This window comes from Scomber japonicus, chromosome 6 (assembly GCF_027409825.1).
Source record: "Scomber japonicus isolate fScoJap1 chromosome 6, fScoJap1.pri, whole genome shotgun sequence".
NCBI classification, from domain to species: domain Eukaryota; kingdom Metazoa; phylum Chordata; class Actinopteri; order Scombriformes; family Scombridae; genus Scomber; species Scomber japonicus.
Window position 1 is genome coordinate 22,941,749 of NC_070583.1, and position 138,875 is coordinate 23,080,623.

A 138,875-nucleotide genomic window follows, 5' to 3' on the forward strand; every position below is an offset into this window, starting at 1 on the left:
CAGTCATTCTTTGGCATGCAGGGCGGCAATCAGTACCAGAAATGTCATTTTTGTGTAATTGCTGTGTCACTCTGTAACTCCAGTGGAGCTAAACTGAGCAACACCGCAAGAATCCACATCCCACGGAGGAAAAATGTTTCTAGGGCTGGAAAAACTGAATTCAATCATGTCAGGAAGTTTGGTCCTCCTCCTCCTCCTCCTCCTCCTCCTCCTCCTCCTCCTCATTCTGCTTTAACCACAGAATCCCTCCCATGTGCTGGAGGACAGCCACAGTCATTATCCACAGAAAAAAAAAAAATCTTATTTTCAGTCCGTACTGTTGACGTTTTTAAACTCGGGGTCTCATCCTTACTGACAGCAGTTCGGCTGCTTCTTCTTTGATGTAGTGTGCACGTTGCTTGAGTTGCTGTTAATTCCTGAAACACAGGAGCTGGGCATCAAACTCTGACACCACATGTGGGAATGATGGGTCTCTTTAAAATTAAAATATAAAATGACCACATGTCATGGTTTTCATGATTACAGAGAAATTAGTTGGATACTCACGGACTACGTCTCCAATTTGTCTCGTTCCACTTTTCTCCAACTCGGCAAGAACATTGGTCTCAAATGCCAACGATGCAACTCGGAAGAAAAACTCTCTCACGTTTTCTCCTGCAGCACCACAGAGATACAGATCCGTAAGTTAACAGTGGGGTTAGTGGCATTGATCTGTTAGTATTGTGTTTAAATCCAAACAGTCACCTGTCAGTGAAGACACTGCCCAATACTCTGCACTGATCTCCTTTGCTATTTTGAGGGCATCTTGTTCGATCTGAGCGTACTGAGCAGGAGACTGTAAGAAGAGTGAGAGGAGACCAAAATGACAACGTTGTCCCAAATCAAACCCCAACAGAAGAAATGTAAGCCTCTTGATGCAACATAATGTTTGACTTTACTTTAGAGCTGAAACAATTAGTTGATTCATTTTTAAGCCAGAAAATACATGTATCAAAATACATGTACCATTTGTTAGTTGTATAATTAACAAACACAAAAGGAAATATTTTCTGGTTCCAGCATCTAAAACGTGAAGATTTGCTGCTTTTAGGGGCCTTTTATGTATTTATTAAAGAATCATACTGGAATATTTTACTAACTACTTAACTTAACTACAGCAGCATTTTGGAAATACTCCAATTGTATAAAACTCTGTTGTGAAAACTGTCAGTCTGTTTCATATCTCATAATCTTCTATTAAATATTAACATGCCACTCTTTTTCAAATGATCTTGGTAAACAATGTGTTGTCCTGTTTACAAGAGCCACAGCAAGACAAAATATACCACTAGATCTTACAGTACTAATTATGATCTCTAAAAAAAAAAAAAGGCGATGTAGTAAAAGACGAGAACCCTTACAAAAAATGACCTTCATGAACTACAAAAGTAACTCGAGCAACGCCAATGAAAAGATCAGCTTCTTTCTCTCTACTGCTGCTACATTACAGTTTGTGAGGTCTTCACCCCCGCACCACAAAGGCTTTGGGGTCTAATGAGTGAGGAGAAACTACATTCCTGAGGTTTGAGCCACTACACGAACTCTTTGTCCTGCGGGCGTCAATCCAAACGAGACCCATTTGACTTTGGCTGCAGTAAAGGCACAGGCATGTCCACCTCAAACACTTAAAGACGTACACTCAGGTCTTTTTTTGTGCCCACGAGGAACAGCTGAACCGCGGTGGGGTCGTTCTCTTTCAAGGCGTCTTCCAGCCACTGCCTGGAAGCAGACAAAGACCACTTTAAATCCTCCAACTGGCACAAAAAAGGAGTGCAAATAATACTCTCATGATAAATAAGCTTACCTTGTATGTCCCAAAGAGGCAACATCATTTACATCAAAGACGATAATCACCACTAGAAGAAAGAAGAGAAGAAAACTTTAGAACAGTGAATGAATAACTTGTTTAAAAGGTGTTTTCCCTTCTGTGGCCTTCTGTGAGAGATGATGGTGTACATTATACATCTAAAACACCTTACCCTGTGCTCCTCTGTAGTATGTAGAAGCAATGCACTTGAACCTCTCTTGACCTGCAGTGTCCCACCTGTAACGCACGAGACCAACTGCTGAGTAACAGTGCATCAAGTTCATTTTACTAACTCTCTCTGATGTTACAATAAAGAAAGTATGAGACTCACAACTGCAGGCTAAAAGGAACGCCCAGCACTTCAAACCGCTCCATCTCAAAGTCCACACCGATCGTTGCTTTGTAGTTCTTGTCAAAAGCATCCTTGCAAAATCTGAAAACAAAATAAAGGACAATTCACACTACAGCAACCACTAATGAACCTAATCTACAGCAATTACATACATATTATTCATACCATTTGTTTGTTATTAGGATATCTCAAGAAATATCAACATTTCAGCAAAACATAAGGCCATCGGGTGTCAGTTCACCCAAAGACAAAAAACCCCAAATTGGATTGATTATTTGTTTAAAGTATGAAAACTGTTGACAGCATGTTCTGTGGATTACTGAGAGTGACATTGACACTGTTTCTGTTTATTTAAACATAATATTTAAACTTGCCTCACAGAACAGCAATCTCTGTTTTGTTAATTGTTTTAAAGAAATAAAAGACCTATCTTTCTAATTTGGCTTTTAATTTGGTCATTTTATTTATTTGACTTAATCATTTGTAATGTTTTATTGTATTGTGATCAAGATTCTTTTTTAAACTACAATTTTAAACTAACTTTGTTTTTGATCATGTTTTCCTTGCATGAAAGGTGCTATACAAATAAAGTTATAATTATTATTATCAATAATAGCGTAATGAAATGGAGGCAGAAATGTCAGAGTGATGTCTCATGCTGCTTTAAAGGAAGTCTGTATTCTCTGAGTGTCTTTTATTTCAAGTTATCCATTTCCCAGAAGTGTAACTTATCCAGTTTTCATATATTAATTAACAGTCTTTGAGTTTACCTATTAATGAGACAGGTTTTCCCCACAGCCAGGTCACCCACCACAATGACCTTGGAGATTTTAAATCTGCTGAGAAGAATAAAAGAAGAATCAACAAGTAAATAAACGCTACAAAACACCACATACACTCATTCTGGTTTGTCCTGGGCTCACCCCACTGTGCCGGTCCGCTGCTCCTGACAGGCGGTCTTCACTTTATTGTTGAAATCCTCCTTAGTGTGGAGAGCTGCCTCTTTCCTGAAATACTACAAGAGAGGAAGGAAGAGTGTGTGAGATGGTGCAGTGTTTTACAGATTGCAGGGTTTTTATAGTGAATGTTTTACCTGAGGGAGCTGTGCGATGATTCGGTCCCTTCGAACAGGAGGAAGAACGCTCATGGCTGAAACTCGGACTGACATCAAGCCTCCAGGTAAATGTTTATCAGAGGGACATGTGGTGCTCTAAGCAGAGAGAGAACTATATTAACTTCATTATAATCATTAAGCCACGTAACATTTCCTCTTTACAGGGAATAAAGCTTATAAGATGAGATATGAAACTTGCAATGAATCTGCATCCAATAAAAGAGACAGAAATGACCAGAGTTTCTTGTTACAGTCACTGGTTGAGATCCTGCAGTACTGGATACTAAACTATTTTGATAACTGACTAATAATTTCATTATCTCTGTAAATTGAATATTTGGAGGTTCTGGGACCATTGGTCAGACAAAAGAAAACATACATGTGTGTCACCATGGGTGCTAAAACAATATAAACAGCATTTTTGAATAGATGAACTGAACAGTTGACCAATTAAAATAAAACAAATAATTGGGTTAGGGTTATCAATCAATCATGAAAATGACAATTTGTTGCCACTCGACTGAATTCAAATATATCTTATAAGTACAGTATATTATTGTTGAATTACCAAAATAAACAGATAGATCACTAAATTATATTTAAAATGCCTGTAACAATACGTTTTCATAGTAAATTAACATTTTAGTGTTGATAGTTGCTGGCTTCAAATGAGATTATTTACAGTTGTTCTTACTTCTCTAAGACAGCAAACTAAATATGTTTTGAGCTTTTTGGACTGTTGTATAAAACAAGAGTCACTTTAGACTTGTGAAGTGATGTTCCCTCCTGGTTTGGGACACTTTGAAGTGACATAGACTAATGGAATAAATGAGTTTCAATGATGTAACTCAATGACCATTTTAAAGAAATACAAACCAGGAGCATATATGGCACAAGTTTAACTTTTAGTTCAGGTAGAGTTTTATTTTCCTTGGTAACCATAATACACTCCTTCCTCCTGTCTGTCACTGTGTGCAGCTCCCTGGAAAAAAACTGAGACAGAGCAAGAAAAAAAAACGAGCCACGCAAAACTAAAATCAATTCAATGATAGAAAAATACTTTGTCATCCATTGTGTAGCAACACAGCCTCATGCAGAGCCAGACCAGACAAATGTAATCAGTTGATCCACTTACTGTAGATCTGTTTTAATCCTATTGTTCATCAAAGCTGCCAGTTAAGAAGAAGTCTCATTTAGTAGATTCGGGGTTTGTCAAACTAGAAAACTGAAGCCAAGCGGCGTTCAAACTCCATTTTAACACCCTGTAACTTCACTTTAAGTCTTTTATTGAGTCGCTAAATGTGTATGCTGAGAATGACCACAGTGAGTTTAACATGTACGACAACATTCAACTTTTTTTTTTTTTGTTGAAAGAAAACAGCGTGTTGAAGCCGAAATCTGTGGAGATGTAACATGATACCTTTTTACCGAGGCAGGATGGTCCCCTCACTTCTTCTCTCTCTCTATCTCCTGGGTTTTTAGGCTCCTTTTTCTTCCCAAAGGCAATGTCCTGCTGGTGTGATGTAAACTAAAGGAAACTCATTGTTAACCTTTAAAGTGTTGAGCTTGTGCTGAGCAGAGCTGCTGAAGTCGAGCCACGGAAGTTGAGGCGGAGAAGCGTCAGAGTGGAGGAGGCTGCAGCTGCTCCTCTCTCTGCTCTCTCTGCTCTCCCTGCTGGAGGAAATGAGGAAGGAAAGAAAACACTGAGGAAAGAAAAACTCACTATCATGTATATGAACCCTCATCATACTTACATATGGAGGGAAAAAAATCTATCTGAAAATGCACAAATCAAATCACTGTTAAGGACCATGCATTGATTATTTTTGTTATTCTGTTTATATTCTACTTAATGGGTGTTTTGTGTTTATTTTGGCTTTGTTTTTAAAGTAAGAGTAAAGACATGACTAAGGCTTTAAAAATTAGTTGATGCTTTGGAAAAATATCTAAAATCCTGCAAATGACCAAAAAAAAAAAGTTTCCTGTTCGTCAGTTAAATATGTTGACTGCAGAGGGCGCCATAAGCCTGTTCACGATACTATTATATGATAGACAATAAACTAATTAATTAAATATTTTATATTAACAATATAATATATACTTAACAGTTACATCACTACTATTACTGCTACTCAATTATTAATAATTTACCCATTACTTTTAATCTATTTTTCCTGTTTTGAATATAAAATGTTGGAAAATAGCTTTCAAAAAGTATTATAATTCCTCACTATTAATTACATCTGATCAAAAGATGTTCAGGAAATCATCAATTTGATATCCTGGAATGCGCAAATATTCATTTTTTGCTTGGTAATATGACTAAAATGATTGATTGTATCTCACAATAGTTGCAGATTAACTTTCTACTTATTGACTAATCAATATATTGAATAATCACTTTGTCTTTAGACTACATGGATGTAAACCTGAGAATAAGTACAAGAAACAGCAGAGGATATATTACAAAAACAAACAGAAACACTGTGATTTGAAACACTTTTTTTATTCATTGTATCACTCAGCAAAAATACAGAGCTCCTAAAAAACTTGTCACAATTCAATACGAGATACACAATATTATGGTCAAATGAATCTACATGTTTGTCTCAAAAATCTCTGCTTGGCAACAACACAGCTTTTACAAAAGCATAAATTTCTGTGCTATATCTTTACTTTCTTATTTATAAATCATTTGAAAACATTTGACAAGGCACTGTGTGGTAAAGCACTGCAGCACAGCTCGGACACAACATGTCTGTTTGGGTGTTCCTGGCTGAAATAGAAAATGAAGTTTACTGATCATTAAGTTTTAAAATTACACTGTCAGCACTTAAGGTCATATGATCAGGAAATTGTCATTTAAAGTCGACTATTTGTTTCACTTGTATTACTATTTGAAATATATCAAAGAGGAATGCACATTTGAGGTAATTATTTACCAAATTCTATATATCAATTTGAGACAAAAAGGAGAAACACATCTTTACCTGAAGGTTGTCACTCAATAGCTTTTGAAAAAAAGGGGGGTGGGTGTCTCTATTCTGTAAAAGTACTGTTACTTGGCAAACATCAAATAAGGTTCACACTTTATCTTCTATTCTTTTTTTATTCCACATTTACTGATGATATTGTAGTAGTAGTATTGTAATGATTGTGCTGTGGCAGCTCATTATGAAGGGTTTCTCGGGGTTCCCACTTCCTAAAGAGCTCAATCTGACTGTTATATGGCAAGAAGATCCAGCTCCAGCTCCAAGAATGTAATAAGAGTCCAATTATCCTGCATTGTTGTGTGTTTCCAGTTGAATGGTCCTTGACTACCAGTTTAGTTATAGCCCAGTATCTCTTCAGCCACAAATGGCATCATAGAGACGCAGGGAGAGAACGTACTGAATGTACACATAAATGATTAAAATGTGAGTCTGTTGCTGTTAAAACTAAATCTGATTCTCTTTTCTGTCAGAAAATCCCAGATGGCTGATTAATCCAACACTCCGGAAGAGAAAACTGGATTACATGTCATTTCTCCTCATAATAAACAGTTAAAGATACAACATATCTTGATATCATATACAGTAGCTAGGCTGTCAGCAAACAATGTTAGTGACGGCAAAAATGCTTTTTCACATTTCAAATGAGTGTGTTTCATGCAGGTTGTTTGATGGATTAAAGTCTGGTTATGGGAAGTAAAGTTACTTCAATTCACTTTCTTGCCAAGAGTTTAACGAGAAGATTGATGCCACTCTCACAACAATGAGTGGTATTGACCTTCTCATCTAACTCTCTGCAAGAAAATGAATAAGCCTATTTCCCAAAATGTCAAGCTACTCTTGGCGCTGAAAATGAATCTTTAATATGCTAAAAATAGGAACACAATGTTAAGGGTTTGAGAAATTATGCAAACCTAGAAATTTTAGCTTAATTTAAAGCGCTATTGCATTGTATTTTTTCCCTGTGAAAAGCCTAATTTTTGACTTTCCAACAGCTCTGGAACGCATCACATTAACACGGCAGCAGCCCGTTCCACAGAAAGGTGTTTGGGTTTATGTTTTCTTTGGCAGTAAGACGCGATACAACAAGGGAGCCTGTCGTCATGAGGAATGCTGTCAGTTATGGTTTGAGAAAGACAAAATGTGTGAACTCCCACCCTAAATAGAAAACTAAATTGTGTATTGCTCTCTTGCAGTCCTGTAAACCGCCTCCATTCACTCACTAAGAAACTTCTTAGAGTTGTTATTATGCGTCCCGTTCTGTCCCGCATAGCTCTTACTCTGAGGGAAGAAGTCTGCACGAAGCAAGCGGTAGAAATAAATCAGGATCATAATATTCATCACGATCATGGTGGCGAGAAAGTATCCGCTATGGTTCAGCCAGGAATAATTGTTGACGATGTACCAGGTGAGGTAGAACTGGGTGCACAGACGGAAAGTGGTGTAGGTGAAGAGGTTGGCGAGTTTGTTGATGTGGTACATGGAGGACGACTGATCTCCCGACAGCTTCAGCATCAGCCTCAGGTGCAGGGTGACGCTGTTGACCTCTACAAAGAGAGCGATTACAGCGCCAGCTACATACAGCTGAGTGTAGAGAGCGTACAGGAAACACCAGACCACCTGAAGGGGAGACAAAAAGAGACGGAGGTGTTAAAAGATCACACTGTTTGCTTTTCTCTGTAAATATGTCAACTGTTGGTTTACCAAAGTTACAAAAACACACTCATTAAATAACTTGTCTAGTGTTAGATATGTCTAACCATGCAGATAGTTTTAATTTAATTAATCCAAATCTTGAAATGTTCTTCTCTGATGCGGAGTAAAAGGAATTTCATTTGTGGTGCTCACATAATTAAGAAAAATACATTTAAAATAATAGTTTGCTATGAAAATGGCGACAATTTATGGGCTTTTGTTGTGTAATTTAGTAGTATACTTTACTTTACTTTAGTAAAGTATCTTCATGGCTACATAACATTAGCAATAAGAAGATACTAATAATGCTCATTACACATCAGAAAACAAAACAACAATAAATGAACAATACAGAGATTTGATTGTGTTAAATCCCTATAGAGGGAAATGTGAAGTTTGGCCTGATCTTCATTAGTATGCAACAACAATGCAACTCTGACCAATAATAAGTACTTTGTGATGTTCATTATGATGGTGGAAGTTTCATGTCTCTGCAAGTCTGACTATTGCCTTTTATAGAGTAGCCAATGGCTGCCTTCTAGGTAGGAAAAGTGCTTTCAAAGAGCCAAAAATATCTGTTGAGCATGTAAAATAGTCAAGATTAGAATGAGGTATCTAAGATGCTTTTTATTATGTAGATATTTTTATGACAGTCAAACTCAATTACAGTCCAATACTCGCTACAAACGTGTGTTGTTCAGTTCAACACGGTTTAAGTGCACAGAACTTCATTTTAAAGTCTAGAGAAGGTGCCAAAGTTTCCAGATATCAAATATTTCAGGTAAAATTTTGTGAAAATGTGTTTAAAATGAACATCTAGAATATAATACATAAAATCATTAAGTCTTTGGTGTAAATGTTTCACTTAGTTTTACACGATTGATGTTTTTAACCTTAAAATTACTTCAGGGGAAATTACACTGGAAGTCACAGGAGACACTGAACAAAAAGATACTCTACATGATTCAATGATACAAATAAGATGATGCAAGTCTGCCAGTTGATCTCATGATTGCAATGATTTCCGCTCTGTGGCACGATTCAGCTCAGCTCAGCTCAGAGCTGTGCAAACAGTCTGTGTTATTTCACTGTAATTACTCCCCTCTCTCTGGATTTGGTTTGTTCAGTGGATACTTGATGAATTGTTTAATGTTATTCAGCATAAAGTCTATAAGTCCTCATGTATAACAAAAGATACATCTGATCACACAACCACATTTGCAACATTTCATGATGAAGTTTTTATTTAATCTCATATTTTGTGAAATCTAAACAAATTCTCAACGTAACACCACTTTCTCTTCTTCTTCCTCTGACTTTCATACACATATAAAACAGGCCACCTGTGCATTAAGTTTCTGAGCAAAACAAACAGCCACGCAACCTTTGCCAGAGCTGAAAAGAGAAAGTTGCCATAGGCACATGAGCTTACCAGTGCATGATGGAGTAAGAATTCCCACGATCCTCTTGCATGTCCTGTCAGGATAATATCACCTGCATCTTGCACAAAGTATCCTGAGAGGAAAGAAAGAAGAGCATGGTCTGTGTTACTGGCATGAAACTGTAGATTTAATCAGCTCAAAAGGAAAATATGGTCAAAATGTATTTTAATACGCCAGAGTTGAAACCAAACTATGATAAAGTCTAAAGTCTAAATTGTGCAGAATTTCATGCGATACAGTGGTTGATAAGGTAATCTATATATACTCAAAACTTGTATGTGTATTTTAGAGTTTCATATGTTTATATTTATACTTTGAAAACATAAAAGTAGCTTTTTTCTTCATGATGCTTTCATATTTTCATCTTCCATTACACTTGACAGTTAATTTTACTTCTAAATCCATAATTTCACAATAAAGCTGCACTCTACACTGCTGTTTACGTTCAAACATCACATGAAACTAAAAAGCACACATTATAAAGTGTCTGTTGTTGCAGAGCAGCCTAGAGTCGTTTAACGACGGGTATGTTAATGTCAACCCAACAGGTGTTACTTGACTAACCTGACATATCTGTGGTTTCCAACCAGAGTAAATAAGTTGTTTTAGTTGTTCACCACACTGCAGCGTACTGATGGATATAATAAAGATCTACTTATTTCTCTTCTGCCATACAGCTCTCTGCTCCATCTGCCAACTTAACTACCATGGGGTCAAGAGCTTTCAGTCAATCTGCCCCCAGTCTGAAAACGCACTTATTCTGAGTGGCAGTCTCACACTGACTATGTAGTCACATTCATATATAATATTATTTTTATATATATGTATATACACACACATTATATATATACACACAAATTATATATATATATATATATTTATGTATTTATTTATTGATCTATTTATCACTGTAAAATTATACTAACTTCCACATTAATGTTTGCTAATTTATGTTTGATGAACTGTTGTTGTTTTATGTGTGTCTTGTAATGTGTCCTTGAGTGCTTTGCCTCTCAATAAAATGCATTATCATTATTATTATTATTAAAATTGCAACACCACTCAAGGCTGACATGAAATTCATAAACTCATGTGCACACCATGAATTTCACCAGTTTGCTATTCAAACTACGTGCCATTGTATGGTTTGTTAATGCTACTTGTTTAGATAAACTACAATTCAAAGCATGTGACTGGTGATACACATCTTACAGTGTGCAAATTTCCCTTGTGTCACTAATCAGAGGTTAATCAAGAGTCCTTGTTTATGGAAATAATCCAACAGCAGAGGTAATGTGTTTTATTTTTAGAAGATGCCATCTAAAAAAAATTCACAGCATATCCATGGTTATCAAACTGTGTTGGCCTCATTTGGCTGGAGGAATTCAAGTGACTAAGAGTCCCTTTGTGCCTGGGAATGACTGGCATGCTGCGGATAGTGAGACACACAACCAGTCACTATGTTAAAGAACATAACCCCAGTATCTAATCGCCTCGGTTGAACTGATGTGTGGTTGTTAGGGTGGATCTCCACAGATTTGCGTCGTCATGGTTACACAAAGATGCACCTAAGACCTGATCACATAATCCAGCACAGAGCAGACCCCTGATTACTCAGAGGATTAGTTTTGGTGTCCATAGAGATTCAGAGGAGCCGCCCTCTTGCCTGTTTTTGAGCTACAGGTAAGAGGGGCGGTTCTTTTTGTTGTTTCTCTGAAAAGCAGCAACTGGAAAAGGTGGCGGTTGTAATTATGCCCCGGGACAAGTAAAAAAAAAAAAACTACAACCAAGGCTGTTTTTTGTGTAAACATCTAACGTGTAAAATCCAACAACAATAATGCTAATAATGTGTGTGCACTGCAGCAAAACTGAAACATTACAATAAATCCTCATTTAAATACCAAAGCCTAGCTTCTGTTTATTTACTGATATCTTTGAGTGTCCATTTTTTCACTGACCTGTTGAAACGCAGACGAGCAGGTAGGATAGCGAGGTGTGGTAAGTGTAGATGTTGCTCAGCGTCTCCGGCCAAACCACCACACTGGAGAGGGATACATGTTATGGATAGATGGGTCTGTATTCGCCTCACTCAGATATACATGGGCTCACTCCTGGAGAGAAAAGCCTGACTAAGCAGGGATATTAATATCAGGTGTGATAGATTTTTTAACCCCCCTGACTAATATTGCCATTAATATAAACTCCTCACTATCTAGTATCCATATTCATGTATCTTTTAAAAAAATGACTATTTCTGCAATTTTACTACTATTTTATGCTAAAATAGACAAACTAATGTTCCATTTTTCTTTGTCACTTCTTATTGCTGTTTGACAAATGAGTCACACCACAAAAAGAAATGTCTCCCTTTGCGTCCCCTCCTTTAATAAATACACCAAGGCAAAGAAGTATAGTTAATATATAATCTGCTGATGTCATTTAAAGCAGTGAACCTTTTCATATGTTTTCTTGGCACTATTTCGATTCTTCCCTATGTACATTTCCAAGCAAAACAAGCTTCTTTTCAATCTTAAAACTTACTTCCCCTCAACTCCGCTGAAGTGCTCAGTGATTTTTCTAGCTCATAGGCCTACTTTCACAAATTAAATGCAGCTGTAGTTAAGTGAAAGCACAGACATTTAAAAAAAAATTTGACCTTGCCTCCAATTCTTACTGTTAAATAAAAGATGAGTCACAAGCATTGTCCCCGCCCCAAAACACAGTTGTTTAACAAGAATCACCAGCAGGTTTTTCCACTTGATATAGATACAGACTCCTTGCTTGAACGACCCAGAAAAACTGGCTGAATGTTCGATTGAAAAGAGTTGCGCAAAAACCTCAACAGTATGAGCAAGTAGTGAAAAAAGACAGGAGCTTTTGTGTTGCTCATACTGTACAGTGGCATTTCTCTCCCTACTTCCAAATGCCATTGTCTCCCCCGTCCCTATCCCTGCCTGAACATGCCCTTCTCTTCCTCTTGCTTGGCCTGGCTGCCACGGGCTGTCACTGCTCTACACACACACACACACACACACACACACACACACAGACACACACACACACACACACACACACACACAGACACACACACACACACACACACACACACTGTGCACTGTGAATAGACAATGGTATCCCAGTGTAGATGGATTGATGCATGGATAGAGACTTACCAGGTCAAGGCCCATGTCCCAGTCAGCAGTGAGTGCACCATGGACACAGAGAGGTTTCTCCACTTCCAGGAGCGGTACTCATCCTGCCTCACCACTTTGGGCACTGGCAGCCTCTGCAGCAACCTGTGGACCACCCTGAAAAGCAGAGAGCACACCAGCACTGACTGGGCCGGGTGACTCTTCAGCACAGGAAATAGGGCCTCCATCCTCTCCTCCCCTTCACCCCTGCTCTCTCTCTCTTTCTCTCTCCCTCTATGGGAGCTTAGCTGTGTCTCTACACGTCCCCTTTTTCAGCGTGATGGACGGATATGCACGGTATGTGATGGAAGTCTTCTCTGGAGAGAGGTAGAGAGGGGGAGACACTGCAGATCCAGATGTTGATCCTCTTGTTTTTTTTGTTGGGTTTGTAGCTGACGTCCGATTGATTCTGCAGCCTTTGTTTTGTCCCTCTCACATGTTCAGCCTAAAGAAGCAGAGGCTTATAGGGGTTTCCCGGGACAGCTCATTCCTGTGTGGCGGTGGTTGACTCCTCGCTGCGACTTGTATCGTTGTGAGCTCGCCGCATTCAGCCCGTCCGTGTGTGCAGACAGGAGGAGGGTGGAGGGGTGGAGGGGGAGAGGGTGGTGCCGCTGCTGCTCGCTGTAACCACACCGACAAGGAGGGGCACAGACCGAGCTCATGTTACACAAGAAAAACAAAATCACACAGCAGAGAGCTGCTCAAACCAGATTTAGGGTTAAACGTGTCGCAGTAAAGTTAAAGTTAGGACCTTATAAGTAAGCTGCAGCATTACATGTCCAATGTGTAGAGTTGAGTGACATTTAGTAAAACAAGACTAAACAGAAATGGAATATAGGCCTAATACTTTTAAGTATATTTCATTAGTGTATAATAACCTGTTGTTTTCATTTCGCTGGTCCTCCTCCATAGAGACAGCCATGTAACTATGGTAACCCAGAACAGACAAACTAAAGACTGGCTCTACCTAGACGTATATATTTCTATGGGCTCTACAGAGAGGGCCTTTCGCCTTTTTTTAGCGGCCACCGTAGCCGGTTGTCCTACAGGCTGCAAACTCACTTCTTTTTTTGTCAATACAAGGAAAATATACTGAACAAGATTGGTAATAGCTGTACAAAATTAAGGATGGCTTAGATCAACAGTAGTAGAAGACATTCACGAAATTCTCATGGCTGGATACCATATGGGCAATCTGGATTTGCTTAGGGGCCCTCCACAATCCCCCTTTTTTTGGTCAGGCTCCACAGAAATATGTGACAAGGCTTCACCCATTCTATTGATATTGATAGTTATCGTTGCTGTCTGAAACGAAGCCAATCGCTGTATCTCCGAAATGAAATATTGAGTTACAAGGTTTCCCACCCGACAGCAGCGTAATTGGAATAAAATAAAAGTTCAAGGAAAATACTGTAACTGTCCTGATTGACTGTTTTATTTCTCAATTTGATAGCTGAAGTTTCCAGGGGTCCCTGGAGGTACTACTCTAGCCATGGTAATTATAATTTACAAAGAGGTATTATTATAATCCGCAATCTCAATGGCTTTTTTAGACTTTCCAAATGTTATCGGACCAAATTGATCAAATTCTGATAGTGGAGTCATTTAATGGGGGTTTTGTTGCTCAAAAACTATTTAAGATAGATTTGATTGATAATAATAAAGAGAACTAATTAACACAGTGATGGCTAAAACATAAATTAAAGTATGAGGGTTATATGACTATTGTTTTAGGTTTTAATGAAATGGATAAAGTAAATAGAAATAAAACATGTAACCAAGTAAAGTGTACACACTGTGCTAAAACAAAAGTTTCTACTGGCATGAACGAGAAGACATCCTGTGGTACCAGTTTGATGACCTACTTGTCACATCCTGCCTGAGCTTTCTGTTTGTGTTTTAGTTCCTGTTTTATTTTGAAATGTGTTCTACTTGTGTTTCTGTTATTTTTACTTCCTGTGTTTTCCCGCCTTATTGATTTCCTCATGTGCTTGACCCCTGTATTGTTCTACTCACCTGTGTCCTGTTTGCAATCATCCCTTGTGTATTTAAGTCTTGGTTTTCTGTTCAGTCTCTGTTGCATCCTCTGTTTGATTTAATCTGTTCTGTTGAGTGTTGTCTAGTGCTTGTTAAGCCTTGTCACTCTTGTCAGTCTTCGTCAGTTCTTGTCTGGTTGTGTCTATTCTCATCAGTTCTGTTTAGTTACATAATGATAAAGAAATTTTTCTGCAGCCCTTGTTTGTGGTCTCTTGCAATTGGGTCCATGTGCCCCACTTTCCACCCATGACAATACTAGAGCTCATTCCAGAGCCACAGCCCTGACATCCCAACATATCGAAATCCATGTGTGAAACCAACTTTCTCAGTCACAGCCGTGACATCATCATTTAGGATGATTACGACTGCAAATGCATTTGCATGAGGCGTTAGGCAGAGTCAGTGATTATAATTGTTTTTGTGTGGTTATGAGGATGAGATGTTTTAATCTGATCTTAAATATTGGGCAGCAATTGTTTCTTGGGAAAGTGGTAAATGAATTGATGAATTGGCTGACCTTAAATTTGACAATAACCTTTATTCAGGTCTAATGGTAAGAAGTACAAAGAGATTAGCTTCAATACTGACAAAGGATTTTACTGTAGATGTGATTGATAACCTAACTATCGACATATTTGATAAGTTTGGAGAGTAACAATATGTTAAGCAGGCTTTTCTTTGAAATAAAAAGATGCAAAGATGTTGTTCTCACATATTCCACATTTCTTTTATTATTTCCATGTGCTAACTATAAAAAATGCAAACAAAAACAATTGTCCTAATTCAAAAAGTCACAATAGGCAATATGTTCAGGAGTTACATAAAGCTGCATCACCACATTGTGTCAAATCAATTCATCTTTTTGATGTTTCGGTTTTAAATTGCTGTTGTTCCACAGAGCATTAAGTGCCTAATTAAATGCATTTCTTGTTTACATTCTTATTTTGGCACAGATTATGGCAATATGTTTGGAAATATGAATCACAGTTTGAATACATCTTTTTGGGTCAAAATGGCATAGTGCTGTCCGAAGCTTAGGTGTAGTGTAGATATGATGGGCCCCATCAGTAAAAATCTACCATCAGACAGGGTACAGTATAAAAACAGCCCACTGGATGGCAGTAAAATCTCATGTGAAGAACAGCAGCTAATTTTAGTTTTTCAGCTCAGTGGCACACAATTCTTCATCAAACCACTTGGTGGCACCTCTCTCCAAAAACCTCCAGGAGGGCTCTATTCTTTATTGTTGTGATTGCTGAGATGTGTTAGAAATTTCCCTGTGATGAATACGGCTGCAGTGCTTGAAGCATTGAAGTATGCCACTCCCCACTAATTGTTCTGAGTGAAGTGAGTTACTTGTGCATTTATGTGTCAGACAGAGAAAAAAGAAAAATAAAGTGAATGTGTGTTATCAATGACACGTGTTGTAGCTTGAATGATTCAGCACATTGTTCTAGGACTAGTCAATAGGTTTATTGCCCTTTTATAATTTGCGAAAGTCTGAAACTTGAACCATGAAAGATGAACCACATAATTAATCTACTTATATCCATTGAGTGCTGAGCTCTCTGTAATCAAACACCCTGTGGTTAGACAGAGAAATGTAACATAATACCACTTGGCATGGTTATTTTGTTGTAGTGTGAGAGAATTAGACTTTTTTCCTCAATGCTTTAATCCCAGAAACCTGTCATTCCTTGCAGCTTCAGGTTTCCACAGAAACATCTGGAGGTTTCTGACAACAGATGCAAAAGGGCAATACAAAAGTTTTCATACAGTAGAAGCTTCTTCGACTCTCGTTATTGCAAGAGTAGAATCAGCTACTCTTGTTGTCTTACAAAAAGGTTTCCCAATATTGTGATGTGTTTGAGACGGGGATCTTTGTGCCTGGTGCAGCACTGAACAATATTGATCTCGGGGTGATTTTTCTTTCCCCTGAGGGCTGTTGAGAAGCAGCTACTGTGGAGTCTCTGCGAGCAGCCAGTAGAGAGAAAATCTAGGGGTTAATTGATTTTCAGCAAGTGCATTGTAAATACCCAAACAAAAATAGGTCTGCCTTGGCCAGGGGAAGATTCAGTTTTGTGCCTGGGCAGCAAAAATGCAATTTTGTGTTGCAGGTTCTGGGGGGAAAAAAAGTTGATTTATAGTATTTAATTAATTATATTCATTTACGTTTGACATGACATTTTTTGCCCTGCTGAAATAGTATTTTCAAGGTGAATCAGAAAGCAAGAGAAAAAAAAAACATGTAACCTTCATAAATAACTGGCAGCAGCACTGACAGATACCTGTGGATGTCAGCATAGTCAATCAATCTGACAAAGACTTGAAGAGAGAGGTGAAAGCATCTCTGTGGTGAAACTGCCTAAGCCATGATTTCCTGTCAAAATGAGCTGTGTCTTCAGAAATCTTTTAAGATTAATGCTCCTCTTGTGTGGGTTCATACCTAGGGTTTAGCATCAGTTTCACTATCCTACACAGTGCATTCCTGGATAGTGACTGTCACGTCTGGAGAAAGATCTGCTGCTGAAAGAGGACAGCAGTACCAGGCCAAATATGTCACTAAGCTGGTCTGAGGAGTGGCATATATGGTGCAATGTTCCTTTAGATGCTTCTTTGTTGAGATAATATATCCCTGAGAAAGAGCAAACTATTGTTTGTTGAACCACCTACTCACCTTTCTTCCCTCCACCTAGATTCATTAAAAACTGCAAATTGTAGAGAAAAGGTTCAATTACATGCAGATCACAGTTTGTGGTGATATATCATTATTTCAGATTGATGATAATAGTGGAGGTATGTACTTCAGTACAACACAGAGCAGGCTTTGTCACAGCACAAAGCATTTATTATCCCCATTGTGGTGGAGAGGGGAAACAGTGCTCATGCAGCCCTCTTCCTGCTTATCTCAGACAAGGGGAAGGCGCTTTATAATCACCAGGCGTCTGGATGTGAGACTACAGTATCTGGAGTCCAAGCTCAAGACGCTGCACTAATCATATCTGTCTCACTGTTTCACTAACTACATCACTGTCTCCATTTCACTTCTCACTTCAATCAGGTAATTAGTTTTATGGCATTAATGCTAGATAACAGTGTAGATAAATAAAGTATTGGTCTATTTCACAAAAGTAATTTTGGCATGTCACAGTAGGAAAAGCATAGGTGTAGGCTAAATAATAACACAAATTAAAGATACTGTTATAGGCCTACTTGGCTGATAAAAACGGATTTACTGTCTCTGTCACAATGTAGTGGCTTATTGGGACACCTAATATAATATATTTGCTCCAGTTACTGTAATTGAACTTTTTGTTTAGCTTGGAAAATATCTAAAATTTGGAATAAGCTAGATTCTTTTCATCAGAACATGCTATCTATGTGGAGCCATAGTTAACACTTAACAAAGCAAAGAAAAATTAGTAAAGAATAATCTATCTTTTCTAATAAGAGCAATCTGGCTTTTTTCTATCAGTGTTTGTGGTTAAATGTCACATCCAACCAGTGATTTCACATATCTAACAGGTGACTCAGTAATGTTTAGGTTACCAGCAAAACTACAAGTTGTAATTGTTTTCTTCAAATACATTTAAGCACCTTCATTTGTAATTAAGCTTACATGATCAGTATATTATTACAGCAATAGTAAGTCCCTTCTACTTCAGCATGATATTTAGCTACACCGTAGTTAAAAGTTGGCAAAGGACAGAGACAGACAGAAACACATACACAAAAAAAGTAGTGTGTTTTCTCTTATTCGCTGCCTCTAAATCTCTTCCTGTACAACTGAAAACATTTATTAAAACTGTGAGAGTCACCAAAAGTAGTCATTAGCCTACTATACTTCTGTGAATCTACTTTTTTTCCTCATTTTGACAGGAAAAAAAAAGTTTGTTGTCTTTTCTTTTGTTTTTTTTTTTCTTGTCTTTTTCCCCTCGTCGCTTCCTGTAGTACCGGGGTCGGGTTGCCTGGAGACGTCGGAAGCGTTTGGGTGCAGCAGCAACAGCGATGGAGAAGTACGAAAAGATCAAAGTAGTTGGAAGAGGAGCATTTGGGTAAAACTTCAATACTTCCTAGCTGTTTTGTGTTACAGAAACCTTTGATGCCGCTATATACTCATAAATACCACGCTGACAGACATTAAGTAAGAGAGCCAGGCCTCTTTTTCCCCCCTCCAAAAAATCCTAACGGGATACGTCGTAGAGTCAAAATGTTCAGATGTTATTAGTTGGGCTTTTCTAGAAAAATAAGAAGAAGACATTGAGCGTGATTAACTTTAAACAAACAAACACGTGACGATAGAAATATTAGTGGCACTGGGGTTTTCCTAAAAGTTGCCTTCAAAGTTTTATGTAGACATTTTGGCTGCTTCTAGTAGGCTATAGCTAGAGTATAAAGTTACTTATTAGTCATTTTAGCTTGCAATCACATCACTTTCACTAAATAGTGCCCACGTCTCACATTTTAAGGACAAATATGTGATTTAAAGATGGTAAATGGACATAAATATTCTGCAAAATTGATATGAGATGACATACTATTCAGAGTCTTTTTTTGTTCTTAACCCTGGACCTTTCCTAATGTGGTATTACATACAGTATTCAAAAATAGAAATAAAAAGCGTAGTTGTTATTTATTTATTTATTTTTACATCTTTAACATTCCAAATGTATAAGTTTGACCCGTGTTTATTTAAAAAAAAAAAAAAAAATCAGCATTCAAACTGTTGTATTCATCGTATACTATAACATAGTGATAATTTTTTAAATAAGATTAATCAAACAGAAGGATTAATTAAACATTTATATTTATGATCAATCAATCAATCAATTAATCAGGCGTCAACGTTTTTCCAGTAAATTTATATCCAATGAGGCTATTCACATGACATTTTCACCAGACTTTGGTATTAACTCAAGAAATTCACATATATATATAAAAAAATCTAACATTAAAGTCCATAAATACAGTTATGTGTAATAAAGTGGAATTTCCCCCACTCTCAATTTAAATCTACATTTTTATACATTGCACTTTAATCATTGCTCCATCTGTAGTGAATGCTTTGAATTTGTACCTTCCTTACTTGAACAAAAGCAAACACCAACTCCTTGACTGTAGGCCTATTATTTTTTACTGCTCTACAAAACCAGTAGTGCATGTCATAATTATATTGCTTTACAAAATGAAAATACAATACATAAGTTCTTATAGCTTACAGCAACATTAATGTAACATTGTGATAGGAACTGTTTTTTCCAATAAGCACTTTTTCATCTATTCTTTCTTCATTATCTTCCCTCTGTCAGGATTGTTCACCTGTGCCGCAGGCGCAGTGACGGGGCTTTTGTCATCCTAAAGGAGATACCGGTGGAGCAGATGTCACGAGACGAACGCCTGGCAGCTCAGAATGAGTGTCAGGTACTGAAACTGCTCAACCACCCAAATATCATAGAGTACTATGAGAACTTCCTGGAAGACAAGGCCCTCATGATAGCTATGGAATATGCACCAGGTAATATCTTATTACATGAGCCCCCTTTTGTTCATTGTGTTAAAGTTATATTTTCCCATGGTTTAGTGCTTTAGGCCTCCTTACTTTTTTTCTTTCCCATGTCAGGCATGGGAATAACCTGCCGAGTCGTGGTTTGTTACATAGAACCATCTGAGAAGTCATCCATAGGAACTGTTGGAAAAGGGGAGCTTGGCAGTTGATTGGATGAACCAATCAACCATCACCGTCTATCATGGTCTTACCTTGTGAGACAGCTGGATTCGCAATGCTGATTGGTCGATACCAGCGATGGTTTTGACACAAGTGCATAACTTTAAACCTGACAAGATGGGTTCTTGCCAGATCTTGTGATTTTGTGAATCCAACTGCCTAGCAAGGTAAGCCTGGGAAGGCCAAACGAGAGCACCCAAAATGAGTCACTATGATTTGAAGGATTTGAAACTCTGTAGTAAGACTCAGAGCCTGATATCATCAGATGAGCCTCTTTCAGCTGAACACTGAACCCATTGCAGTCAGGGATCCTAGAGCTCCAGACAATCTTTTAAATAAGATTTTTTTCACCGTTGTGGTCTGTTGGGTTGCTTTATTTGCAGGTGGAACTTCCACAGATGACTAAGAATGATGAATTGATATTTGTTTGAAAATGTTGTACGAAAATACAAAGATATCCCAAACTGAACATTATTTTGTGCTTTTTTAAATAAACTTCTTATATTTTCTTCTCTCATTCTGTCATTAATTATTTATTATCATGCCATTTTGTTATTATCCTGACATTGTTGTAGTGATTTAGTTATTGTGTCATCCTTGACATTTTCGTGATGTGTGATGTAATATCCTCTTTCTTTTAACGTTAACTAACCTAAACTAAACTAAGTTTAGCAGGAAAATGGCTATATGTAAGAAAAAAAGGTAAATTCATGTTACAGACTAGCTTTGTTAAAAATGATTTCATAGCAATGTCCTGTTTCCTGATATTCAGGCAAGTCACTGGGAAAGGAACAAGGGTGTTAGGTTTAGATTTAGTTTGAGTTTTGACTTTGAAGTAGGGATTAGTTTGTAGCTTGGGGAAATTTTAGGCACAGTGCTTCATTGTGGTGGAAAGTAACGGACAAGTAAATTATAGTATGTTCACATTATTTACTTACGCAACCAGAGCACCTGCTTTGTACTTAAAGCCTATTGAATCCAATACTTACTGGTTATGACTCATCACTCAACCAGGTAACTTGTAAATGAAGTTTTACTGAAGTGAGAATGTCTTTATTGTGACTGTATTTAATGAATGGTCTCTGTATGCAGGTGGAACATTGGCTGACTACATACAGAAACGCTGTAACTCCCTGCTGGATGAGGACACCATCCTTCACTTCTTTGTACAGATCCTGCTCGCTTTGTACCACGTGCACAACAAACTCATCCTGCACAGAGACCTGAAGACACAGAATATTCTTCTTGACAAGCATCAGATGATCGTCAAAATCGGGGACTTCGGCATCTCCAAAATCCTTGTCAGCAAAAGCAAAGCTTACACGGTGAGCTCTTATGCCTTTCATGTGATTTAAAAATATACTGTGATTACTTAAGCGACATGCATATTCTGATTTGTTGAATTTTAACATGTTTTAGCACAAATGAATGCCTCTTTTTTCCTCTGTAGGTGGTTGGAACGCCCTGCTATATCTCCCCAGAGCTGTGTGAGGGAAAGCCATATAACCAGAAGAGTGACATCTGGGCTCTGGGCTGTGTGCTCTATGAACTAGCCAGCCTCAAGAGAGCCTTCGAGGCCGCTGTACTAAACATATTTTCTTTACAATAATCCCTGTCTTGTGGTGACTAAAATAATATTACTTTTCTGTTAGCTTTTGAAGTATTACTACTTGAATTCAATGTATGATACATGAAAGATTTCTGAGTGAAGGGTACGAAGGCTACAGATTCATCCTAACAACCGTCAGAGCTACACTATGAACATCAAGGGAGATTAATTCTTACAATAACTCTTACTACACTACACTCCTCTTAAAATAATATTTAATATATGGACACCAGGTTGTCTCATGTTTCAGTCTGAGGCAAATTGCTGCGGCTTTTGATTTTTTAACACAGATCAATAATTCACTCAAATCCTTTTACACAGTAGTATCTGTCTCCACTGCCAAATTCACAAGTTTCCTTTTGGTAGGGATTGGGGATTTTTCTATCTAGCTCTTATGTATCTTATAATTAAATTTTTGTATTTTTCAGAATCTCCCCGCCCTCGTTCTGAAGATCATGAGCGGTACCTTCGCTCCGATTTCAGACCGGTACAGCCCAGAACTCCGACAGCTCATTCTCAACATGCTCAATCTGGATCCATCCAAACGTCCTCAACTCAATGAAATAATGGCTCTTCCCATATGCATCAGGCCCCTGCTTAATCTCTACACAGACATAGGCAATGTCAAGATGCGCAGGTGAAGCCTCAACGCATGATTTGAAGTTTTAATAGACTTTGTGAATTGTGAATAAATGTTCCTGTATTTTGTGTAAATTAAGAAATCATTTTTTTCTGTTTTTTTCCAGGATTGAGAAACCACTCTCTACTGTGCAGACTGGCCCACATGGCAGACAAGGAGGGAGAGTACCTACGAACAGGTCCAGAGGTCAGGCACATCTTAACATTATTTGACAACAAAATAAACTTGAAGAGGTTGATTGTACAACTTTAATTCCAAATTTGATTGTTGTCTTTTGGGCTGAAACAGATGGATCAGTCGGTTTAGCAACAGGGAAGTTGCACTCCCTCCCACTGTCCTCGGTGTACACGTGGGGCAGTGGCATCTCAGCTCCTCTCCGCCTGCCTATGCTCAACACTGAGGTGCTTCAGGTGTCTCTAGGTCGCACTCAGAAGATGGGGGTGACCAAGTCAGGCCGGCTGATCACCTGGGAGGTCTGTGTTTTTATTCTTTTCTCTATTTTTATCATTTCCTGAAGTACAACATCATAAAGGAAAAATGCAACCTCAAACTTTGAAACACTGGATTTTTTCTTATTCTCACAGATATCGAGTGGTTGTGGTTGTTACACTCATATATTTCTAACATAGCTATGATTCAGTACATCTTCTTTTAGCTTTTAAAAATATTAGTGGTAATTGGTAAAAGGTTTTGATATCAGTTCAACACAGAACCTATTTGTTGACTCATTATGTTTTACTGACAAACATCCCAGAGGAAACTCCAGCGCAAAAGGGCAAGAGACTGCAAATTCAATGCCAGCAGTAGCTTCAGCAGTCCAACGTGCAATACAACCACCAGCTATGTTGCCCGTCTGAATTCTAGGAAATAGTAGGAAATGTAGAAAATCACCAACTGAGGCAGAATTAAATGAGGCGAGATGCTGAAAATGGGCACATTAAAAACACTTAATAATAAAATAACAGCTGGAAGGCACCAAACATCACAGTTTAATGGTATCTAATGGTATATCCAGGGGTGAATTTTTCCTTTAAAATCTCTAGTTACCTATGTTTACCAGAAAAGTGTAATATTCTCACTCTGCCGCAATAAATACTTATCTTCTACGCTCTCAAAAAAGACTAATAATAACCATTTATCATCACAGGCTCCATCAGTGGGGTCTGGTGAGGCCAGTCTGCCTGGTGTGGTGGAGCAGATGCAACCTCAGTTCATTTCACGCTTCCTAGAGGGTCAGTCTGGAGTCACCATCAAATCTGTGTCCTGTGGTGATCTTTTTACCACCTGCATGACAGGTTGGTGGTCTGTCCCCGCTTTAAGAAATCAATGTTTATTCTCTGCTTTCTGCAACACATGGATATGAAACACTGACACAGAATTTAAACGTGCTTATGTAAGTTTGGATGTAGTCAGCTTTTTTATTGTACTTGATCAGATAGCATGGTTTCACTTGTAAAATAAACTCTTCTGTTCTTACCTACAACTTAAATTGTGATACTCCTTCAGTCAGTGCACGCCAGGAGGCTGTCGTCAGCCTGTCCGGCATTGCAAAGTAGATAACACAGGATTAAAGACCCTTCCTCTTAGCTCAGTTACCTCTCTTTCATCACTTTTCACTGTAGTGACACAGATTAGCATTTCCTACTGTAGATAGGTATTAGAAGCATTCTGTTGATCCGCACAAGGATACGCCTACGCCCATCAACAAATAGTAGCTCTAATCCCTTCTTTTTATTTTCAATTTGCAGACAGGGGCATTATCATGACTTTCGGAAGCGGGAGCAACGGTTGTCTAGGGCATGGGAACTTTAATGATGTAACACAGGTACGCGTTCACCCTTCAAAGGAAAATATTTGAATGTTGCACTGATTTCACACATACACACATTTGCCACAGTTTTGTAGTATTTCTCTGCTATGTAAACAGATCTACACTTTTACTCACTGCTTACAATGCTTTGTGTCTTCCAAAGTTATTTGAGACTTAGTGTACTTATAATGAATGTGGCTACAAAGCTGTTCTATTCTCACAGCTCCTAATTATTTTATGCCCTATTTTGTACACTTCCTGTTAAAATATGTGAGTAGATAATTACATTATGGCAAAAATGTCTGAAAATTGTGAAAATCACATTGTAGAATAAAACATACCTTAATACATGTTTTGACCCAATAGACTTTTTTTTTAAATATGTAATTTTGATATTACAATTATGAGATTCATTTACTGTCTTTCTCTGTTTTTGTGCTTAGCCCAAGATAGTAGAGGCACTCCTTGGCTATGAGTTGGTTCAGGTGTCGTGTGGTGCTTCCCATGTTCTCGCTGTAACCAATGAAAGAGAAGTATTTTCATGGGGAAGAGGAGACAATGGTATAGTAAATTAACTGGTTGTTATCAGTCAGTCTACCTTAGTATTCCCCCTCTGGTGTTTGTTTGTAAAGCATGTCACTGATTTATGACAGCAGCAGTTAAGTGCACAGACTGATTGTTGGGTTTATGTTCCTGCTTGTAAGGTCGCCTCGGATTAGGCACCCAAGACACCCACAACTGTCCACAGCAGGTGTGTTTACCTGTGGACTTTGAGGCCCAGAGGGTGATGTGTGGAGTTGACTGCTCCATGATTGTCAGCACCCAGCACAGCATTGTGGCATGTGGAAGCAACAGGTAATTATTGTAGATTTTTCCCGCCCATTAGTCCTGGTAGACTGACAGGAGCTAATGAATCGCAGTGAAACATGCCTCATTTCACAATTAATGAGATGACATCACAACTGTACATTTGTCATAAAGAATATATTTTATAAAAGCGATATTTATTTTTAAAACAACATTACACTTCCCATAGGCTAATGTTCTAAACCTGTTCATGTGAATGAGGTGATGATGAATTAAATGGTGCAGAGATAGTTTGTTTGTATGTAACCAGTGACACAGCACTTTCTTTTCCTTCACTGTTAATCTCTCTCTCAGAGAGGTTTTGAACAGGATGTGGAGCTTTGTATGAGTAGGAGTTGCAGGAGTCAACACAGTTGGTTTCATTTTGGGTCTGAGTGGAGGCAGCATTATTCAGATACCTGTGACTCAGCAGCTGTCTTACAGACAAGGAAAGGGGTCATTCTTCCTCATTCTTTGTCTTTCTCTGGATCTTTAATTCCACTACTAACACTAAATAATAATATGTGTTTCTGTTGATCTTTTTCTGAGAGCAGGACCTCAGACTGAGAGATGGTTAAGTTCTTCTTCTTAGTCTTTACTGTCATTTTCATGAATGGAGCTTTCTCTACAACCTGCCAGACGTCTGACCTTATATGGTATTTTGGGGGCGTCATTCATGTTAATTTACTATTCTCTGGACGCGCGTTCATTTAGAACAGGTGGGATTGATCAAATTTACAAATGTCATTTATGACTGTTTCCTGTTGATACGAATGTTTGGTGAATCCGACGTGGCACACTCGTAAATTCCACCTCACGAAAAAAGTATGACAGATTTAAGAAGAAAAATACGAACATATTCTTGCATCTGGCCCATTGTCTTTCAATACACACATGTCTCTGTTATAAATACTTTTGTTGTTTTGTTGTGATCAGGTTCAACAAGCTTGGGTTGGATAGAATAACAGCTGGAGAGGAACCAAATCCCTCAAATCAGGTGGAAGAAGTCCATTCTTACACTCCTGTCCAATCAACCCCACTAAACAGTGAGAAGATTGTTTACATTGACATAGGAACAGCCCATTCTGTTGCTGTTACAGGTGAAATATTCTCATTATTAATATAATCTAAGTTGTGATGTGCAGTTGTTTGTAGTGACACATCTCTGTGTGAATGTCATTTAGGTCATTTAGAGCTGCTTAAAGTAAAGCTTTAATGATTCATGCAGCACCAGATAGTTTGAAAATCTACTTAGCTTAAAATGAAGCTGCCAATAATCAAACATATTCTTAGTAATTGTGTTAGATTTTTTTTTTCTAAAGCAACACTTACCACCGTTAAAAAGCCACTTGTGTAATGTTCGGTGTCATCCACACTTTCCGTCTCCAGAGAGCGGTCAGTGTTTTACTTTTGGCAGCAACCAGCATGGACAGATGGGCTGTAGTTCCCGTCGTAGCAGCCGTGTGCCTTATCCGGTGCCTGGCCTGCAGAATATCACTATGGCTGCCTGTGGAGATGCTTTCACTCTAGCAATCGGATCCGGTGAGTAGAAGGGAGTGAATGTTATGTTTTTATCTTTTCTGTTTAAAAGTGGTGAGTTTTATTGTCACTGCATTGTAATTAATTTGCATGCATGTTGTACTCACTTTATTAATGACATTTTGGTAATGACATCAGGCAAAATTGATGACTGAAACATCGTTAATGAAGTGAGTCCAAGTGACAGACAGTGTGTAGGATTCTTTGTGGTTTGTTTCCTTCCCAAGTCAGGAGTTTTTGATGCTACTTTCCTGTCACTAAGACTTTAATGGTGCGCAAGAACTTTGCTGACATTGTTCTCAAAGTGAGAAATTGAACAGCATACTATTCACAAGCCATGTTGTTTGGGATAAACGGGTGCTGTTTGGCAGCTGGCTTGAAATAACAGTTTCCAAAATGAACTTGGATACACTTGTGCACAAAAGAAGCATTTTCAAAAAGGACAGACGCTGTATTCTCCCTTGTTGTTAATGCCTTGCTCAAAAATGTTTTTAGACCTTTGTATGAGTTGGAATTGCTCAAATAAACACAACACTGTTCCTCTAAGCTCTTAAATATCTGCTGTTTAGCTTATTTGGAAGAAAACATGTCTCCATTGAGACCACACAACAGTAATATAACTTAACCTCAAAAACAAGATAGATTAAATGTTCACTGTGATTGGATTTTGTTACTTGAACAAGTTTCAAGTTTTTTTCATGTTATTCTGAAATGAATTGAGAGTTTAAAACCAGCAGTGGTGACACACGGCTTTGAAAAATGGTTGGCAGTAATGTAAACTATAGAGAGTTTTTATTTAGCTAATGGGCACATACTTAACCATTGGTATGGTCCTTTAAACATGTGGGTTAACAGATAGGTTACAGATGTGTGTGTGTGTGTATTTTGTTCTTATAGTGGAGGCTAAAATGGTAAAAATGTTATATTGTTCCAATGATTGGCTCCCCCGGGGTGAAGGCCAGCAGTGCCAGCCATGCCTGTAGGTTTTCTTTGTCAGGGGAAGGCTTTGTTCAACAGATAGAGCCATTATGCTGCCACCGCAGGAGAGGCAGAGCTGTCAGTTAAAGATTTGTGTGGATTAATGCGTCCTGGGGGTGCGCTGTGAATTTGGAGAAATGGTGACAGGCTTCTTCTTCTTCTTCCTTCCGCAGATGGGGAGGTGTATACCTGGGGAAAGGGGGCCCGTGGACGCCTCGGAAGGAAAGAGGAGGACTCTGGGATACCAAAGGCGGTGCAGCTCGACGAGAGTCACCCGTTCACGGTGACATCAGTGGCTTGTTGTCATGGCAACACTCTGCTGGCAGTGAAACGTAATATTTCGCTTATTACCCTTTGTTAACAAACACTGTGAGATGTTAGGATGTGGTGAAATCTAACTGAGGGTACTAATCCTCAGATGAAAGACGAGCTGAACTTGAGACAAGCTTCCCTTGATAACGTCGACGGAGATGCATGTTTTTCTGTGTAGAACTGTGAACCTGAAAGGACTCATTTGTAACTTTGAAAGCTCACCCACTAAAGACATGGCTTTGTTTCACATCGTCTTAACCTCATTATATTCTCCAAGCCATACCAGTGACAGAGCTACATAACTTCTTTATGTCTGTTTATATTAACAGAATGGTTTCTTTCAACCATCCTTTGAAAATGTGGCAAAAATCTCTCCATCTGCCAAGATTCAAGAAACTTTATTGCCTGTCACATAGTAACAGTAATTCCTCTTTGACACGACACAATCCAAGTGATAATTTAGTCCAACCCTGCAATGTGGCTTTTAATTTTAGAGAGGACTGAATGACGTGGCCACAGACGTCTTTCTGAGAGGAATAGAAGACACCCAGGCTGCGTTTTGTTCCTCTTTCTCCCAACAGTGGCAGTGTAAGAGCCAGAGATTCTGATGGATACTGAAAAACAGTGAAGGTGGGATTAAATCGTCCCTCTGCATACAAATTGAAAATAGATGCAGATTTAAAGAAGATTAAACTGCATCACAATTTAATAAGTAACAGAGATGTTGGTAATCCTTGCTACGGCCTGCAGGAATGCTGTTTAAACGTTCCTTTGACCCGCACCATGTGACAAGGACATGGAGACCAAGATGGACTGCCACTGTGGTTGCACTCATGGAGATGATACAGGGCTCTGTGAGAGGACAAGAGGACGCTATGTTTATATTTAACCTTAAGACAAATACTGGGATTTTATTAGAGAAGTCAGTGGATATTGTATCAGAATGGACAAAGAGTAAAGGGTGTGTTGACTGAAAAAAAAACACCACTTAATATAAAGAAACCAAAAACTGTTCTGTTTCCTTTGGAGCTTCTACCATTTTATGTTGTGTGTAGCCATCAGTCATCTTTTAAAACCATAGTTATGTATTGATGCTGAATTGCGTTAAAACTCCAGTGTCTCTGTGAGGTATTTTTCCAGCAGCAGACATTCAGGTGTCAAAGTGCCGGTATGTTTTCTTGCACAAATTGAAAATCACTAAATCTGACTACTTTCATGCTACATAAGAATAAGAATGCAGTCACACCCTGGCTCAAGGCAAAGACCACACGAGTAGTAACTAAAATAGGTTTTTTTTAGATAACTGAAAGAGAAATTAAACTAAACACAGTGTGGAAGCCATGTGAGAGAGAAAAAGTGGCTGATCGCCAGTTGGCTGCAGGTGAGCTGAATATCCCTGACGGCACAACTCCACCCACCAGGTTCCAGTGAGCAAAAACACTGGTTCTTCAAAATATATCAAAAATATGAAAACTATTCACCACACCTATTCAAAGATACATAATGAACAAGAAATGTACTAAAACTCTGCAAAACATTATACAAACACTACACAGGTGTTGCAGGTGTAACTGGGCTGTCATTTAACTGGTCATATTGGTAGTGGAACATGACAGGCTTGTATCGGTATTTAATTAACCTTAAGCCATTATCGGCCTGATTATTGGCAAATTGACGCATCGGTAGACCATAATTTGTGCAGCAGAATAGGTGTTGCACTGATGTTTTTCTTTTGTCCTTTGCGTTTGTTTCAGCTTTGCTTGACGAACCCTCCCCGAGATGATGTTTTCCTAAACGGTAACCTGTACCCACTCAGCATTCATCATGAAGCCTGGTGGTGGCTTGAGGTGAAGGACAGCTTCCTCTGAATAACTCCTCCCAAGGGCCCATCTGTGCCGCAGTTGAAAGATTCCCTTTCATACTGCAGCTGCGACCACAGAATTTCACTTGATCCTCCTCTCATCTATTTAGTTGTTTTTGTTGTTTTTGTTTGTTTTTTGTTTCATTTTTGATATGATGGAGCAAAAAACAAAAAAAAGCCAAAACCTGACTGGTTCAGCAGGTGTATCTCACCGTGAGGATAGTTGAAGGAGTGTTGTAACACTTGCTGAAGCTGGATCACAGGAAGTCATTAGGCAGCTTTCATGTGGTGAGCTATTGTCCTCTCTCACATGCAGGGTGTGCATGATAAACCATGAAAGGCCAGTAAAAGTCAAACTGGTTTGAGCTTTCTTAAGCCAGTGCTGAATGAGATGATACAAGGCATAGAAACCAAAATAATGAATGTCATTTCAGTGTTAAGTAACTCATCAGTCAAATGAACCAAACAGATTAATCTCGATCACATCGTCGGCGGTCACATTGTGCTTTATTGGATTAGCCCTCCGCTACATTGAGTCAGCAGCAGTGTTCAAATCAGATAACGACATGTTGTTTAGTATTAGACTTAAACCAACACTTAAACAACAAGACTTTATAGTGTTAAAGAGACTGTGTCACTCCCTCATTCACTCATTCGCTCAGTCATCATTATAATAAACACTCAGTAGTTTACTCTGTAGTGTTTAGTAAATCAAGATTTCAGACATTTAATGGATCACCATTTTGCTTAATCACTGCACAGCTGTTTATCTTTGCAGCTATTAAATGTGGCACGTTGTATTGTGGGCTTGTTATAGAAAGTAGTGTGTGTGCCACGATCACTACTTTTTATGTTACATTATATGAACCTTTGAGGACACTAAATTGTGCATACATTTCACAGTTGGACACTAAGTGAAAATGACAGTATATATAGTGCACTATATTTTAAGTAGGGAGTGAGTTCAGGCACATCCTGTGTATTTTTGGAAGATTCAGTAACTCATTGAAATGTGCATTATATTTTAACATGGTGTATGTTGTGTAAACTGTATGTATAGGGTGACTTATGTGCCGAGGGAGGGAAAACTTTGTGGTCGTAATTTGTATATTTACATTTTCATATTTATTGCCATTATCACTCACTGTGTTTGTCATAAAAACACTTGACGCAGTTTGATTGCTGGTCATCTGAAATAAAAAATTTGAACATGATAAAAACTCTTTATTATTTGAGAAGATGGTTGCATTGTGTATAGACCTGAAATTAGAGAGGCGCAGTTCTTCAGAGAGCGAGAATGCTTTTATCTCTTCACAACCCGCTTTTCTCTGCCTTCATATGAATCCTATGCGCTACTGAAATGAATATTTATGGTGAATTTATAAGAGAAGGTAATCACTCTGGTGGCTGCTAGTGGATATATGGAAATAATGACTGATCATGATTTAATCACAATGGGAAGGTTGACTTTAAAATGCAATACTTACAGATAAGCTAAAACGTAACACACAATTACACTTGTTTCTCACATTAAGCAGCTGATTTACTGTGTTGTTTATTACATTTAAGTATTTAGCAGTTAGTTTGATCACTATGCGATTAATATGCAGTTTTGATAAATAATGCATTTATTAAGATGCAAATAAGTGCTTACTTGTTTTCTCTCTGTCTGTCTCTCTCTCTCCATATATATGTGTGTATATGTATATGTACACACACTTTCAAGTCATTATTCGTCATTTTAGATGTGTTGATCCATATTCTGTGGATTTAGATCAGTTACTATTGTTTTCTTGTGTGATGATGTAATGATGATGTAATCCAGTGGCAATACATCAGGTGAAAACTGATCTGAATATGGGTGGGTGTGCACATTATAACTACTGTCCAAAAAAAAAAGGATATCCATTTAGCTGTCGTTGTTTTCTTAATCTGTGTAGCAATGTTAGTTAGGTTGTATTTGTTAGAAAACAAATAAGCTATATTTCAATATAAAAAAAACAGGGAATAATAGAAGATGCCTTGATTTCTTTTTTCAAAAAAATGTGTGCTCCACCACCAGAGGGCACCTGTCACCTCTCACAGTAGTCAATGCTTCTGTATTAAATCAGACATTTTTATAATATAATTTTGACCTTATTATAAACAACAAACACGTGTCACCTCTGAATGTACTCATTAGACACATATTTGTTTAATCATTGTCATTTTAATACCAGTTTAAGTATACTCATCATAAGGATGTAGATTTTTATCTTATGAAATAAATATTAGATGTAGGCACAGGAAAACTATTTCTGTCATTATTGCAGGCCGAGTCAGACAAAAGCCTAATTAAAGATCTATAAAGGAGATCAGAGGGATAAAATGGTGTGAACAGTGTTGGAGCAGCTCCTTGACTCCTCCTGCATGGAGGAGGAGGCGGGACTCAGTGCACCTAAACAGACAGAGGGGTGATGCATTGTGCTCAGTCTGTCACTACTGCATCCACAGAGGGTTCAGGGAGCCTCACAGCAGCTACATAGAGCCGTAAACCTGCACACAAGGCGAATCGGGACCAATCTGTGATCAGTTTCCTGCATTGGAGCCTCTTTGTTGCCATCAGTCGACCCGGCTGCAAGGAGGAGTAGCTGGGGGAGATAGAGAGAGAGAGAGAGAGGACTCGCCTCCTGAAAGCCCGATCTGTCTGTGGCGGAAGGGACGTGATATGAACCTTTCATCGGCTTAAACGGCAGTGCAGCTAAATAGCCCCGTTTTGCTGGGGGGGTGGGGGGTTAGCGGAGGATCGAGAGGACATTTGTACCTGTAACCTGCAGATCAAGGCCGAGAAAAGAGCGAGTGAACCTGCAGCGATGCCCGGGTTTGATTACAAGTTTCTGGAAAAGCCAAAGAGACGCTTCCAGTGTCCGCTCTGCAGCAAGGCGATGCGGGAGCCGGTCCAAGTGTCTACCTGTGGACACCGGTTCTGTGACACCTGTCTGCAAGAATTTTTAAGGTATGCGTGTGTATGTTTCTGTGCGTGAGCGTGTGTGTATATGCATGTGTGTGTTTGTGTTTGTGTACACAGTCAAGATCCACCTCTCTGCAGGCGATACTGGCGGACTAGACTACATCCTTGTCTAGTTTCGGTCGAGCAACAGTAATAAGGACTGTAGGTGTGTCTTCCTCACCTTCACAGTAGGATTTTTTGGCAGTAATTTCCAGGCATTTAATGCATCTGCTGCACAGTAACACAATATGAGGCCTGCATGGTAAACAGCGCCTGGATTGACCCCCCCCCCCCCATTTTTAGATCCAGGTGTGTTTTCTTCCCAAGATCTCCTCCATGTACAAGTATGAAAGGATGCATTGCGTTTATGAGTCACTGTGTCAACATGAAAACATGAGGGATACATCTTTTGAGGATCAGGCGTGCATGTGTTTTTGTCAGGGCAGGTAGAGGATGTTGTCATTGTTCTGTCTGGAAATTGACCAGGCAGACAAAGCTGAAAGGAGGCAATTATTCTCTTATTGTTGTTGTGACACATCACCCAGTTAAACAGTCAACCAGTTAAAATGCAGATTTTATCTATCTTTCTTTTTTTGTGTTTTTTCCCTCTATTTTAATGCTCAGAGGTAAAGTGATTTTGCCTTTTAATATCTTGAATTATGTGCAAGCAGAGGGCCCATGACTTCCCATCCTGTCTGTGTTTTTGCCCTGAGGTGGTCTGCATGGGTTTACGGGTCATGGGTGATGGGTTAGAAGATGAATGTGTGTGTGTGTATGTTGGGTAATTGAGGGGGGGCAGACCGAGGCAGCACAGTGGAGTCTGCCTCGAGCCCAGGATTAGACAGATCCCTTCATCGGTGTCAGTCAGGGCACCGGATGGGTACTGAGGGACCTTTCACACCGAGGTCAGTGTCTTACAGACACCCCCCCCTCTTCACCTCCTAATCTGCTCAACATTGAAGTCTGTGTTAAGACTTGCAGAAAGAAAGTCTTTGTCTTATCTGCAGTTGCACTGCAATTAAGTTCCATACAGCACAGACAGAAACCTGACATCATGTGATGCACAGTTTTAATGGCAACAATGACACTCTAACTCATGCAGAGGGTCATCATCACTTCAGCATAAACCTCTTGACCATGGTGATCTACTGTAAACATCATCTTGACATGATATAGACTCCCACTAGAATGAGTGAACAACTGTGTTGATTTATGTCTTTATGCTGTTAATGAAAAGGACAGCAACTATACTGATGCTTTTTATGGCCATCTACTCATTATCTAAAAGATGTAGAAGAGAAGTCCTCCTGCTGTAGACATCACAAATGTTTGCATGTAGTGTCAATGTAATATGAGCCTCAGTGAAGTGTATGGAAAGCTAGTTTGACATCCAAACAAAAGCCAAACTTGCCGTTTGCTCATTTTTGTTTACAAACCTATTGTGGAGAAGTTATAGCTGCCTGCAGTTTCTAAAAAACTGTCTTGAATCATATAATTTGACCTCAAAGCCTTGCAGCTTTCAAATAGAGTTAAATATAGCATTTTAATTGTTAAATTCACTTTTACAGGCTATAAAAATGTTTTGGTTTCTTGCTGGGCTGTATTTCTTGTGAGAAATCATCTCAGTCAAACTGGTCTGCAGTTGTTTGCAGTTTTCAGTTTTATTTCAGTCACTGAAAAAGATCTTAAAAATGTCTTCAGTTTTACTTGAAAGTTGAGGAGGACAACCTAAGGGGAAAGCAAATACAAAAAATCCTTAGAAATGACACTTGCTATTAGGAAAGAGGAGCATCTTTCCTAATAATTATTTTTGAAACCTTATGTCAGAAACATTTTGCACTGGTTGACACTTGTCGTGAGTTCCTAGTCCGCGCCCTGAGTCATCGAGAAACCTCCTCCAGCTTACTAAACAGCAGCAAAGTGCATTTGGTTAAAAAGCAGAAATTCAGATGAACAAAGAGGGCGAGGGAGGAACAGTGTTCACTGCTGATCAATGAGTTTGGCCCGACGCTTTGTCTGCCTCATCCTACCCGCCTCCGTGCTCGTCCTCCAGCTTATGCTCTGTATTAACTCCTACACATTGACTCAATTTAACTAAAGTTTTTCCCAAAGTTTTGTTTGGTTGAGCTTTACATTGGTCAGGATGTCAGTGCAGGTATGAATATGATTTCCACCCTGTCTGCCCTGTCTGATCTAAATACTGTATGCACTATAATAAGTTGATTATACCTATTAGTACCAATATCTAATAAAGCACCCTTCACATAGAACGTACAAGTTGTATCTCACTACTTTAATAATGGTTAATTAAACATGTATTAATGCTTTATAGATCAGTTATAATGCATTAAGAAGAACTATTTTGGGGTTATTAAGTTGTGAAAACTCCATTTGACTGCTTATTTCTTGTAATCTAATTTATCAACACATATATATAATTGATTAGAACTGTTTATCAATGACGTAACATTTATAACTACACATTTGATGGCTTATTAAAAGTGAGAAACCTGCAAGCAAACAATATTTGCAACTGTATTATTACCAAATAGAAAGGATTAACATTAGCCAATTGGACATGACAACCCATTTGTTCTCATTAATAACTTTTAACTGATCTTTGAAGCATTAGTAAGTGAATCATTAAATCATATAAATTATTCAGGTAATCAGAATATTGTTACATCATTAGAGCTGGAACAATTAATTGGTAAGTCTGTTGAATCTGCAAGCTTGGAAGTGCCAAACTCTCCAATGTGAGCATTTGCTGTCTTTCTTTGTCTCCTGTGATAGTAAACTGAATATTTTGGGGTTGTGGACTGTTGTTCAGGCAAAACAACACATCACTTTGAACGTGCGGATGAGGAAGTAATGAAAGTTATCGTTGGTTGCAGCTTTAATCCCAACGTTAAAGATTACATGGTCTGCTATTGAATACTCATGTCAGCTGTTGCTTTAAATTGTAATTTCTAGTCAACTTCCCAGATGGAACAAAGGCTAAATAAACAAATATCAGCAGCAGATGATGTTTCAGCAGCACTCAGTGACCCTGCACAGAAACAAAGACAGAGACAAGATGACTGGATGCATTGTCACCTCTTTAATGAACAGTGTGCGCCAGTTGAGGTCAATTCAGCTCTTTCGGATAGCACAGATCTTTTTGTGAGGAGAGTTCAAGTTTATTGAGGCTGACAGACAGTATTTAACTAATGCTTGGCCCATTGTGCAACTAGGTTGATCCTTTGCTGTAATTATTGAAGGCAGTGTGGCATCCAGTCCAGGCTTGCCAGCCAAGTCTGCCAACTTTCTCACTGACAGCTCTGTCACTGTCTACACAGCCCACTGCTCTGTTGCAACAAGCCACCCAAGAATGCTCCTGCATGGCAATGCTTCAGTGCTAATCGTTCGCTCTGGAGAAATAGTCGTCACTGAATTAAAATATTAATTTTTCAGTCACACTGAGTCATTTTTAAAAAGGTTAATCCTGTATTTTCACTTCAAAGGATATGAAAAAAAAGTAAAACTTCCCTGAGAAACGCTCGAGGAAGCGCATGAATTGTTCTTGCATTACCATGTCTTGGCACTGAAAAGAGCTGGTGTGTGCGCCTCTGTGTCCACGGGCATGTTAGCATGTGATGCTAATGGGCTGTGCTTCCGCCCCAGGAGGAATGAGTAAATACAACACAACAGCAGTCCTGGAGGCTCCCCCAGCTCTGAGGGAGAGTCATGGGGTAAAAGCAGCCCAGCCCTGAAGCTTTAACACTCACTGCAATCAAATATGAGTCACATGCTTCAACAATTCAGTGCATGCTGATTAGGGTAGGCCTTTGTTTTAGCAACAGTAAGAACACTGTGTCTTTAATAGAAGAGAATAAATACTTAATGGTATGTAACGCAATTTACTTCACTGTGTGAGGGCTAAGTAGCGCTTATGGCCGTGCCACACATGCCAGGTCTCATGGCTCATCAGTGGAGGGTCTACTGAGCCACAGTACTTCCATGCAATGTGACAGCAGTGATGTCTCTGTGGGGATGATGCAGCGCCGTGCCACAGCCTTGACAGGGGTGTAATTGGTTTGTTCGGCTATGGAGCTTCTTCCTACAGGCCCCCACGTCATCGCAGTGCAACTGCTGACTTACCCAAGTCACGAGGAACTCTAGAGTGGGCTAATATGAGAATTTTTCATGGCTCGATTATTCACTGTCCGAAAGCAAAGGGAGGGTTTCTTCAGGATTGGCTGTGATTCATTTAATCTTTGACACATCGTCTGTGTGTAGTACAGTTTTTTCCCTCTCATACTGTAGGTGATACTCATTTTTTCTGCTGTGCTCTCCCACACGTTTATGGTCTGAATGCACGGATGCGCAATCACTCGCATAATCAGTACTACAGTATACCACCTCTTACCTCCTTTTATTGTTCTTCCACAAGCGTCTGTCTTATTGAGTGTGTGGGTAGAGGTTAATGGTAGAAAAACTGGTATCACTTCCTGAAGTTAGTTTTTTATTAAGGTGCATAAGTTGGCTTTAAAAATCAGTTATAAACTATTGATAAAAAAAACCTTCTTGGTTGTGAAAACAAACCCTTCTGACTGGTATATATTTTTCCTATTTGGAAATGATTCCTTTATAAATGCCAATAATCCATTAATGAACACTAAGCCATCAAGTCTGCAGTTATACATGGAGCCACTGCCAACAGCTGGTTAGCTTAGCTTAGCATGAAGACTCATAACAGTGGCTCTCTCTAAAAGGAACAAAATCCACATACTAACATCTCATTTGTTTACAAAAACAAAAGAGTGATTGTATAGATCTAGATCACAGCAAAAAGTGGAAGTTTTCAAATCTGGTAACCCAAGAGTTGATCTAATTAATGATTTATAACTGACCTCCAAAGTGTTTTTAAATTATCATTATTAAATGCCCTTCATAATGATTTGAATTGGATAGAACAGATAGAATGACATATGTGCATTCAGCTCCGTCAACATATGGCGACCTAGGTTAGTAAGATTTCTCACTTTTCGGCACATGTTGAATCCGCTTCTGCCCATTGAGTGTGCAGCGGTGTGTTAGATTGTATAGAGAGGCACTTTGACTGACGTGAGAGGGCGTTTCTTAAAGCGCTAAATGGAGCTGTGCTGCATTGGTGCCCACTGTTGTGTGTAAGTCTGGCACTTGAGGCAGCTGGGGCTTTGTGTCTCAGTGGGTATCTGTATCTGAATGGGACCAATGCCATGGATGGCTGATGAATGACTGTGTGTTCATTACCATCCTCGTCCCCCAGTTCATCACAGAGACATTCACAGTCCCCCGCAGGTGTCCAAAGGCTGCACAGGCATCCGGGGTGCAGATCCGGAGAGCATGGGGGCAACTCTGCTGTCCCATCCTTCTCTGACGACAACGTTGGTCAGTGAGTTGCACAGAGAGATGTTCTGTTCAGCTGAGTGAAAGCCCTCAGGCCTCTGCTCTGCACTTTGAGGTCTGTGAAGGCCTCTTAGAGCTGTGCACTGAGGCTGCTGTCAGCTGAGTTGGGGTGACAGAGCTGGAAACAGCCCAGTAAATTTTAACACATCAATGCATAGAAAGAGTCACTCACACAGAGAAGAACGACACGTGCACAGAAAGCAAAATGCCGTAAGATCCAGCAGCATTTGTCTGGGAAGAGAACAGTCACTAATATTAACTCTATATTTTTACTTTAAATGTACACTTCCATGATGTGCTGTACCTGTAAAGTCAAGTCAACTTGTGCCGCCCACTCCTTTCAACTGCAGTGACTACAGTTGGTTACTGAACATTGCTGAACTTTACACATCAGCACACTCATGGACTTTGAAACAAATGATTATATAAGAAGTTGTTGATGCTTAAAGTCGAACATGGATGTTTGCTATGTGTTCAAACATTGAGTTAGAAATAGGACTCCTGCATGTCATTTTCATAACAAGCCTCTATGTAGTGGATTATTCAAAATATGGACTCATTTAGTTTGGTGCAGCTCCGGCATTTTGAACAAACTGGAACTCATTCTCATTATTGATTTATCTGCTGATCATATCCGTGATTCATGTTTTTGTCCAATAGATAAGAAAATAGGGAATAATGCTCATTGCAGTAATGCCCCAGAGCCCTAGCTTCACTTCTGAAACTTCAAGGTATTCAGTTATCAAAGACATAAAATAAAGGAAACCTAAAAAAGTACTGAATTGATTATCTAAACAGCTGCTAAATTTCAACTCCATTATGAACAATGACATTTGAACTTAGATGCACATTAAAATAAGTGGACCAATCTGAAAATGCAGAGTCTAAGAATGTAATTTAAACCAACAACAGGAAACGACCCCAAATCACAGTGATTTAGAGGTACAAGGAAATGGATGTTGACATCCGATAGCCAGTAATTACCTGTGTTTGGAAATGCTGGCGTAAAGAAATGAACTAAAACTGCAGTTTTGACCCACAACTTCTGTCTAAAATGTGAATATTCTCACTTGACATGACCACAAGAGAAGGTGGAACTATTACAGAATCAAGTCCATTAAAGTCAATAGGCTGGAATCAAATGTTTTTCCGACCGACACCACTGCAAATTACATATGAAACCATGTGACTTTTGTTTACAAGCACTGGTTCTTCTATAAACAAAAATTACATTTTCCCACTATGGTTTGCACTAAAGAAAACAAACTGTAAATGAAGCAGAATAAGTGATGCTTATTCTTTTAATCAAAGAACTGGTTGTGGCTTTGATGGACAAAAAGTGGAACCATGTAGCGGAATCATGCTGAACTTAAAACCTATTATTGTCATTTGTGAATTTGCTCTAAAACGTTTGTTCTCTAAGAGTTTCCACAGAGCTCCGTGCACCCCTGAGACTGAGAGATAGATGTTAGCCGGCCTGTTTCAGGATAAGGTAATTGTGGCAAGTCTCCAGGGAGGAAGCTGAGAGCCTTTAATGATGCAGCTGTGATGATGACATTGCTGGGAGAAAGTGCCCTGACCATTTCACACAGCTGCAGAGGTCCCCCAATACACAGACAAGCGAAGATATTATTACGAGACTCATATTATGACAGCTGGTCGCGTGAATGTAAAGAAACAAGAGCGGACACTTGTGTCGGGGGTGAAGCTCGCACTTCTTTTCAGAGGATGGAGAGTCCTTTAAATTCCTAGGTGGAGTTTCTCTTTGAAATATTTAGCCTCTTGAAGCGCTACGTTGTGACGGGGCAGCTCTCAACGTGTCACTTTTCAGTCAAATCATCTGTCTTCTGCGAGAGAGTTTATTACTGACAGTCAGCTCAGGCATAATTCATTGCTTTTGAAAGACTCCTCAAAGTTACGGATTTTATTTGATTCACAAGCTCAGCAGCCTTGAGAGTTCAGATAGCTGCAGCTTTAGACAACAATACATCCTAAATGATCCGACTTGTTCATTTCTGAGTGCATAAAAAGAACTGTAAGCCTCTCATTGACTTCCACATGAACCATGACTGCCGGTCCAAATCTGTCTGTGACCACACGTTGTGTCTTTTCACTGCTGACCCTAATTATGTGGTTCAGAGCGATGTGAAAGTTTAGACGGTTCGAGCAATTTGTGGTTTAGAGAAAGTCATGAAGCTGTGACTCAGCTTCCACACACCTGAATTACTTGCAGTGAACAATGTCAAATTACTGCAGTTACTTTTTGACTTCATGTTACATGAAGATTCATTATCGCAAGTGGTTTGGCTGCTGTTGAGAAGATTAGTTTGTGAATTACTTGAGGGGGCGGGGGGGGGTGTTTGTTTTTTGTGGAATTATTTAAGTAAATCTATATTTGCTTGCTAGATTCAGCTTGATTTTATCTCTGAATTTATATATTTATATGTTTCAATCTGTTCTGGATCTTAAGGAAATTTCCAGTAGTTTCTTTCTTCAGTTGGTTCTTCTTTTCATAGTTTTTGCCACTATTTCTGTCAGTTAGGATGCCATTGTACATTAATAGTTGAGATCTGGGAACAGCCCCCCCCCCCCCTCCCCCCCATCTACATCATTAAAAATAAGTGTAGGAACAGAGCAAGAAACAAGTGGTCAGATTATCAGACAGTTTGCTAACAAGCCAACAGATTAGCCAGATTATCCAAACCACTTTGGAGGTAAAAAACAAAGTAAGCTGTAGCTGCAGCTGCAATGATTAGTTGATTAGTTGATAATCAAATTACTTGATTAGGCAAACATTGCCTGGATTAAAACTCTCAAATGTTAGAATTTGTTGCTTTTCTTGGTGTTTTTGGACTAGAATCCAGGATGTTTACATCCAATATGGTGCTTTTTGCCATTCTCTGATGTTTTATGACTAAATGATTAATCAATTATTCATGAAAATGATGAGCACATAAAGTAGTTGTCTTTAGTTCCAGCTCTAAAGTAAACAAACATCTTGATAATAATACCTCAAACAGGTACATCAGGTACACTTCAGAATGTCAAAACTGAAAAGGGAGCCTGCTTGTTTACAACAGACAGTGTGAGTAATGATTTAACTGTTTGCCGTCTTATTCTCTTCAAAATAAGTTATGTGGAGGATTTGTTTAACACATGTGCGATCATCTGACCACTTGTGTTTCTTGGCCCATCAAATATCTTTTCAGTGATTTCACCGCGTTCCCAGCCATCAGCTTTGGGAATTCTTGGAGAGTATAATGTTATCAAAAGCCAAAGACGTGATAGCTAGAGTTGTGGAAACAAGATCCAAACTGGAATAAAGCAGAAAGTTTTCTTTAAAGTGTGTTCAGTTTATACAGATGACTGTGGTTTTGACTGTTTGTAATCTTGTGAGGTTCTACTCCTTCAAATTTGTGTTATGGATGTATTGTGAAGATAAACTGTTTCTGCTTGTTATGAATTTTAAGTCAAATTACCATAAAATGACAGCTCAGATTATTAGAGTTGAGCAGCAGCAGCAGTGTGTATGCAGCACACTTAAGAGCCAGTTATAGACATGCCTCAACTCGCCCTTCCCTATAAGAGGTCCTCTAAAATGAATCTCCCAGCCTTTTGGGTCAAACAAAGATGGAAAACATTCCAGCTATGCAGTGGAGCACCTTGCCTCTTACACACTGAGCATGCTGGGACCAAGCCACCAAACCCAGCCCTGCTGCTGGATCTCAGCCAGTTGGCCCAGATTGGAAAAGCATGGCTAGTGCTTACACGTGCCTGAGTATGTATGCTATGTGAAAGATAAAGGTGTATTTATCACATGCTCTCTGCCTGTTGCCTGCTGTAACACAAAACTTGTGAGCCCCTCCAGAAGCTCCAGAATGCTTCTAGTTAGCTAATGACCATTGCAGGGTTAAACAGCAGATATTTGAAGATATGCAGTTTACAGTTTGTGGATTTCCACACTTGTCTGGCTACATCTGTGCTCTGCTTGCTATTGTATTAATTGACTCCACCCACCCCCCTCTACCCCCCTCCAATCTGTTTGTCTTGTGCACAGGTCACTGAACCAGCGAGAAAGCCAACAGACTCATTGTGCATATGCGTACAGCAACACACACATGCTCAAACTCCCACAGACATTATTGCAGCAGGATAGTCTTATTTGTATGGTTGGTGTCAAACTTTGTGCCTAACTGAATAGGCCTCACAATCAGAGCTGAAAAAATTAGTTTATCAACTGGAAAATAGTTGGTTAGTTATTTCTTAAGTAAAAATACTAAATATTTACTATTTTCAGTGTCTCATTTGTGAGGATTTACAGGTGTTCTTTGTCTTATGTGAGTAAATTTGTGTATTTTTTAATCAATGGAAGTAATGTCATGTTATTATTCATATAGGAAGTGAACTTTACACATAGGTTAATGTTTCCACTGGGGACCTTTGCACAAATATGGAGCATATACCAATTTATCAGTAAACACACCCTGCAGTATTTCCACCTTATTGCCCATGTCACTTTAATGTGTGAGGCTTCTTTGAGGCGCTGTTTGTATTATTGTCTTTTGCTGCAGTGGCTGCTCTAAACTGACAGGCAGGCATGTGAGGAATCTGGCCCTGCTCACACCTGTCATTAAAATGCATCGTGGGTAATCTTATCCCAAGTGGACATCTCTAAGTACAGGTGTGAATGTGCCCAAAATGCATTGAGGATGCATTCAATCCCATTGCTATGACCATATTCGGAAGTGGTCTGGGCTATATACAGCCACCTTTTTAGCAGTCTGTATGCAAATATGTCCTGGCCCATATTGAAGGATCATCTTCTCCACTGATGTCCTCTGCATAAACGGAAGTACGTGCAAATTTGTGTATATTAAAAAAAAGATACAATAGAAAAGTTGATTGTCATGGATGTCGTACACTGAATACACACTGTCTGAGTTCTGTTCGGGCTGAAGTGTTTTGATTTAGCCTGTATGCCAAGGTCTTTGAAAACTTCTTCTTTTAAAGGACCAGTGTGTTAGGTTTAGTGGCGAGGATGCAGATTACAACCAACTGATTACCACTCCCCTCTCACCCCTTCCGTTCCATGTGTGTAGGAGAACCTATGGTGGCCAGGAAACTCAGAAAAACACATAAGGCCCTGTCCAGAGCCAGTGTTTGGTTTGTCCATTCTGGGCTACTGTAGAAACATGGCAGTACAATATGTCAGGCTCTGTGGAAGTGGAACCTCTCCCTATGTAGATATACAGGGCTCATTCCATGTCAACGAAAACACAGTGATTCTTATTTCCAGGTGATTATATGCTAATTAAAACATACTTGTGAATATTATAGTGTATTTGTACCAAGTCTGTTCTACTAGATGCCACTAAATGTTACACACCGGTCCTTTAATTTGCAGCAGACTAGGCACAGGAATCGTATTGCTGCCTCCCACTGGTTAAAAGCCACAACACATTTGGTCCTCTCAAATGGAAATAATGGACATGTTTGCATATTGTGAGATCTGATCACAAGACGTCAGGTGGAAACACATTCTAATGCCTGGTGTGAACTGGCGTACTTAGAGCTGTCCACTTGTGATCGCGTCACCCAAGATGCATGTTAATGCCAGGTGTGAACAGGGCCTCTGTGTCTGAGGTCTAAAAAGGAGAGCAGCTGGGAGCGCGGCAGAGAGCACGGGGAAGTGGGCGGCTCGCTGCCGAGGCACCTGTCTTCAGTGAAAGGCTCCTCTGTGGAGCAGAGCAGGTGTCGGCAGAGCAGTTAAGCCCTTCAGTTCCAGCATACACACTCTGAATTATGGTCATTTATCCACAGGGGCCCCATCAATGTTAAGGTCATTGCCCAGTTGCCCTCGGCCTTTCCGCCCTTTTTTCAGCGATGAGGGCTTCCTTCCTGCCAAAACTCTTCCATCTTCCTTTCATCAGCTGGTGTGTTTACTGTGGTGGTCCTTTAACCAAACAGCTCAATGACTCTGTCAACTACACTGACTCCCTTGTGTTGTGTCTCAGGATCTCGCTCACAGCTCATTTTCAGATATGTCAACACAGCATAATAGTCTGAAGCCCCTTCGTCCTCCCTCTGAACAGGCAAACTATTGATCCCATGAAAGGAAGTCGCTCTGTCAGGTGCATGTCCAGATGCATCATTCAGTTGACTCATTTAGGATGAAGGAGCGCTTGTTTTCTATACTTCCTCAGATCCAAGGAAGCGTGATTGTGGTGGTGGTACACAAAAATATAACTGTGACTCCTACCACAGATCATTTTCATTGGTTGATTAATTGGTCAATCGATTGGTCTATAAAATGTTAGATAATAGCAAAAAAATGAAAGAAAAACCATCAAATATTTCCCAATTGAGAAACCGAAACCAGTAAATGTATGTATTTCTGTTTAAAAACAATCAATCAAATATTAAAATTGCTGCAGATTACTTACGAAACAATCCCTCAGTTTATTTAGCTAACTTGTTGTAGAACATACATAATTGAAGAAATGAACAACTCACTCACACTGCAGCAACAGCAATGCAGATGGGTGACATCTCTATTTGTTGCTCTATCCTTTCTTTCTCTCTTTTTTGTCCCCTCCCTCTGCTCTTTTATGCACTGATTGAAAAATCTTGTCATTTATCTCATTGTTGCTCCCAGCAACAGGGGCAGGTTGGCGAATTCATGCTAGATGAACAATGCAGCTGAGGCGTTTTGAAACAAAGGAGGCAATTTGACGTCAGCATCTCGCCTCGCTGAACAAAGAAATTGCATCCACAAAGCAGAGAAGTGGACAACTGCAGGAGGCGCAGCTCAGAGCTGGCTCAGAATCAGTCATGGGAGGGCTTGTACAGTCCGGGGGCGATTTTTCTTTTGTTGATTTTGACTTCTTAATGTACTCTTAACAGATTCAGACCAACAAGAGAAACAGGAGCCACAGCACGTCTAAGATCTGATTATAGCTGCAGATAATAGAAGCAGAGAGCATTGATTGTTTATTTTTTGTGAATTAGTGCATGTCTGTGTGTGCTCTGTGTCTGCCAACTGCTCCCTCTGTCTCCTTCACACACACACACACACACACACACACACACATACACATACACACACCTAAAAAGCCCTCACCTTCCCTCCCAGTTACCATGGACACAAAAGCACAGGACCTAAAATTGTCATTGCCAGTGATGTGCACACCTCACATACCTGAATCAGCTTACAGACAAATCAGGAAAAGGAGCTTTTCCGCTTGCAGTTTAATGGAAATGCAAATGAGCCGGAAACAGATTCAGGTTATATAACGCTGCTTTCTTTTTTGAGATCTTAGGTGAAAGTGAGATGTCAATTTCAGTACTTTTTGAAGGTAAGCAGCAGCTAGGAAGAAGCATTAAAACAAGGATGAGAGGGAAGTTTTGCAGGTTTTCTGCCTGAGAGGAACACAAGTGACTCATGACACATCAGACTTGTGGCTGTGCTCCCTGCTGTCAGCTGTGCTAACAGTGAATCATGGCGATGCAGGTCACAGACTTTGACATGGGAAAATCCAAATCCTATCTCTAATCTGGGCCATCTTCAGTGACCTCAGACACTGTGGGGCAAAGTTCAAGTTGAGCATCTATTGTACTTATCAGTTAGACAGTATTTATAACATAACAGTAAGTGAGGGTGAGTCACTGTGTCAACACATGAAACCACTTTGCAGTTTTACTCTTAATGATTCTGTAGGATCGGAATTGCTCTCCTCCATCTCTTGCTAATTAATGGATGTGTCACTGAGGGCATTGCACATTTTTTCAAAGGTGTTCTTGTGGGATCAGACTAAAATAACTCCCTCAAACAGCAAAGCTGATAATGGTTTGCCCACACCTGCTATCTCATGCACACATAGCATGTCAGCTGGAGAGGTGTGTGTTTGGAGTGGACTACTTATCTATGAAGGACAGGAAAGGAAAGACAGCTGGTTAATGAAAGCAAAGTTGTTTTTATGGTGTTTCCAACACTTTGATAAAGTGCCTGTTCAGAGCAGCAACATCATAACAGCACTGACCTGCTAAGAAGGAACAATGGCAGATGATTCTTTTCTCTAGAGTTACATACAGAGCAGACACAAACACAACCTTTATGTGGGAATGAAACTGGATTATTTAGTCTAAGATTCCAGAATCTAAAGCAAGAATATATACATATTAAATGTTTTTATGTCAATTGTAGGCATGATTCTGCATGTCACGTTTACAGATTTTGGTGTTTCATTCCCTTTTACGGTGTTCAGGGTTAACAGGTGCATGTTAATTAAAAGATTTGTTGGCCATAAGATGTTATTGGCCGGAGGGATTATCTGCACTGCCCACCTGCTTCTGCTGCTCAGAGAGAAGGAGAGAGATGTAGAAATGGTGAAATAATCTGCTCAGTTTGCTTACCAGTCTCGACATGTTATTGTTAAGTTACAGTGTGGCAGCAGGATGCTGCAGATGTTGTGTTGTTTTCCCTACCAGCTTGTTTACAGCTCGCTTTTGCTCTTTATATTTTCAAAGGAGTGACAGTCACACTGCAATAAGAGAATAGTTTTAATTGAAGGGTGATGAGAGCTGTGCTTCTCTATCCCCAGGGAGTTTGAATTTGCGAGCATTAAAAACAACAGTCTTCTTTGTCTGCTATAGTCCTTGGCATTGAAGTACTCTGCTTAGGAGTTACTATAAAATGTGATTTATAATGCCAGAATCCAAAGCAGTAGCACGTCTTTCCCTCATCTGATGCCATGAGCTCATGTGTCTATAGGTACTGCACCCCCCGGAGTGAGGGACATCATGAAACTTTACCTCTTAAGTGGCCTCTGATTGATGTCTTGCCTCTGGTGGCCAAGCATGGAGTAAATTCACTTTAAAGAGAAACTGTCCCTCTTGGCTTCTAGGTGAAACAGATCTTGGCGGTTTTGGAACTCGTAAAACAAAGCCCACGGAGAGCAAAAGGTTGTTACGCAGGAATAATGTGCCGTTAGGGCCAGCTAACAAGCCATTGGCATATTCCCCTTCATTCTTCCACGGGAGCTAAGACCATCTGTTGAAATTGACACTCAATTCACTCTGAAATCCACACCGCTTGATACAGGCAATGGATAGTAAATTATCCTACTATATGATGACCTCATACATGGCATCTTAATTGGTTAAAGAAGCGTCAAACCTCTGGGTGTAAAATCCTTTTCTTTCTTTTTTTACATTTTAATGTCTTTTTATACCAAGCGCCTTGTGGGATTTTGTGTCAGGATTGATTTTTTTCTCTTTATTACTGTGAGGGAGGAGAGCAGAAACACTCCACTAAAAACTCTGTCTTCATATTACAAGATAGCATCTTTGAAAGGAACTCTTCTGCCATTCAGCTCTTGAGTGAATTCCTGTAAAAGACTGATTCGTCTGCTATATATCCTAACTAATCAGAGAAAGTGCGTTTAAAAGGAAAATGCTTTATGGAATGATGATATGATAAATACTTGTCTCTGGACTTACAGGATGTGAAGCGCCTTATCAACCATCCGTCAGATATTCTGAAGAAAACATTAGCTCAGTCATGACTTTGTAATAAGAAACCTAAAGGAATAGTTTTGAGAAATATACTTATTTGCTTTCTTTCAGTGAGTTAGGTGAGAAGATTGATACCACTTTTATAACTATGAAGTTACAGTCTGTAGTCAACTAGCTTAGCTTAGCACAAAGACTGAAGATTGGGGGGGAGGCAGCCAACTTGCTTTAATTTTTAAATGACAGCATGTTCAGATAAAAATAATATGGTTATGAAAATCAGTGGCAAGAAATTTTATGTAAATTCAGAACTGAAGATAGTAAAAACTACCTTAAACTGAACACATGCGCAACTTTCTGCTTTCTTGTATTATTACAGAAGTCCGACAGTGATTCAACATACATAACATCCATTTTCTCCTGTTTTGATAGACAGCTCATACAATAGCCTGAAGTGTACTGCTGCTTCCACACTTAATCTGTATTAGTGCTGCAATTTCATGCTGTGCTTCTTGATGATGGTGACTCAAATTGCTGATTCATTAATGCCATTTGAAGGAAAAATGAGGTGACTCTGTCTACTACTGCTTTTCCAAGACCATATGCATACAGTTGGCAGGCAGCTCTCCATTTAATAGGCCAGGCAATGTCTTGGCAATCTCAGCAGCCCTCCGTCCAGTGCAGAAATTCCACAGGATTAGTGTGGCAGCACCGCAGCTCCTTGAGGCCAGCCACCGTCGCTGCAGAGCACCCTTTTGAGCAGAAATCTGCCCTATGAAGCCGAGCTAAAAATAGATCAGCCATCTGTGATTAAAACAGCTAAAATTCACACGTGCCTGGAGGAACAAAAATGGCATGTAACTACTTCCATTTGGGCTAAGTTGTGAGATAACAGTTGATCCCTCTCTTGTTTTTAGCAGCTTGTGAGTCTTTGCAAATGAGTGACAGTTGGTAGTAAAATAGAGAGTGGGGTGTTTCACACCCACAGCAACCTTGACAGCAACTTTTAGCACTTTTTCACTGAGCAATAGGTCCTTTTCACATGTGCGACATGTTAAAGCTCAGGACTTTCATTGATCTCCAGGCACAGTCCTCCACCCACCCTGCCCCTCCACAAAACCGCCCTTCAACCAGATCAAAAGTAAAGCATCCCCTTTCAAGCCCTCCTCGCCTTTCATGTACGCAATGCAGGCCCTCGTGCATGTGGGTACTCTGCCTCGCTGCGTGGGTGAGGGTGACTGCACTCATGCATGCATGAGCTCAGCTCTCGGTACAATTGATGGGACAGATTTCTCTTCTCAACCCCCCCCCCAAACCCTGTGCCCAGATCAGCAGCAGTTAATGAAAGTGGATTGATTTTCCTGTACCTCCTGCATACAGCGTATAATCTGGGGGATGAAATCGACCAGGAAAACAAAAGATCCTACAGCATTCTATTACATTTGCTGTTTTATTTATTTGATTGCCTGCCAAGCACAGTAAAAAACAATCTGTGTAGGTATGGAAATGCATAACTGAGACTGCAATCCATATCACCAGCAACCAGTGACAGGCATTAGATAAGAAGATTCATACCACTCTCACGTCCCACACACTGTATTGTTTGTTTGTTACACTTAAGATTTTGTACACATGAAACAAATGAGATATAATATGTTGATTAGTGAGGTTTAGAGGTTTTTGTAGGCAGATTTTGATACCCTTGCAAAGAGCCAGGCCAGCTCATTTACCCCGTTTTCAGTCTTTATGCTAAGCTAAGCTAACCAACCTTTGGTGGTAAGTTCATATGTACTATACACACTTCTCATTTAACTCTCAGTAGGAATGCAAGTTCGCATTTCCCAAAATTCCTCCTGTTCCTCTGAAGTATCACAGGTGCGACTTCAGAGAAAGTCCTTAAAAACCTGAGTTTATGATGGCTGTAAATTCATGAAGTCAACAGAAACAAACTGTCAGTAAAAGAGCGGGATTTGCATTTCATTGGTTATAACCCTCCCCTCTCCAATACAGACTCCATGTCAAAGCCTGATCACTCTGATGGAAGGAGACAGTGCGAGGGATTATAAATACTTGTAAGCGCTGTGTCCCCTCCTCACACACTTAAGGATGGATTATGGTATCTCACAGGCTTGCATTCAGCTTGCAGATGGCTGCTCCTCCTCCCTCTGACCCTCCTTACATCTTTTCATCCATCCTTCCTTCCTTCCTCTTCCTCTCGCTCCGTTTCGGCAGCCAGCTTGTCCTCAGCTACCATAGCAGTGTGTCTAAGCTGCACCTCTGGCAATTCGATGAGTCATTGTCTAATTGCTCACAATTTCAAAGCTCAAGCTTCTCAGAGCCACTTTTATAATCATGCAAGTAAATATTTCCATTCAAGAAATGTAGGTCTGCTTACAAGACATAATGTAAAAGTGCAATAACTGTGCTCTCTTTCATGTAATAAAAGCTACATAACACATATCCTTACTTTGTTATGGTAACCTTATCAGTAATGGGAAATTCAAGGATTACACACCTGGTTACCACAAATGATGTTGATGCAAGGTCCTCTGGTAACTCTATCAACAGCTTTCCAGGGTTTGTAATTTGCCAGAAAATAGAAAATACCTGCTCTAAATACAATTTGTTGTGTTAACATATAAAAAAGCTCAGTCAGAGACCTTAAACAACAGGTAATATTAATATGACTCTTTATCTGCTAGCTGTGGGACTGCAGTGCTGACATTTAAGAAAAACAAACTGAGATTCTGCTTACCTTTGAACACTTCTACAACCATGTGAACTCACATACACAGATGGCTTGTGCTCACAAATGCCAACACAGTGAGGTGAACTGCAAGGAGAAATTAATATCATTACATAAGTGATGACGACATGAGGAAAGGCTGGCCTCAGGTGTCCTCACAGTTGTGATCTACAGTGTTTGTGTGGTCCTGAAATCATCTCTGCGTAGGAACGTTTCAAAAGAGTAGAAACAATATCCCAGTAGCATAAAGACCTACTTTCTTTTGTCCTCATTTTGTAGGTAGTTCAGTGTAGTGTGTAGTAAAACCATCCTTTTTAATGATTTTTCTATCTTGGTCCACATTTGGTCCCAGTGAATGTGTTACATGGGGTGCTGGAGATGAAGCCAGGGAAACAGGCCAGACATCCACCCACACACACACATTCACTCACTCACTCTCTCGTAGTAGTGCCTTTCTTCCACTTGCATCATTTTTTTTCCTTCTTTGGCAAAGCAACACAACAAAAAATAGTATATTCTTCTGGATTAAAAAGCATAAAATATAGATTTTAAACTACACTTAAAAGTTTAGCTGTGCTTGATTTATTTGAATGTGTATAATCACCATTGAATGTGGTTTGATTTTCCGCCTGTCTTTTTAGGGTTGTCAGACACTGAGACAGAAGTGATTTATTTCTGTCTTGTTGATGACCATGACCTGCAGACTGAGCCATTGTTACTTTGTATGTAACAGCTGCCAGTGACTGTTAGTGACCAGCAAAGGAAGTCAGATTCGATTTTACAGCACAGGTGTCATATTCTTGACAGGTGTGTTACTACTAAACTTCACAAACTTCCTGAAATCAATCAAAAACCTCTCTGCAAAAATACATTCATGGGTAAAATGTTCTATTCACACCGGACTAAAATTAAAATGTCATTTAAGAATTTATTTAAAAATGGCTAGCCGCAAATTACTGAAACAGCAAATCCACTGGACTAATATTCATTGGATGAGTTATACATTTGGTGTAATATGGTCAGTAATTAATGGCAGAATTTTTACTTGTTTACTAACAGTACGTAATACTCGTCTCTCCTCCAGCAGGACTTGTATATAATCTCTTTTTAGAGGGCTGGTTGTTGAAGTTAGCCAAATTCGGTGGATGAAGATTGAAATTTATATTTAGAATTTTTTAACCAACAGATGTTACCAATGACAACCAATTTCAAGTTTGGATTACTGAAAATAGTTATATTATTTAAGTCCTTACATACTGGATAATGATATTTGCATACTGTATGGTCACCTAACATACCCTGTGGTAACGCATTGGCATATGTTAGACTTAGTTATATTTTAGAAACACCAAGATATTCTTGGTTTTACTGTCAGACATAAAGAGAGATGGCCAAGCTCCATGTCAAACAAAATCTTGAATCATTGTGCAATAAGATGTCTTGGCTTGTTTGTACTTATTAGCATTACCTTCTTTTTAGACGTGATGGATGAGACTATCAACACAAATGTCAGATGGCCTAAGCACAATATAATCTCTAGCAAACTACAGGGTTGGAAAGCTTATCCTGTAGGTATTAAAATCCCACACAAGGAGCTGTCATAGCATCATTCTGTGTGGTTGTTCCTGTGAAGGAGCAGTCGATCCACCTGTGGGCTGCCGTGTCATCATCACATTGTGAAAGTAGGCGCTGCTCCTCCCTTTTCAGACAAATGAGAGGGCTGCAGAGAGCTCGGCTGAAAGCCAAATCAGCCGTAGGCGAAAGGAGCTCTGCCTTAACGGTGTATCAGGTTCCACCGGTGGAAACAGCACCCTGCTTCAGCCTTGTCACTCGACCTCATTTAGGGGCCGCTTTAGTCAGTGCTGACTGCTCAAACTAGGACGTTAATCCAGCTAGTTGTGAGGATGCGAGGTAGAGCATCTGCAGGCCACATACCTTCTGCAGTCCAACTAAATAACTTGTGCCGCAACGCAAGACACAAAGGAAATAGAGAGCGACTCACAGGCGACTCTTCAATTTTCATTTGGAAGAAATAAAAAACAAATTGTGGATTGTGGTGAGACAGCCTGAGAGACGTCTTGGAAAATATAACAAATAAACTATTAAATCCTCTGAAAAACATTTAGCTGTTTCCTTGTGAACTTTCCAAAATGAAAGTGGCAGTAGCTGTCCAAAGTCGCAGTTTGATTGATGTCAGTAAACTATGCATATTAGGAATTTATACAATATGGTGGGGAACTTTTCTTTTTTTCTTGCCAACTTTGACTCTTAAACGTGTACGTTTGAGCATCTCATATATCCTCTTTGCATTGAATAATTATTTAGATCTGTGTAGTTTTATAAGCAAGCATAAGAGCATCATGAAGCCTAGTTTCTTATATACATTTGATAATTATGACATTTTTTTTGAAATTATGCAAATATGGCAGAGACTGCTTAAATTAAGTGATGGCCAGTTGAACTGTTTTTTTTGTCTTGTAGTGTTTTTTCATATTCTTGAAGTCAAATGATCAAATGAGATTCCCAGATAAGCTACAGTTTAGTGTGACAGTAGAAAAACAATCTGCTCATAAAACATAAACTTAACTTTATTATAGCTCAGAAAAGTGGGACTGGAAGAAGGAAGTCATGACTACACCGTCCTGTACACACAAACTCAAAACCAGATGGATTTAGGGGATTATAGGAACTCTATCTGAGATAAAACAAAATTCCTGTTTTCTCCCAACTTCCTGCAAGGAGACGCAGGGAATCTGGTTTCCGCTGTGAGAGCGAAAGGCTGTGCAGAGGCCACTAGAGGAATTTAAGGTTTTGTTTGTATATATAAACATTAATCCTAGTTATGACTTGAAAGATGAAAAGGGTTTAGCACAAGGATGAACATAAAAGCTTGTAGTGAAGTCCAGCCGGAGATAATTCGAGGCTCCCGATGCTATCTGAGCAGATGAGAAAATAGCTTGTGTGACAGAGGTCTGTTTAGAGTGTTAATGTGTCACAGACGTGCACTCTCCAACGCCCTCATGCTTTTGAATTAGTTTAGTGTGTCCCAACAGCCCTGCCCGCTGCACTGGCAAACATAAGGAGGTTTGTTTAGGAGTCCCTCTATTAGTCAATAAAGAGAAGCTTTCAAGCTATCTCTGTGTGGCCTGCAGGCCGGTCGCTGTCGTTTGAACCCCCCCCCCCCCCACCCGCCTTCTACGCCGGTGAGATTAAACCTGAGGGATTTGTACCTCTCACCGTCTGCCTGTCAGGGGCCATGCGCACAGTGACGAAGCATGTTGTGACGGCTGCCCTTGTGGTATCAGCTGGATGAATGGATGGCTATTTAATCTGCACCTGAAAAGAAGATTTGAGGTCAGGAAGGAGAGGGGGCAATTAGGGGAGAGAGGGATTTAGGGTGCAAGGCAGTGATGGGTGCACTTGTGGGTGCATATAACCTACAGAGGGTCAGAGTTTTTTCAGTGAATTTGGTGTAATTTAAACATGTTGATCTGACCAGAACAGCTGCAGAGCCGCGCCTGCTCTCACGGTATGAGCAGACAAGAAGTAGGCACTGAAATATTAATGAGGTGATTGTATTATAGTGAATGCTGTTTGGTCCTAAGCGTCTCCCCTGTGGCATCCCAACACAATGCTGGAACACTTGTTTATCTGTCTCTCACCCTGGATGTTCATTGACTAGGGTGTGAACTGTGGTCAGAGAGCTGTGGAAGACAAACATTTGTGTGAACCTTGTCTTAAAGGAGGCCAGGTGTTAGTTCCCATTCACAAGGATGAAAACGGAGGAGTTTTCCCTGTGGGCTTTGTGTGTCAGTGATTTTTATTCTTCAATAACTGCAACAGGGCTGCAGCTAAAAACTAATGGCTTTATTGATTAATCTTTCTATATTTTTTTATGAGTTGTCAATCAATTTAGTCCTTGAAATGTCACAAAATAGTGAAGAATGCCCACCAGAGCCCAAGGTGATGTCTTCAATTAGCTTGTTTTGTGATACTCAGATTTTTTGTCATGTTGCCCTCAACTAGTCAGAGAAATTGTAAGTCAGAGAGGATATATGGAGCAAACTGGAGCTGTGTTACACATCAGCCCTACCTTTCTCTGCTAATACGCTGTCACAAAGCGGCAGTGAGTTCGACTCACAAGCAGGCGACAGAGCTGAGCGGTATTATCAGCAGTGGGCCCAAACACATGATTGTGTGGCTGCGGGTCCTTCTCTGCGACCAGGGGAGGAATTATACTGACAGTCCGTGACTGGGCTCTTTTCGCCTGTCTGCCTCTCTGTGCGTCAGATATGGGGCCCGAGCTGGATGGGGCCTCTGGCTGTACCCTGCCTGCGCCTACATCACCCATGTCCAGAGCTGAGACCCTGTCGCTTCCCATTTTCTTGTGTTGCATGGTTGTGGGACAGTCAGCGCTCTCTATCATCTGACTTCTCCCGCCACAGCATGAGATGATTTCTTCGCAATGGTGATGAGCACTGTAAATGATTTCACACTGCACATGAGATGCTGACTGGGCTTTCCTAGCCTCTAATCGATTGACCCTCTTTTATAGCCCGTTGTGGCTTGTTAATTGGTCTCCAGCTCCCTGCTGACACAGTGACCCTAATGGAGGAGAATTACTGTTGTCTCGTCATGCATTAACCTCCCTCCTCCACCCCTCTTCATCTCCCACCCTCTCCATCCTAACCTCTGCTCCCATCCCCCCCTTCAGCACACTCCCTGGCTTTATAGCAGCTGGGTAGACGGGGTGAAGTGCACATGCCCTCCCGTCCTGTCACATGTCCCTGTGCCTCTGGGAGCTGCGGTCAGGTGACACTGCAGCCAACCAAATTAAAGCACCAAGAGGCAAACAGTTTCTGTTTGCACACTGTTGTTGTCCCTTAATTAGTTTAAACATAATTTAGGCATGGTAGAGGTCACGAGAGGTTTCTTTGCACAGGAGGTCAGATCAAGCTTCAGGGCTCGTGCCTCATAAACAAAACATGTTTCTGTGGCTGCTGTAGATTTTACGTGAACAAACAAATCTTTAAAAAATACACTTAACCTCTGTCTTTGAGCTAGACCTGAAAATGAAGGCAGTCTCTGATTCAGAAGAGTAGGGGGACTCAATCACGACACCGTTGGCATCTCAAGAGATTAGCTACCGATTGCCTTTTCTATAACCTTTGTGGTTCTGGATGGGTTTTCTGTGCAGCTATGGGCCTAAATTCTGTGTAGCAACTCACCCCTAGTGGCTGCTACTTCCATTATTTACAAGTGTGAAAATTTCATGATGAAATCAGAGTGGGGATGTTGGAAGAGGGCTGCCCTAATGAGCCATGGCACATAGCTCATCTGGCCCTAAAACAAGCCAGTGAGGACTCCTCTGTGGCACCATAAAAAAACAGCGTGGGGGCCTGTAGTAAAACCAAAGTGCACATCTTATTTTGGGCTAAACTGCTTCAGGAAAAAAGTGAGGAAAGAACAAAAACTTGTCTCATACTAGCAAATCAGCAAAATGATTGTTTCTCTCCGGAGGAAAAGCCTCAGGCATGAAGGTGAGGTTTATGTGTCTTTACCTTCCAACAGAATCCTGTTCAAATGTGCACAAGTGCAGAAATTAAACACTCAATCTAAACTATGAGAGAAAAAGTAAAAGAAGTCCTCAATCATCCATTTTTTTGTGTAGTAGATAAACATATCAGGCTCCAATTTGTAATTTTGTCCTCTGTTGTAATAAAAATCTGTGCAGACATATCCTCTGAGGGGAGACAAGATGAAAGAACCAATGTCATTAGAGCCAGTGGCACAAAGATCTGACTTTGTTGTGCAGTGTGTGTATATGCGAGTGTGTGTCTGTACGTTACAAAGTGTGATGAGTCAGAGGACTACTCAGATTAAGAATGCATTTGAAGAGACAGAATAAAACTGAGGGCAATGCTGCACTGCTCTCACTGACTGTCAATGAAGTGCCTTTTAGCTTGAGTTGTTCTCAGTCAGGGTCAGTGTTAGTAACACCGCTCAAAGTGATTTAAAAATGGCTGATTGTCCTTGTCGGGATGCTTGTAAACACTGTTTCTCTGCAGTCTCCTTGTATCCTGAAAGTTTTTCTGTTGTCTTGTTGCAGTGAGGGTGTCTTCAAGTGTCCAGAGGACCAGCTGCCATTGGACTATGCCAAGGTATGACTGACACTCTGACACACTGCATGCTGTTATTCACTCAAATCAGTCATTTTCAAATATAATAAACACAATACAATTTACTTACACACCACCTTTCTTACAACATGTTTGATAATCATCATATTCTTTCAGTTATTTTACAAGCAATAGTGTCAAATATTTCCTGCTTCCAGCTTCCCAAATCCAAAGTTTTGGTTTTATATATAATTATATGAAGAAGAACACAATAAGACAGCAAAACGATGAAGAGCACACAAAAACTAAACCCAAAACAGGCTAAAAACATGGATGAAATTTAACTAAAGGTGGGTATGGAGAAGTGATTTAAAAGCTGTTACAGATTAGGCAGAAATGACAAACATAGTACACACAGGTGATGTAAAAAATGTAAATAACCGGTCCAACCAGGAAAAAATGCAAATCAGAAAGGAGACTGGCAGCTCAGATAGTGGCATTAGATCTAAATATAGTTGAGATAGGAGATGCAAATTGCCAGACTTCAAAGAGAAAAACAATTTCAGGATGGTGACTGTTACAATAAAAAAAACTGAACATTTAAATCTCTGGGAAACACAGCAGCAATAATCCTTGTCTTAACCAAAAGTTAGAGGTTGCGTTGTGGGAAAGCAGATGGTTTCAGTGGATCAGATATGCACGGGATAATTTATTATTGCCACAGAGTTTTTCCCCCTAAATCTCTCTCAGCCCACAAAAAGAAAACTGTATCCAAATTTCAACTGAACTCTGTTTTTTTTCTCCTCCTTGTTTTTTTAGAGGCTGTTGAAGCTATAGCGCAAAACCTTTACATGTAAATGAATGTCTGTTACATTTAAGCCCTTGCCAAACGAGTTCACACATGGTGATTAAGCTTATCACCACCAGATAAATCTCTCTATATACCAGAGTTTTTAATCTGGTGTTGGGTTTGACATTCCCGTGTTTAAGGAATGAATGCATACTGCGCATGCTTTACAGGCAGAGAATGCGCAGTAGTGACTATAGCTGACTGAGCCAGCTAACTTCCAATAAGCTCTCCGTTAACTTAAAGAAATTAACTAAAGGATTTAATCGTGGGGCTTTTTTAGGCTTACCAAATGTTATTGGACTGCATGGATCAAATTCAAATAGTGAAATGAGTCTTTTCACAGGGATTAAGGGACACTCAATTTATCCACTGTTTTACAGCGTAAGAGTAGTGACAGAGTGTTTTTGTAATGTCTCCACCTGCCAAAAGGGGGAGAAACAAGTCATGCACTCCAGCTTTAATCAGATTGTGCATGAGGGCAAAAAAGATAGTGACTAACTGTATTCAGATTCAGAGGATGTCTCTCTCACACGTGATATCTTCATTGTAAAGTGAGAGAGTGCAACACAAGGATAAAGGCTTAATTCTGAACCATCCATGAGAGACTTTTAAAGGACCAGTGGACAAACTATCATCCTGTCTCTGAGGAGTTTTTGGCATCAACTGATTAGAGGCCACTGTGTAATTCTCCCATTCACTTAGTTTTAGCCTGAATTAGCTATAGAGCCATTAACCCAGAGCTGCAGCAAGATCAGCGGGGCAGCAGTGCCGGTCTGTTTTCTGTGCTGAGAGTGATAAAGGCGCCTGTAATGGCAGGGAGTCCCCACGGGAAGGATGTGCTTATGGCACACCTGCCAGACATTGTTATTTAGCCCTCGCAGGCTCCCAGTCGCCTGCAAATTACCCCATGCTGGTGGTCTACTGTCAGGTTATTGTAATGCTCACTGCACACTGTCCTTCGAAAAATGCGCACAAACACAAGCCCACTCTGACAGAACAACCAGAGTGTTTCAGTCATTAAAGGATTGTTACTCCTGCTGCTGCTGTAGTAGTAGTAGTGTGGGATTGTGACCAACAATGGCTAAAGCAGACAGAATAAACCCCAAAGTTGGAGCTCCAAAGAGCTTAACCCCCCCGATCTGCCTCTGACTAAGTTATTAAAAGGTCGTTATTGCCGTCCCCCTGCAGATACCAAGACTGGAACAATGAGAGAGTGTTTCAGTTTGATTTAGAGGATTTTTCCCTCTTTGCCTATCCTCAAAGAATGTGATTATGGCGGCAAAATAACTTGTGCTGTATTTGTGGAGTGCATTAAGGCAAGCTTCTGTTTTAATGGTAGATACAACTGTGCTTTACAAGCATGTTTAAAATATTCATCTAAACAGATTAAGATTACACTTTAATACACATATTTGTTCAGGCAGAGCAGAGGCATCTGCAACACAGCAGCTATAAACAGATAAGTGGAAGTGTTTTATTGTCAATGATTTTCCAAATTAACTTTTAATTTGACAGTGATGGCTCCCATGTTTTGGCACAGAGGCACGTGAGCGTAGTCGAGCTGTTACTGAGCTGTTATTTGTTTAGAGGGGTGTTGTGACATTTTGAGGAAGTGGCTTTTCTTGTTTGACCAGTGCTCTGCTCTTGTGACAGCATGGGGGATGGAGATGCAAGCAGAGCTGTAAATCCTCAGGACAGGGAACTGTAGGGGAGGATTTGGGGTGTTTGGGCAGAAAACTGACTCATCCCCATCGCTCAGTGACTGGGGAAAAATAAATCTTTTCCTATGCTCTCTTTTCCTCTCTCTCTGTCTGTGTCTCTCTCAAAGGTCCCATGGACCCATAAACTATCTCATTCTCACTGCAGTGGCCAGCTCCACTATCTATGCTGCATTTTTCTGATACAATCTCAGCAATTCCCAGTATGTGGCTGAGGGACTTTTGCCATAAAATTGCCATAAAATCCTCATTTTTTCCCATGAAGCAAAAATATTTAAACATTTCCAAAAAACACGGCTGACCGAGAGAAACGGTGACAACAGGGGCTATTGGCGGGCAAGCTTATGAATGAAAGCATGCAGAGAAAACTTTAAAGATGAGGCTAGTGTTATTCTATATTTTTGTTATAGTGAACAAATCCCAGAAAATGATTAAAACCAACTATTTCTTTCCTTCCTTATTGTCTAAGGCTCACTGTTCCAAGACCATCAGTTCCAACTTAATCTGCTAGTACATTTTTACCACTCAAATATAGGATTTTGTGAGGCTTAGAAATTTCCTAAAAAAGCTGGGAACTGTAGTTTTTAGCAAATGTCACTCAAACATCAGTAAATACTGAATTTGTTGGGAACTATTTTCAGCAGCGGATTAATACATATTTGGTGCTCTACTGAGTATTTACTGCAGCAGGATGATGTATGTGGGATTGAGTCAAAATAAACTGCATACCCATATTTATAGTGATGAAGGAACATGTCAACCAGTGCTACAGTGTGGCTTATTGATGCGTTTTTAATAGTTTTTTGACAACAATTAAGCTCTACGGCACAGAATAACATATATCAGGCTTTGGATACACAGACAATACATGTTAGTCAGACCAATTTATTGTTGGCTTTGACCTTCTCATAGGATTTGTCACCAATCAGAAAAAAATGCTATTTTTGGCAACTTTATCCTTTAATCTTCACTTTATTCAAAGTTAATGTATTTGAAAAGCTATGTCTATAGTTTTATGGGTTAATGTTGAATTTGCCATGAATGCTGATAACCAGAGAGAAACCAGTGACAAAAACACTTTCAGTAGACTCATCATGACACACTTGGATCAGCTGCAGTACTGACCTCATTCTGCTTTTCTTCTTCAGATCTACCCGGACCCAGAGCTGGAGCAGCAGATCTTGGCGCTACCCATCCGTTGCATCCACAGTGAGGAGGGCTGCCGCTGGACCGGCCAGATGAAACAGCTGCAGGTGAGCATATTTACACCCTCTCACTTTCCCATTATCTACTTCCCCTCCTGCCATTCCCTTTCTTTTATCTCTATTGCCTTATCAAACACTTTGACTTGTGTATCTCTTTCTGATACCTGATGCCTCCCCTCCTCATCTCTTGTTGTTTTCTGGCCTGGCCAAACGCCAAAACTGTGTTTGTGAGTGCTTCTGATGACACATGCCCTCTCTGTCGTTGTGTCTCCCTCAGGGCCACTTCTCCACCTGCGCCTTCAATGTGATACCCTGCCCCAACCGCTGCTCCGTCAAGCTGACGCGCCGCGACTTGCCCGACCACCTGCAGCACGATTGCCCCAAGCGCAAGGTCAAGTGCGAGTTTTGTGGCAGCGAGTTCACCGGTGAAGCCTATGAGGTAAACAACATAGACCAAACCTGTTTTTATTTATGTACCACTCAGCAAGACGTAAGCAACTCGAGTGACTCCACATCATTTCCATGTCTGTATAAAAGATGTCTTTGTGAAAAGCAGCAGGAAAGACTAATGCACGTGTCTCACTGCCTCCAGAGAGTGTTGGCCTGTTTTGAAATAACACGTGTGTTGGCAGAAGGAAAGAAACTTTGACTGGGTCTTTCATACTGAATGTGTTTTCCTCAGTGAGGAGGCTAAAGTGCCTCAGAGTCTCCTCACGAACAACTCTGTCATTTCTACCAGGCTGCCTCTCCCATGTTTACTCTGGCCCACATGGTCACCCCTGTGCACACAGCGACAGGGTCATTAATCCACCTTTTGGCTTTCACATTGGAATTATTGGCATTCAGGGCAGTGTATATTTCAAAATGTTTAAATAGCAGTCCCCAGCTGATACTAGAGTTTCAGAATTTCAGTACTAATAACACTGCAATACTTTTAGTAAACATATTTTCCGCAAAATCTTTTTCCTTTTAAACAAAGTAAGGCAAACTTACTTTGTTTACTTCCTACATTCCTATAAAGCATACAGTACAGTAGAGTACAGCTGAGTGACATGACTAGGAAACAAGCTATAACATAATAAATCATCACATTTATCATTTGTTGTGCTGTGCTGTCATTATATGTTGTCTGAATTGACCAGTTAAAGATCTCGTGGTTTGTCCAACTATGAAACATTCACAGTTATTTCCCGTCTAATACAGGCATAGTATTGCTTTGTTGAACACCTGCTTAAAAGTAATTAAGTGTTGCAGACATTTTCGCTTAAATTATAGGAGTTTCAGTCAATTATTCTTTAGAATAAATAAATGTATTTGTTAATTGAAGTCAAGTTATGTCAATAAGACTCATTTTTTGTTGTTCGACCAAGCAGCATAAAATAAATATTAATCATATTTCATCATAGATGGGTCAAAACTCAACGTACAGCCTCATTGTTTTCCAGGGGAAAAAAAGTGTTAATTAAAATGCAATTTTGGAGCTAAGAAAGCTGCAACATACTGTACATACTGTGTTTTGGTACTCCACAACACTTATGGTATTTCTATTGTGGCTTGACTGTGTGATCTGAATCTAAATTGTAATCATGTGTGTCGTTTCTATCACAGAACCACCAGGGTGTGTGTCCTCAGGAGAGTGTTTACTGTGAGAACAAGTGCGGGGCGAGGATGATGCGTCGTCTGCTGTCCCAACACAGCATGGCGGAGTGTCCCAAACGGACACAGCCCTGCAAGTACTGCGGAAAAGAGTTTGTCTTTGACACAATCCAGGTCAGTTTAACACTGCGTTTACAGGCTTAATATCTATTTTTTCACCAAAATGACTACTCAGATTCTGTCTTATTAGTCTTTTTTGGGCATGACTGAGCCAGTTTAGTGCCAAGTAATATTCTCTCAAGAAGTGAGTCTCCTGCCAGCTTTTTGTACCTGTCATCCATCTTTTATGTGACTTGTAGAGGGTTTCCAGGCTCAGTAGAGCAGGATGGCACAGAGCCTATGGTAGCTGTAGGATGCTGCCATTCATGGTGTCGCTGTCCTGTAGCAGCTGCTTGTTAGTGTGAGCTGCTGTTTTGTTGTCTGGATCTTTATTTGAAAGCCTCTACACACAGTGTCACTTTCCCCTCCTCCAAGATGTAATATATCAGTCCTAGGCACAATGTTTTATGATATGTTGATCATCTTGTGCTTCCCAGACATTGAAGTGCTTCAACAATTTTATTTTCACACTCAAGAGTTGGAGAGTTACATCATCATATTAAGAGGCATTTTGCCCTGGTATGATTTTGCTCTGTCCTCTAGCTGCATGATCAATTGTTGTGTGTGTATTCTAGTCTATTTCCCTCCCTCATTTTTAATACTAGATGTATTTTTTGAAACTTTCAAGGGCTTTTGTTCTCCCTAGGCAACCATTAAGTTGTGACCGTACATGTTCCCATCATTCATGGTGTCAGCAATGCACATGCTAATGTTGTCTCTGACCCCTCAACAGAACCACCAGTACCACTGCCCTCGCTTTCCTGTCCAGTGCCCAAATCAGTGCGGCACACCCAACATTGCCCGCGAAGATCTGGCTAACCATGTGAAAGACAACTGCGGCAGTGCGCTCGTTCTCTGCCCTTTCAAAGACGCTGGCTGCAAACATAGGGTAAGACTGACCCACATCACTTAACCTGAAAAGATTATTTCTGCCTTTTGTAGGATTTTTCTTGTTAGTTCCATTGTTGATATACTAATAAAGCTTCAGGCCTGTTTGACTGTGTTGTTAACATGTGATTCTTTCTCTATATTCTTTCTCTATCGATGCTCACCCAGTCCAAAGCAATGATTTCTTTCCCTTTTCAAACATACAGCACTGTGCCTGTAGGCTCTATTTTAATGAGAGCAACACTTCTATATTCTGACAGCACATTTCGGTCTATTTTTGAACCTGACGTCAATTTGAGAAAATATGGACATGCTTGGGGAAGAGCGGCAGATGAGCATCATACTCTCTCTGCACTCTGTTAGAAATGACAAGACATCTGGAAAGCTTGATGTGGAATATTTACAGATGGCCTGACATAAAGAAAAAATGGAATGACCATTAAATATAATAATCCAAGTGCCCATTTTCATCCTCTTCAGTGTATGGCAGGATTATAAATAGAAGTTGATCTACAGATGCAGTATTCAGCTGTGTATGTGTGGAATCTGTATGTATTACACATCTCCTCGCTGTGCAGCAATTTCTGCATAATTAATATCTATGTTGTCTCTCTGGCAGTGCCCCAAACTGGCTATCGGTCGTCACCTGGAAGACACCACGAAGTCTCACCTCACTATGATGTGTAATCTGGTGGGCCGTCAGCGGCAGGAGATCCTGGAGCTGCGGAGGGAGATGGAGGAACTATCCGTCAGCCATGACGGCGTTCTCATCTGGAAACTCAACGACTACTCCCGCAAACTCCAGGAGGCCAAACTCCGAAGCAACCACGAGTTCTTCAGTCCGCCCTTCTACACTCACCGCTATGGCTACAAGCTTCAAGTCTCGGCTTTCCTGAATGGGAACGGCAGCGGCGAGGGTTCTCACCTCTCTGTCTATATCCGCGTGCTGCCTGGAGAATACGACAACCTGCTGGAATGGCCCTTCTCCTACAAGGTGACATTCTCCATCCTGGACCAGAGTGACCCTTCGCTTTCCAAACCCCAGCACATCACTGAGACCTTCAACCCCGATCCCAACTGGAAGAATTTCCAGAAGCCCAGCAGCACCCGCAACTCGCTGGACGAGAGCACCCTGGGCTTCGGCTACCCCAAGTTCATCTCGCATGAAGAGATCAAGAAGAGGAACTACATCCGAGACAACTGCATCTTTGTCAAGGCTTCTATAGAGATTCCCCAGAAGATAATGGCTTAAGATCCAATCTTTATCTTTTTATGAAGGAGAAAGATGGGTTAAAAACTGGAACTGACACTTAACCTTGAAAACTTCTACATACTTACCCTTTAGATACTTTCTGCCCTTACAGCCTCTCCACTACAGAGCTTGAAGTTAGTCTGTTTGGCTGTGTGAGCTGACTCGGAGGACCTTGATATATCACAGAGGAGAAAGTGTTTGGTCTGCAGAACCATCACTCTCTGGTGTTTCTTTTTTTATTTTTATTTTTATCTGTTTGCTGATCTTTATCACAGTCTACAACAAAAAGCCTTGGAAATCAAACAGTGCCTAGAGAGTTTATCTTAAGTTATATTTTTGTTGTTATTTCCGCAGTACAGATGTAAAAGATTATGAAAATGATATAAAATAGGGGTGAAGGGCTTCACTAAGCCTCTGCACTTAGAATAGAACGAAAGTTAGAAGCTGGTTAGAGACGTCCCGTTTTATCTGGGGTGATCTTAAGAAGAAGGAGCTCAGCAGACTCAAGCTCAAGCCCAACTGCCTTTTGTTTACACGCTCGTACAGTATACTCCCACTGATCCCTTAACAAACACAGAGCCCTTGCTAAGAGACTACTTGTGAGGTTTGTGTACACACGAACAAATGCATCCATGTTTTCAGGTGAGAAACTTGCAGCTTCAACCTTGGTGATTTTCATGTTTTACATTTTTTTTAAAAGAAACTTCTGGACTTTGGCATCTACAACCCCTCAAAGAAAGAAATGAAATACAACTGTCAAGCTGTTTTTTGTTTTTTTTTGTTTTTTTAAAGTTGACAAGATTTTCACCCGACAACAGCAAAGTCACAGCTCCATCTCTTCTAGTTGAACTGCGCTCATCACAGGAACTGTCTGTGATTTGTGTTTGTAGGTAGTTCGTCCCGGTCATGAATAGCTTCAAGAGCGCACCGTTGTACCAAACACACACTTTATAGTGACCCTATGAGGCTTTGTGTCTGTTGTGGAGTCCCATCAATAAGGAGGAAAAGAAAAAGCACCTTTCATCGGTCTTCAGATGAGCAGAGCAGACAAAGAGGCCAGTCAGACTTGTCGGAGAACGTGCATTTAATAGTGAAGGAAAAGCCATGTGGCCTTTTTATACAGTATGTCTTCGCATGAGGGTTTTGAGGGTTTTGGGGGTTTGTGGGGTGGGCGGGGGAGGGGGAGGGCGGGGCGGGCAGGTAAACATAAACACATGCATGCTTCATGTGTTACCACCTGGACCACATTTTTGTACTGTAACCTGTTTTCTTGAAATCCTCTCCCATTGATGGCTATTTTGTCTCTTTCTTTGGACAGTTTAAAGTTGGCAAATTGTCAAAAAGAACTGTTTTGTTTTTAGTTTTTAGTTTTATTTTATACAGAAAATGTGAACACAGTTGGTAATCTAACCTATAAAGACAATGTTATGAATCATCAGAACACTTGGCTGTGAATTGTATTGTTTTATATAGCCTGGGCATGGATGGTGCAATGAGGGTGTTTGAAAAAGACGGTTAATGAAATGGTCTCTGCAAATATGTGGGTGTCTCGGGACTTGACTGCACCTTTTGTTGTTACCATGGTCACCGGTGTCTATCTTCAGCTTGGCACACCATGTGAAGACGAGGAGCGGGTGAAGGAAAGCAGCCCAGTTGCGACATACCTGTGTCCATCACGGCACCATCTGAGGGGTGGAGAACTTTGATTCTACAGTACACTAATGATGTATGTGAATACTAATGTAAAAATGCAGAAGCACATTCTGTCTTTTTATTATTATACATGGAAAAAATCCTGATTTCTTGTCATAATACCAGCTGATATTTTACAGTGATTTAAAGAAGTGAGAAGATTTTTTGTAAGATTCTGTATTTTTAAAAATGCTTAGCTGTTTTATACAAACACTTTTCGTTGGAGAGTCGGGGTTGACTTTGGGAATTTTCAGACCCTTTCGTCTCTTGGACATTTGGATAATTTGTTTGTCCGTGTGGTTTGAGCCTCACATATTCTGTCTGTGTTATTTCCTCTTAAAAGTATTTATTTTAAGGAGCTGTCATGTGAGTTTGCACAGATGGCACAAATGTTTTAATATGTTGATTGATGAGTGCTTGTCAATTTCTTAATTGAAAATAAAATACCATATATTATAAGTGTTTCTCATTTGCATTTTATAAAAAAGATCACTTTAAGAGTTACAATGAGACACTAAAGTTTCCATTTAGTGAAGGAAATTCACTGTTAGTTGAAATAGTTGCTGATTATATTAATCAACTGAACATCTGAATGGCTTTGGGTGGCAAGTTTCTATGTTTTTCCTGTTGTCAACCCATCTCGTGTGCCGAGCCAAACCAACAATAAGTTCATCTTACTTACGAGTATTGTGTGTTAATCCAAAGTCTGATATATCTTATTCCTCTGTGCCGTAGACCTCTGTTGTTGTCCAAACACTATTAAAATTACATCAGTGAATCACACCGCTCAACTGGGTCCCTGAAGAAAGCCGTTATCATAGCTTGCAGTTAGAAACAGCTCCAAAGAGTAAAAGCATAGATGCGATCAGCCTGGTATCACCAAATTTTGAATGTCATGACTACACATTTTTTGCTTTTCGTGTGTCATTTAGGCCATTAATTCAGTTCATTTGAGTGACGGGAAGTGATGCATTTCAGATGACTTCAATAAAATGTGACTTTTCGTTTAAAAGATGACTTTGACTTATCAGGAGGAGGCAGGTTGGTGGCATCACTATAGTTAGTTGGCAAAAAGTTGCAAAAGCAGCAAGAAAGCACTGTTTGAGACCACTACCAAGACTTTTTACTGTCATATTGGGAAATTTTAAGTGGACATTTCATTGATAATTTTATCCCAAAACATGATTTTCCCCTTACCTTGAGCAAGTGTTTTTTTATGATTAAACCTAACCGGTGTTAAATTACAAATGTGTAAACTTGACACGAAATGTCCTTTTAAAATGGCGTATCATTAAAACACCATCCCATGAGATCACGTTGATAAGGTAGTAACTCTCAGGAGAGAAGTTCCTAATGCAGCAGATGCCAGTGCACGTGCATGGGAAGACTTGTCTTGTTTACATATTACAACCGTGATACTGAAGTTTGAAACATTTACAATGTAGTATAAAGTCTGTAAATGGAACTCTGTAAATCTCTCCAGATATTGAACACCTGATCACTGCAATTTAGTCTTTAGACCGCTTTCTACACAAACTAATGTGACCCTAATATAAAGCAATGGATCACATCACTCACTGCAGTGGTGTGGCTCACTGATGTGTTTTTAATAGACAACAATGGAGGTCTATTACACAGAGAAATATGATCAAGCTTTGGATGCATACACAGTACTTGTAAATAGTTAATTCTTGGGTTGGCTCTGCACATTTGCTGAGATTTTCTGGCAAAGAAAAATATAGAAAATCACCAACCTTACTGAAGAAGATCTTAACTGAGAAGACATTGCAGGCATTTTATACAAAAACATGTACTGCACTTAAACTATCGAAGCTCAACTCAACATTCACCATCTGCTCAATGACGCAGAATATTATAATAAAATATAATATATTATATTTTATATTATGATATAATATATTAAAAAGTCTCATGAATATTATTTTGTTTTTTTTGCCATTTAATGTTACACAATCCACCTCAGTAACATCACCCCTCCTGTCAGATGTGTTATTGTTTTAGAATTAAAAGCGAGTAACTTTTAGAAGCGCAAACCATGACCAAAGTCCAGACCAGAAGCAGTTCAGCTCAAGAGAAGTTCAACGGACCCAGTATATCTGATGAAATAGAGTACTTATTTTATTCCCATGTCATCACCTACAGAATGATTGAGGTTAGATGTGAGTGTAGTTTTCCTGCTTTTTGTCGTCTCTACTGCTTCTCGGCTCAAGATGGGGAGAAGCGAAGCAGCAGAGGAAAGGGGGCAGAGGAAGTGAGGCAGACACCAGCCCTGCTTTGAAGTGAAGCCAGGAGTTTGCATTAGCTTGCAGTTTGGATGATGTTCAGTGCAGCAGGGTTTAGAGGAAAGGAAAATGAGCTTTTAACGTCAAAGTCACTGAGGGGTCCCTCAGGAAGACAGTCCTGTTTTCCACTTTATGTACAATAGCTGGCCAAAGTATTCCTAAAACATATAATCTCAACTCTCTCTGCCCACTTTTCTCTCTCTAAAAATGAAAACAACATCTGTTTTAGGAACATGGCATGACTTTTCTCCATGTCTGTTCAACATCTCCTTTCAAAATTGAGGAGAAGGATCTTGGGTAAACTTATTTTTCATTCAGAATATTGTTTACTCTGCAAAAATGTAAGTTTCCCCAGTGTGGGAAGGCTCATTCATTTCAGGGAGGAGTCCTCTGGTCAGGACAGTCCCCTCTGTCTCCCTTCAAGTGAATACACAAAGTTAATAGCTTAAGTTGAAAAGTCAGATTCAAAAGCCATACTGACAGCCTCAAACTTTCCTGGCACTGGGTGTACAACACACAGCCCTGTGCTGCTTCAGGGCGACGCAGAATGAAAATAGTAACAGTTAATTACATGTTTGCAAGCTCCATGTTTCCCATGCAGAGCAGAGCGGAGTCACGTGTGGCTCGGTGTACAGTGTTGCCCTTTGGCTTTGCTCTACTTCAAATGACCCTCTGCTCGCTTGGTAAATGATTAGCAGGTACAGTCACGTTCTCATAAACACTGTGCACACATCAGTGTCGTTCCTGCTTGGTGAGCTCACCCAACCTTTGGTCAACGTATGCTGAAAGTCAGATGCCATTTGGGTTAAAGGAGGAGAAGGAAGAGAAGGAGGTGAAGGCAGAGAAGGGCCTAACCCATGCGGCTTTCCTCAGCAATAAAAAAACAACACATCAAAGAGGAGCTGTGGTTTATGAAAGGGTGCCATGCTGTCGTCCCTCATGCGGAAGTTAAACAATTCTGCCTCAGTGCAGGAACTGAACCAGGGTGGTATGTGTGTGAGCTGGTGAACCGGTGTCCTACAGCAGTGAAAAAACAGGGTAAATATCTGAGCCGCACAGCAGGAGTTTCCTCATGGACATATCATCTGACAAGAAGCTCACTGGTTGAGTTTTGGGACAACTGGGACAAAAATAACACTTTTCTGATAATTATCTATTTTAAAAGATAACGTAACAGACAGGAACAAGTTTTCATTGTCATCAGCAACTCACATGGGTTATTTTGTACAAATATGTAATGACTTAGGTATGATCTGACTTTGACACATTGTTACTTTTGACCAGTTTTGCCAGATGGGAAATGTTAAAGTATAATACCAGAGACTTAAAATGATCATATTTTGATAAAATAAATGATCATACACAAGTCATAACCAAGAGAAAAAATAGGCTTAAAAGTGTAATTTCAGAAAACATATTTATCAGGGGAACAACTTTTTGACATTACCTGCAAATGTAGCCACACTGTTTAAAAAAAAAAATGCTGACGTAGCATGGAAGGAGGTAATCTTTCTGTCCCAAACCAAAACATAGCTGTTCAACATTCCTGTATGTTTGTTGGTGATGTTCTGTGGATGGATGCAGTCGCTTGTGCAAACTTTCACAGGAGAACTCCAGCTGTGCTCGTGAGTCATGTTCATCATCACAACAGGCATGATCGACTGGAAACACATTACACATGTGGAAGCACGTTACGTGAGAAGAGAAGAGATGCATAAAAACAGATGCAGGATCCATATTTTACTATTGGGAAATGAATTAAAATGACATAGCCTCGACTGATTTAAACTACTAATGTCACAAAACTGTCAAATTATCATACATTATGGGAGTTTTGGCATTATTGATTGTGCATCGTACAGTGGGTGAAATTATTGTACAATACAATAATTATCATACAAGCAATGCTGCTATCAACAGCTTCAGTCAGCACAAAAAATCAAATTAGCGCAATGGTATCAACTTGAATTGTTTATATAATTAAAGTTTTTATTAAAAATGTCTGACAGTGGCCTTGTTTATATTTAGCTGCAAAAACATTATGTTCTTTATCTTAAGAAAGAATATTATTCAATTTCATTAATTTTGTATTGGACTTTTGTTTGGTCTCCTCCCTATATGTAGAAGTTAAGCCAATTCATCCTGTGAACATAAAGGTGTGTACCACATTTCATGGCAATCCATCCAGTAGTTGTTGAGATATTTCCGCCTGGATCAAAGTCACCACTGGTATGGCACATAAAAACATAGACATATTTTAAAGCTAATGTTTCATTCACCAGCAACAATAATGTGCACCATTTTAATAGCATTACGTATTTTGTATTTATCACACCTCTGTGGCTTGCTTTGATGCTTCCCTTCAAGGCAACCAATGAAATAGGTCATCAGCCCATATGTTCCCTCCAGCCTGCTCTGGTCAGAAAATGAACATATGGTATATATAATACTATTACTCCCTGGTACAAAACCACTATCCAGACTCTACCCATTTTTGGTTCTATGATGGTGGAATGAGTTACCCAGCTCTGTATGGTCTGTTGGTGCATTCAAGAAATGCCTCATAACTCTTCCATGAGCACCTCAACACTTGAGTCCCTTTGACCTTTGACACTTTGTTGATTGTTGCACTTATTTCTTGTTGTTTATGGTATTTCTAATGCACTTGTCTACTTTCAGTTGGTTCTTATTATCTTATCTTATAGTTATATATTTAATAACAATAATAATAATATGTCTAGGTGCTCTTTCTCATTGTCCTTGTACATGGTTGGTTACTTGACCTGAAAGTGTAAGCAAATTCTCAACAATGACTGTGTGTTTACCTGCAAATAATCAAATCAGCTTATCAAGTAATTGGACCGTCTTGCACATTCAGTCTTGGTTTATCCTAAATCTAATCTCATCCACCCTGCCCATCCCAGCCAAACCAAAATACATGTGAGTCATTGTGCTTATCTGCATCAAAACCATGGTGTAAGTTACTGTACATTATTTGTGGATATTGTGAAATATGTGTACATGTATATCATACTAGCCTTTTTAAAACTGAAACACTCAATTGAGACTTTAACCACATATGAGTCATCTAATTCAATGTGAGTCCGGCTTGATATTCTCACTATAGTGTGTAAGACCTGTTAAGATTGAAGTAATAGCTTAAGATGATGTAGGCTTGATCTGTCTTATTTCTCAACAAACTTCCATCAAAGTTTTCCCAGGCACCTCACTCTTTGATCATACACTACATGTGCAGAGTTATAGACCACAAATACTATGATGAGGTTATCTGACCATGCTGCCCTCACTGATGCCGACCAGGATCATGTAGGCTTCTCTGATGCAACTAAGAGTCCTAAGAACGACCAAAATACGCCTTTTTTTCTCACTTAGAGAAAAACCAGACAGTGTCTGCTGTGTATTGATTTATGCATTCCCTCTGATGTATGTCCATCAGTGAGTGATTCAGTGAGTGACTGATAGTTTTCATCTCTTTTCAAAGCCAGTGGAGTAAGACCAGAAGCAGTGACCCGGGGTCAAAGGTCAGTCAGACCCAGAGTGGCTACCTGCCAGGATGATGCTGCCAGGCCTGGATCAATATCTGCTCTGGATTACTGGAATAATACTCTAGCCTTGGGGGAAGGGAACTGGAGGCGTTCACAAGCCCTTCCCTCACCCACACACATCAATAAAATATTTCATTGATCATAATAAATTTGCCATTTTATTTAAAGGCACCTTTCAAAGCACTCAAGGACACTATAAATACTCAATGTTTGATTCTGGTTTATAGACACACAGCACACCCATCATGCGAAATTAATCCACATTGTAACACACTACAAGGCAAAAATGTTTTTCTTTTAATAAGCAGGACTTGCTGAAACCTCTTGTTTGCAAACATACAGCTGCAGATTACACCACATGGTGTCTGACAATGTTTTATTATTTTTCCCAGAGCTTCAACATGTTGCAGTTGTCCGATATTTCACTCATTTCAGCAACATTGAGATTACACACAGCAGAGAAACATCATCTGCTGCTCTCAATTACTGGTATTGATTTGATTTATGGTTTGCAAAATATAAAGGATTCAAGCATGTGTGTTTGAAAAGATGTGGAAAATGAAAATGAAAAGTGGTGGACACTAATTAAACATGTCTTTCATTTTCTATTATTTCTATATTTTTATTTGTTTCCTGATATTGAGCTTGTTGCCGTTCTCTCTTTAATTGGAAGCACTTGGAAATCTAATCCAGACATCTCTTCTTCAATAAGTCATTGGTAGTTTAAGTGTTTTTTTTAAGCATACAGAAACACCAGTATCTGACACTCTGACAGCTCTGATGCAAACAAGCAGGAAGGTGTGAGAGTCTGTCAACTGCTGTTTGTATACTGTGAGAGGGAAGAATGTGTTTTTGGCATGTGGTTTTCTGATATCAGTACACAGCTTAATATGAAAACTGTGATATGACAATTCAAATTATTATAATGATCGTTGTCAGTTTGTATGGAGAGACACACTTGTGAGTATTAATGACCACACAGGGATTCACCTTTACAGAAAGCAAAGCATTGTGAGGTGTGGGAAATTAAGATTTAAATGTCATGAAAGGGACGATTAGGTGCAAAGGAGAAGAAGTTGACAGGTGAAAAATACAAGCTAATGTAGCCTTAAAGTTAAAATAGCAAAAAATCCAAACAAAGTTGGTTCTCTGCTGCTATAACAACAAAAAAATCATCATCAAATCATATATCAAATGTATAGTTTCTGTGTCATTTAATAAGCCTGATAATCCATCTTGGTGGCCAGAGAGTTTCTTTTGACTGAATTGCGCAATTAAATAAACTATTACAACAAGCAGAAAACATTTCCAAGTATTGGACAGTCATGCGTGGCACACAACTGGTGTTTGTGAGAAAAATGCAGCACAGAGGTCAAACAATGTCTTGCCACAAGCTTAATCGCCCATTGCTTAAAATTATCTTGATGTCGTCTGTGAAATTCTTGTGAAGCCATTTTCCCTCTGTGAACGTCAACAAAACTCACTCCCATGGACTGGCATTTTAATAAGCACCTTTTCAGATAAAACAGTGCATATTTAACTTTCATGGTCATGCCTAGTGTGTGTGCAGTTTCAGTCAGTGAACCTGAAAGGGCCCGCCGCTGACCGTTGCTTACATGAGTCAACATTCATGATGACAAATCATCCCAGCAGCGTGTGAACCTCTGGAGGATTCCTGGTCATCCACATCAAAAACAAAGTTGAAGAATGTCGCAGTGATTGTACTTTGTGTCTCTCATTGCTTTGTGTTCCCTCTTGTTATCCAAATTCCCCTCCAACTTTTGTACTGCAGATGTTACTACGCATACTGTAGTAGTTTTTGAACGACAGAAGTTTACTGCACAGATGAATACATCAAGCTTGTTATTAGACCATTGTTGGTTTGGCTCTGACCATGAGATTTGCTGACATTAAGAGAAATATGGAAAATCATCTGCCATATCCTTCAATGATCAACTAAAATTGATCTACAAAGCACATTTAAAACATCAACAGTTGAAAAAAGTGCTGTACAATCAAAAAACTGTTCTCACTGTGAGTCATCTTATTTGGAGCGGGACAGAGTAAATTAAATCAAAATGTGTTTATTGTCCTAAGAGGCTTTGTACTGACAAGCTTTTCTTAGAAGTTAATGGATCTCATAAGGACATAAATCCTCAAGTTATTTTGCCCAATGTTACATGGCTAACAGACCCTAAATAAGGTATCATTAGCATAGCTTTTTTGTCTTTGTCGAAAGTCTTCATGGAGGTTTTCAGGCTACATGTAACTATTTTCCTACTCATCCATAGTTAAATAATTGGACTCCAAAGGATTGAGCACCCCTGAAAAATTTTGGGTGACAATTTTCTTTACGTATTTAAGTAAATTTAGAATAATTAATATTTAGTTTGGAGGTAAATTTTCCCCCAAAATAGATAACCTATTATACTACCTAATATACTGTACATGTAAACAGAACATATATATACTAAATTTAACACAGTTTCATTGTTTAGATGATTGTAAAAATAGTATTAAATAAACAAAAGTTTTCCTTGATCATCCAGCCCACAATATGCAATGGGGCTGACTCAAAAGAGGGGTGTGTTTCTATTTCAGTATTTTAGGGAGGAGCTGCTACATTAGTGATGTTTATGTCAATGCATTTTTGTTCTTGTTCTGTCACATAATCTCTTCTCTTCTTTTTCTTTCAAAAACTGACTGAAACATTGCCTATTTTCACTTGTGCTGTCCTGTTAATAAAGTGTCTGATTGTCTGCCCACTCAAAGACTTGGGGTTAATAGGAAAGATAGATTTCCCCAGAAATGCAACTGAAATGCTCATCAACCAGAATTAGCTCAGTCTTGGATTTAACCATTACCACGCCAGAATCCTCTCACTGCTTAACATAGTGTTGTGTTGTGCTTGTGGATACAAATCTCTTTGGCCTGAAGTCCTGCAGATAATCTTAACTCCAGCCTTTAGCCCCTAAGTAATGGCTTTCTGTGGCTCCAACCATGCAACCCATAATCTTGCCGTATGGTAAAGGCCACATGACAGATACATGAGCAGAGGAAAAGAGAGTCCAGTCTGAAATAGAAATTTTATGGGTTTTGACCTATTTTTATCTCCCATTTATTTTCAGAAGTTTAACATTAACTAGCAGGTACATGCCAGCCACGTGTGACATACCGAGTTATTTTTGAATGTGATGATGCTGTTTTCTTACACATCCATTCATCCTAAACCTCTTACACCCCACACATGATGGATTAGTCTGATTAGGTAATTAAACTTTCAATAATGCCAATAACTCAGAGTGGTCTGTTGATTTTCAGCACGTGCTGAGATGTGCACACCAATTTTCAATGCACAGTAAACGGTGCTATTGCTGGGAAAACCAGATATGAACTGGCATACGGCATGTTTAATAAAATTTGGCTTGGTATACCTCTACTATTAAAACCACAGTCACTTTATTTTTTTATTTAAGGCTGCATCATAGCAAAGCAACAAATGAGTATTATTTTAATTTGATTTTTTTCTCAAGGACCCCTAGACATATATATATCTTCCCAAATAACCATTTTTCAAACTATCTTCAAAATGTCGATGGTTTCTTTTCAAGGTACTTTAATGACATCACATCTGAAATTTTCTGAAGTTGTTTTATTTAAAAAAAAATTGAATTAATATCTTTGTTATTATTATTTTGTCATTTCATCACATTTCTGGTTGTGAAATAATGCCATGCAGATTTCAGAATTTCAGAATTCAGAAATTAATGCATACCTGGTTTATTGTGATGGATTACACACAAGAAGATTAGTCAAATAGATGAATAAATTCTTTACATTCGGACAGTGCTGTGAACGTTGCAAATATACAGTAAGTTACATCCTACCAACAGTATAATTCAATGTTGTACTTATGGAGTAATGCCCTGTAGTTGCAATGTCATACTCCTGTCAAGCTGAGTTTAATCCTATTACAACCACTTTCATCATCACCAAGATATCTAGATTAAATTTCCTGTGTCAACAGCGATTATACTGGGACGGCAATGGGATTGTTGAAGCATCCAGATGGGCAGAAGCAACTGGAAGTGATCAGTAATAGTGTAAGTATAGATTATAAAGTGGGATGCTGCACAAGCTGCCCTTTCTCAAACAAATGCAGCTCAATTATCCATTTGTTTGCCACAATGAAGAAGTAAATCAATTCCATGTGACTTCTCAGTTGCATTTCAACACTATAAAAAGTCATCCTTTCATGGGAAGAAAGAGGAAATCAGGAACACAGAAAAAAGAGAGAAAATCTTCACCAGATGGTCTGCACAAGATTATCTTCTAAACATGGCTTCCCAGTCTCTCTGAGCCTCTAATGGCAACACTGTTGTTTCAAAGAAAACAGGGAATAAACACATACAGCTCTGTGTCAAGCAGGCCTCCCTGCTGGGGGTCAGTATGTTTAGCATGTCCATGTATGTTTGTGTACAGATGTGTGTTTGCAAGCACGCGATCAGGGAAGGGTTACTTAAATCAGTGTGGTTTGTCTTTTGACCCAGCTGTATTGAAACACACAGCACCACCCACACTTGTCTTGAGCTGTATTCCCACATCTGTGCTGTGGCTCAAATATCACCACTGCCCCCACAAAAGCATCTGCTATAGCCAGAGGACGCAACAATCTGCTCTCAGATGTTTCATGTCTTATAGAGTTGCCACATCTCCTCCTAATGTGAAATGTTGCCCCTTTATCTCTGGTTTATTGGGAAAATGGTCTTCCAGAAAGCCAGATCTGTCCTCTTCTGCTCAGTTAGGATTCACCTCATCCTGAGCTGCATGAACAGCTAGTTTCAGCTCACTGGTGGGTGCTATTTTGGCCATTTGACGGAGACGGAGAGGACGGTGTGAGGAGTGTCAGCGAGCAGAGGTAGAGTGGAGCAGTTGCCAGGGTGAACATGCTCTGTTCCACCAAGCCGGCCTCTGATAGGCTGACACCGTGACTGAGGGGAGGAAATTCTGCCAATTGGAAACAATTGATGTTTTGTTGCCGGGCCAAGCTTTCCTGACACAACGCTGACATTTATTGGCAACAAGATTGCTCCTCAGGTTTGAAAAGGTGACACTTAAAAAAAAAAAAAAAAAAGAGCAGACAAATGTGGTTTGACTAGACAATTTATTTTTTTCTGAATAAAATGATAGACTGTCCTTTATCAGTGGTGGATAAATAAATGATGATCTTTAAGTAAAAGTATTAATAACACAAGTGGTAAAATAAAAAATACATAAATATCATTGTTCAGAATTGTAATATTATCATACATTGTATTATTGTTTATTAATAAGCTGATGTTCCTATTATTGTAGTTGAATGGGGAGCTTTTCTGAACTACTTTATATTCTTTTGAGTTGTAAAATCATAATGTAATATAACTATAGCTGTAAGATAAATACAGGATAATTAAAAATACAATATATTCAGTGCAGTAAAGCAACTACTTTCTTCGTGTGCTATGCTTAAGTACAAGTTTTAGGTCATTGTACTTGAGAATCTCAATTTCATGCTACGTGAAACCTCTACCACACTGCATTTCTTAGAGAATATTGTATTTTTTACCCCACTTCTAGATTTACTTAGCAGTTTAAGATTTTACAAAACATGATCAGTCTATAATGAAATATTCTTAAATAAACACATTAACAGTTTCAAGTTTTAAAATTTAGAACCACCTCAACCAGCTGCAGCATTAAAATGTTGTTTAAATGTTAATGCATCAGAAATAGTAATCCAATAACACTCTGAAAGTGGATATTATGTTGCATAATTTATACTTTTAATTTTGACCTTTGAAGTGAATTTACAGCGTATTTACATTGTCAACCACTGAATATATACTTGTATGTAGTGCAGTAATGTTGAATGAAAAACAAGTAAAGCCTCAAAATAGTGCACATGTAGCACTTACACATGTACTCAGTTATTTTCCACCCATGGCTGATATACTGTACATGTACTGTTAGTTTTTAATAAAATTGATACATTTTGTGTTTCATCTTGATATCTGGCAAACAAACATACAGTCTTTTAGAAGTCTGTGTTTGCTTTGACAGTCAATAAACTTTGGATGCACCATATAGTACGGTGGCCGAGACCCGCCATGGCTGCAAATAAAAGTAACGCTGCAAACAAAAACAAACGCTGCTGCATATAAAAGAAACGCTGCAAATAAAAAGACACACCGCAGCAAACAAAAAAAACGCTGCAAATAAAAACAAACGCCGCTGCAAATAAAAGAAACACTGCAGCAAACAAAACAAAAAAAACACCACAGCATATAATAAATAAAACGATGCAAATTAAAAAAGACACAACGGGGACTGTTTTTGCCGAAACACCGGAAGAAGTTGTTGCTTGTACGTAGGTCAGGAAAAGACGTAAAAGGGACCGTATATGGTTTGTTATTTGTGTTATTACGTTACGTGTTGGACTAAATACATGGACATATTGAGGAAAGTATTTCGATGTTATGGAAACGGATTTCATATTTCACAAGAATGGATACTTGGCGAGCTGTACAGAAAGTCCTGAGTCATAAGATGATCGTTGTGGATAAAGGGAAGACTTTGAAGGTATGTAGAGATTATAGCTGTTTTTACTTTAGCTGAGTGGCTAGCCGAGCCAATCGCTAATACTATTACGGCTGTGAGCAACCAATATAATTCGTGAGTGGTCTTGAATTAATCAGGGCAACCTATGCTTTCTAACAATGTACGGCATGAATAAATATGTTTAAGGGTTGGTGTTTAAAACATTCAGAAGGACTTGTGGCTACCTCCCAACCTACGACCCGTCCCGTAGGCGGAACAGCGTGTTTTAAGTGTCTGCAGTTCCGATCCTCATCCCCATGTTGGCTGAAACAGACAAGTCACCCTCAAACACTACCATTTTCACTTACTTTCTAGTTCGTTTTCCAATTCGTAGTCCTGTTGTTGTTGTTTCTTCTTCCGGTGTTTCGGCAAAAACAGTCCCCGGTAATCCACTTCCATTGTGTCTTTTTTTATTTGCATCTTTTTTTTATTATATGCTGCGGTGTTTTTTTTTGTTTGCTGCGGTGTTTCTATTATTTGCAGCGGCGTTTGTTTTTATTTGCAGCGTTTTTTTTGTTTGCTGCGGTGTGTCTTTTTATTTGCAGCGTTTCTTTTATTTGCAGCAGCGTTTCTTTTTATTTGCAGCAGCGTTTCTTTTTGTTTGCAGCGTTACTTTTATTTGCAGCTATGGCGGGTCTCGGCCACCGTAATATAGTACCTCATCAGTAGCCTTAGATTAAATGTTAGTGATAACATCTGACCATGAAATGTGTTGGAAATGTTAAGAAAATGTTGCTTTTCCAGCTGAATGTGGTAAAAAAAAACAAAAAAAAAACAAAACAATAAAAGTAGGATGAACCATTGGCTAAACTGCTCATGTCACCTGGGTATTGATTACTGAGGGCTGCCTGCCAAATAACAAATCATATTCCTGCATGGAGTTCCTGAATTGTACAGTACAATCTGTCCTGCATCAAAATCCTTGAGATAAGAAGCTAATATTTGTATGAAATATAAGTATTATTATAAAGTGTATAGGCTACTGTTGCAGGTTTAGTACTGTGCTGATCTTTATAATTCAGCTAAACAGATTTAAAAACACCTACATAGTGTACATTTCAGGGTTGTAATATGTAAGATGGGTACATTATTTACATACTTTATTAAATCTGAGCTGTTCATACAAACAGATCCTCCCTGTTTTTAATAAAATCCTGTCCCTCTATGAGTTCAAGCTGTCTGGAACTGTGGGACATTTCTGAACTTTACGCAAAAGATGAAAAATAATGAGCTCAGTATTCTCTGTGGTGGGCTTTTCTCTCTTTTAAGTATTCCTACTTTTTATTAGCTCCTTTATAACTTGGGTGTGAGTCAGAAAACTTATTTAGTAAAGACTTTTATTTCCTTCCTGCAATGTAAAACCATAAAGAAAAAAAATGTTCAGAATAAAAATCACTCTGCATGGAAACATTAAAGCTTTGTTGCCTCTGTTCTCATTTACTACATCATGTTATGCCTTACGCAAATCAAAAACTAAGCTTGGAAACATCAAATAAAAAATAAACCTTCTCATTTTGCTCATCTTTAGTCACTTAATATTTTTGCTGATGTGAACAAGATTTATCCACGTGTCACTTAAAAGGGATCTGGTGTTATTTTGACAACTGTGTCTGGGGGAAAGTCAGGCATGCAGTAATGCAAGGTGGCAGCATGTCCTGATGTCATTCATTAGTCGTGCATCTCAAACAGCCAGACAGTAATTGTCAGCTTCACATGAGTAATTGAATTGGGCGGGCGTGCTTAAACAATTGGCTCTAATTGCATTACTCTTTTGGACCATGACAACTATTGTAAGGCTGAAATTTGCCCCTTCAGCACTGCTAATTGCATATGTAAATCAACAATATTTGGCCCCTAACAAGAGGGGAGAGTTAATGTGATGAAGGAATTTGTCCACTGCACTTGATCTACACCAGACCTGGCAGGCTTCCAGTGGTGGAGCCTGAAGCAGACAACAGGGATCTGGCCAAATGTGATTATTTCACCACTGCATCACTGTGTCAATCAAACAAGATGATTTAATTGACTCTGTTTTGGGGACTGTACACAAAATGATAATGTAGGGAGGGGGTCAGGAAAGGGGGAGGATATTGTAATTTGTATTTCAGGCAAAAGTTGTTTCAAGGGAGGGCTTTTACTTTTTCTCACTTCATACTTATATTTTATCTAAATTGTTATACAGTTACATAAAAAGATAGATCTAGTGTGTGCCATGAGCAGATGATAAATGTCTTGTCTTGCCTCTTCTTTTCTTTAATAAACTAACAGCGAATAGGTTCAATATGTGAGTTTCAGAAACACAGAATTCATGTGCATCTTTATTGTTAACAGTGATTGGATATTATTTTGCAATTTTCCCCCATTCAACAATTGCTTCCATCTTCACTTTATTCTGCTTCATAGCAAAAAGCTTAGTTACAGTTAAATATGTCAAATAAACCTAATCCAAGCTCAACATCACACTTCGTCAATTTGTGCAAACTCTGAATCGACATTCACTGAAGTTTTGGCAAGAAGCCAAAACTTTGACACTATGTCCTGAGGTTAAGGAAAGATTGTGTTTTAATGAAATGTTAATAAAGTGTCTTGTGCTTCAAATCCTCTTTAAAGTTAAACGACCAAGACTGCAATCTTTTCCTTATCTTAAGTGCTGTGAGTGCCTCAACATAACTCAGTTCAATGATGTAGTTGATAATGTTGGGAAACTACATGAAATACATTGTTAATAAACATTTTGCAGACATTTTCAGTATCAACATTTTGGCATATATGTACTGAAGCTCTTTGAGAAATATCTGATGTAGTAAAAAATCAAGAGGTTGTGATCTGTAGCTCAACGAGCTAGCAAAGCTCTTAAACAGAACCCCATTCCTTCCTGCACATGTGCAATGGCATCTGCTTTATACGGAATATAGACTGAAAGTGTAATCACTGTAATTAGTCTTTGGAGACATTTCTAAACAAACTAATGTGCCCAAAACTCTTTGTAGCGAAAGAACACCAGTCAACCAGTGCAACAATGTGGCTAATTGACATGCTTTTGAACAACAATGGAGGTCTACAGCACAAAGGAGTATCCTACATCAGGCTTTGGATAAATGCTTTACCAAGGATATATTATTCTGACATATATGGGGGAGGGAGTTTCAGTTTTCTAACACAGTGGGAGGATCCAAAGAAAATATTAATAATGCTCTGCAGGGCCTTGCTTTTTTTCAAAAGTGAAATATATTACAGCCCCCTTCTGCCCCTAACAATTTTCTTACACTCCCTTGAAAGCTCAGATTCTCGGAGTAATGTGTCACACAGGGCGGTGGTGGGAGCATCGAGGACGAGGGGGTGGAGGAGGAGGAGGTCACGTTTCAGTTCCTGCAGCGGTGCCTCCTCCCTCTCAATCCTGCTGCAGAGTTCTCTTCATCCTCCTCCTTGGGGTGTGTTGAGCAGTCCTTCACTGAAAGAGACAGAGCACATCTGGAGCCGCAGCCATGGGGCCAAAAACGGCGCCAGCCCAGCTATGAGCCAACACCACAAACACACACACGGAAGCACATACACAAGATGCTGCTGAATGGTGGCATGGAGGGGACTTTTCTCACATTTGACTCATTATTTATGCATACAGGACTTCTGGAGTACAGGATGTATATTTTAAGTGATGCGAGGAAGAGTTTTGACTTGACTCCACAAAGCAGGAAAGAGTCACAAAAAATCCCTCCCACTGAAGTGCCGTTAAAAGCTTCTTAAATTAATCCTGAGAAATTAACATAAGCAGATAGTATTCCTTTCTCATTGAGGCCAGGCAGACTTCATGCATGTTAATTGTTCACAGCTTTTATAATTCAGCCTGCCTGTTTCTGATTAAGCCTCAACCACGTTGGACGAGAGATGCTGAGAGAGGGATCTGTGGTACATTTTTGGGGGTTTGCGGGATCCAAAACCATTGTCTTGATTGGCCAACTGAAACTTCTCTGTCATGCTCACAGTTGTGATTATTGCTAATTTGCCCAGCTGAATGAAAATAATACTTGCCAAATACAGCTGCGTAATTACGTCTGTGGAAAACTGACTGGGATTGGTTGATAACTCTTTTTTTGGGAGGGAAATATTTTGATCTTATACCACCCTAAAACATAAGAAAACGTTGTTCAGGAAAGATCTGTCCAAATTTGTGTCACTCTGTGAGAATAAAAATTGTTCGGGTAGAAAATGTCAAGGATAATAGTTAACACATGCTTGCCAATTTGATGTTCATGTGAATGCACCATCTCTTTTTTACATGAGGACATGTAAGTAGAAAAGGGGGAAAAAAGGACAATGGAGCAGTAAAACCAACTACTCAGAAAATTTAATGAATTTACCTTTTTTTCTTGATTTTTCTTTGTATGAAAAAACTGACCAGAATAGACTATTACGATGAGTATTTAGCATAGCCTAGTATTGCTAAAAAAATCAATCAGTTGGTCAGATATATTCCTCTGAGTTTGGTGTTCCTACGAGGCTCAACAACTGTCAGATGGATTGTCATGACATGTTGTACATACATTCATGCTCCCCAGAAGATGGATCCTAATCAGTGCAGCATGACAGTAATGAGGGAGGCTCCTCAATTATCTGAATACAACTTGTATTGTTTTTATTATTTTAAAAAAACAAGTTTCGGTGTTGCTTCCTCAAGACCACTGTACACAGCATCCACATTTAAAAACCATACAAGAAGAAATCCAGCTTGGAAAAGGCAGAAATACAAATTTCTCCACACAAAATTATCTCAATGAACCAGAAAGCAATGCAGTTACAGAAAGAATAATGCAGCTATCACCTCTTTTTCATAGCATGAAAATCAATCTTCTGAGTTTACAATTCCGCTCATCTATTGATTGGAATGAGGTCAGGCAGTTTATATCACATCGTATTTCATCTTCTCAGGGGTTGGTGAAAGGCATGCTGGGAAATGATGGCAGGAGAAGAACATTTTGCTCTGAAGTTGATGTTGAAATGCACTGAACATTTTATCATTTAACGTCATTTCTAATTGAGATTAAGATTTATTTATTGCCATTTATCAGGATTTGCATACATTGAAATGAATTGATCCTCTGCATTTGACTCATCTTATACAATAGCAGCAATGGGCAACTGCAGAGCAGTTCATGGTGGCCAATTTCAGTTCTTTTTGCCATTGCCAATGCTCAGGGGCACTGACAGGAGAATTAACCCTAACATACATGTGGGATGGTGGGAAGAAGCCGGAGAACCCTGCAGAAACATATGCATACACAGGAAGACATGCTGGGTTTCAGACTCAATACCATCTTGCTGTGAAACAACAGTGCTAACCCCAGAGTTGATTTTTTTAAAACAACAAAATTATGTGTAAACAGAAAACCCACTGCAAGCTTGTTGAAATCTTAATTTTGTCTGTAATATTGAGATGCTCCCTTGCTTTACGGGCTTTTTGGGCTGCTGGCAGGAGCCTGCAGCTGGAGCAGACCAGGGTGCAGGACTGGGAGAAGGGGGTGGTTAAAGATTCAGAATAAGGTCATCGGGCAGTGCTGTGCTGTATTGATGGGTCACTGGGGAAACGTCCATCAACAACAAGGCCCATCCGTCCCGTTGTGCCTCCACACTCGGTCAGTGGGTCGGGTTTCAAGCACATGGAGTAGATTAGCTATATGTGGCTTTACCAGGGTGACGTCTACCACACCCTGACTAAGCAGTGACTAGTGTGTTCGGAGGTTGCTCTTTGTTTTCTCAACAAACACAATGTACATTTAAGACTTCATGCAGGATGGTGGTCCATTTACTGCAGCCAAAGTCACTGTTGTAAAGTAGTCTGAGGAATGCTGCAGGATTTTGGCCCCAATTGTAGTGGAGAGTTTAACTTCTTTAGGAGGTGTTTACTTTCTGGTACAGCTAAACCAAGCAATAGAGGGAAGTAAGCAGCTTAAAGCAGTATTAATTGATTTTTGGCCACTTGCAAGAAGCTGAACATGCAACAATGATTATCGCCTTGTAAAATTGATATGGCAAATGTGTTAGTAAGTTGCCTTTGTACCCTTTAGCCCTGTTTTAGTCTCCACCCTGAAGGAAATATCTGCCCCTTTGCAGTTAAATGCTTTACCATGTTCACCAGCTATTCACTAACTTTGTCTGTCTGCTGCTTGGTGCTGGAAGCTCACACACAGTAGGTTCAAAGCTTTTTCACTGAGATCTGTTGCCTACTTTAGCGGATGAGACCAGTGAGAGTGAACCAAATCAGTAAAGATGTGGGCTAGGAAACTAAAACAGTGAGCTGAAAGATGCTAAAACGCAGAAGTTTGAGAAGTGTTTTCTCTGAAAGCTTGTCAGTACATGTTACACATTTTATCAATTGTTACTGTAAAAACACTGATAAGTGCAGCTTTAAAGCCACCAATCAATGTTTTCTAGATATTTATCCATGAAATTGTGCAATTTTCTAGTCTCACACCACCAGCCGTTTTGTGTAAACACCAATCTGTTTTTCATACAATAACTCACCACTCTAGGGGACTCCTTCGTGGCAAAATAATAAATAAAGCCTCCAAATATTATAAGCAACACTACATATGTGACCACAATTGATCCATACAAGTGGGAATATAATACAGTATGTATTTTTGTTTGGCCTCCACAGACAGATCAAAGTGCAGGGTCAGTTACAGAGATGCAGCTATGTATTGGGTGTGTTTTGCTCAAGGACACTTCAGAAACCCTGTGAGACTTCATTGAACGTGTGTATATTGTGAGCTCATGGTTTGGCTTTCATCCTCCAGTTTGGACTGCGCTCAACATTCTTGTTTTTTGATATACTGTAGTGACTAAAGCGTCCTTTGTGCAATTGTTAAATCTGCTGAACATGATTCACACATTCCTTTCATATACACACAGACTTTTACAGCCAGGGGAAGAGTAAAACATTAAACCATGTTCAACAACAGCCACACAACTCAGGGACTTTCAGCCTGCATCATGGGCCACCAACAGTACATTGCTGTTTGTTAGAACCACGTCAGTGAACTTCTCCCTTTCAAGGAATGCCTGGCTACAATCCCAAAACCAGCTGAACAATGGGGCTGAAACTGCAAGGTGCTATCTCTCTCACTCTTTATCGCACTGTTTTAAAAGTCAAATAGATTTAAAAAAAGATTTCTTTGAAACTTGGGTGGTGAGGTGGTGATGAAGCTGTGAGAGCTGGTGAGTGTGTCAGGAGACAACAGTGTAACGCTTGGTGTCCAGTTTCAGGTTGCACTCAAGCTGCAATTCAATACACTCAGCTATTTCCCTGCTTGACTCAAAATCACTGAGCTGTCCTGCTTACGTAAACAGCAGGAGTGACTTTTTACAAATTTCAAGCTGGAAAAATGTTTCACACACTTACCTCTAAATTGCAAATAGGTACATTGTTTTTGAAAAGACATTTTGAATTTCTTTAATGCCATTTTCAAATATGCCAGCACTACAAACTAAGAAACATTCACTTCAATTTTACAATACTGGAGTTCAAAGAAATATTTTGGATAAAAACACTTATACAAGAGTTAGAACATTGATATCACTCTCATATTTGGCTCTGTCCAAAACTAACAAAATCCTACTAGCCCTCCTAAAGCTCACTAATTAATAGGTTTTGTCTTGTTTGTTTAATCCACACAAAAACAGTGTAAAAACTACATGCTGCAGTTATGTGGCAAATGAGAATTTGTATTGATTTAGGTGAGCTCTTTGTAACAGTCAAACATCAGAAACATTTCATTCAAATTTCATGGAAATGTAGCTTTGTAGGAAAAAACATTGAGAGTTTCACCTGATAATTTATTAAAAGACAAATGAAAATCTGGTCTGATCTCATTTGCTGTAAGGAGGAACATGCATGACTGACTCTACAGAATAAAACAAACCAAGAGGACACACCAGAGTGATAAAAGTGTTGCTACAGTTGCAAAAAGAGCTATTTGCAGCCTAGTTACAGTCAGTGATATATCTGTAATAATCAGCAGTAACAACGGAAATTTGTCGCATCCAAATTATGAAAATTGTGTCTCCTTTTCGTATTTTCTGTGTCAAAGATTCCTGTGTATAACCCCTCTCCTCCATGTTTCCTCACTGCATACATAATGACAGGCTAGATTCAGAAAAGCCAACTGGAAATAGATAATGATGAGTTATCTCAGTCACCGAGGCTGTACAGTATGTATCAGTGCCAGTTCCCTGAAGAAAACGTCAGTGTGAATGTCTCATATTTCCATTATGTTCCTTTAGATGAGGATACACTCTTCTCTGGTATTATTAGCACTGTCTTATCAAGTCATATACGTCTGTAACAGTGTCACACTGACAGGATGTACATGTGAGGGAGGGCACAGCTAATACTGGCTGGCGTGGGCTCTTTGAAGCAAGCTTATGAGTGACTCAGAGATCTTTAGTCTGGGAAGTAAACATGAAGATGAGGTCACTCAAATCTCAGACTCTGTCGTCTGCAACAGTGAAAAAACTGAAGTTAGGGATGTTTTTGTATCTTACAGAGAGACGTACCCAGTATTTACAATAATACTGGTATATTTCATTTATTTTTTCCTCTAAAATGCCAAATTGTTACTCCCAGGATGAACACGTGACTATTGGGCAATGTGTTATCAAAAAACGTACTGTACCTACAAGTTGTCTTTCCAGAAACGTGACATGTTGCTGTTGATTTTACCTCCATTGTACCTGGGTGGAGATAGATATCTCAAAACCAGATACCAAAGATAGGTACTGATAGAGGTAAATAAAACCAGTCCTTTGAGGAATACATTAACGATGCAGTAAAGAATTACCTCCCAGTGAGAAGATGATAAACAACAAGTTTACTCACAAATCAACGTTGAACTGTAAAATATTTCCATAGTGCTCCACCTCTCAATTTTTTGAAATCATCTCTTTTTGGACCGTCTTACATTAGCTACTGTTGACTATTTGACACATAATGACATGGTGATTGTGGCAAGTGCAGTTTAGTTAAGTTAAGTTAGATGAGTATCTCAGATGGCTCAAGACTCTGATTTATTCCATTTTAAAGGGTAAATATAATGGGCATTACAGATCAACTTTTTTTCTGACAGTATTCAACAATAAAAATGCATCAGGTCAGTTTTCCTAGTAACAACTATTAGTTACGTTAATTAAATAGTAACTTGAGAGCAGAACAATATGCCATATGTCAGATACATATTTTAAATTCAACAGTGTAGCAGGGTCATAGGCATTCCTGTCGTAACAATAACCTTTCATAGATAAAAGTATTATGATATTTATAAGGTTGTGATTAACTGTTGGAAAAACCATGAAATAAACTATAGTTGTAAGATTATGCAACTTTTTCTCATTCTTTGCTCAAAATATGAGCTTCTGAAATACATCCATACATGTTCAAGTGGAAATGTGAAATGAAATATGAGTGGACAATGCAAACAACACATAGAAAAACCTTAGCCACAAAGGCTACATAATGGAGGCTGTTTATGGACATGGGAGATAAGGTAAAAAAACAACAACATTGCAAACGAAGGCCTCAGAGCAGGTTGAAGCCCTGGCTTTTTTAAACATAGATACCATCATTACGTCAGTATATAGATAACAGGAAATCACAAAAAGCACAATATGTCCCCTTTAAGTCTCAGCATCTGAAATAAATGTCCTTGTGTAGCTGTCTGTTTCTGTGTGTAATCTGTGTTTAAATCTCTTGTGACAAACACAGATTGAAACAAAACATTCACAGTCCTGAGTGGAGGGGGAAAAGATATATTACATGTCTTCAAGCCACAAAGGAAAAGGACATCCTCTCCAACTCAAACAACAAATCTACTGTAAGTCTCTATAAACAAGGTTAAGGTGGAATATGGTCGCCTTCACGCTCAGCGCCTCACTGCGCACTGATCAAACCAGTAAGTAATATGTCAAAAGGTGGTGAGAAATTAGAGCGATAACATTGTAATGGCCTTGAGTGTATATAAATCTCAGTCTGCTGAGCCTTTTGAGACAGCTGAGGATGAAGGAGCTGAGGTTGGAGGGTCATGAACTGTCTTTATGAGCATTGTGGTGACACATGAAATGAAGATAGATGATAGGTAGAGGAGGTGACTCACTCAGACACACATACAAACACACTGAGCCGTCTTTGCAGAACATGCACACAAGATAATATCAACACCAAGTCACTATGCAGGAAAATCAGGTCAGCTGGGCAAGAAGCAACTATCAGGAAGAAACATTTTAAAAACAGGGGCCCTCACTGTAAACTGCCATGTTTGAACAATAGAAACTGGGAAGGGAGGATGAAGAGTCGTAACCTAAACTGTTGGTTTGATTTCAGCTTGCGGATGGAAAGAGTGCTCTGTTAACACTCCTGTCCTCTGACTGGCAGGGAGGGCCCTCACCTTTGACCCCAGCTGGATGCCTATTCTTGTAGGGGGGTTTCTCCCTGCTGCTTCTTTGCTGCTGTTTTGACAACATAAGGGAAAAGTCTTGCGTCAAGGGAAACAGCCATATGTCTACTAAATCCCTCAACAAAAATAGCTCACATCTTCATCTGGTTTAGTCAGGACAGTATTGATCCTCTCCGAAGACAGTTACATCATGTGTCAGATGTGAATATCATTTACGTAATGGCAGTCCAGTGACCGCTGACCCCTGCAGATGAATACATTTCACATGATTCACATTGGCCCTGTGTCCTTGTAATCTGCAGGTGAATTATTGAACAACAGGGTTGGGATTGAGGAGATAATGCCTCAGCCTGAGTCATAATCCCCACCTGCAATTTTGAAATCCATTCGATTCCTGGTAATCCTGGCTGAAATGTGGAGCTGTGGGTTCATGTAAGCACATAAAAACATTGCTATCTGCTCTATATTTCACCAGTGTGAGACAGTTTTTCTTCACATCATGCAGCCCTTACTGACATTTATTTATAACTCCATTAACCCATTCTTAGTTTGTCCCCTAGATAATTCTTAACCTCAGAAACAGCAGTTCAAAAAACAGCTTTGGAGCTTTTTGATTATATCACATGATATTGACGAAAATGCACACTTTTCATCTGTTGATGTACAGTAGATCATGTGATTTGATTGAAGCTTCAGAACAGCTACTAAATGGATCTTGAGTTTGAGGTCAACATGTTTTTATTTATATGAACAATGTGTGCAATATGAAAGAATTTGCCAGGAATGGCTCAGAGAAAAAAAAAATGCATGTCCTAATCAAACACAACCAAAAACATTTTTTTCTTTATTTCAGATGTACATGTTAATCAATGTGTATCAGCAACTGGCAATTGCAAGCAAAAAGCTTTGATGTTACCTGTCCAGCACTAGATGGCAAAAAAATAGTGGCGAGATAGTGATGAACATAGCAGCCAGATGTTCAATTCAGGTTGATTGAAACTAAAACAGAGCTAAAAGGAGATTTATTATTTGACAAATGGCATGTGGCCAGAAACAGCACCATAAATTCATACAAATGTTGGTCTATGTCTTTTAGATGTGATATCTGGATGTCCCTAAAAATCATTTAATACATCTTTCAGAGTTTAAATTCCCCAAATTTCATGATGGCTAACTGATAACTAATCCAATAATTCCTTGACAGACCATGTCACCCCTCCCATAAAGTGTGCTTTGGTAATCTCTCTGTGAATTTTATGAGTAGCTAGAGCTGCCTGCCTGCCTCTCTGTGTGGAGCACCACTTCACATACACTCAGGCAAAGTGCAGTGACACTCACTAAATAACATCACCAGTAGCAGTGAAGACAAGCTTTCACACAAAAACCTGCTTCCTTCATGTTTGCAGCTGTCATCCTGCCTTGTTTTTCCTCAAATGTCAATTATGTCATCGACTTCCGGTGTTAAATAATTGAGGCGGAGACATTTTGCCATGTAAGGACGGAGTTGCTTTTTCTCCTTTGATACATCTAACTTCAGTGTTAAAGCATCAGTGAGAGTCATGGCCTCTTCATGAATTAAACATTATGCCATCAAAGACCAGAGGTTTCCGCACAAGAGGGTCACCTGGGTGTGTCTGTTTAAGAGCCTCTGACTGTAAAGTTGGGGATAGTACTTTAGTTGCATCATCTCACTAACTCTAGTATTTATATCCCACTGTCGTGCATCCTAAGGCTTATTTGAAACATTAGGCTTTATGAGCAACCTCAGCACTTCTTTCCCTGATTAACACATAGGATCAGCACTTTTATACCACACACTAACTTTTGGCACACTTTCTTTCTTGCTTTGTTCTCAGGGGGACTTTGCGAGACAGTAGCGGTGGTAATGGTGGTCCTGCAAGACCTGCAGCCATTCCTGATTGCCTGAAGCCAAATGTTCCCAATGATGACTGAGGAGAAGAAGTAAACAAGAGACGACTCAGCAGCTCAAACGGGGAGAGCTCTTTCAACACTATGGTAATGTATCAGTGTCACCAGATACAGAAGCTGACCCTCAGATGGTGCAAAATAATAGTGCAAACTAAATCTCATGACTCACATCTAGTCCAATATTTATGCATGCTTTAAGTTAATCATTTATTTATTGTTTAATGATCCACATGTCGTTGTGATGTCTGTTTTTGTGTGTGTGTGTGTGTGTGTGTGTGTGTGTGTGTGTGTGTGTGTGTGTGTGTGTGTGTGTGTGTGTGTGTGTGTGTGTGCACTGATGAATCTTGAGCCCATATTTGTGTCACTCTGCACAGAGCAGATAAGCAGGCCGTTGAGAGGTTCAGCGTATCCAGAGGGTCGTGAGGGAAGTCCTTTGGCTTATACAGGAAGCTTGTAAACTGAGTCTGCAGTGCAAACAGGAAGTGAGTGATGGATGGCAGGTTTTGTTGTAGCAGAGAGACGGGAAAAGCTTGAGAGTTCCTCAATCTCTCCAGCACATGGCCAAGTTGTTAGAAAGCTGTTAAGTTGTTGCAATGCAGGAAAAGACTTTCCTGTGGCTGAGTCAGTGAGTCACCAGGTCACATCATGCAGTTTCTTTTTACTGATTGAACTTTTGACAGCAATTGTGCTTTGTAATCACTTTCTTTTCTTTTTAAATCAAGTAAACCCTCTCTATTTGCTATATTCTGTGTTTATCAGCAGACACAAAAGGCTTCTTCTTTGGCCTTTTTCGCTTTGGTATGTGGAAACCAAGATACTAAAAGTCGAACAAAATTAAATGGATTAGTGGTTGAAGAAGAATGGACTTAAAATACTTAAAATATTTGAACTACTTCTGTACTTCTATAGTACTTGCAGTTCTTGGTGGTCTAAGGGTCCTGACCCCCTGTACTGCAGAAGAGACAGGTGCTGCCACATTTTTCTGTCCCGCTGCAACTGCTCTAGACTGTCGTATTCAAATTCAAGAAATGTCCCCATCGTGCGACTTAAAGTTTGGACACATTCTCACCTGTGTTTCATTTACTGAAAGGCTAATTGTTTGAATTGTTTTATATTCTTTATAACATAAAATATCCTTTTTCTTAGAGGAAATACAATTTTGGAACATTGTCCCACAGTCTAGGTTAATAGAACCACAAATTTTACAAGATTGTCACAGATTATTTTCAGAAATAAAAAACATAGAGGTGAAGCTGAAGTGCAAACTGGCACGAAAAGGTTTGTAAAAATATTTTCCTTAACTTGGCAGAAGACAGTAGAAATTGACAGGAAACAAATGGAGGGAGAAATGGGAGATGACATGCAACAAAGCTCCCCGGCTGATCCATGGATGATGAAAATACATATGTCATGATTCCTAAAAAAAAATGCATTTAAAAAAAAGGAAATCTGAAACGTTTGATAATATTTTCATCAATTTTCAGATAAGCATGTTAATTATCTCAAAATTCCCTCAATGTCTTCAAGACACTGAATATAAGAGGTTGTGTGCTGCTACTCTAGATCATTTTAAATGCTAACTAGCTTGCTTCTGTAATCCTCTGGGATGAATCTAATCTAAATTGTCACAAATTCAATAAAACTGTTGGTTTAATCAGTGACAGTGCCAGTTAAAATCAGCCTCTCCCTTTTACTTTCTTAACCACTTGACCACCTTGTGCCTTTTTTTCTGGTTAAACAAATAAAACCTTTATCATTATATTATCAGGGAGTTAATTATTTGTGATTCATTCAGGATATGATAAGAGAGCAAGAATCTGACTCACAGGCTGATGCTGTCTTTTTACTGCGAGTTATAAAAACGCTTCATGAACTCTGTTTCAGTGGATCAACAACTGAGCCAAACCTGCTGATGAATCCAACAAAAAGCCTGGAGGTGACTGGAGGCTCTTGATAACAGTAGTGCTTTCATCCTGTTTAATGTTAAATGCGTGCATTGTATTCCTTTATCCCCTGACATTTATTAGATTTATGTATTTACCTGTTTGCACTGTTTAGAGGAGAGAGACACATGCTGCAAAGTCAGATCTGGCGCTGCTTTTTAAGCCTCCAGGCAGACACCTGTTGTGAATTTTTTGTGGTATAGATGTCAATAAGTGTGAGCAGTGCTTCTCCATGACTGTGCTTCTTTACCTTCAGCTAAAGGGTTCATACAGTAGGTCAGATACATACCTCTTTTTTTGCTTGTCCATCTGTGGTGTCACGTTCCCCTGAATTAGATATAGCAGACACAAAAGATGGAGTCACTTTTCTTGACACTTTTCTGCCACAGCTGCAGAGGTTCAGAAATAGCAGTCCTACTCACAACTGACACTCACACCACATTGAAAATCACTGACTCACTGACTCTTTGGACCTTTCATATCCTATTACCTCATTTACCACACGGCTCCTGAAAAGCACATCCTTCACCAAGATGTTAAAAGAAAATTCATTTTAAATAAGTACGCACAAAAAAAAGCACAAGTTAAAAATTATTTGAATGGATGGACATTTTTAAATCTATTTATGATAATATGACAACTCTTCCTATAATATTTTCTTGTTCCAATATCTCCTAATTTACGTACCATCCAAATATTTTAAGAAATGGGATAAAACCATTAGGACCTTTGTGTGGGATGAGAAGAAACCAAAAGAGATATTTAAAAACATAAAGTGTCAAGCAGGACTGGCACTTATGCAACACAAATTAAGCATTTGATGATACATGGATGAACAACATAAGAATTTCAAAATGGAAGATTTTTAAGGTATCTTACAAAAAATACAACAGGTTTTTTTTTTTCAAAACTAAAAGCTAAACATGGGTTGTTAAGATTCTGATGGACATAGAATGTTAGATGAATTCACTGCAGCAAGACCATCCTATTACAGTGAGTGGCATTATAATGACTTTGAGCATATCTGCTGTGCTGTGGAGGCAGATGCACAGCTGTGCTGTCTCTGACATAGAGCAGGATATGCATGCCTGTACAGCCTCCTTGTAATCAGCATCCTGGCTGCTCAAGATAAGGCACAGAGGCACAGTGTGACGCTGTGTCTTGCTTTCTGCCAGGAGACTTCAGGGCAAAGCATCCACACCAGCAGCACCACTGTGGACACTTCTGCATGTGACAGAATTGTCCACAGTGGTTTTACCTCCCTACCATCATTATCTAACACAATATACAACCCTAACACATTTAGGCTACTGTGTGCAGTACTTAAAAAACCTTGCAAAAGATGGAAATACTTTACCATATGTAAATAACAGTAGAATCACATTCTGAAAACTACAATTATTTTTCGTTGTTGCTGAGAATTAGATGAGAAGATTGGTACCTATTTTATCTGTCCACTAAATTTAGCTTGGCATAAATACTCAAAAAAGGGGGAAACAGCTAGCTTGGCTTTGTCTGAAGCCTCTAGAGATGCACATTATGTTATGCGCGGGCCGACCCGTAACCCATTTGGTCGGGTCAAGAAATGTTCACTTTATTGGCGGGGCGGGTCATTAAGGATTAAATATGTCCAATACAGCCTACTTCTTAACAGCACTGTTGGGTAAATCCACCTCCGACCTGACGTCACAAAAGCTCCAAGCAGCGGCCACAACACACCAGAATCAAAAGAAGCGGTGAAGATGGAAGAAGAAGTGTTTTTAATAGCGGCGGGGCGGGGTGGGGCGGGTTGTGAAAATAGATGCCGTTGTGCGGGCGGGATGGAGCGGGTCAAATTATTTCATAAATGCGGGACTCGCGGGTTGGAAAAAACCCTGCCCCGCGCATCACTAATGCACATAGTGAAATGTAACGTTAGCTACTCAAGCTAAATTGTGCAGGGCAGCTGTTGTGATCAAGTAAAATGAAACTCAGTGTAATATTGTGATAAAAGTCCAAGTCAGTGCGAGCTGTGGGTGGTATTGCACTTTAGTTTTCAGCCTCAAACTGTAGTAGTTTTGACCTACTCCTGTAAAATGTACCAGTTAACACATTTTTATCTCTTTTGTTAAATCTGAATAAAAACCAAAGTGTAAAAAACTCTTTGGGGGTTTTACAAGGGGTAATATGGTGGACTATTTTTTGTCCAGACACAGTAGCCCGGCTGTTTCCCTGTTTCCAGTGTTTGTGCCAAGCTAAGCTAACTCACGGCAGGAAAGCAAATTAGCATATTTCCGGGGTTAGGGTTAGGGATAAAATGTTAAACTGCCCCTTTATAGTGTGTGGGTTTTTTTTTTTTTTAGTTTGAATCAATCATCTTTGTTACTCCTTTAGTGTAAATTGTTTCCATCTGTGTCTGTCCAAAGCATGGCCAACATACTTGGAAATTATTTTTTCCAAAAATCAATTTAATTCATTTGTAGAAAAGGAAGATCATCATCCACACATTTCAAAACTGCCTGACCCACCAAACACTGAATAATCAATCACAGAACACATGAAGGCTTAATTTGATTTTGTCAGTTTCTGTGTTATAGCTGGTTTCATTGCAGCTGAGTCGTGTGTTTTCATGTCAGTGAGCACATTATGTTACACTGAGCTTCCTGTCAATCAAGAGACAGCCTCAGGAAGAAAATGAACCTCTACTAGAAAACAAATCCCTCAAAAACACATCATTTTACAAATATTGTGTACGCTTTACTTGTAAACAACAGAAATGATTTGATTTTAAAATATATATCCATATATTGAGTCAGCTGTAGCACCTGAGCAGCACATGCATGACAACTAGCCAAGCCACTACTTCCAAATTCTGCTACTGCCAAGTGGCTCTACAAAAATACTGAAGAAATATCCACTTTTATACTTAAGTGTGTTAAATGACATCTGGCATAAAAAAGTAATTTCAATGAGCACATTTGGAACATGAAGAAAGGTGTCAATGAGAAAGTATTTGAATTAATCTGACTGGGATGTGGGAATAGATACAAAAGGGTTGGGGAGCTATGTGGAAGAAAAAACAGTTAGATTGAAATAGTTGTGAAGAAGAAGTTCAAGTAGGTCTGCAAAGCATCTTTTGGCACCCCTTAACAGTCATATTTTCTTATACCTTGGACCATAATTTACTTTTAATAATTTCCATTCTTCTCTGATTGCTGTTGGAATATAAACTCAAGGAGGACTTTTAGGAAAAAAACAAAGCCTGACTCCTCTCGATTCATTTCAGCAACTGTACTGTACTATAAATCAGATCTCAAACCCCTTAGTCAGGGAAAATAGCTCCATGTGGAAGCTGTACTGTGTTGCATCAGCCAAGAGAGTGGGGGGAAAAAATGTTTTTAACATGCAAAGAGGGCTCTGTGTGGCTGTGTGAGCCGGGGGCAGCTTTTCAGCCAGAGCTCCATCTTTACGAGCCCACAGACACAATCACACTAGAACATGTGGTTTTGATCGGCTCACGTGCAAGGCCGAGGCCAGTTAAAGCACCGGCACACAGCGATCGCTCACTATACTGCAGCAATGAGAACCACATGCCAGTTTAAACCCAAACGCCCTGATCATGTCCTGTCTCGGGGGGGGGGGGGGGGCCTCTCTGTTCCCAAGCTTATAAACAATGGCTCTGTATTCATTCAACTTTTCAAGCAGTTGTGAGACTACGGAGCCCCTCCTAAACATATGTTATTGTGATACTGGATCATATTGGCAGATGAGCTAAATAGTTGAGGTGTAAAGGAATTTGTCCGTGACAGTTTCAGGATGTTTCTCAAACACATCATATGAGTAGAAAGATGACACTGAATGACTTTCATGATACTGAAAGTTGCATCAGCAGAAGTTTGTCTGTTTTTGAACTCCTCCTGTCTTTTTGAGCAAATGTTCATTCCATACATGGTGAGAGAGAAAAAAGGCTTCATTGTGTTCACCTCTAAGTATTAAGTAATATATATAAGTAAGTATTTTCATACCATCAATGCAAGACCAAACTGACAGGCTCTACAACCCTCTCTTCCTCACGCAACCAACATGATAAAATCACTGCTCACCTGTTTATATTATACACCGACGCCTTTATTCTTTACTATCTCTCCATCACACAAAGACAATGCAGAGGACAAACAAGTGCTGAGTTTGTTGTATGATAGTGCTGAGCCCTGGAGGGAGAAAGAGTTGCCAAAATAATTAGACAATCGATTAGTCCAGTGGTTTCCAAATAAAGGGATCACAATATCAATCATAGTGATCGAAGATTATTAACACGGTAGGAAAGAATAAATATAAAGCATATTTCTACTATTTAGTTCATTTTGTTTGTGATTTGTCAGTCAATGTCAGTGAAAGATTACTATTTTGTTGATTGATTGATGGTTTGATCATTTTTCAAGCAATTTTTCAACTTAAGCTTTTAAAATATCTAACACTATCTGCTTTTTTGTGTTGTTGCTGTTGTAAATGGAAAAGTTAATTAAGTAATATTTTGTGCATTTGTTATCTGCTACTGTACAATAGATTGTGTGATTTGATTGAAAGCTTCACAACAGCTAGTAAATGGACCTTAAGGTTAGATTATTTGGTCAATATTTGTTTTTTACATTAACAGCAGATCAAATAACTATGTGTAATGAAAGATGCTGCTTGGAGAGACAAAACTGTGAAAACAAATCCCTAAAAACAATCTTTACATTACATCAGTTGCACCCCAACACACAAAATGTATGCATAAAACAGCTTTAGAAATGCTTTCTCTCTTAATATTATGATGATAACAATCACCACAAAAATGTATTTGTCTTTAAATGATTTAGGTTTATATCCATTAGGTTTCAGTAACTTGTCAGTTGTAGTCTGGCCTGGTTTATCACACCTTCTCACTGGCTCTCCCACTGGGATGTACTTGTAAATTTAGCCCATTTGCCCACTGTCTGGTCTGTGATGTCCGCAACTTCGCAACAGCATGTCATCTGATATTTGGTGTCATTACACTGCATTCGCTGACCATGAGCAGATTGTTAACAGCACACTTTGCACTCCAGTCAAGTCTTAACTGGGAGAAAATAAACCCCTCAAATTCCCCCTCCAGCCAACAGTTTGCTAATCCCCTCCAGCGATCTGGTCCCGCAGAAAACCCCCACAGTGGACACCCAGACTGAGGCTTTTCTGCTGTGTGGTCGTAGAAAGTAGCACAGTGGACAGGTCGCAACCCTGAACTGGTGGCCGTGTGGGAAGACTGTTGCTGTCTAAGCAACATGCATGTGCCTTTATCTGCCTTTCCCTTTCTCTCATGCTGGTGCCACTGCATTCCAGCTTTGACCCTGACAGCCAGTCACTGCTTACTTGTACTCTTCAACACTCCTCTACTCTAACTTCTGAAGAGCAGGTGACAACCAAGAATACTTTCACTCTGTCAACAGACTGCATGCCACTGTAAGAAAAGAATATAGTGATGACATGCCACATTTTAGCCACCTAGACAGAAGACATTTAGATTAGTGTGAGGCTCTTTATAGTGTACACTGAGGTAATCTCTTTAAAGATATTATTCTTCTCACAAACCAGCAGGAGCTGCAGCTTGAGGGCTCAAGGTCATTTATGCTACAACAGTTCAGCCTTTTATAAAACCTTTTTTTTTTTATTGTCCCGCAGGACGCCTCGCTGTTATTTCTGTCCATTCTCTCAAATGCCACCATAGATAATGCATAATGCACGTCATCATTCTTCACCCAGATTAAGCTCGAGGGGGTAAGGGGGGGCTGAATGGGTTGCTGGAAGCAGGACTAAAGCAACAGGCCTGTGGTGTCTCTCTAGAGCAGCACTGGGAGAGCCTGAGTGTGGAAGCCATCAAGGCTCAAGCAGCTGATGTGCTCTGACAATGTTGTGGTGGATCCGCTCTGCCGTAAGAGGTACATAGGAAACACGGTGTGGTTCACATGGGGAGCTCTTTTTCCATCCACAGCTAGGCCTCAGTGGGGTACTTCGTCTGTGTGTGTGTGTGTGTGTGTGTGTGTGTGTTTGTGTGTGTGTGTGTGTGTGTGTGTGTGTGTGTGTGTGTGTGTGGCCACATTTCCACATTTCAGGCACAGAAATCTAATCTCTCAGCTCACCCAACTTTTTCCCACACCAGCCTCATTCATCTTAATTTGTCCTCCAATGGTAAAGTGGAAAGTAACTAATTAGATTTACTCAAGTCCTTTACTTAGGCATAATATTGAGGTACCTTATTTGAGTGTTTCTCTACACTTTTACTCCACTGCCATTTCTGAGGGAAATATTGCAGTTTTTTTATTGCTCTATATTTATCTGACAGCTTTACTAGTTTCTTTTCTGATAAAGATTTAACATCAGAAGACATATGATTAAATATTAAACCATTGGTTCATAACCTTTTATGGCTCGTGAGCTGTGTACAATTGTGGCCCTTTGTCATGTTTTAGATGTTTGTAAGTTGTTAGCGGTTCCACCAGAGATTTATTTCCTCTCTAAATCTCTCAGGTGGGTTCATTTAAATAACTGTCCAACAAGTCCAACAAGTCCAGTGCAGCACAACTTTGTTTTTCATATGTTTTACCCCATTGATCATCTTACAGCTGTAGGGGAAATATTTGTGTCCCCTGGGTCATTCGCTGAAGGGTTCTCACAACAACCTGTCTAAGTAAGGGATCTGAGTACTCCACCACTGTTGTCCTGCTCCCATGGGTGCTTAAATTAACCTGCCGGCTCCTTGGACACTGTGGCCCTTTGGATAAAACTCCCGAGTAGACCTCATGGAATCCTGGTTGGCTCTGCTGAGGCCTAGCACATGTTTTCTCAGGGCCTGTGTGTCGAGGTACGCCGCGTGGGAAACACTTGCATTCCACACCCACTTGTTGACCTCTCTGAACTCTCACTGCGCTGATTCCTCGGTGTTACCTTGGCCGAGGGGAGAGGATGTCCCTCAAGCTCACAGGGAGGAGGAACATATGTAGTGGGAATCTCCCGCTCAGCGAAAATAAACTGATGACACATTTGAGTGGGAGTCATCCGTTTTTATTAATTTATCAAGTTCAAACAGTGCTTGAGTGTTTTGGAGGTAGTGAGGAAAGTCAGGTCATCCAGATCGTTATTGACATTTATATGAATGGAGAATCATCTTCATTACTGAAAGGACTTAACACCTCAAAGCCTTTGCTTGCATATAAATCAGAAGTGTCAAGTGCTGCATATTTGAATCCCACTCAACATTCTTAACTTTACACAAAGCTGATAAAAGCAAACAGGTACAACAGGAATGTAGTTTCACAGCTGCTCACACTGTGACAAAAATGTGCTTCTTGTCTATTGTCTTGTCGACACAGATGACTTCTTAGTTTACAGAGACACATTGCTGAGTCACTTTGCACCACGTGAGGATGTGCTGCAAGGAATCAACAGCTCCGTGTGAAGATTAGCGTCACTGATAGTATGTGAACTTTTTTACAAGGATCTCTGGCCGCATTAGTTTTTCATCATAAAGATCGTCTCACTCAGCAAAAGGTAGTTTATGATTGACAGAATAATATCAACAGGTAATAAAGCAAGCTTCAATAATATCCATAGGTTTAAAGAGTAATGCCATACAGTTCTTTCACTTCAGTTTATTGATTCAGGATGACTAAAAGTGGTGGACTTCATTTAATTCACCAACCAAGGCCAGATACACGTCACTTTTTAAATGCAGTACTTCAGTATTACACTTCTGTAAGGATGTGGTATTTGCAAAAGAGAAATTAGAAAAACTATTTTCAAAACCAGAGACCAAGTTTTACTAACTTTTACCTCCAAAAAATAAAAAAACAACAACTCTGGGTCATACAATTCCCATGATGCACCTCTTTGATTAAACCCTCTACCTGGTAAATACCTGTCTTACAAACTCCACACTCCTTTGTTTTTATCGCAGGCTTCATGTTAAATATTTTTAGTCCCCAAGTCAAGGATATTTTAAACGGATCATCATGCGTAAATATGGTTGATTGCTCCTTTAAAAAAATAGAGCGTGGCTGCACCATCTGTTCATGCTCTACGCTGCCACATTGGCATTGTATTCCTATCATTATATGGAACTAAGTTATTTTAAGTTTTAGCATTATGATCATGAGTCATTCTTCTATTTTATGCATAATGTTTTATTTATTTTAAGTACTCTGCAGTTTGTTTTGTTTGTTTTGTGTTTTTGCCTCTCCATTTTTTTCAAGTCAGCTTCCCTGTGAATTTGAGCAAAAGTGTGCAATGTTTAGGCTTGTTTATGATAAACTAAAACAAGTATAATCACTGTGCAAGTGTGGAGGTGAATGCTTAAAGACAAATTTCACTTTACACTTCAATATAGCTAATAAGCTCTTCTCTCCTTCAAGAGAGTTCAACACATAATAGGTCTCTACAGGTCTTCAATTGTTGTTTTTACATTAGTAACCAAACTGGCTACGACAACTACTCTTCTTACCATTGTCTCTAACCCCTTGTACCCTTTATTGAGGTAGATATTTTACATAATATTTCATTTAACATTTCCATTGCTTCACATTAAATAATTTATTTGATTGTTCTGATATCTCATATACTGTATGTGCAGTGTATTGAAACAATTGTTATAAAACATAATGAATAGGCCCATTGAGATTTTGTTCCTGACCTGAACATTTACTGTACAGAGAAACAGAGAGCATGTTGTTTTCATGGTTTAATGAATTAATTGCATTCAGCAGCATGAAGGAAGAGAAACTGGACCTTTTAACTGTGAACAAAGGAACTGTATGTTAATTAGCTGTACTGGCCAGATGGGGGCAGGTAGTTTAATAAATCTGAGCTGAAAGCATCCTTTAGAGAGTGATTACGCAATTACTGATGACTTGTCCTTAATTTCAAACTAAAGAAATATGATTTTATGTTCTGACCTTAACTCACAAATCCAATTTGTAAAGCAAAGCTCTCAACGTGCACTCCAAGCAAGCATTCACTGACATTAGCAAGGATATTGACGTTATTCAGGTGGCTCCTCGTGCTCCCTTTTGTCCAGACTTATTTAAGGGTTTGTGTCCATTTTACCTCTTTGCTCTTTAGAAGTGCTTAATCTTGTTTCAGAACATTTCCATGACAGGAGCAGTTAAAATGTTTTTTTCAGCCTCTAAGGCGTGTGCCAGATGCCCTCTTTTCTTCAGAGAGGCCCTCATATTCAAATCGCAGCAGCTGGGAAGTGCTTTGGTAAGAGGAAAAGCAGTGGGCAGAGGCTGGGGGAGTTTTTAAAGATGTAATGGGGTGGGGGTGTGCATTTGTTTGGCCGGTGTATAATCTGGCACACTTCTATAACAGAGAAACCCCAAGGCTCTCAGTCTTTGATCCACATAAGCAGTGTGAGGCCTGCAGGCTGGGGGTTTGCCTGGTCTTTCAGGCCTTTTTACTCCTGGTTTGAAGGCAGAGTCAGAGAGAGAGAGAGGGAGAGAGAGAGAGAGAGAGAGAGAGAGACTCTGGGTAGGCGGGGGTGGCATGTGGCTGGAGAGACAGCAGGTTGTCTGCCCACAGGCAGTGATGCTGCAGCAGGGGCCGTCGTAGGGGAGCACACGTCACTCTGTGAGGCTGACATTATTTTCTTTGTTAGTCTCCATGTGGATAATGAATTCTGCCCACATTCACTGCCAAGATGTGATTTTATACAGTATGCTGCCACATATGCTGACCCTGGCATTTCCAATTGGCTTGCAGTGAGATTTTTGCTTTATTAAAGTCTCATGGAGGCTACAATGCTGTCCTCATGTAAATTGGGATGCAGAAATGTCAGCTTTCCAGTTTTTTCTTTCTTTTTTTTAAAGATTCTTTTTGGGGGATTTTTTGACCTTTATTATACTGTTGACAGAAAGTGACAATAAACATGGAAACAAATGTCCCTGGATTCAAACCAGGGACATAAATGTCACATTGTATGTGTCTTAAACCAACCTTCCCAGTGATCTTTTTAGCCCACATGTGCCCTCTGTGGGAAGAATAAACATATACTATATGACCAGAAGTATGAGAACATCTTGCTCCACATACTTTTGTGTCCTTCTGGTTTGGTCTGAGGCTGTTTTAAGGTTCGTACTCAGTTAGTTCTTGTTTAAGGGACATCTTAAAGCTACAGCATAGTGATATTTTACACAATGCGTTCCTCCAACTAATGGTCTTGCAGGTGAATGGGAGCAAATGTGTAAAGCCTTCCCTAACAAGTGAAGTCTGTTAGTAATTTAATGCCCATGATTTTGGAGTAAGATGCCTAAAATTCAAAATGGGTGTAATATTTGGGTGTCCATATTCTTCAGGAACTGAAGTTTCATTTTCAATACAATTTTAGTGGGGGTCTGTTCAGAGTAAAGTCTTCACTCACACATAATTTATATTGCAAACGGTCACACAGAAAGGAGAAGTGCCCCTTTTAAAGATAAATAAATCATAACGCTCTCACAGGATCGTTGAACAAACCATGTTCTGGCAGTAAGCTGGAAAGTCCACCGAGGGGGAAAGTACAACTGTCCCTTTATCGTGCACAGACTGTTGGGAGGCCGCTTTGTCGTTACTCATGAATCTATGTTGCTGGAGGCTCTCATGCTGACTGAGTGTCTCCCCAGAGGGTCCGGAGAAGGGACACAGGGTACGGTGCAACTGAACACACTTGTCACTGTGGGTCCTCATCACAGAGAAGGCTCGGGGTAACAAGAGGAAAGGAGACCACTCAGATTTAACCCAATGTGCAGTTTGGTAGCCGCACTACAGCCTGCTTGATAGACTTTTATTAAGTGTGTTCGCTGTGTGGATTTTAACCACTAAAATGAAGGAAACAATGAATTTTTGGCATCAAGTGTAATGAAATCTTAAATGTCAGTTTCTCACTAAATGTCATAAGTTGCACCACAAGTTGCATCTAAAGTGACAGGCTGACTTTAACACTTGTCACTAATGTCTTATGGGTTTGTGGCATGCAGATTTGCAGTTTTATGTATCAAGGTCATAAGATATCTGTTTAGCCAGGTCCCCTGGCGTACAGTCACTTGGTTGTCCATTAGGTTCAGGGGCTCTCTTTGATTTAGGGGCCAAAGCTGGACACATCATCTGTCTGTCCATTATCCATCCCAATGCATAATGGTCTAAGGCTCAGTTGGTGGTGTGTGTGCTGAGAGAAAAAAAGAGACAAAGAAAACCATTCATTGTTTTCTTTAAGAAAATGGTGCAACATCAACACCCTGTGGTAGGATGGAGAATGACCACAGTCACTTCTTTCCCAGCAGTAAGATGGAGATGAAGTTTACTCAAAACACAGAGACATTTAAAACCAACAAATCATATCTTATCCTGGTATAAGTAGGACTGTAACGATTTGTTGTTTAAGTATTTAGTCAGAAAATTAATCAGTAACTATTTTTTGATTATTGAATCATTGTTTTAATCATTTTAAGCAAAAATGCAAAAGCTTTGCTGGTTGCAACTTGTGTTATGATTTAGAGCATTTTCTGTATCATACATAATAATAAGTTGAATATCGTTGAGTTTTAGACTGTTGATCAGACACAAGACATTTTGTCACCATGATTGTAAAAAATTATGATGGGGATTTTTCATTTTCTGACATAAATCAAATGATGAATCAAAAAAATAATTAGCCCTAGACATAAGGCATGTTTTGTTTTGTTTTTAAGAAGTAGAGGCTGTTATAACCAACTGCCGTTTCCTGACTGATGGGAAATAGAAAGAGGATAATGCATTAACCAGGTGAATAATATGCAGTTTATGAAAAACTAATCATGAGCTATAGTCAATATGTTACATGTCCAGCAAACATAAAATTACCACTAGACTATCCAGTAAATGGTCACAGCCACTCTGAAATGGTTCAAATGAGGTGAAAATAGGTCAGATTTGGAGCCGCTAGAGCACTGGGGGGACTATCGACCGATCTGTACTCGATTAGTTTTGTCTTCCTGAACAGACTTCGGTGTAAACTCAGAAAAATAGATCGAGCCATAACATCAATATTATCCATTCTGGTTTTAGTTTTGTTTAAAAAGGGTCATCACATGGACCGCGTGGCAAATTTTGGAAGTAAGTCTGAATCGTATCACACTTTTAATGTAACCCCTGATGTGTTTAAAGTCAACATCCGATCATTTTTCTCTGCTTATCTGCGGTTAGCCACATTAGCGTTAGCATTAGCACATAACGACAACTCTGCATGACAAAAACAAAATGGGTTATAATTAAATAAGTGTGTAGCTTACACGGTTTATCAAATGGTTTGTTGTGGAATGCATTTCAGACACACGCAAAGTATAACAGGGATAAGTTAGTTAAATCTACGTTAGCTTGTAGCTTAGCTTTGAGGTTACTGATAATTACAGCCTATTAATCACATTTAACTTAAAGCTCTTTTAATAGGCTCGTTTAAACCCTTTTTTATTGGTTAGTTTGTCTCCCTGAATTTAATAACGTTTATTATAGCAATAGCAAGTTCTTATGAAGTGTGTAAATATCCACCGTGAGTTTACTTGACCAACATTTGTATTTTAGATGATCCTTTTGATAAACCACCATGCAGAGGCTGCTCATCTTATCTAACGGAGCCCTACATCAAGTGTGCAGAATGTGGACCTTCACCGTTTTTACTCTGCCTCCAGGTAGTAAAGTTAAATATTCTGATGGCATTAAAGGACGGGTTCAACATTGTTCAAATTTGCCTTAAAACTACAGTCAGTTGCCCAAATGAACACTGACACATGCTTTTTCTGGCTGTAATAATTCCTTTAGTTTATTCTGACCATTAGAAGCTCCTTTCAAAATATTCTTACAATGGAAGTGATGGAGGACTAAATCCATAGGTCCTCCGCCTGTGCAAAAATGTATCTAAAAGTTTATCTACTATGAAGATTTAGCCATTCAAATTTAGTTGAATCAAGTAGATATCTTTCAACATTACAGTCTTTTTAGTGCCAAAGTCCCTCCTTTTTGTTACTATATTTCCACCACAGATCAACAGGGAAACACAAAGAGGGAATTTGCTGCAAAAAAGATTGCAGTTTTGTCAGATATCCACTTGAAATGACTAACTCAGACTGCTGAAGCCTCATATGAGCTTCACATAAACCTTTAAAAGCATTTTTGTACAAAATTGATGGGACACACTGTGGATTTTGGCCTTAATCACTTACATTGAAAGGACATTTGAAAGGGATCTTTTAAGGAATGATTACATCATTACAAAACCTGTTTCAGTGTTTAGTGGGGCACCTGACTGTGAAAACTATCCCTTTAAGCCTTTCTTGATTTCCAGACTACTCTGTCACTGTTCAGTCTGACTGCAATTTAACTTAATGGTTTTATTTCAGTGTTTCACCAGAGGATTTGAATACAAGAAGCATGAGAGTGATCACAAGTATGAAATCATGGTAAGTTAAATAAAACATGTATGCCTGTCATCAGTCTTTTTCACACAGACAGTTTCTACATGTAATCTCACACTTCACCTCTTCATACAGACATCAGACTTCCCTGTACTGGAGCCTGGATGGACGGCACAGGAAGAGATGGCCTTGTTGGAAGCAGTAATGGACTGTGGATTTGGAAACTGGTTAGTGTTAATGTTCTAATGGAGGCTTTTGACAGCCAGAAATCTACCCTTGTTTGACAATTTGCATTCACATTTCCTCCAAAAACTCAAAAAGTCATATTTCACCATCCTGGCAGAGACCTCTACTTGTGGACTATTACACCACTACTTTGACATATTTTTTTGATAATAATACATAGAGCTGTAACAATTAGTGTATTCATCGATTAGTTGTTAATTAAATGTAGTTAAATTGGCAGATGATTGACAAATTAATTGAAAAGCCAGAATTAAACAGCCCTAATGACACATACAGTATATTTATCAAAAAAAAATAAAGTACTGAGTGCAATCTTGCATTTAATTTTGAGCCCAATGTAACAACTCAATAACAACTTGTCACCATGAATGAACTGTTTAGATTATAGATCTAAATATAAAATGACATAAAATCAGTATGCTGGAACATTAAAAAAGAAGTCTCAAGATGAACCACATAAGCTTTGAAAGTAGTACAAGTCCTTCTCTAAATGTTCCTTATCATATAAATGATTTTGTGCCCTGAATTACATTTTTGGAAACGTCAAGTGAAACACTTTTCCACTTTTTATTTAGATGACTTATAGATGCTTACACAAACATTTACAGTGCACTGAACTGTTTGACGTATCTACAATATTTCCAACCCAGTGTGTTTAATGATAGACCTTTCTCACAAACTTTCTCTTAACTCTTCAAGTTTATTCACTAACTATCTATTTCTACTATTTCTCTCCTACAGGCAGGATGTGGCGTATCAGATGCGAACTAAAACCAAAGAGGAATGTGAGAGCCACTACATGAAGAATTTCATCAATAACCCGCTCTTCTCCTCCACGTTGCTCAGCTTACGGAAAGCTAAAGACTCTCGCTTTGCAGAGGGCGCGATTCCTTTCAAACGTCAGTAGCCACATTACCATCCCTCCTGCATTCTTATTCTTTTATAGGTGTTATAGTAGTTATTCTGTGATCATGTGTCTGTACAGCATTTAATATTAGTTGGATTGTGTATGTTTTATCACCTCCCAGCCTTGAATTTTGTCTGATTGATTTAAAACTATATTTAGATGAAGTTTTTAAAATGACTTTAGCACTGATTAACACCCCTAAAGAAGTCAGCAGAGAGATTTATATGCAAGAGAAAAATAAGTGAAATCTTACTTCAGGCTGGAAAGATGCTGGCTCGACAGTTGGACAGAAACAGTTGGATGAGTCAGGAACTTGTCTCGGCTCTTTTGGCTGAGTTCCTAGTTGGCTTCAGTTCTCTCTCTGTTGCAGTGTTTAAACATTTGGCAAAATCAGGACAGAGACAGAATTCTTTCTACATTTCTGAAATTTTCAAGGGCAAGAAGTTTGGGGGTGTCATTCTTTATTTGATGTCCATAAGTTTCAAAATGCTATTTATTAGCTTTATGCTTAATATTTAAAACACAATCATTTTGTTTCTTGAAAACAGCCACCGATGATCCCCCTCGGCCCACATTTGACTCTGTGCTGTCTCGAGACATGGCTGGATACATGCCTGCCAGAGCAGACTTCATGGAGGTGAGGGCATAGTATACTTTTATATTTTTCTTTGTGCTACCTTTTGTCAACTTTTAAAATGTACTTGCCTGACATAGAAAAAGCCGGTTGAGACATTTTTCATGAACAGATGGATGAAATGGCCTCTAGATTAAATGCTATTGAAATGGTGACTCATGCCATTGTTGCTGTCTCACAGTGAGTGACTCATCCCATTATTTGCTTTAACTCATAAAAATGTTCGAATATGAGCACTTATCTTGGATCATTGATCGGCTGCATGTGAACTTGAAAGATACCATTTGTGAAAATCTTTCGCCGTCTCGCCTAGGAGTTCGATAACTATGCAGAATGGGATTTGAAAGACATCGACTTTGTGGATGATGACTCAGACATCCTACGTGGTGGGTCCAATCTTAATAGTTTTTTGGGGTGTTTTTGATTAAATAGAAGATGAAAGTGAATGTGTCTTATCTTTAATTCTGTTATGCATATTCCTCTCTTTCAGCACTCAAGCTTTCAGTTGTTGACATATATCATTCAAGATTAAAGGAGAGACAGCGAAGGAAAAAGTAGGTCCTTTTTATTCATGAAATGATGAATTTACAGTATTTATTTAGTCAGCATCATGTAATGACCCCAGTCTGTCAGTAGATGGCATTGTGTGTTTCTATATTGGCTTTTTGGAGCCTAATTCCTATAGATCTTTTTTTGTTTGCTTTGAATAAATGCATTTAATACTGAATTAAAACTTTGTAGACAAATGGTTTTAAACCCCTGTATGCCCCTTCTTAATATTAATGAATTCACAGTGATAATATATTTACAAAGTCTAATCTAAATTTTAATTATTATTTTTGTTAAAAGCACTGAAACGACTGTCCTCAGAAACGTGGGTTGTAACAGTCAGCAGCGTGACTATAATTGCATATTTAAGTCTTTTTTCAATCTCTCATTACTAACCACGGGGAGTCATTCAGGTGTTACTTGCAAGCTGCAGGAACCTCTATTTATACCTTGAATATTTTTGGAAATGAGAAAATGTGTCTGTCCCCTGGTGAACAATGTGCATGCCAAACTATTTGACATTTTGCCAGTTTTAGGCTGGTATCCTCACTGTTTGGAAAATGTTTAAAAGCTTTTGAGCTATAGGCACATGTAGCACATGTTTGTATGTTACACATTTTGTTGAGGAAAAAATGATGAAAATAATATATGGACTATGAATTTTTGAACTTTAAACAATATCTGACTCAAATTTAAATATAATGAATTTTATTGAACCCTTTTCTCTCTTTTTGAACATGTTAATGAGTTAGTACATTATCTACACATCTCCGCCACCCTCGGTATGTCAGCGGTCTGTCTTGGACACACACAGTCAATTCTTGCTGTAATGCATCCATCACTAAATCAGCCCTAACGACCACATGCCATCTGATCATGGAAGAATGGCATGTCTGGCTGGAAAGGCATGTGTGTTTCTTAGCTCCCTCTTTTTTTTGCCCCCAGTTTATCACTCTTAACTTGTAGCTTGTCAGAGAGGCTTCAGGCTCATGATACAGGCCAAGACGGGCCAACCCAACAGACCCTTTCAAGCAGTTTGACTTGACATTCAGACCAAAACTATTCAATATATTACTGAATTATAAAATACCATGATGATTTAGCAAAGGCACAGGAATCAGAATATTAATTTGCATAGTAATAAATCTAAATCTTTATTTCCTTCAGGATTATCCGAGACCACGGACTGATCAACTTGCGGAAATTCCAGAGTGAGTCCTCTTCTGATATTCTCACAGGCTCAGCTGTGACAGTATTCACGGCAGCTCGGAGAGGCATCTAAAATATACCAGCCAAATTGCTGCAGTGGGTTTCAATGGATGCACGCAAACAGTTCCAGTGTTATAACCACTGTTAACCTCTGGCCTCCTCGGGTTGCTTGAAGTGTGGCAACTGACGGAGCTCGTATTTACGATCAAGACTGCGAATAGTTTAGGGGGGCTGTGTGCCAGAGTGTGCCGTGGCTTAATTGCTTTACTATGAATAGATCCCCAAGCGATGTGATGTGCGTAGCTGCCATAATGACTGAAATGCAGGGGGCTTCATTTATTGATCCACCTGTCACAGGTTGGATTTCAGCAAGCTCAGTAATGTAATTCTTTGCGTCTCTCGGGTTGATGCATAGAGGTCAGACAGGCAGTGGGGGACCGCTATGAATGGATTTGTCCAATTAAATCCTCCTTTTTTTGTTGGAGATATGACGATAGACCACCCAGCCCGTCACCATATCTCCACGTGTTGCTCTGTGAAATTGGCTGTGTTTTGGGAGTTGAAGAGTTCTCCCCTCATGTTTTATTTATGCATCCTCCAGCCTCCAGTTAGCCCTCCTCTCCCTCCTTTCCCTTATCTCTCCAGTCTTTCAAGACAAAAGGGAACTCAGAGTAGCTGTAGAGCTGCAGACTGGTTGTCATGGAGACTGTCAAAGAGTGTGTGTGTGTGTGTGTGTCTGTGTGTGTCTGTGTGTGTGTGTGTGTGTGTGTGTGTGTGTGTGTGTGTGTGTGTGTCTGTGTGTGTGTGTGTGTGTGTGTGTGGTGCAATAATGGAAGCAGTATCCAAGCCCGAGAGCCTGTCAGTAACTACTGGAGGCAGATTGACCAGTGTTGTCATTACAGGGCAGCGGTCTGTCTGAAGTCATGTAAGGGTTGTTATATTAAATGATTCAAGTCTGTGTTTTCTTGCTGTTGCCTTTGTTTGCAGTCCGTGTTTGTGTGCCAGTATGGAGCCACGCAGAGGTCCAATGTTGATGTCCCCATAGAGATACGGACTTAACAGTGTTGTGTGTGTGTGTCCACTATTTTTCCATGACTTCATGTGCTTAGTAGCACAGGATAGCAGATGCTAATTAGCGCTCACACACAAAGGAGCCCAATGAGGGAACTTAACCAACACACACATTCTCTCCTCTCACACCCCCATAACAGCTTTCCTCTATGGCTTTGACACTCGTCCGTTACTCAGCAACACAGGCACATTGAGACGAACACAACAAGCTCTTCAGACTGTGTATGCTTGTAGAGCGAGTTAAGTGGTGGTGAATACACATCAGTGGAGCATTGCTGTGACCAATCTCTGGGAGTGGTGCAGCAGGTTGTTTGGATCTGGTGGTCTAATACATTTCCCTGTTGTGCTCTTAAACCAGACTCTGTAAAAGGGTAAAAAAAAACAAAAAACTGACAAACAAAACAGAAACAAAACTGCCTCTGACTTGCACTGAAATCGCTGTTAGAATGGTAGCAGCCCTGTTCTCTACAAAGACACATCAATGCGGATATCGGATATCGGTCCAATACTGCTTTAAATAGCTGGATCAGGTATCAGTAAAAAGGGCTAACCTGATATTGGATACTTTTTTTTTTTTTAATGAATAACAATTCAGTACATTTATATCTATGTAATTGTTACATCTTGTTTTACGAAATTAGAAAAGCAATGTTTAGGTCAAGTCAAGCCAGTCTCTTCCACACAGTGAGGCATATAACTTATTAATTGGTACACACTGGTATCAGATCAGTACTCTGTATTGGCCGATATCTTAAACCCAGGTATCGGTATCAAGACAGAAAATGTTGGATCGTTGCAAGAAGATATCAGATTTTGAGAATCAGGCCTTATTTACCAAAAACAAGTATTGTATGTTAGGAGTGTGCCTTGGTGCAGGTGTCAATACACAAAGAATAAATGATAATGCATATTGTGAATAATACCATTAGATTAAAACTGGAATTTAAACATAGAAATATACCAAAAACCAACATATACAACATACGTTTGCAGGAAGAGTAACATTAGATCCAATATATTAAATATTCAGTAAATAAGGTGCAAACATACTAGCAGTGTTGAAAGATAAGAGCAGTGGAATCAGTGGTTTGTGTCATATATACACATCCTTACAGTTCCTCTGTAACTAAAAGATACAAACTCTCCTTTCACAGTAGCTTCAATAATAATGCAGTGCAGCCACAGAATGATAGATGCTTGTAATATTGATATGTGTGTTTTATGTAGTGTTGAATCAGAGCAACATGTTAATGTTCTTTGATGATTATCATAAGAAAAGGAAATTACAGCACTCCTATAATGCACAAAATAAATCTGATGATGTCTAAAAGTGTGTAAGGGGGTGGATTTTTCTTTCATATTTCTGTGTTATATTTGTTTATATCCGCTGCCTACTCACTTCTCTTCTCTCTCTTCTTACAGTGCTGGAGCGATGCTACCCAAAGGAGGTGCAGGAGCTGTATGACGCCATGAGACGGTTTGCCAGAGTGGTTGGACCAATTGAACATGACAAATTCATCGAAAGTCACGCATGTTAGTATTTGGCTGATTACATGGACGGGCTCTGTGAAAGTGTGCATCAGTCACAAACAGAAAATCAATTTACCTAGTTCTTGCGGAACAGCTTGAGAGAGAAAGAGATATTTTTTTTGTGAGAAAGATAATTTGTGCAGAATGGTGAGAAATTAACAAAGAAGATATATTCTAAATGTCTGCAACTGTATTGCAGCTAAGCACCATTCGTCCAGAGCATTTTCTCTCATTTGTTGTTTTGATGATGAGATGTCTCATACATTGGCCCAACGTCGCCAATATATGTTGACAATTCAGGTTTTTCCATGAATGTGAGTATGAATAGGCATTGATGGCTGAAAATGTGCATGAACTCTCTATAGAACTACATGGTGTGAATGCTTAGTCATTGTGTTAGATGTTGAGACGGGTGAGACTTTACGAGCCACACAGTTCAGGTCAGTCTCTTTGAAACACTGGGTACAGACTTGCCTTTAACTGTCTTTATCTCTTTTTTCTTCCAGTGGAGTTTGAGCTGAGGAGAGAGATCCGCAGGCTGCAGGAGTACAGGAAAGCAGGGATCAAATCGTTCTGCAGTGAGTCTAGCCTGACCTTTCTCACTCCATTGCTCGCCAAAGCTTAATTTCAAAGTTGCATGACTAAGCAGAGAACTCAATTTATATTCAAACTTGAGCAATGCTGCACTCTTTGTTTTGACTTTGGCATCACAATGTGGTAATCATTATTATTTGTAGCTGCAGCAGTAGCACCGTCTGTCAGACATCAGTTGTTTTGCTGTCTTTGGATCATTTTTGAAATCATATTTGGCTAGTTTGTTAATCCAGACACATGAAGGAAATCTCAGCTGAATATTTAGGGACCGAGTCGAAAGGCACTGACAACCCTGACCCAAATCCAACAGGAAGTGCACATTTTGCCTTTTAGATGTATGATTTTTGACTCTTACAAACGTTATCCTGTCCGAGGGCGTTCATCGTGGCGGCTTCAAACTTAAATAGCTGACTTAGCACACCCTGCTGAAAGTTCTGAACAACTTTTTCATTACTTGTCCGGTTTGGATTTTAGAAGCTCTCAAAGGTCAAGTGCCCAAAAACCCTCGCCAAAACGCTCCCATAGACAATGAATGGGAGGAGAGTCTAATGCCACTTTGACCCTAAATTTGACCACCTAAACATGCTCCAGGACTGACCAAATTTACCATGCACATCAGGTCATTAATTTGATAAAATGGAAAAATTAACCCCAACTGCCAAAAACCCTTAGACAGCCACTACACCTGATAGGAATGTCGTAGAAAGATCAAACCAAAACTCAATTGTTTGTCTTATCAAGACCTACAAATCACGCACTGACACCCCTGACCTAAATCCAACAGGAAGTGCACAACTTGCCCGTAAATGTAGGAATATTGCCGATTTTTCAGGCTTTTCAAAATATATATATTATTCCTGCATACTTTCAGCTGCAGACTCCACCAAACGTCAAAATGTAGCCACAAGTCTCATCTATAGATGTGTGTAATTTGGAAATATAGAAATATATATTTGTGTTTCTAATTTTGACCATGTTTACTTCTATACCTATTTCTGTGTCATCGTGATGACTAGTTTGTTCTAACAAGTTACAGTTTCAGAGGATTGCAGTAGATATTGAAGTCAAGCAGTCAATCCAGATTAATTCGTGCTCTGCAGTCATCCAGATTCATTTGTGGTCTCAGTGTGCCACCCAGTGGAGAAAACTTGTATAGATTCATGATACCTGATAAGGAAAAGGCGCCTCAGTTTTCTGTTTCTAGTTCAAGTTTATTGACTGTATTATTATTATTATTATGTTTTTAGGTATCTGTGCAGTCTGTCAACTATTTCACTGACATTGCTGTCAAAGCCTAGATCAAACACAAATTACAAGAGCATGACCTGCAAACATATCTACAGGTTTCACTGGAAATAAGTTCCTCTCCTGTTTGACTCATCAAAGTGTTGGCAGTTCATTTCAGTTGCTCAGTCTAAATGTCTACACAGACAGACAGAGGGAGAAAGAGAGAGAGAGAGAGAGAGAGAGTGTGTGTGTGTCTGTGTGTGTCTGTGTGTGTATATATGTGTGAGTGTTTGTGTGTGTTTGTGTGTGTGTGTGTGTGTAATGTATATCTACTTATTGCAGTGTCCGATAAATGCCCGGGTCGGAAAACAGAAACCTTTCCACTTCGCCATGGCCCGACGTGCGCAAGGGTGCGAGGTCCCGCCCAACACTGCTTGCAGCTTTAATTTATTTAGTGGCTATATTTTAAAACTGGCTTTCTGCCGTTCTTGGAATGATATTAGAGAATGACTGGCATAATTAATAAAATATTTAAGTATCCCTTTTGCATACAGTAAGGTTTTATCTCAGTAAATTAAGCTTATTATAACAGATGTGTCACCTTCAGAGTTACTTTACTAAACAAACATATTGCTTATATGTCCCCAGGCCTCCTAATTTCATATGACATTGCATTAACATCATAACAGCTGCACTTTTCTTTTTTCTTTTTTTTTTTACTGGCAGCATTTTGAAACCTTCCTTGTGATGTTTCTTTTGACCTCTGTGTAATTGCGGTCAGGTGCCAAGGTGTACGAGCGAGTGAAGCGAATGCGGGATGAAGAGCGGAGGAAGAGGACGATGTTGTGCGACGTGCTGCAGTACATCCAGGATGGCAGAGCCTGCCAGCAGTGGCTCAGCAAACAGGCTGCAATGTGAGACTCCCAAGCTTTCCTCCTTGTTACCCAGGGTGTAATAGAAGGGCTCGTGAAGTCGTCCTCCCCGGAGATGCTGACCTCTGTCATCACACTCGGCACCAGGCATGCTGAGATGAATCGAGCCGACGTTTGTGTTACTGTGTATCTCTCCACCACCTCAGTCTCTTCAGTATTTTTAGTCTTTTTAATGGGCCACTGCTTTTCAGTTTGAGTGTTTTCCAAGTTCTTCTAATTATTCTATAATATTTCTATTTTAGAAGATCTTGAATGTGAATGATTCATCATTTTTGGATGACGATAATAGTTAACAAAGCCTAGAAATTGTGTGTGTGTGTGTGTGTGTGTGTGTGTGTGTGTGTGTGTGTGTGTGTGTGTGTGTGTGTGTGTGTGTGTGTGTGTGTGTGTGTGTGTGTGTGTGTGTGTGTGTGTCTCTGTGGTGATGCTAACGCTTTTTTTCCCACTGATTACAGAGATGCTGGCATCACTCCAGCTGTCACAACGATCACAGTTTCAGGTAGGAAGACTCTGTACTCTCTCCTCTCTGTCGTCTTAGCATGGCCCCAGGCACAGTCACATTAATGCAGATGCTTCTCCATAAATACACTCGAAAAATAGGCCCTACATGCATATTTATCTAGCTGTTTTCCCCTTTCAAATTAGCTGCCTTTCCTTAACCTCCAGAGCACAAATGGGACGCTCACTACCACACGATTTACACAGTTTGCACACTGTAAATATTTGTACCCCTGTGTCTTTCTGCAAAGGAATTAACTGCAAGTTATCAGCCTGTTATTATGTTATTTGAACTGTATACCAACAATGGTGCTTGCATATCTGACTGTTGTGGAATTCTTGCTCCACAGCAACAGGTAGGCGAAGCGCCCCTCCCCTCAACCTGACTGGACTCCCGGGAACAGAGAAGCTTAACGAGCGAGAAAAAGAGGTAGTGCTTTCATTTATCTGCGTTTAAGGGTCCACCCAGACAGACTGAAGCGTTAGTATATTCCAGATGTGTTGTGTGACCATGTATGTTCATAACCGTCTGTGAACGATAAGCAAAAGGCAGCTATCTCTCTCCAAGAACTCAGAGTCAGATTTACTGAGGCTCTTGCATCTGGTCTCTCTTGAAAAATAGATTTTAATCTCAATAAGATTTTTTTTACCAGGTTAAATAAAGAAAGGAGAGCAGAAGTTCATTAGTATAGAAAAATATCTGCCTCTGAAAAGCAGGTGTAGAAATAGGGCAGATGAGATTTACACAAGCCGCAATTTAAGTTTTGCTTGGAAAAGAAACTTTATTATAGAGCAGACATGGAGTGATTACTCCCCAAAATATCTAGTATTTGTTATCTACAAATAATATAACTTAATGTTGTCCTAGTAAAGTTCAATGCAAATTGTATGCAGCATACATTTGCACTGCATCGTGTTCTTTGTAAATCTTACCGTCTTTTGAGTGTCTTTGTGTTCTTGATAGAAGAAAACATACAAATAGTTATAATGGCGCTCACTCTCAGCCAGTCTCTCTCTTAAGGTATTCATGGTGTGGCATTCAAAAGACACATAAAGTGTTTGTATGAATGATAAAAAAGCTTCTCGTATCCTCTCTCAAAAAGTGATTCACTCTCGGCATGATCGGACAAGCACTTTATTTGAAGCACACTGAAGGCTTTTAACAGGATGTGGTGTATCTGTATGTCAAAATACTGCTTTCTCTTTATAACCTTTACTTTTTTTGTGTGTTTGTAGCTATGCCAGGTGGTGCGGTTGGTGCCGGGGGCCTACCTGGAATATAAGCAAGCCTTGCTGAATGAGTGCAAACGGCAGGGTGGGCTGCGGCTGGCACAGGCCCGAGCACTGATCAAAATTGATGTCAACAAGACACGCAAAATCTATGATTTCCTAATCAAGGAGGGCTACATCACGAAAGCCTAAGAACATTTGATTTGACCACAGAGGAGAGTGGATTGTGGTCAGGAATTCGTTTTACTTTAATCCTGTAACTTTGTAAGCCTGTGTATTGTAAGAGGTTCAGATAGTTGCTGCTCATTTGAGATATTTTAACATTTGTAAGGTCCTGTTCTGTTTTGAGTCTTAAATGTATGAAAATGACAAATGTCTTTGTATAATTCTCTGTCAGATGAACAGGGGCTCGTATTAAAATGAGAATGTATTTATTTCTTCTGTCATAAAATGTTTATGACTTGGTGTGTATATTTTAACTTGAACTGACTTGACTAGTTTTGCATAATTTACTTGAAATTAATTGATACTTAACTGTCAATTCATAGAACATTTTGCATAATTATGAAGGGAATGAACAGGGAATTCAACTGGGACCCATTTAATTAATTACTCCCAAATTAATTAATACTGTAACCATAGACTCTCTTAGTCATTGCTCAACTCAACATGGAGAAATTGAATTGATCCTGTGTAGCTCTAATAACAGCTTTAAACATAACAGCAGCAAGTTGCAGACATGTGTTTTCCTGTACCAAGTAAATTATCAAGGATTCCCCACTATGAATGACAATTACATTTTTCCAGATGATGGATGATCCACATGCACATTCACATCTCACAGCAGACTTGTAAAATCCAGCCTGATCAACAGTCTTGTCAGCGTTTTTGAATGACCACTGACATTGACACAGACAGTGGAATCAGTGACTCGATCTCTCCTGTCTCCATCTGTTGATGTGTGGGCCCAGTGTGACGTGGGAGAACTGTGATTAATGTAACACAGGCAGGCAGGAGGCCACCGGCCTCTGACAGGCTTATCGGAGCAAAGAGCAGCTGCCGCATCAACCTCAGCTAACAGCCTGATTATAACAGCAGATTCAACCTTTTATGATAAGGGTGAGGCAGCTGTGGAGGAGCGTCTGAACTGCAATGCAGGGATTGAATCAGGATTTAAAGAGGATGTGAAAGACAAGAAATTCTGAGGTTTTTTTATGCCTCCATGTGTCTCATCAAATCAAGGTTCCAAACCAAATGCAAAGCAGCAGAGTGAAATTGCTCCTTTCATTTTTATTCACTTCACAGGATCTAGTTTTCCTCATGTCACACTTGCTGTCTTTACCCAGCCGTCTGTTCCAACCAGCCTCAACAAACCAGGCTTTGATCTATCCACACTCACCCTTTAATTTTCTGTTTAAATCTTGAGCTCTTATGCCTGCAAATAGTAGCGATCGGTGTTCAGTCTGTGGTTGAAGCAGATGAACAAATGTCACTTGAATTTTCTCCAAAACTTCTCATTGACTAAAAAGATAACCTATCACTGAGGATAAAGCCACCTCTCAGTTTTTCAAGAATAATGAAACATACAATCACTACCCCTTGCTTCATTATGTGTTGGAGCTCATTTATCGTGGGGTGGGGGTTTCTAACTCAACTTCACCTAAATGCAAAGTGCATGGAAATCAGAAATCAGTCTTAAAGGATCAAAACCCAGCTTCATTTGTATATAGATGTATATATAATATATATAAAATATATAATTGTAGAGAAAAAGTAATTAGAAAAATATTATTGTGGAACATAAATGAAGTTTTAAAACACAACTGCAAAAAGTAATTAATTGAGTATTTCTCACGCCTTTTGGAAATGAATGGATGAGGTTAAAATATCTTTCTCCTCAACAAATTGACATTGCCACCTTCTTGAAGCTACGGTGGGCTTAATCACCCCTGATTATGGCCAGCATCAGTCTACAATTAAATCATCCTTGATAATACAAGTGTTGTATTCAGTTAATGCTTAATGTAACTTAGGCTCAGTGTGTTCTTGGGGAACAGTGTTTTTTCCCTTTAGTTCAGCTTCCTCAGCTGCAGAGGCCAGGTCTGGGTCAAGCTGAGCTGGCTGAGTGTTATATTAGTCTCGACAGCTTTATTTGTTTCTCCAAGGACATGTGGGCTTCAGTCTGTGATTTGCTTTGTATCTCCTCTCACTTGGGGAGGATGAGAGCTGAATGCCCAAACTGAGAAATGATAGGAGATATATTTTTTTCAGAATCAGCTGCAACAAGTTTGCAATTCATCAAGTGCATTAAAATAAAAGACATAATCAAGACAAAATTATTTTTTTACAGAATCTCTGTACAGAATATGTTTTATTGCCAGTCTTGAAGTCCAGAGGAAACTGCATTGCCAGAGCATCTAATTTCAATATCTTGGTGTATTTCCAAGTAAAAGAGGATAGACAAGTAGGACATAATGTTGGAGAGAATTTGATTTGAACGTTGAAAAAGAGAGCGTGTCACAACAAACATAAACTCTGGGCCACAAAAATTTGAAGATTGTTGACCGTCATATTATTGGCTGAAATTGGTTGGTTCAAGCCCACGTTAGGGCTGTCTCAGACAAAAGATGACCAACGTGAAAGTAATGTGGCAATGTCTTTGGTCATGGCTCTAACACAGTGGTCCTACATCACACTGTAAGCCATACAACCAAGGATAGCCTGGGACAAAATTCTGATAGCAGTGTCAGAAATTTAGGATAAACATGTCACAATGTGACTGCTTTTATGACATACAGTACGTCTATTAAGCAGCCTATTGGAATTCAACAGGAAATGATACACTGATCAACATGGCACTTTAATGCTAAACCCAATGATAGAGATAAAATGAGCGAAATGTTGGGATTCCAACAAAGAAGAGAATCTTGAGTTGTGGCAACCGAAGCCTTGTTTGTATGTTATGTCTTCCAGTTGTTAGAAGACCAATGCTTAGCTTCATTGTTTACCACTATAGCAGCCCTGATGACATTGTCTTGTATATTGACTTACAAGCCTATGATTAAGTAGGTGTGATTATTGTACAGTCTACATACATCAAACTTGATGTCACAACTAAGGTCATTACATAAATGTCACACAGTGTTGTTTGCAATAGATTAACAAGACTGCTGAAATCCCACAGTCTGTAGGTGTCATGTTTGGATTTTGATATAAGAATACAAAGAAATTGGATTTATTGATTGATTTTTGTTTTTTTGGCATATATTGTTAAATAGTCCAGGTATGTGACCTTAAGGGGTTGAGAGACCCTTTTTAATTTCATCTTGACATTAATGTGTTGCAACAAGCTGATCAGACTCACCTACAGATGTTGTAGCGTGGTCCTTGTAAGGTCTGTGTTGTAGTGGCAGGGGTAGCAGATGCAGCAGATGTTCGTGCCAACGCTCTGCATGTGTGCAGAGATGCAGCATTTCTCAACCCACACACACACACACTGCCTTCTCAGACATACTATTTTCCTCCTGCTTTCACTGCCTTGTCTCAGGCTCCCCACAAAGGTAAATTGATGCTGACTTCCTTTAGGAGGAAACTCGTGTATTGGTGTTGATCTAATAAACATCACAAACTGAGAGAGAGACTCAAACAGGCACATTCCAACAGTTTGAAAACCTGTACACTCTTGCTTGCTATTTGAAAATCAAAAACACACTTCACAAGAAAGATAGATAATGGAACCTCAAAAACTGATACTAATCTGCATCAGGATTAATTATTTTCCATCATTTGAAAGACTGAATACAGAAAAGAAAGAAGGAAGAGGAAATGATGTGATTTCTAGTGAGATATGTTAATTTGCTGTCAAATATATTTCTATTTCTAAGTGATTAAAGTATCAAGACAAGATCTGTCATCAAGCTATTTTTTATTACAAAAGTAGGCTTCCATGTTTTTGGAAATTAAAAACACATCTCTCCTGAGAAAAATCGATCCATTAGTTTTAGAGCTTCTCCACGGCAGGTGTCTTATTGATTTTTTACTGCTGCTATTCAGGGAAAAAGGACAAAAGATGTCTCCCACATCTTTGCTCTTTGTTGTTGTAACCCTCTTTAAAAGGACAAACTCCAGCTACAGGTGTTATGCTGAGTTCTGTCTGCCTGCCAAGAATTGCATGCACCTCACGGGAGAGCACACATCTAAAGGGAAAACTACCAGACATTGTAATGATTTTTAGGGCAAAGTACCATTTAAAGGTAATACCCTATAATCTTCTTTGTCAGGTTTATCAGTGATGACAAATGATCTGAAGTGTACAATTTTTGACCAATGTTTTATTAGACTCAGTACTAGCATTTCCTTGATACAATTACTCTGGAATGTACAAGGTTGCCTGATCTCTCATTGATTTTAGAAGCAAACTCTGGTGTTTTTTGTTGATGTGTTTTACACCTAGGATTTCATAGATTTCAGATAGTTATACTAAAATGAGATTTTTAAATGCAGAAAAAAATGAATGTGGGGTTTCAAATTCACCCTGTCAAAGCTAATCAAATAAAGTATATGCTGATAAAACCATTTAAGTCCTATCAAACTTTGATTTGAAGTGTCGTTACTGAGTGTTAAGGGGAGCATGCATTATTCGGCAGCCGAGTATTACCTCCTCTATAATTTCAGCTTAGATTCATTATTGAATGTATAAAACTCACAGTGTCGAGCAAAAGCCTGCTCAGAACTATATCCCCTCCTTTCTAAGACCAGGTGAGTGTTACATGTTTGCACCCATCCCCCACTCCCCTTCTCTCATACATGGATATATTTAAATGTGTATATATATATATATATTGGCCATTATTGCGAGGTAGTGATTAACACAGAGGTGGACTCATCAACTCAAGAGGTTACCTTGGCAACCAGGTCTGTAGCATACAGAGGTCTGAAAGACGGATTGGCTGTGGAGAGGCGGAGCAGCTCTGTGGAGAAAAAAAAACACACACACACTAACCTGTTTACCTAGGTCACTTCTGGGGACATTACATAGACTTATATCCATTTCCTGGAGATTTATCCTGACCCTAACCTTAACTCCTACTTGCCTAACCATAACCCTTATCCTAACCATAACCACTAACCCAAAAATCTGCTTCTTCCCGATTGGGGACATCACTTTTGTCCACAATTGGACAAACTGTCCCCAATTAACTGGTCTTGAGTATATGTGTCCCTGAAAGTAGGCTAAGTCAGACCACACACACACACAAATATACACACACATTTGCCCTGTTGCTCATGCTCATCTGCTGGGCTGAGGAGTCGTGACTAACCAAAGCAGAGCACGGAACTGAAGTCTCATCCCCCCACCCATCTGTCTACGTGCTTCTTCTCACTGACTCGCTATCATGAAAGAAAGACTGTCAGTAAATGTATGCCGTTCAGCACTAAATAAGACATAATATTGGAAAAAGATGCAATAGTTTCACAGTATTTTTTTCCCATGGCAACAAAACGTGTGCCATCTCCTCTGGTGGAGTCAGATGCTGCTGAGGCATCTCAGGTCTTGTTACTTATTGCACAGCAGAAAATGTGTTTGTTTGATGTCAGAGCAGCACCGATCAGAGTGACAGGGAGGCTCCATGCTGCGCTCAGACACCTCGCTGATCTCACATGTTGCCACAGCAAACACTTAGATCCCATGTCTATTTACCACTGTCACAGCTGGAGCGATGGTGCCGCCTGTGGGATCAGCAGTAACTTTATTTAGACCTCCATACCCAGCCTGCGAGCCAGGTCTAAACATCTCCATCACCACTGACCACAGAACACTTTCCATTCTCCTCATCTTACCCCAGCACAGACATCTTAAGCTGGGATCATTTTTGAGATTTACAGTGCATCTTCACACACTTAGGTATACACACTTTGGTCATTCATCATCTTATTAGCAGAAGACATAGATACTCTGATAATCTGCTGAAGCTTTCATCACACATTCTTCCAGCCGGACTCTTAACTTGTCAAAGAAGCGTCCGACTGCATTCATGCTCATGAGGCTTTACTTCTAGTGTGAGGAGAAGAAAGTAAAGATCTTGCCTAAAAGACACGGAGAAGCAAAAATCCCTGGGGAACAGTCTGGTCTTTCTCAGCTTGTGCCAGTACTTCCAGATACCACGCATGTTTTTCTGCTTCACTTCTCACATCAGGACTCTGAAATGTGCTCACAGTCATCTTCAGCATTCTCCCTGAATGATTTCAGCAGCCTGAATGGGATCACTGCCCTAATAATTTGTTATTTGGATTGACAGATCTCTGCTGGCGCTCAGAAAGTGTAAATAAGTCACCATAACTGAACAGCACAGGTTATTGAGTGTCCACATGTTTGAGTGATGTGCAAAGGATTTCTCGGTTGAATCACAGTGGCACTGTCAAGCCCATCAGTTATCTAGTGTTACAGGCGGTCAGGGTTAATCAATGTCACTACCGGCTCATTCAGAGCAGACATGCTCCTTCAGAACATGGCTGCAGGTGCTTGTTATTACGGTGATGGTGTCACTGTAAATTTTCAGCCTCCGCTGCAGACTGCAGAGCCATATTAAACAGGAGCGTCCTCCCAGAATGCCTCTGACTCATCTGACATTTCAGTTTGATTCTGAACCCCAGTCCCTGTCTCTGCAGCCCGCAGCTCTACCTCTCCATTTCTATCTCTCTATCCATCTTTTCACTGTTCTTATTCAAGGTTACCACTTCTCTAACATCTATCATCCTTTTTTACTTCTTGCTCTTTCCGTTCACAGACCTTTTGTGTCACCATTTCCTCCTCTCGTTAAACATTCATCAGGTGAATTTCAATCACCATTGGCACACGGCACAGAGTCTTATCTTCCTTCCATTCTTATCCTATAAGATGATGCACACAGCATTTCAAGTGCAGGGTCAAAAATCGGTGTCAACAATGGGTGTCAGTGTGTCTTTTTCTTTCTTCATGGCAAAGAAACAGTCACTGTTGCAGTGGTTTTTTGTGGTTACTCCGCCTGGTTGCTGCTGTTTATTTCCAATTGATTGAATTTGGAATGTAATTAGGAGTGACTGAGGCAGGGGCCATGGGTTTATGGATAGCAATAATATCTCCCCCAGGAGCCCTTTCAAATAGGATTCACTTTGGAAGACATGTCTAATTATGGCTTTGTACACGGATATATTCACTAAGGGCTGCACAGAAAGCCCTGCAGATGCAGCTGCAGTCTTGAAGGTCTCTGAGCTGTGGCCATAGATGGTCAGAATGTCCAATGTATTGAGCACTGCTTGCATATCAGACTGTTTCTTCCAGGCTAAGGCATAATGAGATTTGAAATAACAGACCAAAAGAACAGACAGTATATTTGTTTTCCATATATGCCTGTAGCCCACACTGCAAGGGCAACATTTAAATTGGTAATGTGTGTTTGTGTGTGTGCATGTGTGTGTGTTAAACAAGTGCATAAAATTAGATTTGAAGTCAGCAGCATAGTGAAATGGAAACATTTTGCCTGAGCCACTGAGGGATGTGATACTACATCGTTTATTGCTTCTCCAACTCTAAGTTTGGTCTCTGGGTTTTATGAGTTCAAGACCTGCAACGTGATCACATAGATCACTGCATGCATTCAAATAAACAGTTCACGTTGTGTTTGAAGCTTCTGTGTCAGGTGTTCCTCCCTGCTCACTTATGTAGCATAGCTGTCTATATACTGGGGGGTGTCAGGCTTAGGAAAAAAGATTAGGAAACATAACACAGTAGTGTCAGCAAGGCTTAGTGCATGGCCCAACTTGAACCATTGGAAATCATTGACTATTGGGAGTTCATGTCTACACTGTATGTCACATTACAAGATAGAGCTGAACTGCAAATTAATTCTGTCAACATAACTTTGTTTATACATTAATCAATAGACCATCATTTATGTATCTGTCAAAAAAATGAATGCACATCATATTTTTTTTCAAAGAAGAAATCATAATACAATTGGAATGCAAGGCTTTAGCTACCATTTAGAGCACTGAGGTCAGATGATGATAGAACAACATGTAGATGAGTTTACATTGCATGATTAAACATGTATTACTCTGGTTAAAGATCAGATACAGACATTAAAACAGAAAGACCTACTCAGCTTTGAATTATAATTTGCATCTAATATGTTTTTTTCCCATTAATTGGTTCAATTACCTTGTTAAAAATTTGTGTATCTACTCTAAAAAAAATCCAGAATCTATGAAAATGCAAACATTTTTCATTTCAAAAGTTTATCTGCTGGACAGAAGATGTTTCCTACTTCATTTTAAAGTACATTCTCAGTGTTTATGCACGGAGGTATCAAGTTTCACATCACCCTACTGATAGGCTTTTGTTCAGATTGTATGCTCTCGTGACATATGGCATCAGAAACCTTTTGAGGAAAACAACGGTTCTCTTGTTTAGATGTTGGGAGAGAGCCACCGAGATTGCATTTCAGTCTGACTTTGATGGTCCTGCCAGTGGACAAGAGGTTTGTTTGTTCTTTAGTTGCATCTCTCCAATAGTTTTCAGCTTTGTACTTTAAGGGAGTGCATGATCCTCCCACCGCTTTCTGTATGAGGAGTAATCTGTGCCTTGACAATGGGACAAGCCTGTGGTTGTGTGTGTAAGATGATTTTCACCCCACATATTTACATTCACTACATCTGAACATTGAACATGAAAAAACTATGCTGCGTCCGTATTTTTATAGTACATACATTTAACCAGAGGTATAACTTGGGAAATGTGTTTAAAATTTATTCATTTATTTATAATTGTGCAGCATTTTTCAACAAAGGGCCTGAATTACTAAGATCCCAAATAGTGGGTACTAAATTGTGTGCACAGTGCAATAGATTTGTTTGCGTGTGTTTTGCGGGTGATCTACTAAGAATAACTGCGTAAATAAAACAGGTGCAACAGGGTGCAGACAGCAGTATTTAAATGAGGGTTTTGTGTGTCTTAATGGAGAGTTTGGACGAGCAGAAAGCTGCAAGCGCAAAATAAAATGTGATCAGGTTTTAGTGAAAAAGGTTAATAAATATATTGAGTTATAACAAAAACAAGTATTACCATATGGGAGATTATTTGTGAAGAAGTCAATGCTGTTAGTAAAACCAAAAATATTCCACTCCAAAAATATTAACATTAAAAACTCCGTCCTGTGTGTATTCTGTCATTGTGCCTCCTTCTCCTCCTCTCCACAGTGACAGAAGTCATCTGTGCGCAGTGCTCAGTCGGTTAATATCTGCCCTTCAAAGGTTTTATTTATAGACGCAGTTACCGTCAGAAAAAATACCTTCAGGTTTGGTAAATCACAGCATGTGCTAAATAACATATTTGCATTTTCTCCTCCCTGTATTTTGCACACTGGGGTTGAAACGCCCCATATTACATATTCATTATGGCAAACGTACTAAATGGACAGCGTGTACTATCTTGCATATATGAAAGGCACAAACCTCAGTGCGCAAGAGTGCAATCTTACTTTTTATTTAATGTGCTTTTCACTCCAAAATCAACCTTTCAGTTTGAAGCTAATGAGGAAGCAACTTGTTAGCCTAACTTTGTGTTATGGGAGTGATGCAACTTTGTATCCAGTTGGGAACATTCAAACAGCTTTAAGACAATGTAGAAATTTAAAAATACAAAATAATACAATAAAAATTGATAATATAAATATAATCAAGAACAATAAAAAACATTCTTAGGCTTGGTTTACAAATTAGTGGGCATAGTTTGGAATTTGAGGGCACTGATTATGAGCACAGTTTATGAACTGTGTTCACAGATTTCTAAACCAAGAGTATAGATTTAAACATGGATATTTTATGTCAACAGGCTCCAAAGGGACTCTCTAAAAAATTATTTTGATGATTAAAAAAAAAGGCACGCTTGTCATGGCACTTGCCCCTCCTGCTTCCCCCCTCCTCCGTGTGGCGCTGATGACTCCTCATACAGCAGCAGCGGTGTTCTGTGCACGCTGCTCCTGCCAGCGTAGACCAGGCGGATGTACTGATGGCTCGTATTTCTGTTGACTTTCACATTATGTTGTTGTGTGTCGAGGTTTGTTTCCCACTGCCTGGCCCTTTGCCATCATCATCTTCTCGGCCGTCTGCATGATCGGACAGACTGAAGGTAAATACCCGGAGTGTGAAAGCTGCGCATCCATGCCCGCCGGATTGGTGCAGGAGGTGAAGGCGCTCTGAAAATCCCCATCTGCCGAGTGAGAGTCGACTGGTAAGTTGAGTTATCCATCTGATGGAAGCATAAATTTAACCAGATATATGATTAATTTATTTCATAGATATGTTTTTTGAAATACATCTATAGTTTTGATTGTGATTAGTTTAAGCTATAATGTGAGCTGAGTGTAATTGAAGAAATGAGCGCACCTGCCACACTAACTGCTGCCTTTAAACGAATGTATGTGTGTATCTGCGCTTCTTCTGCCTAAAATAACAGCATTCAGGACACATTAACACCTTCCACTTTCATATGTTACATGATACATTTCCAAAAGACTAACTTGTTAAGGCACGCACGCACATCGCGCACGAGGACGAGCAGCGCGTGCGCAGAGGAGCAGTCCTCATTCACAGCTCAATCATAAATTATTGAACTTGTGGATTCATTCACACAAAGATCCTCGTTTTCACACTCTGCGTCCCTGAAAGAAAGGGAGGTCAAAAACATGTTTCCTAAAGTTTATTAATAATTTCATAATTTATTTTACTGTGAAAGATCATCTAAGTGAAATATGAATAAAGAGAATTAAATATGTGTAGCCTGCTGTGTGTAAAGAAATTATCTTATTCCATCCTACAATGGAATATATTTGATATTTACTGCTTGTAGCACCAATTATAGATAATGATAAGTCTGTCTCATTAGATTCTGAACAGTGTGTCATTTTTTCATTGTTATAATCTGTCTCATCTGTCTGCTCTAGTGATAGATGCAATTATACTACTTCCTATAAACTTGGCTTTTTAAGAAACAAGAAAGTAAGCTGAAACCAATTTGCCGCTGGCCCCCTTTGTGTAATAAAGACTGAAAACCTGAAAGCAAAGAGGAATCATTTGTATGCGCGTTGTCACCCTCAGTGTCTGTTTTGCTGCACACTCGCCATCTCTCAGTACAAGACGTGTGGCCTCGACTCTGGCAATGATGTTTTGTCTGTCTGAGTTTACATGTGTCCATGGTGAGATGTAATGTTGTGGACTAAGTGAGCGAGAAGGAATGTGCCAAAGCCAAACCCTGTCCTCATGAGGAATTTGTCCCAGCGTCTCTAAATGCATAGTGACCCTACCTCTTTGGAACCCGATGCAGTTGTCATCAAAGCAGTCGTGTTGTGAAGCTGCACCCATCTCTGTTTGGAGCAATTCAAAGCAACCCTATCCGACCACCAAAAGACCATCCTTGTCATTGCTCCTGATTATTATCTAGACTGCCGGCTGCAGAGTCACTTTCAGAGATCACTCAGACTGAATAAATGGATTGCCTTTGATTGAAAGCCTGCTTGTGATTCTGCTTGCACCTGTCTCAGTTTTTTTTTCAGTGTGTTCATTCATCTTATTCTGTGGTGTGAGTGGGTATCAGTCAGGAATTTGCCGATAATCAAGTCAAGTTCGGCTCAGATCTGGGTGATGACGAGATTTCACCTTCAGTGTTAGAGAGTCAGGCTTTAGTTTTCCTGCTGGTGGGTCACGTTTCTAAATTGTGTTAGCAGAGGTGGAACTGGCCCCTTGTGGATTTTTCCTACAGAGAGAGGGAGAAAGAGCAAAGGAGATGTGCATAAGGAGATTTGTAAGGTGGGACCACCTGTTGATAGATCACCCTGAGTGATTTAGATGAGGGCTGATTTTCGTAACATCAAGAATATTAGAGGAATAAGCCTCAAATCCTGGTACAGCAGTGTTTTAATTCAGACGCCTTAGTCACTGTCCTGTGAATGCCACTGAAACCTCTGCAGAGTTTATTTTGGAGAATTAGTCCTCAGAGCAAGTTTGATTGACAGTCAGCTGCAGTATCCTCTCTCCAGCATACAGTAGATTTGTCTGTGGGGACATCCTCTGCATAATTCTCCCTCCTCCGCTCTCTGCAACCTCACTCCTGCCCTGCCTAGGGTATAAATAACCATGTGGATGGAGCAAATCTCCACAAAGCCCAGTGCTGTGGTACATCAGCACTTTGGAGAAGGCCTGGCATTATTTAGTTTTCTTATCTTTCTCATCTGAGTGTTGATATGGCTGCTTCTATCTTATACTGTGGCCAGGAGGTTGCTGCAGCAGCTGAGTTTGTACTTTATCGTAGCTGATGGTTGTGTTTTCTGTCTCCTGTGAGTTAATGCATCAGCTTTGCATTCCTGTGACTGAAGCAAGGCGTTCATTTATAGTTCAGTCATTTATTTTAGTAAGATGTCACAGTTGTTGTAGCCTGGCTTCAGACATCTAAATCGTTGCCCACATTTTTTGCGAGTGTGCCCATTGACGGCTGTTCGTCTGGTTGGAAAAACACCCGAGCCAATCAGAGTTTTGTAGGTGGGATTAAGTATCTGCGTGTCACTTCCCTGTGCCAGATGGCAATCAAAAATACTGCCTCCCAAATTGCAACAAGTGTGGATAAGAGCAACTCAGCTCTACAGGCTGTTGCAAGTCTTCTTACAGAAATAATATTTTTTTAATTCGACATGACAAACTAGGGCTGCAACAAATAATTATTGCCATTATTGATCAATCTGCTGATTATTTTGTTTGTCAATGTTTAGTGAAGGAGATAAGTAAAAAGAATGAGTAAAAGTCTTCATTTGTCTGACCAACAGCCAACCAAAACACAAAGATAATGGATTTACCGTTACATATGAGAAAGAAAAGTGTTACAGAAGCTAAATAAAGGGAAATGCACTTTTGCTTGACAAACAACTAAAAGCAATAGTCGGTTCTCTAAATAATTATAGATACATTTTCTGTTGATTGGCTAATCAATTTAATCAACTTATGTCAGCTCTATTTCAAATTTCAACCGCTATAAATAACTGTGTCTGTGTCTGTGTCAACTGAAAAAGGACACGTCACATTTTGGACATCTGTTTCCCTAAGTGATGTTTCTGTCACCCATTTTGCTTTGCTCCTAAGCGCCTTCATCAGGTGAAACATCTGAAAATAGTAACCTTGTACAATACAGGTTGTCACAAAGTATGAGCACTTGTTTCCTACTTTTCATGAATTTGCAGGAATTCTTCTCACACTGTTCCTCAGTGCAGCTCTCATGTGTCTCTGACTACCTCCTGATGTGGTCAGGGGGTTAACACTGGATTTCCAGAGTGCCCCTGAGTCTGGATCACAGCATTTGTTGTCTTATCACCAGTGGCGACGGTGTGGAGGAAGGTGGAATGAGCTGCACCACAGCGTGATCATGGCAACCATTTCAGAGGCAAAGTGCAGAGTGATTGGCAACCGGCAACTGTGCTCGAACGGGGAGGGCGAGTGTTATTTTAGCCTTTGATCCTTTTTTTCTGGAAAGAGAGGTAGACTGTGCTTAGATGGCAAATCGATAGGAGGAGAGGGTTTAAAGGAGATATTGGAGGTGAATTTTCACAATGGTGAGCCAATGAAGGAGAAGGCAGATCCAACCCTGGGGAGGGTTTTCATGCAAAAACATTTCTATTCTCAAGCGATACCAACTTTCCTATTTTTATGCAGTCTTTTGACAGTAAAAACATTAAAAAGTGGGTTGCAACCTTTAAATAACATGTTATCTTATGTTTCATGTAGGTAGAGCTCCTACTAATGTTATTTTCATCATCATATAATTTGTCCATTTTTTTATCGATTAACAGATTTGTTGTTTGGTTTATATTTTTTTTAAAAATGACAGGTTGAATTTACGTTTAAAGCTGCTTACCCATGAGTCTTGTTAACCAGACTGTTGCTGAAAATAAAAGAGAAAGACCTGTCGACCAGACCAGTGCAGAAGGTGTGGATGACGCACTACAAGTGCAACAGTGTGTGAAGTAGCGCCTGGAGCTGTGGGCTCTCTGCTGATAACTTAAGTATTAACATAGGAGGCTATTTCCATCAATACAGCCAGAAATGTCACATTAGGATTCCTGTAAAATCTTTTTGCTCTGGTATGTGTTGTGCATCTTCATACTCACGTTACAGCTCATAAAAGCAAGTGAGGAAAACTATTTTCATCATCTTGTTTGGGAAAAGAAAATGGAATTAGAAAAATGATTTTTAGGAAATGTCATCCTAAAATGAAGTGCCTTATCGGAACACTTTGGCTTGATCATACAGTATGATTACATTCCACCCTGCCGTTTGGTGCCATCCAAAATGACATTAACAGTGGCAATAGCCAGTCAGACGAGAGATGTAATCTGTATGTGGAGGCTGTGGATGGATGAACATGAGATGAGGTGAGTGTATGCCTCCAGGGGGTCTGTGCTCACATGGCAGAGGGAGGCACGGTTCAATGTGCAGCAGGTCCAAGCTGCAGCACGAACGCCATTCGACCTGAATGTAGACACAGAGTACAAATAGACTGCTCCCTATAACTGAGGCAAACACTGTCTGAGGATGCATGAAAACCCTTTTATGTAACTGTGAAGTGTAGACTGTGGATCACTGGCTTTCAGCCTCACAGCTTCATGTGTCTGAATTAGTCAACTATCAGGAATGATCTTGAACTGTTATGGATGTCTGGGCTTTTAAAGTTTAAAGACAATCAGACAGCAGAATAACATTTTTCAGGAAATAAGTGTCTATAAGCATGATGCCATCCAACAAAACACTTGTTTTGGAGTAAACACCAGTGATGTTACTCATGCTCGTGAAGTGTTTGTATCAGCCTGAGTGCTCAGCCTACACTGAAATAGAAAATGTTTAATTTAGATTGTAAGTGAAATCTGTTGTTGTGTTTCAGGAGCTGTCTGGCTGGTCCCGTCCTACTACTATGACTCCGAGTTCCTGAAGATCTCTCTTTTGTTTAGTTTCGGATTTTCCTCTTGAAGCCCACTTGATTCCTCGATGGGTTCCCGCAGCCAAGGCTTCTTCCACCACCACCATCACCACCATCGTAGCTCCATGGTGCCAGCTACGGTGCCGAGGCTGCTGCCAGAGAACGGCAGCCTGCTGGGGGGTATCGCACAGATCACCCCAAACCTTTTCCTCAGCAGAGGGAACGTGGCGTCCAACCGCAGCCTGCTTCTGTCTAAAGGCATCACCTGTGTGGTCAACGCCACCATCGAGCTCCCCAACTTCAACTGGCCTCACATGGAGTATGTAAAGGTCCCTCTGGCAGACATGCCGCACTCCCCCATCTCCTTGTACTTCGACAGTGTGGCCGATAAGATCCACAGCGTGGGACGAAAACGAGGGGCAGTGCTGGTGCACTGTGCAGCTGGGGTGAGCCGCTCAGCCTCTCTCTGCCTGGCGTACCTCATGAAGTACCATCGAGTGTCTCTGGCAGAAGCCCATGCCTGGGTTAAAGCTCGTCGCCCCGTCATCAGGCCCAACGGTGGCTTCTGGCGTCAGCTCATTGAATACGAGAGGAAGCTGTTCGGCAGAAACTCTGTTAAGATGGTGCAGACACCCTATGGGGTCATACCCGATGTTTACGAGAGGGACCGCAGGAGCCTGGCACCATACTGGGGCCTGTGAGAGGTTGTACCAGTGTCCACAGTGAGGGATCAAGGAGGAAAGTGAAGTTGAGCCCTTCTGCCCTTCTGGACTGCAGGTTCTCGCCTGTTCTGGACAGGCGAATGAGACGTGTGTGAGTGTACATCTGTGTGAAACTTATTTAATGAATAATGGTGCGTTTGAACAGAGGGAGTCTAACCAAACACTGGTGGCGAACGGTGCTGCTGCTCGTCCATCCATTTATGCTTTGAGTGGGAGCAAGGCGACTTCAAGCCCTAAATCCCGAGGACCACAATGATGTCAGACACCAAAACAAGATAAAACATTCAGAGTGTGGATGTTGGTGCTGGTTTGTCTTTTCAGTCCCAGTGAGGAGGAGCACTCTGTTAAGTTGTTTGCTATGCTCAAGAGTCCACAGCTCTGACAGTGACTGAAGTCCTTTTCCTGACGTGATGTCATGTGACGGTATTGTGCCAGTTTTGCAGTTATCTTTAGTGTGGGGGCAGCAGCATGCTCTCAGTTTATGGTAGCATTTAAGATAAGTGTACAGATAAAAAAAAAATATATATATAGGCAAATAATTTTATTGGAACGTACTGATAGTGAGAAGAAAATGGCGCACTTTAACTTAAAATTTAAAAATGATTAAATCTACCTTTTTAAGGTGAAAATCTAAAAGATGTAAGCTTTTAGGGAGTCAAGGTTTAGGGAAAGTTCCTGTGTACCACAGGGTTGACTGTTCCATCCTGTGACTACACTATGTTATTGTAGTGCTATTTGATGCTGTATTTAAAAAAAATGTCCACTGCCTCAAGGGAACTGGTAGCTTTATGATAGATGAATATTTTCTATCCCACTGTTTTTGCCTTGTGTCCATATTCGGTGGAGGTTTCAGAAACAGCAGTGCATTTCAGGAAACACTTCCGATGGTAAACTAGCCTGAAGAGTAATGTCACACAGGCTGAAAGTCCTACTTTTGCTGATGTCTAGCGGTTGAAACTTTCAATTTAGTGTTTGCGCTCTACACACCACAAAATTACTGTTTACCAATATAATAGTAGGGGTAAGATAATTGAGATGACAGTAAATCACAGTACACTGGTGCCAGTATTATCATACTTTATAATACTGTGTGTATCCAAATTTTAACTGTGGATCTTCAGGTAGAGCAATTCATTATCGTAATACTGAATTTGCACAAAAATGAAATCTTAAAAGACAGCCAGACTTACTGTCATGTTTTCCTCTTCACTTGAACAGTTATGATGTGGCCAGGGCTGCAAACAGCAATTACTTTAATCACTCTCTAGAAAAACAACAGTTTTAACACATTGGCATGCATCGGCCGGTCTGTTAAGCTGACGTCTTCAAATGGAAAGTTTTGTCCAACATATCATTGTAAATATTGAATTTACAATCACATTAAACAGGAAAACATAGACAAATCTTGCAGCAAAATTTGAAAAGCTGATTTATCTATTTTCTGCCAATTGACTAATCAGTCAGGTAGCTCATCATTTCAGCACTAGATATCATAGAGTGCTGCACTATCCTAGTTTTTAGTCTTATTCTGGTTTTGATTATATTTGGGATATGGGGTTTACTTGGAACATGAGAAGCTCCTGTATACATGATTCTAACAGTATCCAGGTTTCAGCCACTATATTCTGTGCCAATATTTGACTGAATATAAACATGGACAATGCATCTCTGCTTTTTAAAACTATATAAAAGTGAAGCCAAAATATCTTTTTTCCAGTGTCAAGAAAATTGGTGTTGGTTAACCCAAAGTGCAGAACTCGTCAGAAGACAGGGATGTGTTATGCATGAATATTTATTGAATCTCGATCGAAGAGAACAGAGTTACATTACAAGTGAAACACTGTGCAATGCCACTCTATTCTGCTGTCTACTTCTAGACAGAGAGTGTTTGCTACCCTTAAATAAGGTTTTTCTTCACAAATCTATGCATCTATTGATTATTGAATAATGAACAAGACACTATATTGATTAAAGTTGAATAAAGTCACGTAGTCTGCACATAGGTTACCAGTCTGACCATCTTCAGCATATCTCTACCTGACCTTGGTTGTCATAGGAGATAGCCAGGCTTATCAACACAGCTGCATATCCCAGCCCACTTCAGTAGACGGATAGATGAAGCACTCTGAATGAGACACCTACTGTCCTCAGGATAGAAAATGACCAGAGAATATTTCCACATCATTTGGAGCCAGAGTGTGCACAGTAGAGTCCGGTGGTAGGATGATAGCCCATGGGACACACCCCCTCAGCTGTCTCCCCGCCTGGCAGAGGTTTGAGGGTAGCTGTGACAGCGGTCAATCATGACTTCACACCACCTTTTTATATAGTCAAGTAACTGCATACCAACAAACATGAAAACATGAGCATGTGGATAAACAGAAGCATGATAAGAACTTACCTAAAATGTCAGAAATTTTTGGGAAAATCACTTTGACATGTACTTTTTAAAAATTGCCTCATGCCCCAAAAGCTAACAAAGAGGGGCCACCAGGGGGCTCACAATATTTTTTTTGGCTTCACTTTTACGGAGGTGTCATGTTGTTTATCTTTATATACAGTCAATGGTACCAACAAAGAATATTCAGAACCTGGTTATGGTTTTTACATGTGACAGGACCCTGGTACTCCAGGTAGTGTATTCAGATTTTTGATGAGCAAAATATAACCAGGATACTCCAAATACTGGATTATAAGCAGGATACTAGTGCACATCTAAACACAGTCATAGAAAATTCTGTCTTGTAATATATGATGTACTGCAGAGTCACCCATATTGTAATACCATCATTATCATTGGCACTTAAAATATTGTGATAATTTCTTATTGTGAGTTACTCTCTGTCACACTATAGAACAAATTACAGACATCTAACACACACAGCACTTATTTAGATATGATTATGAGTGCCCATAGCAACAGAGTTGTTAAGTTCAACCCATAGAGGTCAGTGCCACCTCGCCTTCTTTCATTAATAGATTAAGTGTGATATTATGACAAAAAAAAAAGAAAAAGAAGTTCATGGGTAAATGACTGTAGAAAGAGAAAGATGTTCTTGTCCTGAGCACAATCTGTAATATGACTTTACAAATCATTTAATGCCCCAGGACAGCGATATGAAATAAAAGAGCTCATGCCACTGTTAATGTTCTGATCTGGAAAGAAAAATAAACATCTAACATGTAATATTTCAGTCTTTTATTGTTATTAAAAGTGTAAATAGAAATGTACAATTACTTTAAAGGAAGAAGAAGTTACTGGCTACACCTGGCGATGTTTCACAGATGTTTTCACATGAGGAGGCTTTAGCGTTTCCTCCTCCAAAGGTATCTTGATGTTCACTCTGCACCCCCCCCCCAAGAGATGTCTTCAGATGTCAAAGCAACTTTCTGTCATTCATTTCAATTTGCTGTGGCTACAGAGCAGCGGGCAGATATTGATGAGTGCTATTTGTCTTGTGCCCACACTTCTGAGGGACCTCCGAAGTGGTCTCCACAATGGATTCCATTAACTGCAGAGACGAAGGCCGTCTGATGACAGGCCGAGCACGACGAAGATGCACAAGTGATGGGTCCAAATTATATACTGCACCACATTTTCTCTTCAGGAAAAAATGAATCTTTTTTTTTTTTTTTTTTTTTCCTGCCCCCTTCCCCTGTCTCTGCAGCATTAATGTGAGTACATGCACGTGGTGTCCAGGGCATAGTCGAGCGTTAAAAGTAAACACATCCTTCACCAGCAGCAGGATATTAACATCTATCATTAAAGCAGTAAGCAGAGCCATTTGTTTCATCCTGAGCATCTGAGGCAGACCAGACTCCAGCAGTGCAGGCCATGCAGAACGAATGAAGTTGGATGAGAGGACATTCGCACAGCAGCAGCCCAACAGAAAGCATCTGACTCTGGTTATCTGCCACAAACTGGTCTGTAAGTATTTTCTTTACAAATTAATATGTTGACTTGTTTTTCCTAACCAACAATCCAAAACCATATTCAGTTTACAATAATATAAAGATATAAAGGAAAGCAGTCAATCTTCACATTTAAGAGGTTGGATTTATCTGTTAATCTTGAATTTACTTTAATCTTAAATTATCAGTAATAACAATAGATAATATGAAATATCACTTATAGTGATTAACCCATAGGGAATTATCAGTGTATTTTAGCATCTTTCAGCTCATTGTTTTGATTTTCCGCTCTGCAACTTTACTGATATGGTTCTCTCTCACTGCTCCCATGTCATTTTGTATCCAGGCAGCAGCTTTTTTCAGCAATAAAGCTCCACATACCCTGACACAGTGGCAATGAGACACAGTTAGTGAGCAGCGGGTAGAGCATTTAGCAGCTAAAGAGCCAGATATTTCCCTCTGGAGTTGGAGGAGACCGAAAACAGAGTGAATATTGGACTTACATTCAGCAGGTTGACAGAAACTAAAGATGCAACTGTTTGCTAACAAGTTCAACATATCAATTTAAAAAGTGATATGTCAGTGTTGGGTTCACAACTTCACAATTCCCCCACATGACCATAAATGTGGTCAAACCTGAACATGAAGAGCTTTGCTAGCGTGAAAGTGTGTGTGTAAAATCAGATTCAGTTCTTTAACTTCACATTTTTAGCCCTGGTCACACCCGTCTGTGATACATATATGCATCCTTGGGGAGCGATTTGAGAACCATTAACTGAAGAATCATCTTCACACTCATGTAATTTGTTGCATTTCCACTATGCAGGTTTTTATTTCATCTGCAAAAAGCAAATATGAACATCTGCTGACACTGAAATTATTTACTAAGTAATGGCTTCTCTGGGCTTCAAATTATACAGCCTTTAATAATTCACTATAATCAGCCTGAGCTACAGCTCATCTCACTGTATCAATAGTTGTAAATCCAGCATTTCCATTTAAACAAGGCCATAAGCACAAGGCCAGTTATTAATATAAACATGCAGCTTTCACTGCTGCTTCAAATTGCTTCTGGCCCACCACCCTCGTTACGGAGTCATTTGACAACCTGATTTAGTTACAAGGCAAAGCATGCTTCAACCATTGGATGTGATTCAAAGTATGTATTTTTTCAGCTGTGTATAAACAGCTATAAACATAAATGAAAAACACAGGGAGAGTGCTGCTTATATGGATGCAACCAGCGCTAGGAAACCTTAATAAACGTCCCAGTGGGCAGTTTCTGAATGTTACCGCTTCATGTAAAGGTATTGAGAATGGAAAGGTGAGACTGTAATATAAATATAAAGAATCTATAAGTGTGCATGAAGGATGAGAGAAAACAGTCTCACAGTCAGATTGAGGAGTCATCTGAAGCGTGATGGGAGACCTTGGCTAATACAATTTGAGCCGGTAGTGAAACAAGTCATTCTTCCTTAGTAAGCGGCTGAATGAGTGCAACTGTGTCGTCTCAGCGGTGTAACAGTGACTCATCTGTCCGTCGCCTTTAAAGCCTCAACTGTCTGAACTGATTGATAGGATGGATACTGAGGCTGCGAGCCAGAGAGCTATATTCAATTTGTACAGAACATCTCAACAGTGAAAATGATATTTGTGTCCAGGTCATTAATGGTGAAATTGAGGCATCATAAATCTACTAAAGTGTCGCCTTTCAGTGGTTTGTTTTTAAGTAATGGTGGAGCGGGTTCTTTGAACTAGAGAATGGCCGCTTCTTTATCAACATTATCTGCTTATTTTATCTGATCACAGATGCACTCAAATGTCAGTTTATTATGTACACCTACCTAAAGCTAATACAACAGCTCTGCAATAAACCCTCGCTACATGAGAACAGGAGAATCACTGACATCAAAAACAAGCGACAGTTGCTTTACTCAAAAAAGGTCAGAGGCATTATTCTCTCCATTTCACTGTTTTGGAATAATAATATTCAGGTTGTTTTTTGTTGAAACAGCCTTTAATGTATTGTCATTTTGGAGGCTGTAGTATGTGGTGCTGTTAAAATTGATTACATTATACTGACAGGTATTTGTAATGTTTCCTCCCTGTGTTTATCTCAAATGGGGGTGGACTAAATATTAGAAATAACTCTCAATATAAAGGTAACACACTGTAATTCAACAGCCCCCCAAATTAATCTGAATCAACCTCTTTAAAACAAAATCAGTAGGATAATATCCTTCT

At 39.6% G+C, this 138,875-nt stretch overlaps 6 protein-coding genes across 6 annotated transcripts; 4 read left to right on the forward strand and 2 right to left on the reverse strand.

The window, feature by feature from the left end:
- Window positions 1-348: 348 nt before the first annotated feature.
- On the reverse strand, window positions 349-3,403 carry rab34a (RAB34, member RAS oncogene family a). Its single transcript, XM_053320864.1, has 10 exons — window positions 3,292-3,403; window positions 3,122-3,213; window positions 2,969-3,034; window positions 2,178-2,279; window positions 2,019-2,083; window positions 1,844-1,895; window positions 1,677-1,758; window positions 745-835; window positions 547-654; window positions 349-416 (listed from the first exon to the last, which is right to left on the reverse strand). The coding sequence occupies exons 1-10, from the start codon at window positions 3,364-3,366 to the stop codon at window positions 349-351; spliced, it is 801 nt and encodes a 266-aa protein (XP_053176839.1). The 5' UTR covers window positions 3,367-3,403.
- Window positions 3,404-6,886: 3,483 nt separating this feature from the next.
- Window positions 6,887-12,818, reverse strand: tlcd1 (TLC domain containing 1). Its single transcript, XM_053321095.1, has 4 exons — window positions 12,613-12,818; window positions 11,398-11,480; window positions 9,430-9,512; window positions 6,887-7,922 (listed from the first exon to the last, which is right to left on the reverse strand). The coding sequence occupies exons 1-4, from the start codon at window positions 12,816-12,818 to the stop codon at window positions 7,518-7,520; spliced, it is 777 nt and encodes a 258-aa protein (XP_053177070.1). The 3' UTR covers window positions 6,887-7,517.
- Window positions 12,819-18,641: 5,823 nt separating this feature from the next.
- nek8 (NIMA-related kinase 8) lies at window positions 18,642-30,062 on the forward strand. Its single transcript, XM_053321069.1, has 15 exons — window positions 18,642-18,722; window positions 19,977-20,182; window positions 21,485-21,717; window positions 21,843-21,974; window positions 22,430-22,638; window positions 22,748-22,827; window positions 22,930-23,114; window positions 23,789-23,936; window positions 24,390-24,466; window positions 24,895-25,012; window positions 25,156-25,306; window positions 26,234-26,397; window positions 26,687-26,839; window positions 27,988-28,146; window positions 29,881-30,062. The coding sequence occupies exons 1-15, from the start codon at window positions 18,676-18,678 to the stop codon at window positions 29,907-29,909; spliced, it is 2,091 nt and encodes a 696-aa protein (XP_053177044.1). The 5' UTR covers window positions 18,642-18,675; the 3' UTR covers window positions 29,910-30,062.
- Window positions 30,063-32,484: 2,422 nt separating this feature from the next.
- On the forward strand, window positions 32,485-65,139 carry traf4a (tnf receptor-associated factor 4a). The gene is made up of 7 exons (XM_053321239.1): window positions 32,485-32,982; window positions 56,772-56,823; window positions 60,498-60,602; window positions 60,832-60,993; window positions 62,163-62,324; window positions 63,043-63,198; window positions 63,817-65,139. Exons 1-7 carry the CDS (start codon window positions 32,840-32,842, stop codon window positions 64,447-64,449), a joined length of 1,413 nt encoding a protein of 470 aa, XP_053177214.1. The 5' UTR covers window positions 32,485-32,839; the 3' UTR covers window positions 64,450-65,139.
- A 39,794-nt stretch (window positions 65,140-104,933) lies between these two features.
- On the forward strand, window positions 104,934-117,462 carry tada2a (transcriptional adaptor 2A). The gene is made up of 15 exons (XM_053320756.1): window positions 104,934-105,080; window positions 105,546-105,652; window positions 106,361-106,420; window positions 106,511-106,602; window positions 107,363-107,520; window positions 108,077-108,165; window positions 108,476-108,548; window positions 108,653-108,716; window positions 109,879-109,922; window positions 112,414-112,524; window positions 113,028-113,099; window positions 115,124-115,256; window positions 115,730-115,773; window positions 116,123-116,202; window positions 117,009-117,462. The coding sequence occupies exons 1-15, from the start codon at window positions 105,056-105,058 to the stop codon at window positions 117,192-117,194; spliced, it is 1,338 nt and encodes a 445-aa protein (XP_053176731.1). The 5' UTR covers window positions 104,934-105,055; the 3' UTR covers window positions 117,195-117,462.
- Window positions 117,463-132,065: 14,603 nt separating this feature from the next.
- On the forward strand, window positions 132,066-132,698 carry dusp14 (dual specificity phosphatase 14). Its single transcript, XM_053321072.1, has one exon. The coding sequence runs from the start codon at window positions 132,066-132,068 to the stop codon at window positions 132,696-132,698; it is 633 nt and encodes a 210-aa protein (XP_053177047.1).
- Window positions 132,699-138,875: the final 6,177 nt, after the last annotated feature.

What these genes read in the sequence shown, in the direction of transcription:
- rab34a (XM_053320864.1), bottom strand. Translation starts at nt 3,366, where the DNA reads ATGTCAGTCCGAGTTTCAGCCATGAGCGTTCTTCCTCCTGTTCGAAGG. An exon ending in ATACTACAGAGGAGCACAGG is followed by an intron (nt 1,896 to 2,018) that starts GTAAGGTGTTTT and finishes TCTTTCTTCTAG; the next exon opens with TGGTGATTATCGTCTTTGAT. An exon ending in GGCAGTGTCTTCACTGACAG is followed by an intron (nt 655 to 744) that starts GTGACTGTTTGG and finishes GTGGTGCTGCAG; the next exon opens with GAGAAAACGTGAGAGAGTTT.
- tlcd1 (XM_053321095.1), bottom strand. Translation starts at nt 12,818, where the DNA reads ATGGAGGCCCTATTTCCTGTGCTGAAGAGTCACCCGGCCCAGTCAGTG. An exon ending in GGGACATGGGCCTTGACCTG is followed by an intron (nt 11,481 to 12,612) that starts GTAAGTCTCTAT and finishes ATCCCTCTCCAG; the next exon opens with TGTGGTGGTTTGGCCGGAGA. An exon ending in TCTTACTCCATCATGCACTG is followed by an intron (nt 7,923 to 9,429) that starts GTAAGCTCATGT and finishes TCTCCCCTTCAG; the next exon opens with GTGGTCTGGTGTTTCCTGTA.
- nek8 (XM_053321069.1), top strand. Translation starts at nt 18,676, where the DNA reads ATGGAGAAGTACGAAAAGATCAAAGTAGTTGGAAGAGGAGCATTTGG. An exon ending in GCCGGCTGATCACCTGGGAG is followed by an intron (nt 23,115 to 23,788) that starts GTCTGTGTTTTT and finishes TTATCATCACAG; the next exon opens with GCTCCATCAGTGGGGTCTGG. An exon ending in TTTTACCACCTGCATGACAG is followed by an intron (nt 23,937 to 24,389) that starts GTTGGTGGTCTG and finishes TTCAATTTGCAG; the next exon opens with ACAGGGGCATTATCATGACT.
- traf4a (XM_053321239.1), top strand. Translation starts at nt 32,840, where the DNA reads ATGCCCGGGTTTGATTACAAGTTTCTGGAAAAGCCAAAGAGACGCTTC. An exon ending in TCACCGGTGAAGCCTATGAG is followed by an intron (nt 60,994 to 62,162) that starts GTAAACAACATA and finishes TTTCTATCACAG; the next exon opens with AACCACCAGGGTGTGTGTCC. An exon ending in ACGCTGGCTGCAAACATAGG is followed by an intron (nt 63,199 to 63,816) that starts GTAAGACTGACC and finishes TCTCTCTGGCAG; the next exon opens with TGCCCCAAACTGGCTATCGG.
- tada2a (XM_053320756.1), top strand. Translation starts at nt 105,056, where the DNA reads ATGGACCGCGTGGCAAATTTTGGAA. An exon ending in GACTGTGGATTTGGAAACTG is followed by an intron (nt 106,603 to 107,362) that starts GTTAGTGTTAAT and finishes TCTCTCCTACAG; the next exon opens with GCAGGATGTGGCGTATCAGA. An exon ending in CTCAGCAAACAGGCTGCAAT is followed by an intron (nt 115,257 to 115,729) that starts GTGAGACTCCCA and finishes CACTGATTACAG; the next exon opens with AGATGCTGGCATCACTCCAG.
- dusp14 (XM_053321072.1), top strand. Translation starts at nt 132,066, where the DNA reads ATGGGTTCCCGCAGCCAAGGCTTCTTCCACCACCACCATCACCACCAT.